The sequence below is a fragment of the Choloepus didactylus genome, chromosome 13 (assembly GCF_015220235.1).
Source record: "Choloepus didactylus isolate mChoDid1 chromosome 13, mChoDid1.pri, whole genome shotgun sequence".
Lineage (NCBI taxonomy): Eukaryota > Metazoa > Chordata > Mammalia > Pilosa > Megalonychidae > Choloepus > Choloepus didactylus.
The window spans coordinates 5,775,128-5,907,257 of record NC_051319.1 but is presented as its reverse complement, the minus strand read 5'-3'; the positions used below and the strand labels follow the sequence as shown (position 1 = coordinate 5,907,257).

The following is a 132,130-nucleotide window of genomic DNA, read 5'->3' as shown; positions in this document are numbered from 1 at the left end:
TGATGCTGAAGTTTTGGCCATTTAATTTTATTCTTTCTATAAATGTTACATAATAATATTTAATACCTTTTGGAAATATTGCTATATTAATAGCATCACAATTATGTGAAAAGAAATTCATTACATTTTCAGCAGTTATAATACAGCTGTTACCTAATTACGATCTCTAGTCAAAAGAAAAGAATATGAGGCTATACAAATACTACTTAAACAGACGCAACATTAGGGTGACAAGATAACAATATAGAGCCATTTACAGTTGAGTTAAAGATGAAGCAAGGAAGGATTTGGGATTATTTAACGATACCAAAATTGATAGTGTTAAAAAAAATTACAAAAACTAGAAGGGTTCTTTAAAGAAAATGTCTATTATATACAACTCATAAACTGATTAAAATAGTAATACTCCAATTGATAAGATGGACAAAGGGCTGAATTCACAGTTCACAAAAGAGGGATTATGTATGGTTAGCAAACATGGAAAAACATTCAACTACAGTGGAAACCAAAGAATCATAAATAGGGATGTCAAATTAGCAAAGATCACAAAAAATTATCAAAGTGTTAGAGATGGGGTGAAACACTTTCCAAGGTGCTGATGAATGTACATGTTCACACAACTTTGAGAAAACAGTTCGACAACTGTAACATTAACATTAAAAATGTTTGTCCTTTGCCCTAATTCTTCTTTTGAAATTCTGCCTTAAATATATCTAAAATATAGGGAAAGCTATGTAAAAGGATGGTCATCAAAGGATTGTTTGTTACAATATAATGAGATACTCTACTCATCTTAAGTGTCTACCAATAGGGAAATGAGGAAGATAGTGTGTTAAATCCCCATTATAAAATGTTCATAGACTTTAAAACATTGTTTGAGAATTTTTAATAGGGAGAATGTATGAAAATTAAAAAATTAAGATATGAAACAAACCATAGTACAAGAACACTAAAAATACATTTAAAATGAATAAAATATTTAAAATTACTATATATCAATATAATTAGATGGTGAAAGTACTTTTATGTCAAATTATATATATGCATATAAATTATATTGTGTATAATGCTCTATGGCATATGATCATATTAAAAATGCCAAATTATAATTAAAGTGGGCACGGGGTAAGAAAAATACAAATTCAACTATTGGTGGTAGAGGTATAAATAGGTACCAACTTTAAGAGAATTAACAATAATTAGACATGGATAGAGCATGCTTTTTGATCAGCAATTTCATTTCTGGAAATTCATCCTGGGGGGGGGGAAAAGGGTTGTGCACAGAGCTTTAGCTAAAAGAAAGTTTATTACTATGTAATAGTAGAAAATTGGAATTAAATTATGGAGCATCAATATAATGGACTACTAAGCAGCCATTAAGAATATTATAGAAAAATATTTAATGACATGGAAAATGTTCAATATTTTGTTCTGTGAATGGAAAGATTTGCAATTCCATGTGAAAGGAATGATCCCATTTAAAAAATACATAAAACACTGGATTAAATATACATTTAATGTTAAAATGTTAAAATGGTTCTCTCTGGATTGTGGGATACAAGGGAATTTTTATTTTCTCCCCTTTGTTTATTTAAATTTTGAGTTTCTACTGTGAGTTACATTTACAATGCTTCATAAAAATAAAAAAGGTTTTTAAAACTATCATACTGAAAGTGATACCATTAGAAGGTAGTTCCATGGGAGATTTATTATTCTTACTTTTTTTATGTTAATTCTCATTTCCTTTTTAAAAAATTTTTCTTTTATTGTGAATTTTAACTTATATATATAACAGGGATAACTTCCAAAGTAAGATTTCACAAGTAGTTAGAGAGCAAATCCCAAAGAATGTCATGGGTTACAGTTCAACAACTTCAGCAATTTCCATTATTGTAAAAAAATAACATACATAAAGAAAGGTGTCATCTCTCGATGTAAAGTTCAACAAGTAGTCATATAGGTAATTTCAAAAATTGTTATGGGTTACAGTTCCACAGTTTCATTTCTTTCCTTATTATGCAATATAAGGTATATACAGAAAGGGGAAAACCTTCAAGGTACAATTCAACGAGCAGCTATAGAGCAAATCCCAAAGGATGCTATAGGCAACAGTTCCACCATGTCATTTACCTCCTTCCAGCCATTTCAACACCCCAGCATCCAAAAATATATATAATTATATAAAGTTTCAGTATTCATAGACCTTTGTTTAATCTTGTTTGTTGCTACACCTTCCTCTCACTTAAATCTCTTTCTCCATCTTCAGGGGTGTCTAGGCAGTGAGCACCCTAACTTGTTCATATTGAAAAGGGGTGTTGATGGTATGGGGAAAGGGGCTGCATCTGACAGTTGATCTTAAGAGTCTGTTGCCTCTGAGTTTTAGGACTTGCCAGGTATAGGAACACTCTGGTGGATTTAAGTTTCTGAAAGATAAAAGTGAGTCTTTTTTAGAATCTCAGGTAGGGACCTAGGTATTTGAGGACTATTTTGGTATGTGGGCATGGCTTACTGCAGTCATTTGGAATGTCTAGCTGGAACTTGCATGAGAGAAATCTCGAGGATAGCTCTATTTGGGATCTTGACTCTATTTGGGATCTCTCAAGCACTGTGAACTCAGCTTGTTACTGTTCCTTTTTTCCCCCCTTTGGTTGAGAAGGCATTTTCAAACCTTTGCTGCCAGGGCCAGGCTCATTCCTGGGAATCATGTCCCACATTGCCAGGGAGTTTCATTCCCCTAGGGGTCATGTCCCGTGTGTGTGTGTGTGTGGGGGGGGTTAATGAATTTATTTGCCGAGGTGGGCTTAGAGAAAGGCCACATATGAGCAACAAAGAGGTTCCCTGGAGGTGCCTCTTAGGCATAATTATAGACGGGCTCAGCCTCCTATTTTCAACCCTAAATTTCACAAGAGCAAGCCTCAAATTGAGGGCTTAATTTATTAAGTAGTGGGTTCCTAACTTAATACATATTCTAAACCAAGACAAACGGTCAGTTTATATCTTCTCTTAGTTGTACAATCATCATCACTGTCAACTTTAAAACAATTATCATAACATAATACATCCCAGAGCTCTTATCAGCTGCTAATTATTCATCCCTAGTATTAGTATAGTTTCAGTGCCCGCTGCATAGTCAGTACTTAGTCTTACTGTGTTTTCCCTTGTATGTGGTGACTTGCTTCTCTCTTGCTGCTTTCAGAACTTGCTCCTTCTCTTCAGCATTTGACAATCTGATCAGAATATGTCTTGGAGTGGGTTTATTTGGATTCTATTTGGAGTTCATTGGGAATCTATGATTTGCATATTTATGTCATTTAGAAGGTTTGGGAAGTTTTCCCCAACAATGTCTTTGAATACTATTCCTAGCCCTTTACTCTTCTCTTTCCCTTCTGGAATACCAATGACTCTTACATTTGTGCACTTCATGTTGTCCATCATTTCCCTGAGATCTGTTTCAAATTTTTCGATTTTTTTCACCATTTGTTCTTTTGAGCTTTCACTTTCCATGATGCTATCCTGAGTTTGCTAATTCTTTCCAATACCTCTTCAAATCTGGTCTTACGTGTCTCAAGAATCTTTTTAATTTGATCAACAGAATATTTTGTTTACGTAAGATCCACTCTTTCTTATTTACTCTTGCAATTTTTTCTTTATGCTCTTCTAGGGTCTTCTTCATGTCCTTTATATCCTGAGCCATGATATTGGTGTTTGTGATTACTTCTTTGATTAATGGCTCCAAGTTCGGTGTCTCCTCTGGCTTTTTAATTTGGGTGTTTGGGTCATCCGTATCTTCTGGTTTCTTCATATGCTTTATAATTTTGTTATTTTTTGGCCTCTTGGCATTTGCTTATTTTGATAGGGTTCTTTTAGGATATGCAGGCTTATTTGAATATTTATCCATAATTTGACAGAGCTACAGCTTGGTGGGGTGCACCTTCCCTGACCTACCAGCAGATGGCACTCCTGAACTACCTCTTACCCTCAAGCCAGTTATCCCCAACTTCATCTATGCACTAGGAGGGATTCAAACCATATGGAGGTCCAATCAGTGCACCAATTTTCCGTGTGCAGTGAGGACTGCCAGCCCTGTGAGTGGGGGGGAATGCTCTCTGCAGTTTGGCAGGGAGTCGGCTCCAGGACACAGTGATCCCGGTCATTCCCAGGCTGTGGGTGGAGTATTCTAGGGCTGGAGAGCTGCACATCTCACCTTCCAGCTCAAATGCCCCACAGGCCCTCTCTGCCAAGAGCCCACGAGTCCCTGGGATTGGGGGAAGTTTCCTGGTACTTTTGTGTGGCACCCCTGCCTCTAGGCTGTGCACACTGTGGGCTTCTGTGGAGGAAAAGTGGACACTGTCACAGGGCTGCCAATCCCGAATTCTCAAAGAAGCTCCTAGCAGTGGTGCTGTGAAAGGGTGGCTCCCAGCCAGCAGCAATGGCCAGTCCCTGGCACAGGGGCTCTTGGCCATGGGTCTATGAAGGTTTATTACTTATGCCATGTACTGAGGCGGGCACCTGAGGTGTGGAAGGGTACTCCCCACTGTGCTCGTCTGTGGCTTCAGCTGCCCGTTCCTCGGTGGCTTTCCAGGTCGAACACTCACCCATCTCCAAACATAGCCTCTCAGTTTCTCCAAGTACACAGTCACTATAGGTGTAGAAGTCCCTACCCAGCCAGTGGAACCCTAGAGCTGCTGTTCTGGAGCACTTTCTGTCCTTTATCTAGTGTTTTTCATGGAGGAGAATTTTGCTCTCTCTCTCCTAATCTGCCATCTTGGATCTCCCGCTCATTCTTTACTTACTTTTTATTTACCAAGTATTTATATAGCATATATTGAAGATTAAACTTTATTTTTTGAAAAATTAGTCTAAAGAACAAGATATATGTTTCTGGTATCTCAAAACCACTATGAGTATGAGTGGACCTATAGAACCGAGTGTGTGATTGATAACCTTTCGAGAGCAAGATAGGTCACCAGCCAACTGAAGAAGACAAGCTTTTTAATTATGTGAGAGGAATTCTGATGGAACCACCACAATACAGAAATTAGGAACTGTAATGAAGTCTCTGGGGTAGAGTCCCATGGAAGCAGAATTACAGGATATGATTAATGAAGTAGAGACCAATGGCAGTGGCAAAAATTGACTTCCCAGAATATATGACAGTGATGGCAAGAAAAATGAAAGACACACAGTGAAGAACATGGAGAAGTATTTCCTGTGTTTGGTAAAAATAGCAATGTCTGTATTAGTGAAGCAGAACCTCATTATGACAAATCTTGGGGAGAAGTTAACATACGAGAAGGCTGATGAAATAATCATGGAAGCAGATTGTGGGATACAAGGGAATTTCTGGTGATGGTCAAATAAATTATGTAGTTTGTATAAATGATGACAGCTAAAAGATGACTTATTTTGTTTGTAAGTTATCTGGAAAAGGTTTCTTCTCTTATTGCTATGTTTTTCTGTCCTTTATCTTACTGTCCGTCCTGAAACCTTATTTTAGAAAATCGATCAGTTAACTGGCTGCATGTAGCTTACCCTGCTTACAATTAAGCTCTTACTTAGATGAAGTTTGGTCAAATGAGGGAATATCTAGAGTTATGCCATTTTTAAAGTAGATTTCTTTAAGCTGTCAGCCTGTTGTTGAAGTCCTGAAGTATGAGGTTGTAATTTTGTGTGAACTATGGACAGTTAACACTCTGTATTTAAAGTTGTACTATTTGCATAATGATGTATTATCCAGGCATTCATGCACTATTTTTTTTTTTTGTATCGCTGGTACAGAAATACTTTTTTTCAATTGTTACTTGCTTTACTGCTTTTGAAAATGTTTAGTCACTTATTTGCCTAAAATGCAGTCTTAGATGTTTTATTTTCAAATAAAAATTAAAATTTACCCCCAATAAATCAATATATATCCAGAAGTAAATGGACATCACCTTGTGGAATAAAATATAATAATCTAGAATAACTCAAACTTTCACTGTTTGATTTAGGTTGTGGACATCATCATTTTATTTGAAGTGACTGGTTACCATTGGGCCATAGAGAAAATGCAGAACCATGTGAAAACAACCTAAATGCCCATGTGATAGAATTCTAAAAAATGGCTTCATCCTTTTCAAATACTAATCTAGAAAATGCTGTGAAGATATTTTTAGACATAATTTAGTCTCAAGTGAGTTGACCTTAATATATGGATAACCCAATCCAGTGAGTCATTTTTTAAAAGCAGAGTTTTCTCTTTTGGTAGCAGATGAGGACAAGTTCAAAGCACAAAGGGGATTCGATGCACTGCTGCTAGTTCGAAGATGGAGAGTGCCATGTGAGAAGGCATGTGGGATGCATTAAGAAGGTGAGCAAGTACCCTGGATGATGGCCAGAGCAAGAAAATGGAGAACTCAGTCCTCAAAACTGTGGGACATGAATAATATTGGAAAACAGATTCTCCCCTAGATTCCCCCAGAAAAGAGCCCAGCTGGACTGACACCCTGATTTTGGCCTTGTAAAACTGTAAGCAAAAACACAGTAGAATCAAACTATATATATTTGATTTACAATATTATGAGCTAATAAATTGGTGTTACTTTAAGCTGTTACATTTATGGTGATTTGTTACCCAGCAATAGAAAAATAACAGTCCATGAATAGTGTGGGTAGTGTTGTGTATGTAAGAAGGAATAATATTAAATGGCAATGAAGGCTATTGCCATTTTCTTAGGCTTCAGCTCACATGCACATGGCTGGACAATAAAACTCATTTTGATTGAGATTTTTTCTCTTCTCTTCTTGATTGAAAAACCTAACATTATTGGTGCTGAAACCCAGGATCAAGAAAAGAAGAAAAACCTCCATAAGCAGTGTCAGAACCCATTTGCCTGACTTTACCTTCCAACACTGGTGAATCATCTCTAGACTGAGAGAGAGAAAGGGAGAGAAAGCCCCCTTTCACATCCAGTCCACAGTCCCCCAGTTTCACCCATCAGCCAGAGGTAACACCTGGCCTTCTGGGCTCCCACTCCCAGGACAGAGAAGTCTTCTAGTTCATTAAAAGTAGGTAGAAAGCCAGGAACTGCATGGACCGGACACCACAGAGCAATCTGACTTTGGGCATATTTCACACAACACTCATGAACATGTGGAACAACTGAGATCAGCAAAATCTGTTAAATTTTCATGGCCAGGGGACCCGCGTCCCTCCCTACCAGGTTCAGTCCCATGGGAGGAGGGGCTGTCAGCACTGGGAACCAGGAGGGAGAACTGCAGTTGTGGGCCTTATCGGAAACTCATTCTACTGATCCAAACTTCAAGCATAGATAGACTGAGACCAGACACTGGAGAATCTGGGAGCAGCCAGCCTGGTGGAGAGGAGAGATAGGGATAGCAAAAACAGCAAGGAAAACCCAAAAAGCGGAGACTTTTTGGAGTTCTGGTGAACACAGAACTGGGAAGGGCAGAGTTCAGGCAGAGTCAGGCTCATATGCAAATCCAGAAGACAAGTTTCTTTATCTGAAAAACCTGTTTCTCTGCTCTCTGGATCATTCCTTAAGGGCCCTAATCTTCTTGTCTCTTAGCATTCCAATAGCCCATTAGACCTGCAAGGAGGGCCTTTCCTTTTTTTTTTTTTTTTTTTATCTTTTTCTAAAAACAATTACTCTAAGCAGCCTAATACAGAAAGCCTCAAAGACTTGCAATTTGGGCAAGTCAAGACAAGAGCAGAACTAAGAGAGCTCTGAGGCACAAGTCAGTAAGTCCAGTGGCTGAGAAAATTCACTAAACAGTACAACTTCCCAAGAAAAGGGGGCTGTCCCCTCATAGCCATCTTCTCGGTGACAGGGAACACTCTTGCCAGTCGCCAGCTCCACGGCCCAGAGATGCCCCAGACAACCCAGTATGACGGGAAGTCTTTCCAGCAACACACGCACACACCACAAAATCGGGCGTGGACATTAGCTTTCCCCACACCCTCAGCTGGTTGCCCCAGAGTTGGGAAGGCGGAGCAGTGTGAATTAACACGTCCCATTCAGCCATCTTTCCAACAGACTGGAAACGTCCCTACACAGCCCTGCAGCCCAGAACCGCCCTGGGCGGATGGCGCTTACCTGTGACATAGCACAGTCATCCCTCAACAGAGGACCTGGGGATGCACGGCCCGGAAGAGGGAACCACTCGCAAGTCTCAGGGGCCATACACCAATACCAAGGGCTTGTGGGTCAGCGGCAGAGACAAACTGTGGAAGGACTGAACCGAAGGAGTAGACTACTGCAGCAGCTTTAAATCTCCAGGAACACCAGGGAGATTTGATTGTTAGAGCCACCCCTCCCTGACTGCCCAGATACATGCCCCATATACAGGGCGAGCAACACCAACTACACACGCAAGCTTGGTACACCAATTGGACCCCACAAGACTCACACCCCAACTCACCACAAAGACAAAGCAGGGGAGAAGTGGCTTGAGGGGAATAGGTGGCTCGCAGACGCCACCTGCTGGTTAGTTAGAGAAAGTGTACTCCAAGAAGCTGTAGATCTGACAAATTAGAGATAAGGGGTTTTAATTGGTCTACAAATCCTAAAAGAACCCTATCAAGTTAAGCAAATGCCAAGAGGCCAAAAACAACAGAAAATTTTCAAGCCTATGAAAAAACCAGACAATACGGATAACCCAAGCCCAAGCACCTAAATCAAAAGATCAGAGGAGACACAGTACTTGGAGCAATTAATCAAAGAACTAAAGATGAACAATGAGACCATGGCACAGGATATAAATGACATGAAGAAGAGCATGGCACAGGATATAAAGGACATAAAGAAGACCCCAGAAAAGCATAAAGAAGAAATTGCAAGAGTAAATAAAAAAATAGACAATCTTATAGAAATTAAAAAAACTGCTGACCAAATTAAAAAGATTCTGGATACTCATAGTACAAGACTAGAGGAAGCTGAACAACAAATCAGTGACCTGGAAGATGACAGAATGAAAAATGAAAGAACAAAAGAAAGAATGGGGAAAAAAAATTGAAAAAATTGAAATGGACCTCAGGGATATGACAGACCATATAAAACGTCCAAATATAAGACTCATTGGTGTTTCAGAGAGGAAGAGAAGGGTAAAGGTCTAGGAAGAGTATTCAAAGAAACTGCTGGGGAAAAGTTCCCCAACTCTTTCAAAACATCAAAGAAAATGGAACACTATCTAACTCATTTTATGAAGCTAACATCAGTCTAATACCAAAACCAGGCAAAGATGCTACAAAAAAGGAAAACTACTGGCCTCTCTAATGAATATAGACGCAAAAAATTCTCAACAAAATACTTGCAAATCGAATCCAAAGACACATTAAAAAAATCATACACCATGACCAAGTGGAGTTCATTCCAGGCATGCAAGGATGGTTCAACATAAGAAAATCAATCAATGTATTACAACACATTAACAAATCAAAAGAGAAAAATCAAATGATCATCTCAATAGATGCTGGAAAAGCATTCAACAAAATCCAACATACCTTTTTGATCAAAACACTTCAAAAGATAGGAATTGAAGGAAACTTCCTCAATATGATAAAGAGCACATATGAAAAACCCACGGCCAGCATACTACTCAATGGTGAGAGACGGAAAGCCTTCCCTGTAAGATCAGGAACAAGACAAGGATGCCCGCTATCACCACTGTTATTCAACATTGTGCTGGAAGTGCTAGCCAGGGCAACCCAGCAAGACAAAAAAATAAAAGGCATCCAAATTGGAAAGGAAGAAGTAAAACTGTCATTGTTAGCAGATGATATGATCTTATATCTGGAAAACCCTGAGAAATCAAGGATACAGCTACTAGAGCTAATAAATTAAGCAAAGTAGTGGGATACAAGATTAATGCACATAAGTCAGTAATGTTTCTATATGCTAGAAATGAACAAACTGAAGAGACACTCAAGAAAAAGATACCATTTTCAATAGCAACTAAAAAATCAAGTACCTAGGAATAAACTTAATCAAAGATGTAAAAGACCTATACAAAGAAAACTACATAACTCCACTAAAAGAAATAGAAGGGGACCTTAAAAGATGGAAAAATATTCCATGTTCATGGATAGGAAGGCTAAATGTCATTAAGATGTCAATTCTACCCAAACTCATCTACAGATTCAATGCAATCCCAATTAAAATTCCAACAACCTAATTTGCAGACTTGGAAAAGATAGTAATCAAATTTATTTTGAAAGGGAAGATGCCTCGAATTGCTAAAGATACTCTAAAAAAGAAAATGAAGTGAGAGGACTTACACTCCCTGACTTTGAAGCTTATTATAAAGCCACAGTTGTCAAAACAGCATGGTACTGGCACAAAGATAGACATATTGATCAATGGAATCAAATTGAGAACACGGAGATAAACCCCCAGATCTACGGCCGACTGATCTTTGATAAGGCCCCCAAAGCCACTGAAGTGGGACATAACAGTCTTTTCCACAAATGGGGCTGGGAGAGTTGGATATCCATATCTAAAAGAATGAAATAGGACCCCTATCTCACACCCTACACAAAAATTAACTCAAAGTGGATCAAAGATCTCAATATAAAAGACAGTACCATAAAACTCCTAGAAGATAATATAGGGAGACATCTTCAAGACCTTGTATTAGGCAGCCACTTCCTCGACTTTATACCTGAAGCACAAGCAACAAAAGAAAAAATAGATAAATGAGAATTCCTGAAGACGAGAAGTTTCTGTACCTGAAAGGAATTTGTCAAAAAGTAAGGAGGCAGCCAACTCAATGGGAAAAAATTTTTGGAACGCATGTATCTGACAAAGGACTGATATCTTGCATATATAAAGAAATCCTACAACTCAATGACAATAGTACAGACTGCCCAATTATAAAATGGGCAAAAGATATGAAAAGACAGTTCTCTGAAGAGGAAATACAAATGGCCAAGAAACACATGAAAAAATGTTCAGCTTCACTAGCTATTAGAGAGATCCAAATTAAGACCACAATGAGATACCATCTCATACCAATTAGAATGGCTGCCATTAAACAAACAGGAAACTACAAATGCTGGAGAGGATGTGGAGAAATTGGAACTCTTATTCATTGTTGGTGGGACTATATAATGGTTCAGCCACCCTGGAAGTCAGTCTGGCAGTTCCTTAGAAAACCAGATATAGAGTTACCGTTCAATCCAGCAATTGCACTTCTCAGTATATACCCAGAAGATCTGAAAGCAGTGACACGAACAGTTACCTGGACGCCAGTGTCCATAGCAGCATTATTCGCAATTGCCAAGAGAGGGAAACAATCCAAATGTGCTTCAGCAGATGAGTGGATAAATAAAATGTGGTATATACACACGATGGAATACTACATGGCAGTAAGAAGGAATGATGTTGTGAAACATATGACAACATGGATGAACCTTGAAGACACACTGCTGAGTGAAATAAGCCAGGCACAAAAAGAGAAATATTATATGCTACCACTAATGTGAACATTGAAAAATGTAAAACAAATGGTTTATAATGTAGAATGTAGGGGAACTAGTGATAGAGAGCAATTAAGGAAGGGGGAATCAAACCCAATGAGAACAGATAAGCTATCGCGGGTAAATTTAACATTCTTGGAATGCCCAGGAATGACTATGGTCTGCTAATTTCTGATGGGTATAGTAGGAACAAGTTCACAGAAACATTACTATATTAGGTTACTTTCTTGGGGTAGAGTAGGAGCATGTTGGAAGTAAAGTAGTTATCTTAGGTTAGTTGTCTTTTTCTTACTCCCTTGTTATGGTTTGTTTGAAATGTTTTGTTATGTTTTTAAAAAAAATTTTTTTTTATATAGTTGATTTAAAAAAAAGTTACTTAAAAAAAAACACTGAAAAAAATATGCAGACTCCCCCTGAGGAGCTGGTGGAGAATGCAGGGGTATTGGGCTTCCTCACCTTGATGGTTGCTGACGTGCTCACAGACACAGAGAACTGGTGGTTTGATGGGTTGAGCCCTCTACCACAGGACGTGCCCTTGGGAAGACTGTTGCTGCAAAGGAGAGGCTAGGCCTCCCTATAATTGTGCCTAAGAGCCTCCTCCCAAATAACTCTTTGTTGCTCACATGTGGGCCTCTCCCTCTAGCTAAGCCAACTTGGCAGGTGAAATCACTGCCCTCCCCACTCACTACGTGGGATCAGACACCCAGGGGAGTGAATCTCACTGACAACGTGGAATAGGACTCCCGGGAGGAATCTAAACCCGGCATCGTGGGATGGAGAACATCTTCTTGACCAAAAGGCGGATGTGAAAGGAAATGAAATAAGCTACAGTGGCAGAGATTCCAAAAGGAGCCGAGAGGTCACTCTGGTGGGCACTCTTACGCACAATATAGACAACTTTTCTTAGGTTCTAGTAAATTGGAGTAGCTAGCAAAACTATCAAAATACAACCCAGAACCCATGAATCTTGAAGACGATTGTATAACAATGTAACTTATGAGGGGTGACAATGTGATTGGGAAAGTCATATGGACCACATTCCCGTTTGTCTAGTTTATGTATGGATGGATGAGTAGAAAAATGGGGGAAGGAAAAACAAACAAAGGCACCTGGTGTTCTTTTTACTTTAATTGCTCTTTTTCACTTTAATTATTATTCTTGTTATTTTTGTGTGTGTGGTAATGAAGGTGTCAGGGATTGATTTTGGTGATGAATGCACAACTATGTAATGGTACTGTGAACAATCGAATGTACACTCTGTTTTGTATGACTGCATGGTATGTGTGAATATATCTAAATAAAATGAATTTTTAAAAAAATGGCAATGAAAACAAATGAACTAGACTTAGATATATTAATGTGGAATTAAAAATAGTTTTAAGAAAGTTTGCAGTATGGGATACACATGAGTATAGCAATCATATAAAATTTTGAGACTCAAAACAATGCTGCATGTTGTTATGCATACTACATGCCTTCTTATAAAACAGCAGTATAAAAACAAGGAAGGATACACACTAACTTCATGAGAGTCATTGCACAGGTCATTTGACATCAGAGTCACCTTTGGGAAGGGTGAAAAGGAAAACAAGGAATGGAATGAAGTATTACGGGGATCGCAATTGCATGCAGAATGTTTTCTTATTTTTTAGTATATTGACATTTGTTAGTCTGCATAGTATGTATATAAGTATTGTTACATTACTATTTTTCTATTACTATTAAATACAACCTCTGCTACTATAAAATTGTGATGCTGAATGGGGCAGCTCTTCAAAATAACTGATAATTTTTATTAGAGTTTTCCTGCTAATGCATTTTCAAATCTTTATTTCAGAGAACTGAACTGACTTTTGCACTCTAATCTGAAAAAAAAGCAAAATTAAATAAAAAAAATTTTAAAATACATTTAATAAAAATAATCCAGTTTTACATATTTTACATGTGTAGAATATTTACAAATTCAGTTCTACAGCATTTATTTAATGTTTACTATTTTACCATTATTTGCCTTTGACTATTTTCTTCAGCAATAAAATACTGTCCAGAATTCTGTGTAACTAAAAAATTAGTTTCTTGGGTAATACTCCTAGGAAGTAAAAAAAGAAAAGTTTGTTCACATTTAAGTTTATAGTAATTTTTATCGAATCATTGCACTCCAACTACATTTGTTTTCCTTATTACTTACTTAGCTATTCGAATACCACTTGTTAAACATCAAGTACACAGTGTACCGAAAGAAATTTATGAAGGGAAGAGGCCACACATTGATAGTTCCCATAACCTGAAGTATATTCAAAAGTGCCCATACACTTTTAAAGGGCACAATATATATTCCCAATGGAAGCAAAGAATTAAAATAGCAATCTTCTACCTACTTTATACAATTTACATTTATAAAAAGTGAATAGCTCACAATCAAATTTTCTTAGCTGCTCATCAGTCATAGCTATTTGGAGTTTTCTGAGCATTTCTTATGACCATGGGACTTTTACCTTGCTCCAAGGCCTCTGTTCTTTTCCGTTTTGTTGCCACTGCTTGGTTTGTCTGCTCTTTTAAAGTTTCCGCTGGAAAGTTTGGTCTTGGCAGCTGACACCCAGGTGTTGGTCCTGGCCGATTGCTGAAATACTTAGTTTTCAATGCCTTTTAAAAGAAAAGATACCAAAGAAGGTAAATTTTGAATGAGAATGTGACCTCCAATACTGTTGGGTTAGCATTAAAACACTATGTAAATATCCTGACCCACAGAACTAAACTAATTTCAAGTACTGGGTATGCTGATTACTACAAATAAATATCTAGCATCCTAAGACTGGCTGAGAATTCCTAAGACACTCTTCTAATTTTACACAAACAGCCTGTAGTAATTATTGACTCTCCTTAGTATGATAAAACATGTATTTCAGCTTCATACATTATGATCTATATAATTCAAAACCCAAAGAGAGAAACTTGCTTTAAAAGAACTTAAAAGTTTGTCACAATATCCGTATATATTTAAATTCCAAATCATATAAACATGAATTTTTAAAAATAAGGTTTTTAAAAAGGTTTTAAGCTGGAATCAATGGATTACAGTCCAATAATCCACTTTGCAAACTGATAGAAATTTTGATTGGAAGGGCTTGCCCAAGGTCATTTATATTAACAACCAGTCCAATATTCTATAATATGCTATTTTCTTTACCTGGATCCAAAATTCCTATAAAGATATTTTTAGCCTAAATGACAAGCATGTCAAGGTAATACTTGTCTATCTACATCAACAACACAGTAATGTCCAATAGCCAGAATAATTTTGAAAAATCCTCTTAGGGAGAAAAAGAAGTCCATATAAACTTTTCAAGGACATCCCCCACCCCCCAACTAACACATATTCTTTGCAGTAACGATTTTGAGAATCCTTGCTTCAAAAGAGTTGCACCTCTAACATCTTACTTCCAAATTGCAGCAGTTCCATAGATAAATTAAGCTATTTGTGGGCTACATAGATATCAAAGAACTGAAGAGCATATCACATTTCAGTTTTAAGAGAGACATCCACGGTCCAAAACTCATTTTTAAATGTTCAATCTATCAAAATACAACCCAAATGAGTTTCTGTTATACAACAACTAGAATGCTGCTGTTCTGAGTTACATTACTAATGAGAACTTCCTAGATAATTTGATAGACCTTTAGTTTCTTGTGATAGAAATAGTATCTATATAAGTATAGGTAAAAAGGCAACAATAAGTTACCTGTTTGAAATCCGAAGAGTAATTCTAATGGTAAAATACCAAGTATGCATGTAGTTGTGCAGCAAGTGCTACTCAAAAGAGAAAGCCTGTCTAAGTAAATATATTAAACAGTGATTTGGTAGTTTAACACATCTAACAGGAAAAATCCACTTTGTACCCTTGATATATTGTGCATTAACATGTTTTGTTAGATATGAAGATTTATGACATTTCATTTTAAATTAGTCTCTTCCTTCAGGAGATTAAATCATTGTACTATGTTTTATTTTTCTATTAATGTGTCCCAAATTCTAAGGGTTTGTAACTCTTCTCTTTCATTGGAGTGTTTGTTTTTAAGGCCAAGATACGTTGTTTTCACATCCATAGGTCTTATATTTTCGTGTTGGATAACTTTTCTTCCTTCTTTTATAAAAACAGATATTCTTGGCCTTCCAATTTGTTTTGAGTTTGATTCAGTTTCCCTTAAACAACTGTCCCTTCAGTTGTTTTCTGTTTAGAATATCTTTTAATCTCCTGCAAGCATAAATTTCTATCTGAATATATCAGTCCCTCATCAATACTACTTTCTGACCCTGAGCAGCATGCATGTCTGGATTGCCTTTTAAAGAAAAAAAAACAAAACCAAACTTTCAGCCTTAGGCTTGCCACAAGATTTAAATTAACACATAAGAGTTTGAAAGAACACAAAAACATTGTTTCTCCTCCCTAGGTAAACTATTTAAAAGCCAATATAAAGCAAGTATAAAGTCTCCTGTAGTTGTGTGTGCCTGATGCAATTTAATACCAGTCTGAAGAGTGGTATTGTAACTTGGAGAAAAGACATAAAGTTTGTGATTCCTTAAAATAAAATGAACAATAACCTATTTTTCCAGTATTAAAAGAATGTTAGAAAATTCTATGAAATACTACTTTAATTTTATCAACGTTCTAGTTAAAATTATCCTCATATTTCCTAATATAAGCCAGATATGCTACAATACCTGTGTGGCTGTAATTCGAGTACACGGATTAAATAAGAATAAGCCTTGAATGAGATCTAGCAAGTCGTCTCCTGCTGCAATGAAGATGTGTTGTAATGGGATTCCAGGGAAACTCTTAAATGTCACATAATCTGGAAGACTACACATATCCTGTAAAAATATTTTTATAATTAAAATTTAAGTCAATGAAAATGCCCTATCTATATAGCATATACATATACACAACAGACACATATACACAATAGACAGCGATAAGAAATAAGGAAACAGCTATGCACAAAAAACTTTTAAAGAGGAAACATTTGTATATAATTATTCACTGGAGGATGCAGGTATTTCTATGTTTTTAGTTTTATTTATTATATTATTCTGAATAGGTAATACTAATGCATAACATTTTGTTGATATGAAATTCAAAAGGCTCAAATGAACATACAGTGAAACATTCCTCTCCTTTCTTTCCTGCAGGTACTCAGTTTCCTTCTCTAAAAATTATTTCCAGTTTTTTATACATTCTTTGCATATACATTTTTAAACATATATTATTTTTTATACATTGATAGTTTATTGCACACACTTTCCCCAGCCTGTTTTTTTTTCACTAAACATTAATCCTAAGGATAAATTCGTAACAGTACATAATAACAATAATTACTTCATAGCGATGGCCAGAGGATTAAAGGTAAAATAATGCATGGAAAGCCCACCATGACCAGCATATAGTAAGTGACCAATAAATGATAGGTATTAGGGCATATTTTATAATTATAACACATAGCAGACTTTCAATTAGGAGCTGAGGAAGTGATAGCAGAGAAGAAGAAACTCATTAATCATTAATTTCAGCTTCAGATAATTTTATTAAATTCAGTTTTAACCAGAAAGTAAACCATGTGATTAAAACTTCTCTTTTCTAGTATTTCTTCCCTAGGAGACAGGGCTGTAATAGAAAGGAAAATCAAAAGATGTACAGTTTTTAATTTAAGAATGAACAGGTGTGTATATTTTACTGAAATATAAAATATGTAAAATTTGGCAACTTAAAATGTTGTAAATTTTACCACAGATTTAATATTTATTTTTCTGAATACAATGTATTGGATTCATAAAACTGAAATATCTTAATTCTATTGGTGAAAATGCTATAAATATATCTATAGTCACTAAGAAGAGATTGGATAAATAAAATATCCATAAAATGGATTATGCAGTTGTTAAAAATGAAAAGGTCAGTGATGAATTAAGTAAAAAGAGTAGATCGAAAAAAAAAATACATAGTGTGACCCCATTTTTATAAAAAAAAGAAAAACAAAATGAAACCCTATATGTATTATGTGCTACTGTATATACCAAATCACAAAGGTTTTAGACCAAACTGTTTGTTGGTAGTTGTTACCCCTGGGATGGGGGGGGTGGTTACTGGAGTGGGGGAAGGGCAAATGTATGGATGAGGTTGGACAGTATGTAACAATTTAAGACTTTTACTTTGTATACTTTTATATCATTTGAAATTTTGCAATGAGTATATATTATCAGTAAATTAAGGCAACTAATAAAGAAATTTCTTTAAGTAATATTCACTTGACAGCAGCATATAAAGCATATGACAATTAAATAAATTTACAGAATCCTAATCAAAGTTCAAAGAAAATGTATGAAGGCTTACAGGCCACTGTTCTTCTGTTGGTGTGCCCAGGGTTTCAAATATTCTTGTTAGTTGATCTAGGTCTGAATCTCCCGGCAAAAAAGGAACCTAAAAGAAAGCAAGAAGCAGTTCAAGATGGTTTGATAGTTTTTAAAGAAATAATACTATAAATTTAATAAGAAAAACGAAAAAACTCTAACATGATTGATGTGGCATAAAAGCCTCCCACTGTTAACCCTGTAAATAGCCCCTGCACTAGAACATTTTATTCACTCCACAAATATTTAATCAACTACCATGTAAAAGGCACTGTGCTACAAGTAAACAGGCATTTTCAGTATGGTGTGCAGCATGGTGTATTAATGAGAGACTAGGATCCTAGACCACTCAGCAACACTTATGACGGGTCAGGGAAGGTGTCCTAGAGGAAGCGACAGTGAAAGTTGAAGGATAAACAGACACTTCGAGAGAAACGTCCTGTGAGAAAGAAGAAAGGATGCAGAGGAGCTGAGACAGAGGAGCTAAGACAGATACCAAGAGACATTTTGGAAATGGCCATTTTGAAACACAATCTGGGAACAAAGGACCAGCAGACACCAGCCGTGTGCCTTCCCAACTGACAGAGGTATTCCAGACACTATCAGCCGTTCTTCAGTGAAGACACCCTCTTATTGATGCCTTAGTTTGGACACTTTTATGGCCTTAGAACTGTAAATCTGTAACCTTAATAAATCCCCTTTATAAAAAGCCAATCCATTTCTAGTATTTTGCATTCTGGCAGCATTAACAAACCAGAATAGTTACCTTTTTAAAAATTTTCTTCATTCTTTCCTTTCCCTGTTTGGAAGCAAAAACAGTTTGGAAAAATCACAGACTGATGGTTCCAGCCCTTAACAAGATTTTAAAAAATCAGCAATCCCCGAAGAGTGGGAGAATAGGATGTTCAGAGTTACAACAACTTAATACTCAGAATGTCCAGTTCTCAACAAAAAAATTTACAAAAACAGACTAAGAAATAGGAAAATACAGTCCATTTTCAGAAAAAAAGGAATTTGATAAAATCCCTGAAGAAGCTCATATATTGGAACTGTTAAATAAACTGTATTAAATATATTCAGTGAGCTAAAAGAAACCACAAAGAACAAAATGAAATTAGGAAAACAACTGAACAAACCGAAGAGAGAGACTATCAAAAGAAACCAAACAGGAAATTCTGGAGCTGAAAAGCACAATAATTGAAATGAAAACCTCACTAGAGTTTCAACAGCAGAATAGAGCAGGCAGAAGAAAGGATCAGCAAACTCAAAGACAAGATAAAGGAAATTATCCAGTGTGCAAAGCAGAAAGAAAAATGAACAGAGCTTGAGGGAGCTGTGGAGCACCATGAAGTATACCAACAGACACATCACAGGAATCCAAGAAGTGCAACCAATCAATATAATACAGCACTTAATAGAATGAAAGGGGAATAAACACATATCATCTCGACTGATGCAAAAAAAGTGTTTGACAAAATCCAATATCCTTTCACAATAAAGAATGCTCAGGAAGCTAGGAATAGAAGGGAACTATCTCAACATTACAAAGGCCAACTGTGCCGGTTTGAGTGTATTGTGTCCCCCAAATGCCATTATCTTTGTGGTCTTGTGTGGGGCAGAAGTTTTGGTGCTGGTTGGATTTGCTTGGAATGTGCCCCACCCAGCTGTGGGAGATGATTCTGATGAGATGCTCCCATGGAGGCGTGGCCCCGCCCATTTGGGGTGGGCCTTGATCGGTGGAGCTATATAAATGAGCTAACTTGCAGGGGGGGGGGGGGGAGAGTGCAGCTGGGAGTGATGTTTTGAAGAGGAGCAAGCTTGCTAGAGAGGAACGTCCTGGGAGAAAGCAGAGGAGCAAGCTTGCTAGAGAGGAACGTCCTGGGAGAAAGCCGTTTTGAGGCCAGAGCTTTGGAGCAAATGCCAGCTGCCTTCCTAGCTAACAGAGGTTTTCCGGAAGCCATTGGCCATCCTCCGGTGAGGGTACCTGATTGCTGATATGTTGCCTTGGATGCTTTGTGGCCTTAAGACTGTAACTGTGTAGCGAAATAAACCCCCGTTTTATAAAAGCCAATCCATCTCTGGTGTTTTGCATTCTGCAGCATTAGCAAACTAGGACACCAATTATGAAAAATCCACAGCAAACCCCAACCTTCTTAATGGAGAAAGACAGAAACTTTCTCCCCTAAGATCAGGAAGAACACAAGAATGTCCACTGCCACCACTGAAGTTTAACAATGTACTGGAAGTTCTAGCCAGAGCAATTAAGCAAGAAAAATAAACAAAAGACACCCAAATTGGAAAGGAAGAAGTAAAACTATCTCTATTTGCAGATGACTTGATCTTATATAGAGAAACACCCCAAAATCCACAAAAAAAGCTACTAGAACTAATAAATGAATTCAGCAAAGTTGCAGGGTACAAGATCAATAATCAAAACTCAGTTACGACCACAAGGAGATAACATCTCACACCAATTAGAATGGCTGCCATTAAACAAACAGGAAACTACCAATGCTGGAGAGGATGTGGAGAAATTGGAACTCTTATTCATTGTTGGTGGGACTGTGTAATGGTTCAGCCACTCTGGAAGCCAGTCTGGCAGTTCCTTAGAAAACTAGATATAGAGTTACCCTTCGATCCAGCAATTGCACTTCTCGGTATATACCCAGAAGATCTGAAAGCAGTGACGTCAACAGATATCTGCACGCCAATGTTCATAGCAGCATTATTCACAATTGCCAAGAGATAGAAACAACCCAAATGTCCTTCAACAGATGACTGGATAAATAAAATGTGGTATATACACACAATGGAATATTATGCAGCAGTAAGAAAGAATGATGTCATGAAACAAATGACAACCTGGATGAATCTTGAAGACATAATGCTGAGAAAAATATGCCAGGCACAAAAAGAGAAATATTATATGCTACCACTAATGTGAACACTGCTGGGGGAGAATGCAGGAGTGCTGGGCTTCCCCACCTCGATGGTTGCTGATGTGCTCACAGACATTGGGGACTGGTGGTTTGATGAGCTGAGCTCTCAATCATGGGACTTGCCATTGGGGAGACTGTTACTGCAAAAGAAAAGCTAGGCCTGCTTATAATTGTGCCTAAGTGTCTCCTCCTGAATGCCTCTTTGTTGCTCAGATGTGGCCCTCTCTCTCTAGCTAAGCCAACTTGGCAGATGAAATCACTGCCCTCCCCGCTATGTGGGATCTGACACCCAGGGGTGTAAATACCCCTGGCAACGTGAAACATGACTCCCGGGGAGGAATCTGGACCCAGCATTGTGGGATGGAGAATATCTTCTTGACCAAAAGGGGGATGTGAAAGGAAATGAACTAAGTTGGAGTGGCGGAGAGATTCCAAAAGGAGCCTAGAGGTCACTCTGGTGGGCACTCTTACGCACAATATACACAACTCTTTTTAGGTTCTAATGAACTGGAATAGCTAGCAGTAAATACCTGAAACTATCAAACTACAACCCAGAACCCTTGAATCTTGAAGACGATTGTATAAAAATGTAGCTTATGAGGGGTGACAATGTGATTGGGAAAGCCATGTGGATCACACTCCCCTTTGTCCAGTGTATGGATGGATGAGTAGAAAATGGGGGCAAAAAAAAAAAAAAAAAAGGCACCCAGTGTTCTTTTTTACTGTAATTTTTCTTTTTTTTCACTTTAATTTTTATTCTGATTACTTTTGTGTGTGTGGTAATGAAAATGTTCAAAAATTAATTTTGATGATGGATGGACAACTATATGGGGTACTGTGAACAACTGATTGTATGCTTTGTATGAATGCATGGTATATGAATATATCTAAATGAAACTGAATTATTAAAAATATTGCAGGGGGAAAATGCAAAAATAAATTTTAAAATAAAAACTAAACAAAAACAAACAACAAAAAAACTCAGTTATGTTATAAGATAAACAAGCAGAAGTCAGTTGGGTTCCTACACACCAATAATGAGCAATCTGAAAAGAAAATTAAGAAAACAATTCATCTATAATAGCATCTAAAAGAATAAAATACCTAGAACAAATTTAACCAAAGTGAAATGTTCAAAGATTGATTGTGATGATGAATGCACAACTATATGATGATACTATGAACAACTGATTGTATACTTTGGAGGACTGTATGCTATGTGAATATATCTTAATAGAATTGCATAAAAAAAAATCCTAGCAGACGGTTTTGCATAAGCGGAAAAGCCGATCCTCAAATTCACATAAAACCACAAAGGGCCCAGCACAGCCAAAACAATCTTGAAAAAGAACAAAGTTGGAGGACTCACACTTTGATTTCAAAACTTACCACAAAGCTACAATAATTAATTAAAATAATGTGGTTCTGGCATAATGATAGATACACAGACCAATGGAATAGAACTGACAGTCCAGAGATAAATCCATACACATCTATGGCCAGACAACAGTGGCAAGTCCATTCATGGGAAAATAATATTCTCTTCCACAAATGGTCCTGAGACAATCAGAAATCCACATGCAAAAGAATGAATGTGGACCCCTACCTCGTATCATATACAAAACTTAACTAAAAATGGGTCAATGATCTAAATATAAAAGTTAAAACTATAAAACTCTTAGAAGAAAACATGGGGAAATATCTTCAGGAGCTTGTATTAGGCAATACATTCTATTTTGGTGTAAAACACATTTTACACTAAAAGCATGAGTAACAGATAAAATAAATTGGATTCTATCAAAATTAAAATCTGTTAGCATCAAGGACATTAACAAGAAAGTGAAAACTCAACCTACAGAACGAGAGAAAATATTTGGAAATCATGTATTTCATAAAGGATCTAGGATATGTAAAGAACACCTACAATTCAACAACAAAAAGACAATCTAACTAAAAAAAAGGGAAGGGGGAGGCAGCTTGGATCTCTGTGGCCATGGTACATGCAGTGGGACCTGGCCAGCCAGGGGCGTGCTACCACCAGCACCTGGTGCTCCGGAGCCTGTGGCCCTCCTGGCTGCCCACCTGCGCCTCGCTGGCCCCTTCCCTAGTCTCCTGGCTGCTGCGTGCTGCTGCAGGTTAGCTAACAGCCAGCAGAAATATAGAGGAATATGCAAAACAATGAAATTATAAAACCTGCCAAATACTTCTCAGAACTGAAAAAGAGCATCTTGCTTCTTTAGTAGAAAAATACAAATATGTGCTTGAATGCAAAAAAAGTGATGCACCAACTGTTGTACTCAAGCAACGTACCTGGCAAGCCCTTGTCCATGAACACAATTTCCAGCCAAGTGTGTCCCTGTAAGATTTCAAACAGGTGAAGAAGTGCTGGAAGAACATTAAGGCTTGGACCAAAAAAATAATGGCCCATTAAAGGATTGGAAAAGTGAGACATGTCAGTCCACTTCTGAGTACCCACATCCTGGGAAAGGAGATCACCAGCATGCTGCTGGAGCAGCTCTACTTCCTACAGAACCCTTCAGAAGAAGAGCCCAAGTACCACCAGGATGCTATAGCCCAAGAATCATTTGCTGTTGCAAACAGAGAACTGTGCGATGATGAGAAACATTTCATACATCTTCCAGTATGTGAGGGGACCTCTCAACCTGAGCCCTCATGTTCAGCTGTCAGAAAACAGCCAATAAAAACTACAGGAGCAAAACTTCTCAGAAGGGGCTTCAAAACAGATGCATAAGGAAGAACACCATCAAGAAATGTCCATCCTACAACTGCTGCTGATACAAATGAATAAGCTGCACATGTCCAAAATCCAGCAGATAGAGTGAGAATGTGAAATGGCAGAGGAGGAACACAGGATAAAAACAGAAGTTCTCAATAAAAAGATTTATTGAGAAAGCAAGCTACAAATTTTTACCAAGGAATGGCCTATTGCCTCATTTAACCAGCCCTTTTCCAATTATCCCTGAGACTTTGGGGGCAATCCCTTTGTAATTAATCTGCATCGGTAAAGGAAGTCCAGGACATGGACTCATGGTCAGTAACCTGTAGAGGAGCTACAACTGGGAAAATTAGAGTGGTAGTAGTCACTGACTTAAGACTACATTCTGGTAAACAGCTGTACCCTCTGTACCACTTAAGGAGTAAAGAAGCTGTTAGAGTCCTTTAAAAATTATCCCTATGAATGCTATAATTCTGAATGTAATGTCTCTTTAATTAGAATTCCTACAAGAACCATGAGTAAGTGCTGTTGTAGTTTCTTAATAACATGCAAGTGTGACTATAAAGTAGTGTGGCTTTTTTTTTTTTTTTTTTTAAACAGACAGCACAACTTTTCTATCCAAATGAATGCCATCTCACTGAAGTGGCTGTCTTGGGAGGCCACATGTTTCTGCAGCTGTGATGCTGTTGCTGAGAACTTGCTGAAGGTCTTTAGGGAGCCTTCATGGGAGCCACAGCACTTTTTTTTTTTTTTTTAGTTCTCAGTGTCATCCTCTAAGTGTGGGTTTGTGTTTTTAAACAGCCCAACATTTGGAAGGATATTTTTTAATGTGGTTCGTAAGTTACACTTGAAAGCCTCTTCCCAAAGAGGAGTTCCAAATAATGGCTCCAACAGTGGTAGCTTTGTTGGAACTAGCTATGTAACAACTTTGAGGGGAAAATGTTTATTGCGATTTATAGATTCTGTACAATTGCTTTATTTAAAAAGAAAAAGACTACCACCACTAACAACAACAAAAAACAGGCAAAGGATTTGAATAGGCATTCCACCAAAGCAGATGTAAAAATGGTCAAGTCATATGAAAAGATATTCAACACTAGCCGTAAGAGAAATGCAAATAAAACCTTCAATGATGTCTCACTTCACACCCTCTAGGATGACTATTACACTAAAACAAAACAAGGCAGAACAAAAACATGGAAAAGAGCAAAAGTTGACAAGGATGTGGAGAAAGAGAAACCCATACATTGTTGATAGGAATGTAAAATGTTGCAGCTGCTGTGGAAAAGTTGGGAGCTCCTCAGAAAACTAAACATAAAACTACCATATGAGTTGGCAATCCCACTTTAAGGTATACAGCCAAAAGAATTGAAAACATCAATTTAAAAAACTATTTGTACACTGATGTTCATAGCAGCATTACTGACAATAGCCAAAAGATGAAGGCAATCCAAGTGGCCATTAACGAATGAATAATCAAAATGTGCTATGTACATGCAATGGAAAATTATTCAACCATAAAAAGAAACGAAGTGCTGATAAATGCTACAACTTGAACTTTGAGGACATCACATTGAGTGAAATAACCCAGATACAAAAGGACAAATTCTGTATAATTTCTCTTATATGAATACTTAGAGAGAGAAAGCAGAATAGTGATTACCAGGGGCTAGAGGAGGTGGGGAATGAGGAGTTACTTCTTAATGGGTACAAGTTTCTGTTTGGATTGATGAAAATGTTTTGGAAATAGTGGGGAAGTAAGATAATGTCAGTGTACTTAATGTCACAGAACAGTAAACCTAAAAATGGTTAAAATGTTTTTTATGTTATGTATATTTTACCACAATAAAAAATGAAAGAAAGCCAGGTGGAACTTCCAGGCAGATGGTGGCATACAGTGCTCCAGGACTCAGTCCTTTCAACAAAACAGCTATTAAAACAGGCAAGACAGTCTGAAACTGTTCTAGGGCTCCAGAGGCCAAAATAAACCTGTACAGCATCCAGGGACAGTGGGAAGAGGATAATAAACTACAGTGGAGGACAGAGAGTTGCTCATACGGGGTGGTGGGTGCTAGTGCCCATCCCCCATCGAATGGAGGGCCACCTTGGGAGCCCAGTCCCTGGTTTGTTCACTGGGGACAGGGAGGGACATAAAAGCCCTCTTCCCCCAAAACAGGGGTGGGCACAGAGGATCACTGATCATGACTTTCAATTAGCGAATTCAGATCACTGGGTCTCAGCTCTGAGCTACTGTTTCAACCCACAAAGGTAGCGGCAGCCATTGTTTCAACCCTGCTGCGATCAGAGGCGGAGGTGGTGGAGATTTAAAGACACATGGTGCCCTCAGGCCTCCAGGGTATGGTTAGCTGAAGGGCTGTATTTGCTGTGCAGGCCAGGAAAGCACAGATTTGGAGAGTCATCAAAGAGGTTATTGGCACCCTTACTGAGACCCTCTCCAGGGCACTCTGGAACACATCTGTGCCCCTTTCATGGGTCCTTGACCTGCTTTGGCTGGAAAATTCCTGTCCTGGGTAAACCTCCTCCCAGAATTTGCCCTCCAGGCAAAAGCACCTAGAGACAATGGAGTATAAAAAATTATAAAGGCAAAATGAAAACAGAATAGATCAAGATTCCAGGAGAAAGAGCAGAGGAAAGGAAGCTTTCTCCTGGAGGTGAAACAACTGCAGAGAGTGCAATCTTAAAAACTGTACAGCAGAACAAAATATTAAAAAAAAAATTGTACTGCATATCCAGGGCAAGAATCAGGGAAAGAAAAGCTGAGAAAATCTTTCAGTTACACACAGGCTATTCCAAAGGCCTAGAATAAGGCAGGCTAAGTGTCAAAGAAGAGCCTTAACACAAAGCCAATCAACAATAAAACTGTAAAGAAGAGGAAGAAATTGACCATCAGAGTAAACTCTTCATGATAATCAGATGCCTAGACATCAGCAAAAACTTCAAGCCATACTATGAAACAGACAGTTAAGGGAACAAATTAAAACTTCAGAGGAGACACAGAATTTGAAACAACTAATCAAAGATGTTCAAATAAATCTCCTGTATCAATTCAAGGAGATGAAGGAAAACGTGGCTAAAGAGAGAAATGATGTTAAGAAGACAGTGAGTGTATGAGAAGTTGAAAGTATATAAAGAAGAGAAGAATACGCCAGGCATGGAGTTAGACATGAGTTTAACAGGACTTACTGGAGAACCTAAGATGGCGGCTAGGTGAGACAGGACAAAATAATTTTCACCTCCGTGAAAAATACTAGATAAAAACCAGAAGGTGACCCAGAATACCGGTTTCAGTGATGCATCAGCTGGACAAGGTCTGCTAGAACCACAGGGGCCGTACACTTGGTGAAAATGGGAGTCTGCATTCTGAAACAAGTGAGTAAGCTGGCTGAAAGACCCACAGCTGTGCTGTGGTGTGGGGAAGCCAGAGGTTGGCATTTGGAGACAGACTGTTTTTTTTTTAAAAAAAAAAAAAAAAAAAAGGGAAAAACCCAGGAGCGGCTGCAGTTGTGACGGTGCAAACTGCGCAGTGAAGCACGGCAGGAGCAGTCTAAGCTGGCCTCTCAGTGTCTGGCATGGAGGATAGCCCGCTGCAGATTCCCTCAAGGCAAGGGGAACAGAGGGGGGAGCCGGAAGGAGAAAGAAACCCCACTGCCTGCAGCTGCTCCCGGCGGGCTGGAGATACTCCTGCCCGGGGCCGTGCCCACAGCCCAGAGCCGTACCAGTAGTCCTGGAGCTGGGAATGAGGAACTGTGCGAGGAGAGGAGGGGTGGAGACGCCCCATCCAGCCATCTTTGCATCAGGCTGAGAGCACCCCTGCACGGCCCGGTGGCCCAGGGCTTCCCTTGAGGGACAGCATGCACTTGTGACATAGCATAGCCTTTCCTCAGCAGAAGTCCTAGATAATTACAGCTGAGAAGGGGGGCCCGCTCAGAAAACCCAGGGACACTACGTCAATGCTGGTGGTTTGTGGGTCTGCGTCAGAGAGGATCAGGAGCAGAACTGAAATAAAGGCTTAGACTCTTGCAATAGCCTTGACTCTCCGGGAACACCTGAGAGGTTTGAATATTAAACCTGACCTGCCTCCCTAGCCACCCAGCCACACGCCCCACATTCAGGGCAGATGGCTCCAGCAACACACCCAAGCTGAGTGTACCAACTGAACCCCACAAGAATCATTTCCCCATACACCGTGGGGACAAGGTTGAAGAGAACTGACTTGAGTGGTATAGGTGACTCACAGACGCCATCTGCTGGTTAGTCAGAGAAAGTGTACACCACCAACTTGTGTTTCTGAAAAATTAGATTGGTATCTTTTTTTTTTACAACTTGAAAGAACCCTATCAAGCAAAGCAAATGCCAAGAGGCCAAAAACAACAGAAAATCTTAATGCATATGATAAAACCAGACAATATGGAGAATCTAACTCCAAACACACAAATCAAAACATCAGAAGAGACACACTACTTGGCACAATTAATCAAAGAACTACAATCGAGGAACGAAAACATGGCAAAGGATTTAAAGGACATCAAGAAGACCATGGCCCAGGATATAAGCGACATAAAGAAGACCCTAGAAGAGCATAAAGAAGACATTGCAAGAGTACATAAAAAAATAGAAGATCTTATGGAAATAAAAGAAACTGTTGGCCAAATTAAAAAGACTCTGGATACTCATAATACAAGATTAGAGGAAGTTGAACAACATCTCAGTGTCCTAGAAGTCCACAGAACAGAAAATGAAAGAACAAAAGAAAGAATGGAGAAAAAAATCGAAAAAATCGAAATGGATCTCAGGGATACGATAGATAAAATAAAATGTTCAAACTTAAGACTCATTGGTGTCCCAGAAGGGGAAGAGAAGGGTAAAGGTCTAGAAAGAGTATTCAAAGAAATTGTTGGGGAAAACTTCCCCAACCTTCTACACAATATAAATACACAAAGCATAAATGCCCAGCGAACTCCAAATAGAATAAATGCAAATAAACCCACCCTGAGACATATTCTGATCAGACTCTCAAATACTGAAAAGAGGGAGCAAGTTCTGAAAGCAGCAAGAGAAAAACAACCCACCACATACAAAGGAAACAACATTAGACTAAGTTGTGACTACTCAGTGGCCACCATGGAGATGAGAAGGCAGTGGCATGACATATTTAAAATTCTCAGAGAACAGTGTGATTGTGAAGACCTTGTGGATCACACCCCCTCTAGCTAGTGTATGGATGAGTGGAGGAATGGGGATAAAAACTAAAGGACAAATGAGGTGGGATGGGGGGATGATTTGGGTGTTCTTTTTTCACTTTTATTTTTTATTCTTGTTCTGGTTCTTTCTGATGTAAGGAAAATGTTTAGAGATAGATTGTGGTGATGAACGTATAACTATGTTATCATGCTGTGGACAGTGGATTGTATATCATGGATGATTGTATGGTGTGTGAATGTATTTCAATAAAACTGAATTTAATTAAAAAAAAAAATTCTCAGAGAGAAAAATTTCCAACCAAGAATACTTCATCTAGCAAAACTCTCCTTCAAATTTGAGGGAGAGCTTAAATTTTTCACGGACAAACAAATGCTAAGAGATTTTGCCAATAAAAGACCTGCCCTACTTCAGATACTAAAAGGAGCCCTACCGACAGAGAAACAAAGGAAGGAGAAAGAGATATAGAGAATTTTAACAGACATAAATAGAACCTTACATCCCAAATCACCAGGTCACTCATTTTTCTCTAGTGATCACAAATCTTTCTCCAGCAGGGACCATAAACCGGGACATAAAACAAGCCTCAAGAAATTAAAAAAAAAAATTTTGAATATATTCAAAGCACATTCTCCGACCACAATGGAATACAAATAGAAGACAATAATTTTTGAATTGTAACTCCACTATTTACTCTCTACATGATATAAAATACACAAATTCTAATGACAAATCAGTGGTTTTGAACTCAACATAAAACATGTAATTTTAGGTAACTATATAAAGGTGGGGGAATGGAGGAATAAAGGCACATAGTTTATGTGTCCTATTGAAGTGAAGGTGGTATCAAATAAAAACAAGATTGTTAAGGTTTTAAGAGGTTAATTTTAAGCCCCACAGTAAACACAAAGAAGTTATCAGAGAATATGACCATAGAGATGAAAAGTAGAGTATGGGTTAAGAGAAGTGGGGGAAGGGGCAATGGGGAGTTAAGAAATGAGTGTAGGGTTGCTGTTTGAGGTGAAGGGAAATTTCTAGTAATGGATGGTGGAAAGGTGATAGCATTACAACATTCTAAATGCGATTAATCCCACTAATGGAATGCTAGGGAGGGGGTGGAATGGCAAGATTTAGGCTGATTATATGTTTCCACAATTGAAAAAAAAAAAAAAAAGACAGTCTAAACACATGACAATTGAATGCCAAGGATGACCCTGGATGGGATCTGAGAATGGAGGACAGGAGGCTCAAAGGGACAGAGTTGAGACAAAGGAAAAGGAAATATAGAATGTAAGCTTTGTAACATTGTTGAATCTCTTGTACTTCTTAGCTGCACTTAATGGGATTGCATAAAAGAATGTTCTTGTTCATGGGAAGTGTATATATGAATTATAGTGTTTGTTCAAGGATGTGTGCAGCTAGCTGTCATATGTTCAGAAGACAGAGCAATAGATGATGGATGATAGATAGGCAGGGAGGGAGGGAGGGAAAGAAATAGTGATGTGACAGCATGTTAAAGTTGGTGGACTGGGCTATCGGGGGAGGGGGGTCAGGGTATGATGGAGTTCTGTGTATGGGGTTAGTATTGTTTTTGCAACTGTTCCTATAACTTTGAATTTATTTCAAAATAAAAAAAAGATTTAAAAAAAAGGACAAAAAAGTATATAAAGAAACATAAGAGGAATTATAGGGATGAAAAGTACAATAGAAGACATTAAAAATACATGAGAGGAGAGGCGGGGCAAGATGGCGGACTGGTGAGCTGTATGTTTTAGTTACTCCTCCAGGAAAGTAGGTAGAAAGCCAGGAACTGCGTGGACTGGACACCACAGAGCAATCTGACTTTGGGCATACTTCATACAACACTCATGAAAACGTGGAACTGCTGAGATCACCGAAATCTGTAAGTTTTTGCGGCCAGGGGACCCGCACCCCTCCCTGCCAGGCTCAGTCCCGGGGGAGGAGGGGCTGTCAGCTCCGGGAAGGAGAAGGGAGAACTGCAGTGGCAGCCCTTATCGGAAACTCATTCTACTGATCCAAACTCCAACCATAGATAGACTGAGACCAGACACCAGAGAATCTGAGAGCAGCCAGCCCAGCAGAGAGGAGACAGGCATAGAAAAAAAAAATACATGAGAGGAAATCAGGTGGAAGATGGCGGTATAGAGAGTAATGGAAGCTACTTAGTCCCCCTGGAACAACTAATAAACAACCAGGAACAAATAGCAATTTGGAAAAACTGCTGGGGTACAAACGTGACTGTCTACACATCATACACCAACCTGGATTGGGAGGAATGCCCAAGATCACAGCATAAAATCTGTAAGTAAAAACTGAGGACCTGAGCCACAGCAACCCAAACTGCAAAGCCTCGCTGTGCTAGAGAGCAGCACTCTCTGAACAAGTGACTATACTTCAGCCCAGCCCCAACTGAGGTTTTAATTAACAAATGTCGACTGCTCAATACAAGTACAAATCCCCAACAACCAGACAGAGGCTTCTGGTGACGACTGACCTTGGAGAGCCAGAAGACCTTTCTGGGAGGCAGCAGGAAGCCAGGGGACCAGGTGCTATCTCTGGCCAATGGGTGAAACTGAGGGTGGCTGCGGACTGGCCCTGAAGGGGGCTTTCTGTCCCTTTTTCGGATCAGTGGGAAAAGCCTCAGCCATTTTCAGTTCCCAGTGCTCTGACCCAGACAAGGGTGGAAACAGCAGAGTGAGAGAGACTATTTGAATGCAAATGATATCACCCCAGGAAGTATACCTTCCCTAAGAGAAAGAGGTGGTGCCAAGCTCTACTACACATGTGCCTTCCATTCAGAACCAGACCCTAGAGCCTGTGGGAAAACAGCCATGGGCCACACTTCCTTACACCAGTCGGGAGTGACAGGCTGACAGGCGCCACCTCCTGGGCAGAGAAGCACAGTGCCTTGAGGCCTCAAAGGGTATATCAATCTTCTAAGACACATCTTCAGGGAGACCTGATACTACTGCCTCCTTCTGAAACCTGAGTCCATTCTTGTCTGGGAAAACCTGATTGGGGTAACCAAGGAAACCAGATGCCTAGAGAAGAGAAAACTACAACCTACACTAAGAAAAACAAAGATATGGCCCACTCAAAGGAACAAACTTGCACTTCAACTGAGATACAGAAATTTAAACAACTAATGCTAAATCAATTGAAAAAGTTTAGGGAAGATACGGCAAAGTGTATAATGAAAACACTGGGCGTACATAAGGTAGAAAATGAAAATTCAAAAAAAACAATTGGCAGAATCTATGGAAATGAAAGGCACAACATAAGAGATGAACGACACAATGGAGACATACAACAGCAGATCTCAAGAGGCAGAAGAAAATACCCAGGAACTGGAGAACAAGACACCCAAAAGCCTACACACAAAAGAACAGATAAGAGATAAGAATGGAAAAATATGAGCAACATCTCAGGGAATTAAATAACAAAACAAAACGTAAGAATGTATGTGTCATGAGTATCCTAGGAGGAGAAGAGAAGGGAAAGGGGGCAGAAGCAATAATAGAGGAAATAATCAATGAAAATTTCCCATCTCTTATCAAAGACATAAAGTTACAGATCTAAGAAGCACAGCGTATCCCAAACAGAATAGATTTGAATGGGGCTACACCAAGACACTTAATAATCAGATTATCAAAGGTTGAAGATAGAGAATCCTGAAAGCAGCAAGAGAAAAGCGATCCATCACATACAAAGGAAGCTTGATAAAACTATGCACAGATTTCTCAATAGAAACCATGGAAACAAGAAGGAAGTCGTGTGATATATTTAAGATACTGAAAGAGAAAAACCACCAACCAAGAATCGTGTATCTGGCAAAACTGTCCTTCAAATACAAGGGAGAGCTTAAAGTATTCTCTGACAAACAGACAATGACAGAGTTTGTGATCAAGATACCTGCTCTACAGGAAACACTAAAGGGAGCACTACAGACCAAAAGGAAAATACAGGATTGAGAGGTTTGGAACACAATTTTAGGAGACAGTAGCACAGCAATGTAAGTACACTGAACAAAGATGACTGTGAGGATGGTTGAAAGAAGAAGGTTAGGAGAATGTGGGACACCAGAAGGAAAGAGGAAAGATAAAGACTGGGATTGTATGACTCAGTGAAACCTAGGGTGCTCAACGATTGTGAAAAAAGGTACAAATATGTTCTTACATGAGGGAGAACAAATGAATGTCAGTACTGCAAAGTGTTAAAAATAGGGTGAGATTGGGGGAAAATATAATCAATGCAAACTAGAGACTATAATTGACAGAAACATAGTATTATGCTTCCTTTAATGTAACCAAGGCAATATACCAAAGCTAAATGCATATGGGGGAAGGTGGACATAGGGGAGGGGTATGGGACTCTTGGCATTGATGTTGTCTCTTTATTCTACTTTGGTTTAATGCTATCTTTCCTTTTGTCACTTCCTAGCTGTCATGTTTCGTTTTGTTTTTCTCTCTTTTCTTTTGTCTCTACCTTCTTTGACTCTGCCTCCTTCTCTGTGGAAGAAATGGAGATGTCCTTATACAGATACTGGTGATGGTGGTGAATACATAAATACAGGGAACCACTGATTGTTTACATAGGACAGAATGTATGGTGTATGAACAAAACTGTCTTAAAAAAAATGGGCTGATGAAGAAACCTTGAGGGCACTATACTGAGTGAAATAAAACAGACACATATGGGCAAACATTGCAGGTTCTCACTGATACGAAATAGTTATAACATGTAAACTCATAGACATGAAATATAAGTTACCAGAATACAGAATGGGGCTAAAGAATGGGGATCGGTTGCTTATTATGAGCAGAATGTTAAACTAGGGTGAACTCAAATGTTTGAAAGTGGACAGAGGTGATGGTAGTTGTGAGAATGACTTAACAGTACTGAATGGTGTGTGAATATGGTGGAAAGGGTAAGCTCAGAGTCGCGTGTATCACCAGAAGGAAAACTGGAGGTTAAAAGATTGGAATGTATAAAACAGTGAATCTTGAAGTGGACAATGTCCATGATTAACTGTACAAATATGAGAAATCTCTCTCATGAACTAGAGCAAATGTATGACACTATAACTAGAAGTTAATAATAGAGGGGCATACAGAAAAAAATATATACCTACTGCAAACTATATACTATAGTTAGTAGTATTTTAACATTCTTTTATCAACAGTAACAAAATATACTATACCAATACTATAATCAATAATGGAGGGGGGAGGTTAGGAGTATGGGAGTATTTGAGTTTCCTTTATTTTGTCTTTATTTCTTTTCTGGAGTAATGAAAATGTTCTAAAAATTGGAAAAAAAAATTAATTGTAGTGATGGATGCACAGCTGTATGATGGTACCATAGGCAACTGATTGTACACTTTGGATCTTTGGATAACTGTATGGTTTGTGAACATCTCAATAAAATTAAAAAAAAAACACACCAAAGGAATACAATGGCAGACGTGAATACGCAGGAGAAAGAATCAGCTAAGTCAAAGACAGGACAATCAAATCTTATACACAGAAGAAGAGATAGATAAAAGAATGGAAAAAAATTGAGCTGTGACTTAGGGATTTGAATGACACCACAAAGCACAGAAACATATCCCATTATTAGTGTACAAAGAGAAGAAAAGGGAAAAAGGGCAGAATGAATATTTGAGAAAATAATGCCTGAAAATTTCCCAACTCTCATGAAAGACATAAATGTAGAGGTACAAGAAATTAAAACTGTAGGTATTTATTTTCCCTTTGTCATATCTTTCCAGGGAGGCAGGGAACAAAAACCAGATATTCGAGTTTTGGTAAAAGATGGTGTTGATTATAGTACAACATTGTGAATGTAATTAACAACACTGAATTGTATACTTGAAAGTGATAACAATGGGACATTTAATGTTTTATATGTTACCACAAACTCAAAAAAAAAAAAAAAAATAAACTAAATAAAAAATAAACACCCAAATATTAGAAAACTGGTAGACACTATTCCGTATGCAAGGGCATATTCAACAATATAGTGCTTGGATAACTGGAACACTTAGCCTCTAGCATGCGTCTGTATCCAAGAGCCTGCACAGAAACAATTGATGAAAGCTCTGTGTTCTGAGCTGATATGGGCAAATTGAAGTAGTAGAGTGAAAGAGCTCTGTAGACCAACCATATGCCAACACATTAGCTCTGGATCCTCATTATTTGAATAAAGTATAGAAGTTTGAATAAAGTGTCAGTTGCTCAGATCTTTGTATCACCACACCATCTCTAGAGAAGGTTCTAATGGAGGTCTGAAGGATGCCAACCAGCTTCATTGTAATGCATGAAATGTCTTCCTCAAACTATAGACTTACTGTTTACAAACTAAAATGAATTGTTATCTTTCAAACTGTCTAAACCAGATAAAGACATTTGCTCATTAGGTAATATTTAAGTTTAAATTTTCTCCGTAATCACTATCTGTCTCAAATCATGATAAAAAAGGAACATAAATTCATCAGAAATTAGTGTGTTAGTGCTACTTAATGACATAACACTGGATCTAAGTTCTCCATTGGTATAAATATTTATACATTCCTTTTTATTTTAATAACAATGTTCAGGATACAGACACAATTGCTTCTAAAAATGACTAAAGTTATAATGATTATTTTGATTGGACATGCATTAATTTATTTTTACTCCTGTTTTCTAGATTTTTTAAAAGTAGTTTTTTAAACCTACTTTCATACATTTTTACAAAAGAAAAACAAAACTTTCACAGGCTGATTGCTTGTAACAAATGTCCTTTGAACTATCCTGCTTTCAATTATAATCATTTGGATTGCAAGATCTCCATACATTTAGAACTCTGTGGGCATAAACGGGCAAAGGGACAGTTTCAAATAGGAAATCTCCTTCTTCAATTTGCCAGACCACAAAATATGTCAGAACAATACAATCCTTCAGCAACTTAGGGCTGCCTCACATTTTCCAAGTAACATAATGATGATTCCAGCAACAATACCAATGGCAAACAAGACTCTAACCATGATTCCAATGAGGTTCACAAGTCTAACTCAACTATTCTCAACTCTCCCTCCACTCACTTTCTCACTATAGTGACTAGTCACAACCTTATGGACTATGGCGTTTCAGTTTTTTCTTGCCATCAGTGGATTGTGTTTTGGGGGTTGATTGATTTTCAGTGTTAACTTTTGATACACTCTCTGTTCTGGTAGGCAGGGCAGAATTGTCTTCGCAGCTGATTCACAGGGCCCATAACTAGCATTGGGATTAACAAGTCATCTTTCAAGTCTGACTGTGGGTTTTTCCTGCAAGCTCCAGGAGGGCTGTGCTTGCCAAAACGATGCATATAACTTACTTTTTAAAAATAGCTTATTAGGTTAGTGTTAATGTCATTTTTCTTTTTGGTATATACTATTTTTTTTGCATGTGTTCAGGGAATAAAACTTGAGGAGAGGGAAAGCAGGGGCTAGAATCTGGAATGTGGGGAGAAAAAAAATGTCAAGCTTCATAAGGATTCTCCAATAGTCCTTTACCTTTATCATTCAGAAAGACTAGTCTTTCTGAAGATCTAAACTTTATAGCTAATGAAAAGTTCCCAAGTCAGCATCTTTCTCTTCAGTGAGGGTAGAAGGAGGAGGTTTCATTGTAAATGAAATGCTACAGGACCACCAAATTTACTGTTTGAACAGAACTAAAATGATGCTCCCACACAAGGCTTAAAAGTCATACAGAGTTGCAGCTGTAATGGCTGGCATTATATATCTCTTAAGGTAATTAATTAATTTATTTTTATTTGGAAAATATAGACAAAATATAAATTTTGCCACTTCAACAATTTTTAAGTACATAATTCAGTGGCGTTAATCATATTTACAATGTCGTGCTACCATCAGCACTGTCCATTACCAAAATTTCATCACCTCAAACAAAAACTCTGTATTCATTAAGCAATAACTCCCCATTCTCCCCCTCTCCTACCCCTGGTAATCTCTAATCTACTTTCTATCTCTATGAATTTGCTTATTCTAGGTACTTCATATAAGTGGAATTATACAATATTTTTCCTTTTGTGCCTGGTTTATTTAAAGCATACTTTTAAACAGCCCAAAATAAAACAAAAAAACTCCCAGGAGTACAAAAGCTCATCCTTACACATTTAATTACGGGTCATACTGTCAAATTAAAAGTTAATTTCTATTGTCTGAAATACAACAATTATCTATAATAAAACCTTTATTGTCCTAAATAAGAGCTCTTCTCATCTCACATTAGCATAAATAAAAAGATTACATTGGGGGCAGATTTTTTTTAAATCGGTCTGCTTATATGCTTTATGATGCAAGCTAGTGGTATGGGGGAGAGAATTCTTACCCAAATGATATAAACAACAATACTGAAGTGTATACATGTTCTGACTTACCCTTAGAAGCAATTCTGCTAGTATACAGCCAACAGCCCACATGTCCACACCCACACCATACATTCTAGCTCCAAATAGTAACTCAGGGGCCCGATACCACCTGAAGAACCAAAAGAAATATTGTCACTTTAGAATGGAATTATTAGAGAATTTTAGAGAAAACTCAATGAAACATCATCCCATTGATGAAACCCACTTTTAAGAATATATTAACTCAAGAAAGATTGGCTAAATCACTGCCCTCCCCCCTACGTGGGTTCTGACACACAGGGGAGTGAATCTCCCTGACAACGTGGAACAGGACTCCCAGGGAGGAATCTAGACCCAGCATCGTGGGATGGAGAACATCTTCTTGACCAAAAGAGGGATGTGAAAGGAAACAAAATAAGCTTCAGTGGCAGAGAGATTCCAAAAGGAGCCGAGAGGTCACTCTGGTGGGCACTCTTACGCACAATTTAGACAACCCTTTTCAGGTTCTAATGAATTGGAATAGCTACAGTAAATACCTGAAACTATCAAACTACAACCCAGAACCCATAAATCTTGAACACAATGGTACAAAAATGTAGCTTATGAGGGGTGACAATGTGATTGGGAAAGCCATATGGACCACACTCCCCTTTGTCTAGTTTATGGATGGATGAGTAGAAAAATGGGTAAAAGAAAAAAAAAGGCACCCAGTATTCTTTTTTACTTTAATTTTTATTCTTATTGTTTTTGTGTGTGTAGTAATGAAAATGTCAAAACTTAATTTTGGTGATGAATGCACAACTATATAATGGTACTGTAAACAACTGAATGTACACTTTGTTTTGTATGACTGCATGGTATGTGAATATATCTCAATAAAAATGAATAAAAAAAAAAAAGAAAGAAAAATTGGCTATGAAACCATGTAGCCCTTCACTGATGCCAGGAAATCATATACACCCTTAATCTATTCACTCTCCCACCCTCCCTAGATGATTATTTAACACCTTTTCTCCTGTGAAATCCCCAGGTCTTTACCAATCCTTCATCTCAGCTAATGATCTTGCTTCCTAATTCATTTAGAAAATGAAGTAATCCGAAAATAATTTCTATAGATTCTTACCATGACATGTACTCATCTACAGATATCTGCATTCAAATATACCTTCCTAATCTGTAACTATAGATGAACTAGCCATACTTCTATTTAAAGCCAATCTCTCAACTTGTCCACTAGATACCATGCCCTTTTGCCTATTTTCAAAGATATTGCTCCTATCATTCTTTTTCTCCAATATCATTAATTTTCTGTTGTCTACTAGACTTCTCCCATCAACATGTAAAGTTACCATTTTTCTTCAGCTTCAAACAAACAAACAAACAAAAAATTTCTCTGGACCCTAATTCCCCTAACAACTACCTCATTTCCTGTTTAGTCCCTGTGTACACTCTTTCGTCTGTTCTTAACTGTCTCCAATTCCTCTTCTCCCATCTCCTCCTAAATCCTTTTCAATCAGGCTTTCATCCCCACCACTTCACCAAAACTGCTCTTATCAAGATTATCAATTATGTCCACATTGCTAAATCCAATTGTAAATTCTCAGTCCTCATCTTAACTTGACCTACTAGCAGCATCTGATTTGAGAGAAAATATGAGAATGCAGAAGAATACAATATTCTTGTATGTGGGTCCCTGTTTCAATAGCGCAGGAATGATGGGTGTAATCTTTCTAGTAATTACCCAAACTCTCACATCTCCTATTTCTTACACAGGACTCAAGGGATTGATATTCAATGAAATCTACTTGGAAGAAGGTGACAAAGTAACTTAAAAGAATAGATATAAAATCTGAAGAGGATTGGAAATTTACAAATGCCATCCTAACAAGACTTATAAAATTTATTGTCCATATCTATTTAATACGATTTTCAGTTTTTATATATTAAATGTATAAACAAAAAATATAATTACTAATAGTGCGAAAAATTCAACTATTAAGGCACTGCTTTCTTAAACTTATTGTCAGAATTTATAGACATAAAAAGTGCCAGCAAAATAAAAACAATATTTAATAGAGCTGGAGGACAAGTTGCTGTGATATCAATTCATCTTATCATACCATATCTTACCATAAAAGTTCAGAAAATTTTTATTCACTTTGAAGGACATAAAATGAATAATACAATAAAAACAAGCTCAACAAGTCAGAGTGACTAGATACAAAAACAGCCACTCAAGTTCTATCCTAACTAAAATATAAAAAAAGTATAAATTATTTCCAGAAGTCACTGGGTAAATGTCTAAGGATTGAATTAATTCAACTGTTAGAAAGACTGCGTTAACAAGACACTGATTCTTGAACTCTGCCAACATATTTCATAGAAGCCAATTAATGCTCATTGATTAATATCCTGTACAATGTAAGGTCTCAGTTATTTAAGAGAGTCTCACCTGGTTACAACCTGATGTGTATATGCTCTATTGGGGCTCCCAAATGATTTGGCCAGGCCAAAATCTGCCAGTTTTAGAACTCCATTTTCATCTAGCAACAAGTTGTTTGGTTTCAGATCCTATATCATGGAGATTTTAAACAAACAAATAAGCAAGCAGAGTAGGGGAGAATCCCATAGTGTTACATTCACTTGCTTTAACTTTAAATATCCTAAAAACAAGGTAACACCCAAAATTTAAACAACAGTCAATATTTTTTCATTGATCTAAAATCCCATCAAAGCAAAGTAAGTTGGTCAAATTACATAGTGAGACCATGGGTTAAGGTAACTCATTTTATTTCTTCACAGAATTGTAGAGCTACTAGAAATATTATTTCTCTGAAGACATTTTAGCACTGTATACCTTAATCCAGACTCTGTTTTTTTTTTCCTACAACAAATATTTAACACAAAGAACACTGACTTAAAGCCAAAAGACTTATCTTCTAATACCGTATTGGTTATCAGCTATCTAACCTTGGAAAATATACAATCTTGGTCAGGTCATTTAGCAACTTAGCTCTCCATCTATGCAAAAAATGAAAGACTGGATCTCTTCAAATTCTAAATTTAATGTAGTAATTTTTGAGTTCTCACAGCATCACCTGCTGGAACAATTGAAAAGAACACAGAGGAGAAGAAGGTGTAATAACATAGTTTAGCTATCTCTCTACTTACAATTTACCTACTCAGACCATTTATGTTCTAAACTGGCCACATAAAATATGACTATGACATAAAGAAGCAATCATAACTGGTACATTTAAAATCTTACCCTATGTAGAATCCAATGTTGATGTAAATATTCTAACCCTTGAAGCGTCATCAACATGTAGGCTTTGATGTGTGACGGTGTCAGCACAAGACTATTATCCTTTATTATAACCTATAAAGCAGTTGTACAATATACAGATATACTTTATTAATCCACACAAACTCTACCATATGGAACAATTTATAGACACAAAGTGAGTGTACCCATCAGGAGAATCTCAGGAGAGGTTGCCTAACTCTCCTCAGGAAGCACTGTCAGAATTTCCAGAGTTTTGTTATTAGGGAGAGCATCTCCGGTTTGGAAAAAAAAGCAGTGCTTTGTTTCCTACTACTTTGTTTTTAGGCATGAATGTATTGAACATGTATTGTTTTTGTTTGCCGTGGGGATAAAAATAATAGTTCCTACAAAATAGGACTGTTGTGATGACTAAGAGAGATGAGATATCTGTGAAGTACTTAGCATATGTTATATATATCACATCATGTTATACATATATATTAACATATATTAACATTATGATAATAATTCTAATAACATTTAGTATTACTTTCGGAAACCACCTCTTCTCAGTTCAGTCCACATGGTAAAGACAGACTGATCCCCATCTGTGGCCTCCCGAGGCAGGCACACACCCAGGCATGAGCAATCATCACACCGCAGCCTTCTGGTCATGGAGACTGTTTCAGGGATGGACGTATGAACCAAACCAAGCCAATCAACCAAAGCAAGTACCTATGCTAGAATCAAAGGGAACAAAGAACTTTTTTTCCCTAGGGATTATTAAACTCTAGAGATACAAACGTGGAAGTGCTTGGGACACGGTGTTGAGAAAGTATGACCATGAATGAAGGCAACAGAGAAGAAAATAGAGCTGAGTAAAACACAAGATTGAGTTCTGATGACACTATTTGTGAGCTGTGCCTAAAGACAGTTTATCCCTAGATTTCTCAGTTATGAGTTAAAATTTTCCATTCCTTTTTTAAAAAAAAAAAAATCAGATTTAAAGTAAAATGTGCCCTTTTATGTGTACAGTTCCATGGGTTTTAACAAATGGATCCAGTTATTTCACCACCACCAAAAGATACAGATCTATAAACAGAGGCCCCTCTATATGCAATCCTTCTGTTTGCCACTAATCCCTGGCAACCACTGTTATTTCTGTTCTTTTAGTTTTCCCCTTTTGCAGAATGTCATATAAATGGGTATATGTATGTATATATAATATGTAGCCTTGAGTGTGGCTTTTTTCATTCAGCATAATGCATTTGAGATTCATCCATTTTGTTGCATGTACCATTAGTTCTTTTTTATTCCTGAGTAGTATTCCATTGTATGCATGTACTATAGTTCATTTATCCATTCACTATATGGAGGGCACTTGGGATGTTTCCAGTTTTGATGATTATAAATAAAGCTAAACATTTGTGTTCCGATTTATTTCTGTGTGGACATATGTTTTTGTTTCTCTTGGTAAATATGTAGGAATGGGACTGCTGGATCATAAGGGTTAGTATATATTTAATTTTTAAAGAAACTGACAAACTATTTTCCAAAGGGGTAGTTCTATATTGCCTTCCCATCAGCAAGGTATTAGAATTTCAGCTGTTCCACATCATCAGTATTCAGTCTTTTTTTATTTTATTAAAATACTGAGTTTATTTCACATGTATTTGTCTCCCCACCATTTCCATCTGTCTGACCACCACTACCACTATGTCCTATCATAACATTGCATACATACCTAAAACCAAGCAAAGGGTGGAGTTCCATCTTTAAAAACTAAACAGGCATTTTGGACAACACATTCTTGGCAAAGGAACCTGGACAACATTTATCAGACATGGTAGGGAAAATTCTCACTCTGCATTATAAAAAGGACAGCCAGATATCAGCTGTTACAAAAATGAAGTAAGACAGAAAATTTTAACAAACTATTTAAACTATTTTCTTAAAGAGACTTCCTCTACTGCCAGAGATCTTGAATAACCTCCTGGTCAGTCGTCCGGAAGCAATTCTACACATAATTGATCAATTTGGCTTCCACTTTGGAAAGAGAACCACCTTTTTCTATACTTGCTTGCATTTTTACTTTAATGTCTTCTACACAACTAGGTCCTTTCGGTGTTTTAGGAGTTTTTCTTGTTTTTTGAAGGATTCTTGACCTTTCGATCTTGGTGTTGATGGTTTTGAGTCTTTTCCATTCTGGTTTGATTTCTGTGCATTTTTGGCTGGAGTATTTCATACAGATTTCTTCACTGGAGCTTTTTCTTCTGTTTCCTCATCATCATCTTCATCATCATCTTCATCTTCATTGTCATCATCTTCATCAGCAGCTAGTTTTACTTTTTTCTGTGGAACCTTGTTACTATTTACAGGGGCAGATCACTTTCCAGATATACTTAAGAGTTTATATCATCCTCCTCTTCATCTTCTGACTCTGCATCTTCCTCCACAGCTACTAAGTGCTGTCCACTAATAAGCACAGGCCCTGAACCACACTTCAACCGTAAGACCACAGGTGGTGTTATTTCAAAGCCTCCAAGGGAAACCGTTGGTTGTATTGACATTTTCAAAGTCGACAGTGTTACTTCAATTGGACTGCCTTCATAATTCATTGCCTCTGCTTCAACAATGTGCAATTTATCCTTTGGACAAGCCCCTAAACTGACCGTTCTTAAAGATAACTGGTGCTCATTTTCATCATTATCCACCTTGAAGTGATAATCTTTGTCAGCCTTTAGTTCACAATGGAAAAGATAGTTCTGAGGCCTCAGGGGGCTCATGTCCATGTCCATCAAATCTTCCATGGGGTGGTGGCACGCACTTAGGTAACAAGAGAAGGCGGATGGATATACACAACCACTGTTCCAGAGAACAGTCGCGCAGGATAGAATCATACCAGTGCTACTGTCAGTGTTTGAAATTCAATTATTAAGTAATTGAAAGCATGTGATTTTGTTTCTCAAAGAGAAACCTGACTTTCAAAAGGATGACATTCTCTGTGATAACATGGGAAAAAAGCTCTTACCTCTCACAGTCCTAATGCTGGTTTGTCTAAAAAGAATTTAAGCTATAGTGAACTTGGTAGACAGAAATGCTAATGAAATCCAAATCTTTATGTTTAACACTGGGAATATGCTAAATCATCAAAAGTAAAGAACTTAGAAGAACCTTTTGACCTTCAGAGTACATGCAGATTTCAACAAAATTAAGCATCAGTGTCTTCATAAGTAGAAAATAAACATTCAGGTTTTCGTTTCATAAATGGGAAGAAAAAAATCCTGTAAGAAGCTCAATCTTACCTCGAGATCAGTTTCCATAAAATCAAAGACAAGGCTAATATTAGATTTATGTCCAAAAGCATCAAGGAGCTAAAAGTAAAAATTAAAAATTAAAATGTGCTTTTCTATTACTTACTTGCCAATATTACACAATTCAGGTAAATTTTAAAAATTTAAACAAACATTTGGAATGTTGTTAGTTCCCCATAAAGCTTACATAATTTTATTAATTTGATAGTTAACTTTTTTGGCTAGAAATTAGTTCTTTGAGAGACAAAAATATTAAACTTTATTACTTAAAAAAAAAAAAGATCCAATAAATACTTAACTTCTCCCCAACAGTTTTGGGAGTTATAATTAAGAAATGAATTAATGAAGTCTCCACTTCAGAAAAATTCCCAAGCACTGTGCTTAAGAAAATCCTCTAAATAGTACCAGTAGCTTCAGTAGCTACAAGGACATTCTCTATGCCAGGCACTATTCCAGACACTTAACATGTATTAAATTAGCTATTCTCACAACAACTCTATGAGGTACTTAGGCACAGAGTTATGAGAAGGAATTTGTTAAAAGTCTCATATGGCAGAAGGGTTCTGAATGCAGGCTCATACTCTTAACTACTAAGCTAGAGCTCTCTGGACTTCAAAATGATTTCTGACAAAATCAGCTTTGTATGCCAATATTTAACGATTTCTTTCATCAGTTATATAGTTTCAAAAACACTGCCTACAGGAATAATTAGGTTAGAAAATAATTTCAGGCTGATACACTTTTAAGCTTTGTCTGCAAAGCTACCTAGAACTCATCTTGCTAGGCTTCTAATCAACATCCACCACATTCAGAAAAGGGTCGAGTCCCAAATTCCAAAAACAACTTAGATTATACTTACACCAATTATATTTGGATGACTTAGCTCTTGTAATAATTTTATCTCTCTTAAGGCTGTTCTATTTATACCTATATAAAAAGGCAAAGCAAAAAGTGAAAAACAATTCTGAAACCTCAATTCTTTCTAGAAATTTTTGGAGAAAATTTAGTAATCTCAGGAGATAGCAATGCACATTTCTACAGAAAAATAAGAGCTACATTGACAACTTTCATGACAAATCTTTTCCTTTGATATTGCTTTATTTTTAAAACAGCTTAACACAATGATTATGATAAAAGGTTGAAAAAAATAATTCACTTTTATCTGTGGCACATCAGATCTGAATACTGCTGGAACAAAAACATGTATAAGTGTGTAGCATATAGTTGATAAATCATACACATCCTTTCACTTGCCCCAGTGGGCATTCATGGTGCTAAAAGCAAAGCAGTGACAAGTGGCAGATTCTCTGGGCTGAAAGTAAAGTAGTGATAAGAAAGTATCTTTTTCCATACAAGGATAGAACTCAAAATTTAAATAAGATCTGGTACTAGCAGTTGCATGGATAATGGTTCCTCTTTATAGGAACTACTACTTGATGGCTAAATAGGATTTAGCACTATAGCAAAGAAAGATTTGGAAAAAGTGTATCAAGAAGTCTTTTTTCTGTTATTCTTATCTTTCCATAGTGGACTTTGTGTATTTCCATGGTACGTCCTGAATTTTCAAAGTAATTAAAACTCAGATATAGAATAAACAATGGCTTATAACACCTGAAACAGAAACAAAACTACCAAGACAAGTGACTAATAACTTTGCTTCCATTTACTTTGTTGATTTGAATGTTCCTCTAAACATCTGAATGATGGAAATCACAAATATCCTTTCTCTATTTTTAGTCTATCCTTATTCTTCTGGGATCCTGCAATAACTCTTCTAGAACCCTTGCTAATTGTAAGCAATACTTTGCTCATTTCTTTAGTAAGAAAGAAACATATTCTGTTCTCCCAATTTACATGAAATACTTACCATCTTTAGCTTCTGATCTGTGTCCAAGTTTGATCTGATAAGAGTAAAAAAAGAGTAAACACATAAAAAATGTGTTATTTAGATGTGATTCATAAAATATAACATCTCAAAATTTAGCCACATCAAATCATGTAGCAACTCACATATAGCTAGTATTAGGCAAGAAGGGAGTAGGAATCATGAATCAGAAAGACAAAAATAACAATGTAAGAAAGGATCATGTACTTATCATTCTATGTCCCTCAAGTTTTTTAATTACATGTTAAAATAACACAATTTTTTTAAAAAAAGTCTCCTTTATCTTTGCAAGGTTAACTGTGGACAAAATACATGCAGGCATTTCAAGTTAGCTTACTTGGGAGGAAAAATAGGACATATAAACAAATAAATAACACGCTGTATAGCTGGTAATAAGATATTAGAGTCTACATTTCCCAAAAGGCAAAAGTATAAATTTTGATGGATAGAAGACACAGTTAAACAGTTGTTACTGTGAATAACCATGACAAATGGTGTTAACAGGTTTAGTCTCACACAAAAAAAGATTACCAAGTTAAAGGTTTAGCCTCACACAAAAAATATTTACCAGGTTAAAATATTTTACTACTTTATATAATGAATGACAGCAATCAAGAATACAATTTTTTTTAAAAAAGATTACTTCTGCAAGAACACATCTATTATACCTTTAAAAAAGTTCCCTACCTATATACTACAAACAGAACTTTTTATTAAAAAGTAGGCCATTTACTACAGCACCAAAAAACAAAAGGCACTTAGGATTAAATTTTAACAAGAGATGTATAAATCTCTCCAAAAGAAAACTACAAAACTCTGAAACATGCTTAAAAAACAAGGGACCAAAATAAACAGAGATGTTCATGGATAAGAAGACTCCAATATCATAAACATGTTAAATATGTCAATTCTCTTTAAATTCAATGTAACTAAATCTAAAGTTTGACAGCATTTTTCAAGGATATTGACAAATTGGTTCTAAACTCTACATGGAAAGGGGGCTAAAAACAGATGATTTTGGGGGCTGATGGAAAAGTTTTGGTAATGGATAGTGATGATGATAGTACATTGTGAATGTAATTAAAACCACTGAACTTGAAAGTGTTTCAAACCGGAAATGGGAGTAATTAAAAAGAGAAAAAAGATGTAAACATTGAGAGAAACTGAGTAAAGCGTACACAAGAACTCTTCCGTAATATCGTTGCCATGCTTATGAAAATCCATAATGATTTCAAAATAAAAACTTAAAAAAAAAAACACACCAAAAACCAATTTTTTGAATTACATTTTCCAAACATAATAAAAAAGATTAGTCTCATGAAGCCCTTTACCTAGATTCAACAATTACCAATATTTTGCCTCACATACTTTATTTATACAACCTCTCCCCCTTTTCTTGGCTAAAATATTTTAAAGCAAATTTCAGACTTCATGTCATTTCATTTCTATTTCCTTAAGTAAGCATCTCTAAAACATATGGGCACTTTTTTACATAAGTAAAATGCCATTTTCACACCTAAAAAGTTAATGTCATGGTAGCATCTCTAATATCTACTTCACATTCAAATTTTCCTGATTGTTAACAAATTTTCCAACTGGCTAATACAGTAGCCAAGAAAATTTTGAAGAAGAGAAACAAGATATGCGGGACTTGTCACATTTCCATGGTAAAGACACTACAGTATTTGAGAAAGGATGGGAAAGCAATCAACAACTGCAACAGAATAGTGTGCCCAGAAATGGATCCACGTATATAGAACTTGGGATATGACGACATGGTGTTAAACTCACTAGGAAAAGGACAGACTATCAATAGTTTGGGGACAACCAGGAGAAAAAATATTGGATATCCACATCACACAACACAGGAAAATTAATTCCAGATAGAGTAAGACCTAAATGTGAAAAGCAATACTTTTAAATTTTTAGAAGAAAATAGAGAATTCTTCATAATCTGGAGGTAAGGAAGAACACAAAAATGAAACGCTTAAGGAGGAAAAATCAATGAATTTCAACCTATTAACATTTAAAATTTGTGCCTCAAAAAAAAAATACATATATATATATAGAGAGAGAGAGAGAGAGAGAGAGAGAAAGAGAGAGATACCATAAATACATAAAAAGCCTAGTCAAAGACTGGGAAGATATCTGCAATGCATATTTCTGACAAATGACCAATATCCAGAATATAAAAAGAATTCCAACAAAAAAACAGGGAAAAAATAACATAAGCAACCCAACCATAAAAACAGGCAGGAGGAAATCTAACAAGTCAAGAAAATCTAAGAAAAGATCATCAACCTCATCGGTAATCAGGGAAATGTCAATTGAAACAACAACCACATATAATTTTTGATTCATCTAATTGACAAATATTTTAAAGTCTGACAGTGCAAACAATGATGTGAATGTGGTGGTAGGGTAAACTGGTCCAACCACTTTGGAGAGCAATATGACACTATCTGGTGAAAGTTCTTGTGTATACCCTACAAGGGAACAATTCATATGTATCTATAAAGTTTAAAAGTATATAAGACAGCTTTTTCAATTGTGTTCGCAGCCGCCGCCGCGCCGCCGTCGCTCTCTAACGCCAGCGGCGCCTCTAGCTCGCTGAGCTCCAGCCGAAGGAGAAGGGGGTAAGTAAGGAGGTCTATATACCATGGCTCGTACAAAGCAGACTGCCCGCAAATCGACCGGCGGTAAAGCACCCAGGAAGCAACTGGCTACAAAAGTCGCTCGCAAGAGTGCGCCCTCTACTGGAGGGGTGAAGAAACCCCATCGTTACAGGCCTGGTACTGTGGCACTCCGTGAAATTAGACGTTATCAGAAGTCCACTGAACTTCTGATTCGCAAACTTCCCTTCCAGCGTCTGGTGCGAGAAATTGCTCAAGACTTCAAAACAGATCTGCGCTTCCAGAATGCAGCAATTGGTGCTTTGCAGGAGGCAAGTGAGGCCTATCTGGTTGGCCTTTTTGAAGACACCAACCTGTGTGCTATCCATGCCAAACGTGTAACAATTATGCCAAAAGACATCCAGCTAGCACGCCGCATACGTGGAGAACGTGCTTAAGAATCCTCTTTGATGGGAAACATTTCATTCTTGAAAAAAAAAAAAAAAAATTTTTTTTTTTTTTCTCTTCTTCCTGTTATTGGTAGTTCTGAACGTTAGATATTTTTTTCCCATGGGGTCAAAAGGTACCTAAGTATATGATTGTGAATGGAAAAATAGGGGACAGAAATCAGGTATTGGCAGTTTTTCCATTTTCATTTGTGTGTGAATTTTTAATATAAATGTGGGGACATAAGCATTCATGTAAGTCAAAATGTTTCAATGAACAAGTTTCAACAGTTCAACTTTATAACAATTATAAATAAACTGTTAAATTTTTCTGGATATGCCAGCATTTGGATTTTTTTAAAACAAGTAAATTTCTTATTGATGGCATCTAAATGGTGTTTGTAGCATTTTTATCATACAGTAGATTCCATCCATTCACTATACTTTTCTAACTGAGTTGTCCTACATGCAAGTACATGTTTTTAATGTTGTCTGTCTTCTGTGCTGTTCCTGTAAGTTTGCTATTAAAATACATTAAACTACAAAAAAAAAAAAAAAGTATATAAGACAATATATTGTCTTGAGATACATATATTTAAAACAAGTACTGGAAAAAAAATGATTCTAAAGGCCATCAATAGGGGATTTGTTAAATAAATTTGGAAACAGAAATTCAATATGATTTTTTTAAAAGGTAAAGGAGCTCAATATGATATTTTTAAAGTCAAAAATACAATAAGAAAAGTACAGACTGGCTTATTTAATGATTCCCTTTTTGTAAAATTAATTAAACATACATGTTAGCAAATAAATAGCAAAAAGAATCTGGAATATTATACCCCAAACTGATGAAAGGTTACCCTAAATTCTGGAGTTGGAAAAGAGAGACTTCACTGCTAAATTATGCATTTCTGTATCGTAAGCCCAATATTGTGATAAACTACCTTTGGAGATAGGTAGAGCAGAAATATATGGCTGTTGGGAGGGCAAGGTCCACAAACACTAAATCTTCAATGTTCACAGAAAGAAGGATAATGTTCAAAACTGCAAATAATAAAACCATTCAGGAAATAATAATGTATGCATATTATTTAAGGAATTGGGAGTAAATACCAGAGGAAACAGTTAAAAATTAAAAATGTTTGCCCTGAGGAGTGAAAACCAGGGGTAGGGAAGAGTCACCAAGTTAAAAGCCTTGGCCTATTACTTGTCTTTTAATACTATAAACATGTGGTACTTGAACTAAAATTAAAAGTCAAAGAAGATTCTGCTGAGTCACATTCCAGAGGGACAAGTCTATTACAGAGAAAGAGGATGAATTCCAAGTGCTAATTTATGTTTAAAAGCAAATAACAAAAAACCCCAGGGCTTTCAGACAACTACAGAACTCAATATTCCAACAGTTTGAAGAGGTCATACCAGTCAGTTGGGTAATAAGTGCATATAAATGTGCCAGCCACAATCCTAGGCATAATGAGAGTGGAAGAAAACAAATTCATAAATAAGAGGGGATCAAATTGTGATAAATGCTAATGAAGATGAGAGGGAAAGACAGCGGAGTAAGAGGGAAGGAGGGGGCATACCTGTTTTAGTTGCAGTGTATGGTGAAGGACACCATATGGAGGAGACATTCAAGTCAGACATGAATAGGAATCAGCCATGCCAAGTTCTAAAGGAAGAATATACCAACCAGAAGGCAAAAATCCCGAGACTGGAATGAACTTAATGTGTGCAAAGGATAGGAAAGTCATTGTAGCTAGACTATAGTGAACCAGGGGTAGAATTGAAAAAAAGAAATTAGAAAGGATTAGCAGAATGAAGGTGTTTTGCAATGCAGTGGCTATAATGCTGGATCACAGACTATAAAGTGGATAATAAGGATGTGAGAGAAGTCAGGAAAAGTAAAAGTGATTATAATGGCACAAATAATTGTTGAAAAGAGTGCATCACTTGGCAAGCGAATGAGAGGAGCTGGTAAATGACATAAACAAGGGGGAGTGAGTCTAAGTCCAAAGATGTATGCATCCAAGGAGCTAGGGTTTTTGCAAGAGGAGAAACAGATTCAAAGTAGTAATAGGAACAATAGAAACAAGGAGGTCATGTACCCCAACAAGAGGCCCCGAGATGTGTGAGAAAAACAGCCTCCCCTTGAAAGGGTTATAGATTTCAGTTGTATGGGAAAAGAGCAATGGACCTGGCATCAAGACATCTGGATTTAAGTCCTAACTTCAGCAATCTGGCTTAAGCAATTATTAGCTGTGTAATCTTAACAAGTCACTAACCTCTCTCATTTCAAGTACCTCAAGTGTAAAAATAGGATTACTTACTTAAACTACTTCACAGGCTGTTTTAAGGGTTAAATGAAAAACGTAGGTGAAAAGTGCCTGGCACATAAAAGGTTAGCAGATTACAACAGATGCTTCTTGAATGAATGTGAGCTGCATACACACAAAAAAATCTACTTAATTTAATTATAATGCATCATATCAGTGTTGTTAATGCTGGTAAAAGCCTTTCATGGTAAATCTGTACATAGAAAATACACACAGAGATGATGCTGGTGAGGCTGATGACAGTGACCTGGACCATGGTATTAAACAGTTCTGAGGACCGAATAGATAACTGCTCCCCTTAGCCAAAGTCCGAATTTACGCAGCAAACAACGTACAGTGTCCTCTTCAATTCAGTTTCATTTAATGGAACAAAAAGCTGGTTTAACCAGAGTTCATCTTGGAACACAATACATTAATTCTGTCTCTGAAAATGACAAATAACTCCTCACTAGCAGCGCATAGTCAAGAGTACTAAAACGTCATCCATCAGTTCATATACAGACATCTTCAAAGAGACTTGAGGGAAAACAACAAACTGTAACTCACTTTTTTAATGGCGACAATTTGGTTGGTGTTTTTGTCTCTGGCCTTGTAAACCGTGGCAAACTAGACAGGGAAACAGGAATAACATGAGTTTCTGGGAGCTTTTTGTTTGTGTTTCTCTTTTTACTTTTTCTTACATTTTGGGACGCAAAGAACCCAAGTATTGGGAGTGGGCTCGCGGCAGCTTGAAATGTGGACGGACACTCCACGTCCCGCTCCGGTCTATTCTTCAGTACCGAGAGGGCCGCTCAGGGGCTTATCTCCAGGGCGTAAAGAGGGGGCAAGCAGGTGCGTGGGGGCGGCCTCCCCGACCGAGGACAACGAGCTGCCAGGGCCAGTCCTTTGGCCTCCACGCGAACACCTGAGAGAGCGTGAGGGCGGCGCGATGCTTTCCCGCTCTGGGCCCTCCCAATCTTGGCCCAAGAGCCTACCTGTCCCTCCCGAGGAAGTCCAGTTCTCATAACGCTTTGCTCGCGACTTCACGTCCAAAGCCATCTGGCGCGCGAAGTTCCGACTCCAGCCGAAAGCGTCCAGCCCCAAACAGAATTTAAAAGCTAACCCTAAGTCTCCAACAGCCACTTCCGTTCACTGGGCTGCGTCGCTTTAGTAGCTCCGCCCTCACTACCGAGATGGGCGGGGTCCCGTTGGAGCCCGTCTTCCGGAAACTGAGCTAGACAGGCGGAAACTGAGCTAGACAGGGTTTCCGGACGGGTCCACTACTCTTTCCGGCCTGTCGCGTGATATCTTTCTGGTGCCGAAACAAGGTGACTTCCGTGGCCGCTGTCTGCGTCATCTTGTTTACCCTCTTAACTTGGATTTTTCCTTCACTATAGTGACTGTCAGCTTTCTGATTTGGTATTCTGAGTTTGGGATTTGGCAGGTGTGTGAGTGTGGAAGGCTTGGCTGAGCTCCCTTTCTGGTACTTGGTCAAGCGCGTCCTAAAGCCACGGTTGCTGTGGACGCCACGCCTTGCGATCTCAAATTACTTAGTTCCGAATTCTTAAGGGCTGTTGAAGAGGCATTCTTAGTCCAGAGTCCCTTTATGAAGAAGGCGGGGTCCAGAGAAACAAAATCCAACACTTAAACAAATGCTAGGGAACACGCTTTGTTTCTCGTCCTCAGTGTTCTGTGCAGTAAAATGGAAATAATAGACTACACATAAGGTTGTAAGAGTTGAGACATGCAGAAAGTGTGTGTGTGTGTATGTATGTATGTATATATATAGTAAGTGGTCAATAAGAGTTGGTTGTGATCAGTACCCAACCTCTTGATTCTCATAAATTTTCATTCTAATCAACAAAATAAACTCAGGACGTTAAACCATTCATTTAATGACTATTTATTGTTTTTTATGTATCAGGCACTGCTATAGAGTAAAAAACCAGGAGGTAATAAAACAGACAAAAATCCCTGCCTTCCAACAAGAGAAGCAGATGATAAAATGTTATGAGATATAGTGGTAAGTGCTACGGATATAATAAAACAGGGAGGGGGGAAGAGGAAGAAGGGTGAGGTTTTGAATAGGGTAGTCCAGGGAAAACATCACTGAAAAGGCCATTGGAGGGTTTTGAGCAGAAAGTGAGATGATTTGATTTATGTTTTAAAAGGTTAACTCACTTTTGAGAGAGACAGTATTACAGACTTAGGCAAGGAGAGAAGCATGAAGACCTGTTAAGAGTATTATTACAATAATCCCATAAAGTTTGTACTAGGTGGGTAAAAGTTTGACTTCTAGCCAATAGGATTTGCTCACAATCTGGATATGGATTATGAGAAAAAGGATGATTTCAAGCTTTGGGGCATGAGCAGCTGGGAGATGGAAATGATGTCTCCTCCCTTTCTTTGCATTGGATGTTTCTAAGAAGTGAGAATACTAATTTTCAGAGATAAGCTGATGAACACAGCAAGCCCAATCATAGTCAAGGTAGTGTAGTGTCGAGGTTGAATTCTTGCTCTGGAACCTGCATTTGAATACTGGCATTACTAGTATTAAATCACTAGAAGCATGACTTGGGCACAAGTATGACTTCTGTGCCTAATTTCCTCTTCTGTAACAGGGTTAATGCAAAGCCAAAGCTTAGAGTCCACACTTGTAAAGCCCTGAGAATGTGGTTTAACAGCTAAAAGTGCTTAGTTTACATTAGTCATTATTATTATTGGTCACCTTTCAGCCCTTTGTCACTGTTTGGGTCTTTTCTTGAGCTATGATGAACCCACAGGCAAAATTTCTTACAGTACCATCTTTTAATTGTAGCAAGTCATCCCAGTGATGCATGGTGTCACATGACTTAGCTCATAGTTCCTCCTGGCAGACATCACTGTAATGCTAATCTAACCTCAGTTGTAGCAAAAATAGCTATGTGGTGAACTAAATTTGATGGTACACCTGTGAGGCTTGAAGTTCCCAAGTGTGCAGTGCACATGAATTGATAACCACTGTATTATAACATGCTGCTGACCAGTAAGTTCCCATTTTGGGATATTTTAGCTAAGATGACCAGTAGTAAGATGATATTCTGGAGCAATGGGGTCATTATATATAAATACTACTACTCAGCATTCATATAGCATTTAGTTACATAAACACTTTCACACTCTGTAGTATCCAGCTTCCAAGATGGCACCCAACAATCTTTGCCTTCCTGGTAATAATACACATTAGTATAGTCTTCCTCCCACAACGAAACAGGCTGTTCTGTGTGACCAAGAGACTGTGATTGGTGGAAGTGAATGATTTCTGAGGCTAGTTCATGAAAGGTATTACTGCTGCCTTGTGCATTTGGGATCATTTACTCTGGGGAAGCCAGCCACCATGTCCATGAATTCACTCAGATAGCCCTTTGGAGAGGCATATGTAGAGACGAACTGAGGCCTCCTGCCAACAGCTGGCACCAAGTAGCCAGCCATGTAAATGAACCCTCTTGGAAGTGGATCATCCAGCCCGGGTGGCATCTGATTACAACCCTCAGAAGAACTACAACTGCCCAGCCAAGCTACTCCTGAATTCCTGACCCAGAGAAGCCATGAAAGATAGGAAATGATTGTTGCTGTTTTTAGCCGCTAAGTTTTGGGGTGATTTTGCATAAAATAATAGATAATGCACTAACTTGATTCCTCCTGTCACAGTGTAGGGTACTGGAGAGGAGAACTGAAATTTGGACAAATAAAGTAACTCACTGATGGTTACATTTATATTTAAGTGCTTAATCCCTAAATGAAAATACAGGCTATCTGATTTGTAAGCCCAGCCAGAATTCTTTCTATAACACTGTCCTTGAGAGTTCATCTTCTGACAATTCTTATTGATATGCCTTTTTGCCATACTGACAAATTTGTAAAATGACATAGTTTTCATTGTAACTTTCAAGACAGCAGCTGAAGTAAAGGAAGCCCTCAGATATACATCCATAGCTTCGATTGGGTTTTCTAACTGCTGGCCCACAGTTATTACTCAAACCCACTCTTAGTACCTGAGCCAAATCCGTTTCTGTCTATGGACCAATACTAGATGCTTAAAAAGCAAAAAAATTGATAGAATTATGCTATTTAAAAATTTTTTTCCCAAATAAATTTTTAAATAATAAAAGGAATCATGAATCATGTTTTTTCCATGTGTTAGATACCATTGCCAACAGCATCCTCTTTCACATTCAGTTGAGCAACATTTATACCAGGTCATAGCCCAGAATTTACAAATAGGAGATCAACTCTGGATGGAAAGAAAAGTAATATGATTAACCTAAAGACACCTGAAGCGAGCCGAAACGTACTCAGAATTCTACTAACCTCAACACACAATCTAAACCCTCAGGAACCATAGCTATTAGGATATGACTATTAGGGATGAATTCATTCTTGAGAGCATATTCTAGAAGACATGAAATATGAGGAAGAGATTTATTTAGCTTTGTGAGCCTTTACTTTACACAGTAATAATATACTCTTGGCACAGGAAGACCTTATTAAATTTCATAAATTGCTCTAATAAGGCAAATCTTTAGGTTGATTTTATGAGGTTTCAGATGTTAAGTTTGAGAAAGTTACTGGTTATTAGGATTTACATACATGATCACAATCAAAACGGTAATATAACCAAAAGAACATAGCATTTTAAAACACCCACCAAAAATAATTGCAATTTCTAGTCACATATTCCTATGCTATATTCATTTTGAACTCCTATTTCCATTTTATACTCTTCACAGTTTTTCTGAATATAGGTTACAAATAATAATCTTTTGAGTTATCTCCTCCATGTCAATACCACAATGTCACCTGTTTCACCTTGGCCATATTTTTATCCTTTAGAGTATTACATGCTTAAGCCAATTATACTCCAGTAACCTTGTCGATGTAAAAACATTAAAGAATTAAGAACAAATAATGGAGTCACTGTTTCACTGATCCTAATCAGCAGCAATTCTGCCTGATAAATTGTATCCATTCTAAACAGCACCTGAAGGAAAAGTGAAATTAGGGGAAACCTATGATATTTTTCCAGACATTGTGTGCTTTTAATAGTTCAACAGTGGTAAAACTTGTTAAGAGTAAATTTTAGGCTAGCATTTAAAAATGTATATTTTAATAATTGTAAAGCTTATAAATTTAGATAAGCTTGGGAGAAGCTGAACAAGATACATAAATTAGGAAATACAAGTGTCCATCTAAATTTTCCTTCATTTTTTACAGAATATTTTATTAAAGTTGTTTAATGTACAATAGCTCATTTGTCATTTGGAAGTCCCTTACTGTAAAGAGAATTCTTTTGTCTGATGATAAACAGCAGCCTTGTCAGTGATTATTCTGGACTCCACGCTGAAAAATAAAAAATAAAGCAGGATTAGGTGTAAATTTATATACAGGAAATATTTCATGGCCACTATACAAATCTATACAGTTTGAAGCAAATGATCTTTAATGTTTTCAAAACAATTCAGGTTTTTATGAAAGCTCTTTTCAATTTTTATAAACTTTTCAGATCTGCAAGGGACTCAGGATTGACTCAGATCAGTGATTCTCAAACTTCTTGGTCTCAAAACTCCTTTATATTCTGAAAAATTATTGAGGACCCAAGGAGCTTTTTTTCATGTGGTTATACTGATATTTACCATATTAGAAATTAAAACTAAGAAATTAAAATCATTTACAAATATCAATAATAAACTCATTATATATATTAACATAAATGTATTTTTGTGAAAAACAATTTTCAATGACAAAGAAATATGACAGAGTAACTCTTTAAATTTTTTCTAATCTCTTTAAGATTTGGCTTTAATAGAAGCTGGATTCTCATATATGCTTCTGTAAGCCATCTGTTGCCATATGTTGTTTTGGTTAAAGTACGTGAAGAAAATCCGGCCTCAGCTGGACATGTAGTTGGAAAAAGGAGGAATATTTTAATAGCCTTTTTAGGTAATTGTGGACATTATTCTTTAACAACTATGTCAAAATTGGGCAAATGGTAGTTTCTTAAATGTTAGTTGCTCTGTGGAATCAGAAGGCATTTCCATGAACTTTATACTAATACCTTAAAATCCTTCAGTCTATCATGTGCCTATGGATTTTAATGTACCAAAATTTTAATTTTTGCTAGAAAGCTCAAATTTTATCATTGGTACTTATTGTCATTTCTTTTCTTAAGGTAACAGACTGAATTTGTTTATGACAAAACATCTGCTAGTATCCAAGTATGAACAGCCATAGCTTGTCAACCTTTATTTCAAGTAAAAATGGCATTCCATTAAAAAAAAGCAGCTAATTTAGCTTACAGCTCAATCACACAAGTGCTTCTCCTTGAGACTAACATGGTACTTTGGTATGTAGCAGAAATGCTTTATGCATACTTGTCATTTCATCACAGAGAAAATTAAAATGATGTGCTCAATGGTTGAGATTTAATAAAATAATTTGTACTGCTTCATCAAGGTTACTCTTAAGTGAAGCTGTTTTTTGTTTGTTTTAGTTTGTTTATGTTTTTGTTTTTGGCAATTGTGTAGTGGTGAAAAACACACTGACTCCTAGTACATCTGGTGGTTGCTGCCTTGGTTCTTGCTAACTTCACCAGCAGTTTTACCACACTGGTTGTGCACAATTAGTGCAAATGTCAACACAGTGAAAAGGCAAATAACATGTTAGTATTTAATGAAATAGTTTTGGCCTTGTGGATTGCCTGAATCTTGGGGACCACCAGAGGTGTGCAGACTACCCTTTGAGAACTGATGGTCTAGATCATCTCTTGCTGCCTTTACAACTGGAACAAGTAGAAGCTTTACTCAGCGCAGTATTCTTAAAATGTTATATCCTTGCCTTTTATGTACTATAGCATTCTGGATGCTTTTGAGTAACTGATGGGTAGATCAGCCTAAGTGGGTAAAACATAAATTTTAGAATGCTTTGAAAACAGTGACATGCAAAACTAAAGTGCTACCAAATAGGTTATCTGCAGTTTAATGTATTGATATGGTGGCTCTATAATTACTAGGCTGGTTATTGGCAAGAAATGGCTGTGCTAAAAACAAATTTAATTCTTTATCTTGGTACCAAAACTGAAGAATCCTTAGGTCCTACTCTTATTTATTTTATGCATTTAGCATGAAGGCATTTTTTCCTTCTATAAATGGAGTACCTCCTTCTTCCAAATAATGGAATTTTTATAGTTTGAAATGTACATTTAGGAGTTTTCAGGTTCTTAACTTTTCTCCCCCATTATAAAAGTCTTAGGTACTCATTGTTAAAAAAAAAAAAAAAAAATCAACTCTATGGAAATGGATAATACTAATTCTATCCAAGTAGAATTCAAGTCAAATCTCTCTTCCATTTACACTTATAGTCAGTCCCTTAAAACTCAGAGCACTTACTGTCAATATCACTCTTTTGACAATTCACATCTCTTCTATTACCTAATATTATTTAAATATTCTTGTCTATCTTTTTTCTCCATCTCGATTCTAAACACCTTGAAGTCAGGGACCACATCTTGCTTCTCCTTTGTATTCTATACAGCGCTTAGTACACTACTGATAGTAGAAATAATATAAAATTCAGTTAGAGGTTCATGCCATAGAGGTATATTCCTGACTTGTTGCCATCCATCATCTGCAACTGCCCTCCTGAGCCATCATGTCTCTATTGTACACACCTCCATCTAGTCTGTCATTATAGTCTCAATCTCTCCTCTTATATGCACACCTTTCTCTTATACGGGTTCCCTTTCTGAATTCCCTATGCATACATATGCTTTAAAGTATAACACAGTTAATCCCACACAATACATAACAAAAGTTTTGTGTAAACACAGCTTTTGCTCCTGTCTCTCCCAAAGAGTACTGCAACATATTTACAGTCATGGTTCCCTTACTCTTCAACACTTTTCTCACTTTTGCTCCTCCAGTTTCACAATCATAGACACACCTAATCACCAGTTCTGTCCTTAGTGCAAGTATAAGAGGTCCACTTGATTTTATACTATTTGAGGGTAAGCATCTTGGATTGTTTTTTCTTTTTGTCTTCAGTGCCTAGTACATACTATATATTCAACCAATATCTGCTAATTGAATGAATGAGGATTTATAAAGCTGAATACGCCTAATTTAAGATACATCTTTAATGCTGTTACCTATCCTTCTACTTAGATTTTTAAATTTTTAGCTACTAATTCTGGGGTCCTTATTTTGACTTTCTTTTTAAAACAGTGAATTTAATCCAGACTACTATTATTCTCTTGTACATTTGGCAATGAATATGGCCCTGTAGAAGAGGTCAAAAATTCAAATGTTTAAAGGTGCTAGGAAGGTGTGGGGATTTGGAGTAATGTACCCCAGAAAAACATGTTCTTAACCTTAATCCATTTCTGTGGGTGTGAAACCATTGTAAATAGCACCTTTGGATGAGATTACATCACTTAAGGTATGGCCTAAATGAATCAGGGTGGGTCTTAATCTATTACTGGATGCCTTATAGAGAAGGCCACAGAGAGAAAAGCCACAGGAAGAGCAAGAAAGCAGAAGTCAATGGAACCAAGAGGAAAAAGGAGAAAACATCACCTTGTGTGTTGCCATATGACAGAAAAGTCAAGGACCAAAGACAGCGGGAAGCCAGCCCCAGAATGCCACAGTCTTTGGGGAGAAAGCATTGCCTTGCTGATGCCTCTATTTTGGACTTCCAGCTTTAAAACCATAAGCCAATAAATTCCCACAGTTTAAGCCAACCCATGGCATGGTATCTGTTTTAGCAGCCAAGAAACTAACATAGAAGCTAACAAATGAGCACAGGTGACTGGGTGGGAAGGGGTAAACTAATGAGTACATGCCCTATTTACTCAGCTTCAGCTAACTGCTGCCAAGAGGAATAATTGACCCAACATAGCCAGATCTTTTGATGTTTTTCAGAGAAGTCAGAAATTCTTATTTTATATCAATTCTCCCCATTTTTAAATGTGGTCAATTATTCAGTTTTTTTAAAGCACCTTGCAGGCCAAACACAAATATGTGTGTAGGCTGAATCTGGCCTGTGCTGCCAGTTTACAGCCTCTGTTCTATAGCTTCTGAATGTCTATCTGGCTGTCATCATTAGTATTTCTTGGCCTCCAGTTTTGAAATTTATATTTACCTGTTTTTACTTCTACACATATATGTCATCATGCACATTTACTGAGGGCTCCAACTATGGTCTGTTTCTCACAGTCCCGGCCTATCTGATCATCTCTGTCTTATGGCCACACCTTGACAAGACAATGGAAGAGCATGTTAATTGGCATATAAAATTCCAAAAGCGAAAAATGTTATGGGTTTGCACAATCAGGTGATAAAGACCAACAACATACTTGGATAAATTCGATTTCTTCTTGAGACATAGGTTTCCTTCTGTATTTCTGAGGTAATGATTTTATTATTTCTACAGTATCTGGAGGACCCTGATGCATCAGCAAATCTGGTGATTTACTTCCCATAGCATGCTGTGAAATTGCAGAAGAGTGAGATGGTATTCCTGCTGATCTCAAAGCTTCTGATACTGAAATTAAAAAAAAAAAAAAGTAATTAGAGAAAGTTTTCAGGTGTCTTAAAATACTGTTTTAAGTTATCTACTACTGAATAATTAAGTCATTCTTTAAATTATAATTCAGTATTAGAGGTAAGTATTTGTAGAGTAAATACCTGAGTTGGGTGGCTATACATAATTTCATAAAGTTCTTTTAAAACAAATGAGGTAATTTTAAATTAAGTGAATTACTAAATTGCAAAACAATTTTGTAAAATAATAAAACTTATAGTTAGTGGGCTTCAACCCATTATGGGAAACCTACATTACTTAAATTTTTGTCATATAAGCCCTCACAGGACAATGCATATTGTAGTTTCCAGGTAATATCTTACAATAAGAATGTTGGTAAATGTAAATGAGGATAGTTTTCTCAATATGTTAATATTTGTCACCTATATCTTAATGCTTCAATAGTAGTTACAATAAACTAAAAGTATCACTATATAATTTGTTAAATTCTCCCCAAATTAAAGATCAAGTGTCTTATAATAAAGAGGGACAGACAATTTGATAAAAATAAGGGGCCAGATAAAAAGAAAACCCTTCCAGATCTTGTCCCATTAATTTATAGTTCCATTGCTTTAAAGTAAATAATTGCTAAGGACTAAGGCAATCCAAGAAATATTTATTTATTGAATGAATAGATGAGTGAGTGAATGAAGAAAAGAACGTAGGCTAGGAAAGAAATATAGAAACAGTCATTATTCCTCATGATCTATGCAGATGTAAGCAGAGAAGAACTTCTTAAAGGTTATGAGAGAAGAAAGGAAGAACAGAAATTCCCCTATAGGCCCCCCTGAGGAGCTGGGGGAAAGTGCGGAAGTGTTCCTCACCTGGACTGATGTTGATGTTGTCACAAACATTAGGACTGGTGGTTTGATGTGCTGAGCCCTCTGTCATGGGACTTGCCCTTATGAAGCTCATTACTGCAAAGGAGAGGCTGAACTTGCATATAATTGTGCCTAAGAGTCTCTCCCTGAGTACCTCTTTGTTGCTCAGATGTGGCTCCCTCTCTTTCTAACTGAGCCACCTCGGCAGGTGATCTCACTGCCCTCCCCCCTAAGTGGGACCTGACTTCCAGGAGTGTAAATCTCCCTGGCAACGCAGGATATGACTCCCAGGGATGAATCTGGACCCAGCATCGTGGGATTGAGAATATCTTCTTGATCAAAAGAGGGATGGATGCTAAATGAGATGAAATAGTTTCAATGGCTGAGAGATTTCAAATGCAGTTGAGAGGTCATGCTGGTGGACTATATAGATAACACCTCTTAGGATTTAATGTCTTAGAATAGCTAGAAGTAAATACCTGGAACTATCAAACTCCAACCCAGCAGTCTGGACTCCTGAAGACCACTGTATAACAATGTAGATTACAAGGGGTGACAGTGTGATTGTGAAAACCTTGTGGATCATACTCCCTTTATCTAGTGTATGGATGGATGAGTAGAAAAATGGGGACAAAAACTAAATGAAAAATATGGTGGGATGGGGGGGCGATTTGGGTGTTCTTTTTTACTTGTATTTTTTATTCTTATTCTAGTTCTTTCTGATGTAAGGAAAATTTTCAGAAATAGATTGTGGTGATGAATGCATAACTATATGATCGTCCTGTGAACAGTTGATTATACACCATGGATGACTGTATGGTATGTGAATATATTTCAATAAAACTGAATTTAATTAAAAATAAATAAATAAATAAACTAATTAATGTCCTAAAGGGCAATAAAATCTTAACCTTTGAGTTATCTTTACTACCAAAACAAACAAACAAACAAAAACTCCCCTCTATAATAAACAGTATTGCTAAAAACTTCAAAGACATCGACTGTTGAGTCACTACCTTATTAAAATGGGGATTAAGAAAAGTTAATGTCTACTTGCATGCTACCTAAAGTACCATTTTGATCTAAGCTACAAAAGTATACCTGATTTTTAAAATGAAAAGTATTGTCTATTAGCATATTTGTTTATAAATATGCATGCACACATTTAAAAAAAAATCTAAATGAAGTACAACTTACCATTGAGCTTAGGGTTGTCTCTTCTGTCAGGGAACCTTATTAATGGAGTATGTGGCTTGACTACCTAAAGGAAAAATAAAATGCATGAAAAAAAAAAAAGATGAGGCACTAAAACCATCTCATGTTAACTATAAAAGAAACAAATTTCCTGAACCTCCTAAACAGGGACCTTAATGAAAACAAAATACTTGGTATTTGACAGCAACTTTAAATTCCCCACTCTGTAAAGCTGGTCTGTGAATTAGTTACATGTTTTTCTGCCGCTCACAATAACTTTACATTACACGTCACATTTTTCTGTGCTATCAATTGACCTCAAAATAACTCTGTGAAGAAAATAACACAGATTTCATATTTCATGACTTACATATCACCCCACTGACTGATAAAGCTTATTTAGATTTTATCAGTTTTACATGCACTGATGTGTGTGTATAGTTCTATGCAATTTTGGTTTCATTTTTTACATTAAAATATCAGATCCAATTGAATTTTATCCTTGTATATGGTGTGAGCAATAGACCTGGTTTTCTTTTTCCATATAGCTATGCAGTTGAACCTACAACTCATTAAAGTGTCCTTTTACTCCACTGATTCGAGATGCTACCTTTTAGTGTATGCTAAATTTCCACATATACCTTCAACTATTTCCGGATTTTATACTCTGTCTATTCATGCATTAATACATGTTTTAATAACACAGATTACGTTTTAATATCTGATAGGGCAAGTCCCCCTCTTTCTCACAGCCCTTCATGTGAGTATGTGGCTTCATGCACAGATGCTTTTGGGAAATTTTTGATTGCTTATTCTTCCAAATAAACTTTATAATCAATTTGTCTAGCTCCAGAAAAAAGCCTAATTATATTTTTATTATGGTTCAGGTAATTAAATTAATGTAGAGAGAACTGACATCTTCATAATGTTAAATCTTAGTATTAAAAATATGGTACGTCTACCAATTTGTTCAAGCCTTCTTTAGTGATTTTCAGGAGATAGTTTTTCCTCATATAGGTTGTGTACACTTATTTCTTCTTAAGTTTATGATGATTTATTTATTTATATATATTATTTGTAAGTGGGGTTTTCGCTTCCATTCTCTCATCTGACTTTTTTATACATGAATGATACAATTATTTTATATCCTACTATTTTACTAAGGTCTCTTGTTTACATGCATACAGAAATCATTTTCCCTCTTCCTTTCCAAGTGTTAAACTTTTAATTGTTTTCTTTTTAAATGTGTTTGCTGATACTTCCGATACAATATTAAACAATAGCGGAAAATTGGGCATCCTTATATTGTTCTTAATTTTACTGGGGAAGTCATTTAAAGAATTTTATATCAATTCTTATTTGATTAGGTTTTTAACATGAATAGGTACAGAGTATTTCACATGCCTTTTCTGTTCTCTTTTGGTTTATGTTGTTCTTTTTCTAGATTTTTGAGTTGGACATTAATTCATTTATTTTCATTTTCATTATGCTAAGTATTTGTTGCAATGAATTTTCTTCTGATCATTGCTTTAGATGTGGTGTTTTCTTACTGTTGTGTTCAACACATTTTACAATTTCATTTTTTTTTCCCAAGCATGTGGTGATTTTTATTAAGAATAACTTTGGTTCTAAGAATTCCACCCTCAATTCTATAATACTTCCTGTTAAAAACAATTATACAAGAGCAAATACAAAAAGTATTAAATTATGAAAACAAATCCATTAAGACTCCCTTTATATATATATATATATATATATATATATATATATATATATATATAATATACACTCAAACAAGTCAAGATTTTTCAGAGTAAAAGAATAAAGTCAACTGTTTTAGCTTAGAAAGCAATGCTACTTTACTGCTTGTAAACTATAAAACGCTGAACTATTTTAAGAAAGGCATAGAGTGGAAAATGGAGCCAGTTTTGTCAAAAAGTGGCTCAAAGCACAAAACTACTCAGCTGTTCAAGAATCCTGGGGATAGGAATGTCCTTTCAGGCATGAGGGGGACTGACTGCCTTTTTGAACTTCAGCTTGCTCAACCAGACCACTGCACAGCTTCTCTGTGCTCCCACTGCTCACTCATAAAACATCACTTCACGCTATTTACAAGTCTTCTTTTGGCTAGACCTTGTATTTCTAACTACAAATAATTCTGCAGTTATGTGTGGGAAAAATGTGGAACACTTAACGAATTTGCATGTCATCCTTGCACAGAGACCATGCTAATTTTCTCTGTATTGTTCCAATTTTAGTATAGGCGCTGCCAAAGCGAGCACTTTACAATTTCATTTTGTTTTCCCATTGACTGAAGCACTGTTTAATAGCATTTTTCAAAATATCCAGGTGGAAGGGCCAGTTTCTTTTTTTTAACTTTTGTTATTAATTTCTGATTTTATTGCCTCTTAGAGAATGCAGTTTGTTTTATTTGTATTTCTTTTTTTGGATTATGTTAGTGTTTTCTTTGGAGTCTAATATGTGATAAATTTTTATGAATGTTCCATATGCACTTGAAAAGTAGAGATATTCTTTTTTATCATGTTGCAATGTTCATATTATCTATAAGATCAATCTTATCTTCTTTAGATCTTCTATATCCTTAATTTTTTGTTTAATTGATCTATCTTCTACAGGTGTGAAGTCTCCTTTAAAAATGTTTTTATTAATTTCTCCTTGTATTTCCTATAGTTTCTGTTTTATGAAAGAATTCACTGAGTACTTCAATACAAAGATCCCAACAATTTCTTAACTGTAAATTATAGCTGCCTCTGTCTTTTTTAGAGCTTTTTGGTCTGAATTCTACCTTATTTGACTTCTGCTTTTTTATTTTCATTTGTCTGACAGAGCTTCATCTATCCTTTTATTTGTTTTGGTGTCTTTTTTTAAAATTGTGAACCATAACCTATATACGTAACAGTGATAACTTTCAAAGTATGATTTCACAAGTACAGAGCAAATCTCAAAGAATGTCATGGGTTACAGTTCTACAACTTTAGCCATTTCCATTATTGTAAAATTTAACATCTATAAAGAAAGATGTCATCTCTCGATGTACAGCTCAACAAGCACTCATATAGGTAATTTCAAATATTGTTGTGGGTTACAGCTCCACAATTTCAGTTCTTTCCTTATTACATAATACAAGGTATACACAGAAAGGTGAAGACCTTCAAGGCACAATTCAATAAGCAGCTATAGATCAAATCCCAAAGGATGCTATAGGCAACAGTTCCACCATGTCATTTACCTCCTTCCAGCCATTCCAACACCTCAGCATCCAAATATTTATATATATAATTATATAAAGTTTCAGTATACATAGACCTTTGTTCAATCTTATCTTATTTGTTGCCACCCCTTCCTCTAACTTAATCTCTTTCTCTATCTTCAGGGGTGTCTAGGCAGTGAGCACCCTAACTTGTTCATATGGAAAAGGGTGTTGATGGTATGGGGAAGGGGACCTCATGTGACAGTTGATCTTAAAACGGCTGTTGCCTCTGGGTTTTAGGACTTGAAAGATATAGAAACACTCTGGTGGATTTAACTTTCTGAAAGATAAAACTTAGTGAGTGTATCTTTTATAGAATCTCAGGTAGGGACCTAGGATTTGAGGACTACTTTTGGTATGGGCATGGCTTACTGTGGCCATTTGGGATGTTGTTCCAGTTTGCTAATGCTGCCATTATGCAAAATACCAGAAATGGATTGGCTTTTATAAAGGAGTTTATTTGGCTACAAAGTTACAGTCTTAAGACCATTAAGTGTCCAAGGTAAGGCATCAACAGGTGTTCTAGTTTGCTAATGCTGCCAGAATGCAAAACACCAGAGATAGATTGGCTTTTATAAAAGGGGGTTTATTTGGTTACACAGTTACAGTCTTAAGGCCATAAAGTGTCCAAGGTAACACATCAACAATAGGGTACCTTCACTGGAGGATGGCCAATGGTGTCCAGAAAACCTCTGTTAGCTGGGAAGGCACGTGGCTGGCTTCTACACCAAAGTTCTGGTTTCAAAATGGCTTTCTCCCAGGACATTCCTCTCTAGGCTGCAGTTCTTCAAAAATGTTACTCTTAGTTGCTCTTCAGGTGTTTGTCCTCTCTTAGCTTCTCCAGAGCAAGAGTCTGCCTTCAACAGCCATCTTCAAACTGTCTCTCATCTGCAGCTACTTTCTAAGCTTCTGTGCATTCTTCAAAGTATCCCTCTTGGTTGTAGCTCCTCTTCAAAATGTCACTCTCAGCTGCACCAAGTTCTTCTGTTTGTCAGCTCATTTATGTGGCTCCACTGATTTAATGTAGACCCACCCTGAATGGGTGGAGTGACACCTCCATGGAAATTATCCAATCAGAGTCATCACCCACAGTTGGATGGGGTGCATCTCCACGGAAACACTCAAAGAATTACAACATAATCAACACTGATAGGTCTGCCCACACAAGATTAATCAAAGAAAATGGTGTTTTGTGGGACATAACACATTCAAACCAGCACAGCAGGGTACCTTCACTGAAGAACACTGATGGTGTCTGGAAAACCTGTTAGCTGGGAAGAAACATTGCTGGCATTTGCTTGCTCCTAGGTTGCATTTCAAAATGGTGTTCTCCAAAATGTCTCTCTAAGCTGCAGAAGCGAGCTCCTTTTGTCTGTGTGCTCTTATAGGACTCCAGTGATTTAATTAAGACCCACACTGAGTGGGCGGGGCCATACTCAATGGCAATAATCTAATCAAAGGTATTACCCACAGCTGAGTGGGTCACCTCTCCATGGAAACAACCTAATCCAAAGATTCCAACCTAATCAACACTAATACATTTGCCCCCACAAGACTTCACTAAAGAACATGGTGTCTGGGGGGACATAATACATCCAAACTGGCACAGATGTCTAGCTGGCACTTGCATAAGAAAAATCTCCAGTATAGCCTCTCAAAACTATTTGGGATCTCTCAGCCACTGTGACCTCAGCTTGTTACCTTTTATTTTCCCCCTTTGGTCAAGTAGGCATTTTCAATCCCTCGCTGCCAGGGCCAGGCTCATTCCTGAGAATCATGTCCCATGTAGCCAGGGAGATTCATTCCCCTGGGAGTCATGTCCCTCATGGTGGGGGGAGGTTAGTGAATTTATTTGCCAAGTTGGGCTTAGAGAGAAAAAGGCCACATCTCAGCAACAAAGAGGTTCCCTGGAGGTGCTTCTTTGGCATAATTATAGGAGGGCTCAGTCTCCTATTTACAATCCTAAATTTCATACAAACAAGCCTCAAGTAAAGGGCTTGATTTATTAAGTAGTGGGTTCCTATTTCACTTAATATATATTCTATCCCAACTAAACAGTCAGTTTCTTACATTATCTTCTCTTAGTTGTACAATCATCATCACTTTCAACTTTAAACAATTATCATAACATAATACATCCCAGAGCTCTTAATAGCTGCCAATTATTCATCCCTAATATTAGTGTAGAGTTGGTAAGGTATTCCTATTATACATAGTCATTAACATGTAATGGGTGGTTTTTCCATACCACTCCATTTTTAGCCCTCTGCTATCCTTTTATTTTTAATCTTTCTAAATATATTTGTTTTAGGTGTGCCTCATACATATAGCATATTATTGAATTTTTATTGGTTAGCCAATCTGAAAATATTTTTTGTAGGGGTTAAGTGCATTTATATTTATGGATACAACCCACAGGATTGGTCTTAATTCTCTCATATCATTTTATGATCATTTAAATAAAAACCCATCACCATTTGATAATTTTCTTTCATTTGTGAGGGGATATTTTTGGTATTTAGGAAGATTTGTATCTTGTATAATGTTTATGTTTATATTAATACCTTTAGATAATAGGATTAGTCACTTCTTTTTGAGATACTATCTGTTGGTTTGTTATTATGAGAAATAACAAAATCCTTTATTATTGCTGTATACTGTTCTATTTTATGAATCTAAAATTTGTTCATCCTGCTAATAGACATCTGGATTGTTTCTACTTTGACAGCTATTATGAATAAAGCTGCTGTGAACATTTTTAAACAAGTCATATCATGGGTATATACACTCATCTCTCTTGGGTGTGAATCTAGGAGTATAAATTCCTGGGTGATAGGTAGGCATATGTTTAACTTTATTAGAAACAGACCAACAGTTTTTCAAAGGGGATGTACCATTTTATATTCCTACTAGCAATGTATCAGTATTTCAGGTGGTTCACATTCTCATCAACACTTGGTATTGTCAGTCTTTTAAATTGTAGTCATTTTGTTGGTTGTGCAGTGGTAGTACCTCCTGGTTTTAACTTGCATTTTTCTGGTGAGTACCAGTGATCATATTTTCTCAGGCTTATTGCTTACTTAGATATCTTCTTTTGTGGAGTACCCATTCAAGTCATTTACCCATTTTAAATTGGGTTATATATTATGGTCACCTTTGTCAGATGAACATGTTACAAGTATGTTCTGCCTGTCCTCACAGAATCTTTAGTAAGTGTCAGTAACTATCCACTGAACTGAATAAGTGAGGATCATTCATTGCATTGGAACCAAAGACTGGGATCTAGGATTATCATTCAGACAGAAACAACTGCAGGAAAAAGTCATTTAAGACATGTACTGTGCAAAGGGATATGTATGTCTCATATCAAAGTTATAAGGTTAATTAAAAAAATATGCTTTCAAGGTTTAAAAAAGATCATGGAAACCAAACACAAAAGTGGAGGTTGTGGCCATGTAGATACCAATTTTATCTCTCCTATTTCAGCTACAGACCAGTCGGAGAAGCATATACAGAAACTAACAAGTTAGTAGCTGATGTCAAAAAAGTTCCTCTAGCTGCTTAATAAACTCAGAAAATACAGTCGTGGGAAATTAACATTAAAATATATACTAAAGATAAACTTAGGTAATATCCTTTTTCTCTTTTCTTCCCACCCAGCTTGTAGCTAAACGCCTGGAGGGATTGGGGAGAACAAGCCCCGGGGGAGAACGCATTCCGTGGGTCCGGTTCTCTGGTCATTCCCAAGACCTTGAAGGGACACTGGGTCAGATTCAGGGTTCCTTCCTTCCTCTTCCCGCTACCTTGTTCCTCCCGATTGGCTGAAAAAGGGACATCGCAGACAACACTAAGCGGCAATTGGCCGTGGCAGCTCAGCCCGTCTTCAGACTCGAAAGCGGGATAAGGAGATCCTACTAGAGGGTCCAGGGACGCCGAAGCGGCTATGTGCCTACCTGCCGAGCACCTTCGCGACCGGGCCAAAACCCTCAGCTCCGGACACCGGCTCACTGCCGGGGCCAACAATTCAATTCAGGAGCCAACAATTCAAGGTCCAACTGTCACAGAACCCCAAGCGCTGCCGCTGGCCCTACTGAGGGCCGCGGTCACCGCGCTGCCATCGCCATCGCCTTTACTCCCCAGCACCTTTGCTGTAGTCGGCACCATCCCTATTGCCCAAAGTGCGGAAAGGTGACCGAATCTCTTTACCTGAACGACTCTGCTAGCAGACGCCATCTTGCTGCCCATCATGACCCCCGACTAAGCTGCAGCTTCCGGGGCGCGGGTGAGCCTGGATAACAGGATAGTGGACGGCTGGTGGTGGGGCGGGACTTGCCTCTGACATCACTGAGGAGGCGCGAGCCGCCGCTAGGCCTTTGCTGTGTCGCTAGCCCCACCCCGCTCCGCCCTCTTCCCCCCAAGGAACTGACCCATGTGTTTCACGGTTGTTTCGTTTTAGAGAATGTTGGGATTATTTTGTCCTACTTATTAGCCTGTGAATGATATAGGACAATTTCTCCTCTAGAAGGCCAGTTTCTAATTTTCGTATAGTCCGAAATTTAATCTGAAACCAAATAAGTAATAAAAGCCCTTGTGGCATCCTAAAACGGAAATTCTCCTTAAAACTTGAGAGTTGGCAGCAAGCTTAGAAGAAGCAGTCGGTTCTTGATAAATGCAAGGCCAACTTGGTTATTGGCATTACTTGATTTCGAGTTGTTTCTGTTTCGAGTACCATTACTCCTGTTAGTGAACTACTGCCTCTGCTTCAAGTTTAAGAGAACGCGTAAGTTCAAGTTTTTCTAGAAAGTTGTATCTTGAAACCTAAGCCACTCATCTCTCTTCCTCCAAAAGTTACATTGTTTTATAGTAAATATTAATGTTTACATCGATTTTTAATATGCAATATGTTGTGGTCATTTAACATGACCTTGTAGGTAATTCTTTTTAAGCTTTTGCAAATACAGTGACCAATCTTCCAATCTTTTTGATGATACAGGCTAATGGTTTCTATATCTGGGTTGCTTTGTAGATATACAAATTACCGAGTCCATATATAGGCCATTCTGATTCCATATGTCTGTGGAGGAGCCCAGAAATCTATTTTTAAAAAAGCAAGCAGTTCACAGAAAAAGAAATACAATTGACTCTTCAAAAAATTAAAAGACATTCAACCTCATTATAAGGAAATTTTGAACTACACTGGAACACTATTTTCATCCATAAATTGGCAAAAAAAACCACTATGTTGTGGGGGGGCTATGTGGAAAGAGACACTTAGATGGTTGATGGGAGTAAAAGATAAGAATACGACCTCTATGGAGGGCAATTTGGTAATTTTTAAATGCAAAATTACTATTAACTTAATCTTTTACCTGGCATTCATACTTATGTGAATTTATGCTGCAGACACACTACACACATTTGAAATGACATAGGAATGAGATTTATTGCAGCATTGTTTGCTTCAGCAAAAAAATAGAAATTACAAGTTTTCATAAAGAAGAGATTGGCTACACATATTATATCCACACAAAGTAATACTATATAACTTAAAAATTTTTTAAAGAATGAGGAATAGCAGACTTAGAGAGATACAGAAGCTAATGAAGGGGGAATGATAAACTAATATGTAGAGAGATGATAATGAGGGTGAACCTAAAGGTATGGGAATGGACACGGGTGATGATTTTTCATTAATGGGATTATAAGTATCAGTGCCACAATGAAGGTGAACTTGATTGAAAGTGGTTGTTTAAAGGCATGTATCCCAAAGATTACCATTACAGATATAAATGTTTACATGACATACTTCTAAGGTATGACACTGGTACAATGAGTTAACAGGGTGGTATATGAAAAAACTACCCATTACATATTATAGACTGTATTTATTTAATAGGAATACCTTACCAGTATTATAATACTAGGGATGAATAATTAGGAGCTGATAAGAGCTTTGGGATTTTTTGTGTTATGATTGTTTAAAATTGAGAGTCATGATGATTGTAAAAAAAAAAAAAAAAAAAAAGAATAAGGAAGCTCTCTATGTATAATATGGACAGCTCTCCTGGATATAGGTTAAATGAAAAAAGCGAGGTGCAGAAGAACGTATGTAGTGTGTTACTTTTTGTGTACGAGTGTATTAGTTTCCTACAGCTGCCATAACAAATTACCACAAACTGGGTGGCTTAAAACAACAGAAATTCATCCTTTCATAGTTCTGGAGGCTAGAAATCTGAAATCAAGTTCTTGGCAAGGTTTCTTTCTTCTTAGGGGCTCAGAGGGCACGTTTCATGCTTCTCTCCTAGCTTCTGCTGATTGCTAACAATCCTTGGTGTTTCTTGGTTTGTGGCAGCACGACTCCAAGGTTTGCCTCCATCTTCACATGCCATTCTCCTCTCTGCATCTGTGCCCTGACTTCCCTTTTCTCACAAGGACACCAGTCATTGGATTAGAAACCACCCTAATCTTAACTTGATTACAATTGCAAAGACTCTATTTCCAAATAGTCACGTTCACAGGTTCCAGGGATCATGTCTTCCACATATCTATGGGGGATGGGGTGGGGTGGGGGTGGGAGACAGTTCAACCCATAAGTTTGACCTCTCCCTTCCTCCCATCAATTCATATCATTCTTATGTGCAAAATATATTCGCCCCATCCCAACATCCCCAAAAGCTTTAACCCATTCCAGCATCAACTCTTAAATCCAAAATCTCATCTGAACATAATCAATTCAAAAAGTCCCAAATCTCATTTTCTAAATCATCTAAATCAGGTATGGGTGAACCTCCAGGTATGGTCCCTCCTGGGGCAAAATTCCTTTCCATCTGTGGACCCGTGAGCCCTTGGAAACAAGTTGGTGGATCTGGCATCAGGATAAACATGCCTATTCCAAAACAGAGAAATTAGAAGGAAAAAAAGGGGTCACAGTTCCTAAGCAAGTCCGCTAGGGCAAATTCCATTAGGTTTCAAGGGCTGAGAATAATTCCGTGGCTAGTTCTTCACTCTTTTACTGTCAGTCTTTGCCAGGAGAGTAGAGCTCCCACTGAACTTTTTAGTGGTACTGGTGCCATTTTACCAGGGCATTCCTGATGGCTTTGGTGAATGGTGTGTACTCCTGGGCTTCTTATGGAACATAATCCTCTGATGGGTCTTCTGGTCTCAGAAAATATATCCAGTCCAGCATGCCCACTTCCTTGAACATTTTAATTTCTTCCTTCACCATCTGCCATGGCAATTTAGGCATCTCAACATAGCTCAGTGTGGGATGCTTTCTCAGGGCTTGAAAAAGCCACCCAAATGGTGGGGTCCTTGCCAGAGTATGAAATCCTGTATCCCAAGGGAGGCCTCCACGTAAATCATCCCTCCTTATCCATTCTTACATTATGGCTCTTTTGATAAAGCATCCTCCAAATTGCTTCCTCTCCCTTTTATCTTTCACAGGCATTACCTCTCCATAAACCTTTTGCACTCTTAACTCTGTCTCAGCATCTGCTTCCTGATGTTGGTCAGGAGTGGTCAGAGGAAACAGCTCACCCCCTGGCTGGCCTCACTCACCCCTGGCTGGCAATGAGGACCTGGTAATATATGGAGCATGGATAATCACTGGCACAAGGTGGCATCCCAATTGCTGAAACTTTCACCAGTGATAAATTACTCTCCAATTTGCAGTTGGAGAGTAATGCCCTAGTCAGTGTGATACAGGCATTTGAAAAAGAAGGGGCTGGGTGGCCAATACATACAAGGACAATGGAACTGGCTGGTTGTTACTAAATTGCATTGATGTTCTGCTGACGGAAAATGAAAAGCTGAGATTACTGAATGAATAATTGAAAACTGTAAGACCCTGGCACATGGGATGAGGACATCTGGGTGGATGCCTACAAAGATTTTGCCTCTCCAGATTCCTCTGAATTCTCAGAGTCTGTAGAGATGGCTCATCTTCCTGTATTAAACGCTAGCACCTTCCCTCCTGCCCTCCCCTTAACTCCCCCCGACACCACACACATACTCGTAGGAATCCTCTACTAAAGACCTCTACCCAGTAAGAGAATAAAGGAGATCTTCAGGTTCTAACCCCACCTCCTTTCCTGAGTTCTAGGCTGATTAACTACAGTCCCCCCATTCCAGGGAAGGAAGGAAAGGGATGAAGGTCCTTAAGGAGCTGCAAGAATTAGCTAGCATATACTGCCAGGACGGGGAATATCTGTAGAACTTGATTTTGAGGATGATAATGGAAAAGGGAGAATTTCCCAATGGGCAAAGTGAAGAACCATGGATGAAGAGCTACTTCCAGGGAGCAGGACCAGGGTCTAATCAAAGAGCATTCCCTGTCCCCTAAGAAGGGGAACCACCTATCGTTTGCCAAGCATTATCTGAGAATTTGCTACAGTCCTGTTTCACTGTTTGCTGGATGTGTGAGGGGATATAACTTGTCTTTTTAATTCAGTGGTCTCCACATCAAGAAGAGTCACATTGGATCTCATGTGGCTATCATGATATCCTGAACTCTGAAACTAAGATCATGATTGGATGACAGCCCACCTTCCTTGGGGAGGGGTATATTTTACATGCAGAAGGAAAGTGAATTATTTATGACCAAAACAGCAGCCTGTGCTGGACTGTATTCTTTTCAGCAAATATCCATTCTTTTTCCCCATCCCTAAACCTAGCACTCCCCAACACTCTGCTGTGGGAGAGGTATACTTCTCTGCCCCAGTGATGTTGGACTTGGTCAATGGAATAGGATGGACATAATATACACCTTTACCAAGAATTGGCTTTAAACGTGCTTGGGTGATTTCACTTGGCCTCATAAGCTCCTGTCCTCTGCCATAAGAACATCTTTTATATAGTGGCTGCTCCCTTAGTCTGGGTCTGGGATGAGCAGCTGACCACACAGACCCAAGAGTGAGGAATAAAATGTTTGTTATAAGCCACTGAAATTTGGGGTTGTAATTCAGCATGACTGCAACAAAGCTGATTAATACAATTTCTTTCTCAGATTTGGGCTTTAAGAGGGAATCATAGGACAATAAAACCTCAGGAAAATGGAATAGAAAAAGCTTTTCAGATGATGTTAATTATTGGTTGGGTTGAGATTCACTGATGTAATGTGTATCTATGATACGCACTGTGTAATACTGTCACTGGATCAGGAAGGCATTCTTCAATATGTTTTTCTATAAGAAAAATATGGAGTAGAAAAATAGGGGAAGGAAACAAACAGACAAAGGTACCCAGTGTTCTTTTTTACTTCAATTGCTCTTTTTCACTCTAATTATTATTCTTGTTATTTTTGTGTGTGTGCTAATGAAGGTGTCAGGGATTGATTTAGGTGATGAATGTACAACTATGTAATGGTACTGTGAACAATCGAAAGTGCGATTTGTTTTGTATGTCTGCGTGGTATGTGAATATATCTCAATAAAATGAAGATAAAAAAAAATACTTAGAATGCCTGAAAAAAAAAAAAGAAAAGAAAAGAAAAAGAAAAATATGACTTGCTTTCCAAAAATGTATGTAGAAATGTTTTATACTGTAGAATGTAGGGGACCTAGAGATACCAATTAGTGGAGGGGGAATGATAATCTATTAAGAACAGATAAACTATGGAGGGTAATCTCAATGTTATGGGAATGCTCAGGAATGATTATGGTTTGTAAACTTTCTTGGATATAGTAAGATCATGTTGGAAGCAATAGAGTTATTTTAGGTTTTTTTTTTCTCTTATTCCTTTGTTTTCTTAGGGGTTGTTAATTTTCTTGGGGTATGGTAGGAACATGTTGGAAGCAATGTAGTTATTTTAGATTATTTGTTTTTCTTACTCCTCTGTTTGGACATGGTTTATTAATTTTCTTGGGGTATGGTAGGAACATATTGGAAGCAAAGTAGTTATTTTAGGTTATTTGTTTTCCTTAATCCATTGCTTTGTTTGAAATGTTGTGGGGTTTTTTTGGTTGTTGTTTGCCTGTTTGTTTTTAATTTTTTGATAAACAAAGTTAAAAAATTGAAAAAAAAATCAGTAGAAAATGGGAGTAAAAACTAAATGACAAATAGGGTGGGATGGGGGGATGGTTTGGGTATTCTCTTTTCACTTTTATTTTTTATTCTTATTCTGATTCTTTCTGATGTAAGGAAAATGTTCAGAAATAGATTGTGGTGATGAACGCATAACTATATGATCATACTGTGAACAGTTGACTGTATACCATGGATGACTGTATGGTTTGTGAATATATTTCAATAAAACTGAATTTAAAAAAAAAAAATGTATGTAGACAATTTCTAAGAATACACTGTGGCAAAAATAATAGAACTATACATAAATTATGATTTACCAAAATAAATGAAGTAAAACTAAAAATGTTCCAAAGAAAAGAAGAATTCAAGTTTAATAACTGAATAAACCGAATTCAAGTTTGGCCAAATCTATTTTTCTGTTCTTAATCTAAATAGATTTCAAATGCTATGATCTACTGCATGCATCTCTTCAAGACTGAAGTCCTTCTGAAACAGAATGTTGAAAACACTACATTGTCTATAAAAATGATAAACAGCTTCAAATTAAGAAAGAGTTCAAATTAGTTTTCCAAAAATGAAATGGGATGCTGTAAAAAGTTGCAAGTTCCTTTTTTTAATCAGTAAGACAGAGTTAAGGTTTATTCCCTTTTTAAAAAACTTATAATTGTAATGCTTGCTAAATACAGAAATACAATAAGAAAAAAGTCACTCACAATCTCACCACATGCAATCACAACTGTTAACACTTTGGATTGATTTTCTAATATTTTTACTAGACAAACAAATGCACAGAAGTATTCCAAACAAGAGTTGAGACTGCAAGGAATGTTGTTAAAAATTTTCTACAAAACACTGTAAAGCGGGACCAGACATCTTTCAGAACACTTCCAAGGCTAAGATTTTTGGATTCTTTTAGAACATGTCAGTCACTTTAATTATTATATTTAAAACAATAGATTCTATGTTATAGTATTAAGTCAGGCTAAAAAAAAAGAAAAAGAAAAAAGTCAGTATTAGAATAGTTCCAAAAACCCTGAAAATACATTTCACTTTGCTGTTTAAATGATATATCAAAGATAAAAACAAACAAACAAAAATGCCAAAATAGGTTCTTATTAGATCATGGATAGATTCTTCTCAAGTTGCAGAACAGTTTCCTTCAAGGCAGAATCTTCTGCCCAATTGACTTTACTCCCCAAAATGAGGTTCTGTAATTTAATAACAATAACAAAAGATTAAAATTATAAGTACTTGTAATAAATTCTCATTACCACTTCCAGTAAGCCTTTAGCCTTGATCTGCATAATGTCAGGAAATATTTAAGGTGTTACGATAATTTTCAATGCCTCATCGGTTTCTAAATATATTTTTTACTTGTTAAGAAAACTTGTAGTGCCATTCTAGATTACAGGAAAAAGACTGCAGCTGTAGTTCAGAGTTCATTTTACATTTCTCTTATGAAAAACAATAATTTAAACTTAAGTAAAAGAAGAGCTTAGTCTTTAGCTCTTGTAAATATTCATGACCGTGAAAAAGGTTAAGAATGTTTTTGTGGTAGGCTATAGAAAAATGATCATGGTTACAATTACTGAAAATTCTAGTCGTTATTTTTTGAAAAATTAAGGCTCAATGATACTGAGTTGCTAATTGACATACTGTTAAATCAGATTTTAGTATATATATGTTATGTTGTTATATAGCAAAATATTTAAAATTTTGGTCTATTATTAGGCACATTGCTATAAATGAATGAAAATGCTAATGTATATAAATTTAGACATTTACAAAGGCATGCGTTAGCAAGCATTCAAGTATGACAGACCCTTAAGGGCTGATCTTAAGAAAAAAGAAAGCCCCTAACATTGGGCAAAACTGTGTTCTATTTAACAAAGCAATGAGTTTGTTAAATTAAAATTAACACTAATTTATAGGACATTAATAAAAATTAAGAAATATAGAATAATAGAAATTTCAAAATAGCATAAAGAACATGTGCCAAAGAAAAAGTAAAATGATTCTATATTCATGATGCAATCCTCCTCCTGAGGTTATCCTAGGGGTTTGGTCATTCCTAATCCAATCACCCACTGCTGCTTAAAGTAGCTATAAAATCTGGGGAAGAATGTCTTATGGTAAGATAAAAGACCTCATATTTTACAAGTCATCATTTGCTTTAAACATAATAGGCAGTCTTTAACGGTAAACCTTACATAATCGAAAATTGGTAATTTAAGTATTTCATCTCAAGAGTTTCAGAGACATGTTACAATTTAAAAAGTAATAAAAGAAAATCTCAGAATAAAAAAGTACATAAAATATTTAAATTGACATCATAATAACATTTACCGAGAACTTACCTGGACCACACACTATGATAAACAATCTAATATGGATTATCTTTAGTTCTCACAACCACTCTTTCAAAACAAAGAAACTCATGCTTAGAAGAGTTAAATAATTTGCTCAAAGTTGGAGTCAGGATCTTAACCCTAGATTCCCACTCCCATTTCTTCTTTCCCCCCATTGCTCACAATTTGGAGTTGAATACTCTCCTCCATTATACCACACTGCCTCCACAGAGCTGCTAAAATCATTCCACTTATAAATACCCATGCCTAACCATAATGAAAGATCAAGACGTTAAAGTGTTAGATATACATGAATTCCAATGATATGTAAACACACTAATATTTAGTACTGAATTATTTTATCAAGATGAAAGACTTAAGAACATCCATAACTGAAAGTAAGTCTATGCTGGAATAGCACCAATCATTTTTAAAAATGTCCTTATTTATATAAATTTTACCTGAAACACATGTTGAATAACTGTAGTAATCTGGATCTCCAACTGAAGGTTTTGTTGTATGGTCTTTATCTTGTCTGAATTTTCCATACTGTCCAAATCATCTTTTTGTTTGTTCTTTTCAGTCTGTATTTCTAAAAGTTTACTTTCTGAAGCTTGTTTTAATTCTATTAGGTTAAAAATAAAACAATATATTACATATGACAACTCTACAAAGAATCTTGAAAAATTATGAAGTAGAACATTTTCTGGTTATTTTAGTTAAGAGAAAATTTTTAATAAACTGCAATTTAGGTTGCAGTTCTATTATGATACCTGGAAATAAATTCTCTGATGCAAAAATACCATATTTTAATATTATAGTTTTCAACACCCACAAATGAAATGTTCAAAATATTTATGTATGACAATGACAGCTGTCTCCAAATGTCTGAAATGGAATTAGGTCAAAGAGGCTTATTCTGGGTTGTCAAAGAATAGACAAGATATATAAATATAAGGAAATGATTATCCCATTTAATTAAGAAAAATGGTTCATATACTAGGAAAAATTTTAATGAAAAGTAACATGACCTTCTCTAGAGGTAAACACCATCAACCAATTTTCTATTTCTTGGAATATTCTAAAAAGCAAATTATTCAAAAATATAAATGGGTGTGTCTCATGAGCAGTTCCTTAAAACTAATGTATTACAAGTAGGTGGGTGTAACTAACAGCAATGATATGAAGGTGTGATTGTGGCTGAAAGGGAAAGTTTAAGATCATGTACGTCACTGGAAGGAAAGCCAGAAGATCGTATGGGACTGTATAAGATAGTGAAACCTTTTCAGGATGAAAATGGTCTATAACTGATTGTGGTGATGAACGCACAACTTTGTGAATATACTAGAAGACACTGTACACTTTAGATGAATTGTATGGTATGTGAATTTATCTCGATAAAATTGCTTTTTAAAAAAAAGTAGGTGGGACATTGATCTAATGTGAAAACATCAAGGAACATTATAATGCTTTTGTCCAGATGGGAAAAAAAGAAAAAGAATCAACTAGGGATTCCTTAAAATAAGTCTTAACAGGCCTCTCCCATAAAGATTCTGATTGAGTGGAACTGGCCCCCAGGTGGCTGCTATGATTGGGTAATTTAGAGACCCACAACTTTAATAAAGTGTTGTATTCTTAAAAAAAAAGAAGTAGGTGGAAATGCAATGGAAAAAATTAAAACATTGAAAGGGCAATTAGATCAGATGAGCACGACTTCTTAATGCCTCTGAGATTTCTTGCTAACAGGCAAATCTGTGAAATGTTTAAAAGTAATACATCATGTTATACTGTTAAATGAAAAAATCATGTTATACTGTTAAATGAAACAAGCTATTTACAACACAGTATAAAATGATGCATCGAAGACTGGTTGTCTCTTGATGGAAAAACAAATTAAACTTTTTCCATGTATACTTTTCTGTTTCCAAATTTTCTATAGAAAACGTATTACTTTTGAAACAAACACTTCAATAATTTCAATGCAAAAAGTCATCTCATGCTTATGATAAATTAAGTGAAAAGCTATAGAATCATACATATCAATTGATCCTTTAAATATTATGTATAAAAATATGTTTATATGGGCATGGAAAACGGATATCTACCTGGAAGGATATATACCAAACCGTGGTTATGCAGGAAAGGGGCATAATTTAAAACAAAAATAATGTAAAATGCATTTTATCTCCAGTTTTTAAAATTGCCATGTCCAAAATGTTAAGAAATTTTGAAAATTAAGAAATTCCTCATTGGTCAAGAGATCTAGCCTTATCAATCTTCACTGTAAGTGAAAATATATTCTAAAAAAATAAAAATAAAGTGTTCTACATACGCAGTCTCTTCTTTCTAACATCCAGCAGTTTTTCCTCTAAGTCCCAAGATTTCTGTTTTTAAAAATAAAAAGAATAAAGCACATCACCTAATAATAAAGCCATAATATTTAAATCACTGAATTCTATTAGTTCATGTTTCCTAATGTTCCAGTTTTCAATTCCTCAATTTCCACATAATGAAAGGAGAGGACATAGCTTAGGTTACAAGTAGATAATTAGAAACATTAGTCAGAAATAAAGGAGTTATGAAAAAGAAAGAAACTTAAGCAGTCAATTGCAACCATACCAGTTCCTTTAGGCAATCCTATTTAATCAAATACAATACAAGAAGTTATTATTGAAATCATGACAGTGCATAGGCAGACTCATGTGCAAGTTTACCTGCTGTGATTTCATTATTAATTTATTTAGCTTTAATACGTGTTTCATGTTATCCATGAGTAAACTGAAAAGGAAACAGAAATATGATTCATTAACCTTAGTTAAGAACAACAAATTAAGTTTCTCATTAATGAAGGAATCAAATGGTATATAATCACTTTCATACCCACTGTTTACTTGCACAGGAAATCATCATTTAACAAAATAAATCTGGAAAAGTTTGATGTAAGCTAAATTTCTGTTACAAAATTAGAGATGCATTTCCCCAGAAAAAAGTTTTGGTCACAGGCTACAAAAAATATCAAATTTAAGAATGTAGGAAAAGTTCTAAAATTTCATTATTTAGGGGGGAAATACCCTAATAACCTGCTAATAAGCTGCTTTTATCCCCCTTTCTTTCAACAAATATTTCTAAGTACCTACTACATACCAAGAACTGTGCCAGGCACCAGGAATGTAAAATAGAATAAAACATGGTACCTGCCTTCAAAGAGGAAAGAATCTGGTGGGGAGGAAAAATAAATCCACAACCACAGTATGGTGCAATAAGGGAAACCCTTGACCCAAGTCTTAAAGGATGTGGAGTCATTACTTAGATCAAGTAGTTTGATATGATTGCAGCAAGAGGGCACTGATTAAGATTGGCAAAGAACAGTGGTTCTTACATTTCAATGTGCCAAAATCACGGGGGTGGCTTGATAAAATGCAGATTCCCAGCCCCCCCACCTTCAGAGATTCTGATTCAGAAGGCCTGTGATGGGACCGGCAATGTGATCATTGCAATAATGCTAATTAATCTGATAATCAGCAAGGTTTGAGAAAAAATCTAGAAGGAGCTTACTGGGGAGGTTTAGAAGGGGAATCTCTGCACAGACCTGGGAGAATTGAACTCAAGTTTTCTACCAGTTACAGCTATACTTGGTTGTAAACTTTAAAACATGCTGAGGGCACTGCCTTGTCCTGCATGACCTTTCTATTGTCTTTGGGTGTCAATGTGATGATTCTGTCCTGTACCCCTTTAATTCAAGCATGTTTTAAGCTTTCCTTTTATGGGGGAGCAATAGCTGAAGAGTTCAAACTCAGATTTTAGGATTTATGTAATCCTAGTGTTAGCTGGAATATGGGGAGGATGCGTATCATTCTGTATAATGCCTAAGATGCCCAGATGCAAGAAGTGCCCAGATAACCATCCTGGCACATTTTTGGTGCTAACTGGAGGGGACATTATATAACAAGATTTTTGGAGCTTTGGGAGGCAAGATCACAGGTAAACCCCCAGAGGTCAGACACTTCAGACCAGATTATGAAGGACCTTGAGTGCCTGAGTCATTTTTTATATTCTTTGGCAAACTGTTTAATCAGTACAAGCACATTTTTGCCAATGAAAAATGAGGAGTATACTTCCTACCTCAGTGGGTTGTCATTAGATTAAATGAGATGGCATTTTTCCTGGTTTATAATAAATACTGATAAAAGTTAACTTTCAAAATCTTTCTTCACACTTTTAAGACTGGATAAAATCTCCATGGCTTCTTAGGTTGTAATCCATACAGAACAAGATGTCAAAAGGACTATAAAAGTTGTTTTAATGTGGGTGGGGGGAGCCCTCAAAATTTCCTTCACTTTTCTTATTCCTCTGATAAAGATTGTTGGAAATGACAGTTAATTACAAATAACTCATGAAAACCAATGCCATTATGCAGATCTCCCTTTTATCTTCATCCTTACTAAATACAAAAAAAAAAAAAAAAAACTCACCTAGTTTTGGTGTCAGTTTTCTCCAGGTTTCTTTTAAGTGCAGATGAAAGCTGCATCCTATGAGGAAGAAAAGGCTGCATTATAAAACAAGGATAACATTTATGGTACATTTAAATAACTAAAAATGAGACAAGTTAAAGGCTGCTTTCCCTTTAAATATAATACAACACATAAGTAGGTTTCTAAACAGTATTATGTGGGAAATACTTTGATAAATGACCATTATGATCAATATGCTAGAAATATGAAATAATACTAAAATGGATGGACTGTTGGCACATGGTTGTGCATCACTGAAGTGGGGTCCCTTTCCCTTAATCCCAAAACATCTGCAAAGCAACAGTGTTGTGTAAACAGCATTAGGCCATGAGGGGGGGGGAGTGAGACTGGGCCTGTACCAGTTAAAGAGATCAAAACTTTACCGTTTAGGGGAGGCAAAGCTGCGGTTGCACGCATCAGCCAAGCGTAACCCTTTTAACAATAACTGCTCCAGGTCCAAGTGAAACTTTTTGTAACCCTTTAATAATCAATAGCTGCTCCAGTCCCAAGTGAAACTCTTTGTGAAATTGTTTTTGTCAAATTGTTTTGTATGATCAATAACTGCTCCAGTTCCAAGTGAAACTCTTTGTGTAATTGTTTTTGTGATCAAGAGCTAAACTGCCAACTCTGCTTCTGTTAGAATAGCTTGCTTGCTTGTGTTTCTAGGATACGGTTTCTGTCTATATAAGGCACCAGCACACACAGGTGGGGGCTGCTTGCTGAACTCCCAGCGCGGAGTGAAAGACGGCAGCCGCCTGCTAGCTGGCTAATAAAAGGCTCTTTAAATTCTGTTCGGCTGTCTCGTACTTTAACTCATGGGCACCGTAACAATCACAAGGCTGAGGGGCCGAGTAGAGCCTGAAATCCACCCTTGTGGAAGGCTGCAAGGAAGCATTAAGGCATGTGCTAGTTTGAATGTATTATGTCCCCCAGGAAAAGCCATATTCTTTGAAGCAATCTTGTGGGGCAGACATTTTAGTGCTGATTAGATTGGAATTCTTTGAGTGTTTCCACGGAGATGTGCCCCACCCAAGTGTAGGTGATAACTGATGAGATATTTCCATGGAGGCATGGCCCACCCATTCAGGGTGGGCCTTGATCAGTGGAGCCATATAAATGAGCTGACAAGCAGAAGGAACTCAGTGCAGCTGAGAGTGAACTTCTGAAGAGGAGCTACAGCCAAGGGGAACACTTTGAAGAAAGCACAGGAGCTACAGATGACCGATGTTTTGGAGACGGCCTTTGAAAGCAGACTCTTGCTCCGGAGAAGCTAGGAGAGGAGAAATACCCCAAGTGCGACTAGAGTGACATTCTTGAGGAACTGCAGCCTAGAGAGGAACGTCCTGGGAGAAAGCCATTTTGAAACCAGAACTTCAGAGCAGACGCCAGCCATGTGCCTTCCCAGCTAACAGAGGTTTTCCGGACACCATTGGCCATCCTCTAGTGAAGGTACCCGATTGCTGATGTGTTACCTTGGACACTTTATGGCCTTAAGACTGTAACTGTGTAACCAAATAAACCCCCTTTATAAAAGCCAATCCATTTCTGGTGTTTTGCATTCCAGCAGCATTAGCAAACTAGAACAAGGCACTATAAAAATCAACACAGGCCTGAAAACAGAAAGAGTTAGGGAATACAAAGTCACACTGACTGAAAACTGTAAAGCATGCCTATATATAAACAAGCTCCATAAACAACTTTTAAATTCAAATAGCTAATGAACAATAATAAAAAGGTAATCAATTCAGTAATAGTAATTATTTCTTCCCTTCTCCCTCACAAAAAAAGTTTCATTTCATTAAAAGGGAATGTTTTTTTTTTTTATTAAATTCAGTTTTATTGAAATACATTCACACACCATACAATCATCCATGATATACAATCCACCGTCCACAGCATGACAACATAGTTATGCGTTCGTCACCACAATCTATCTCTGAACATTTTCCTTACATCAGAAAGAACCAGAACAAGAATAAAAAATAAAAGTGAAAAAAGAACACCCAAATCATCCTCCCATCCCACCCCGTTTGTCCTTTAGTTTTTATCCCCATTCCTCCACTCATCCATACACTAGCTAAAGGGGGTGTGATCCACAAGGTCTTCACAATCACACTGTCACCCCTTGTAATCTACGTTATTATATAATTGTCTTCAGGAGTCCAGACTGCTGGGTTGGAGTTTGGTAGTTTCAGGTATTTACTTCTAGCTATTCCAACACATTAAAGCCTAAGAGGTGTTATCTATATAGTGCATAAGAATGTCCACCAGAGTGACCACTCGACTCCATTTGGAATCTCTCAGCCACTGAAACTATTTCGTCTCATTTTGCATCCCCCTTTTGGTCAAGAAGATACTCTCAGTCCCACGATGCCGGGTCCACATTCATCCCCGGGAGTCATACTCTGTGTTGCCAGGGAGATTTACACCCCTGGGAGTCGGGTCCCACGTAGGGGGGAGGGCAGCGAGTTCACCCGTCGAGATGGCTCAGTTAGAGAGAGAGAGGGCCACATCTGAGCAACAAAGAGGTACTCAGGGGGAGACTCCTAGGCACCATTACATACAACTTTAGACTCTCCCTTGTGGCAATGAGCTTCATAAGGGCAAGTCCCATGCTCAAGGGCTCAGCACATCAAACTGCCAGTCCCAATGTTTGTGACATCAACACCAGTCCAGGTGAGGATGTCCAAGATATCCGCACCTTCCCCCAGATCCTCGGGGCTGGGGAGGGGGAGGCTGTAAATATATTTTTTATTATCTGCCCAAATTACTCTAGGATGTGTCACTATTTCACTCCAGCCTATACTAACCTACTGTATCTCATTTCCTATTCAAAGTTCCATGCAATTGTGGTGTTCGAACAAATCGACTGTAGAGTTGTACCGTTTAGAAAATTTAGATCCTGTACCAAATAGATATCTATTCCCTTGGTCTCATATGAAACTTGAAGTTTTAAAACACAATCAGTTTCAACCTTTATCCTTTGGCCTGGCTTGCCCTGGTCTTAAACAGACCTGCTTCATTCATATCACTAATTGAAGTCTGGGCTCTTTTTCAGCTTTTTTTTTTTTTTTTTTTTGACAGTGGCTGTATGCACTAATACTGACATTCATATCTGCCGAGCTCTAGCTCTGAGTTTCAGGTGTCTCAGAGATATGCATTGTTCCAGAGACCAATCAGGTTATATGCTAGGGGATCAGCATCTCAGAGTTTAGAGATAGGCCTTACAATTCAGGGATAGAGTTAACTGCTGTAAGAGCTTACAATCTAGGGACTATTACAATTATTGTGTCCACGTTAGGCTATGTTCTAAGATTCAATTCTGAGTTTACACATTGTAGTTAGTCCATATTGGTGAGGCATCATCCCTCTCACCATGTTTTCTCCAACACTTTTACTCCTATATATAGATTTTCCTACAATTTTATAGAGTTATATTCACATACCATACATTTATCCACAGTGTACAATCAGTTGTTCATGGTATCATCATAAAGTGTACATTTATCACCACAATCAGCACTTGAACATACTGATTACTACAAGAAAAATTGTTTTTTTTTTTTTTTTTAGCAATAAGAAAAAATGATAAAAGGAAAAATAACATGTCATACAATACAATATACTAAGGACAGCAAATAACACCACTACCAAGAATCCCATATTACTCCCCTATATCCCCCTCTCATATACATTTAGCATTGGCATATTGCCTTTGTTACATTTAATGGAGGTATATTACAATGTTACTGTTGACCATAGACTCCAGTTTGCTTTGATTATGTTTTTTCCTGAATACCATCCCTTTTTCAAATTTCTACATGGTTGACATTCATTTGCTTTCCCACATGCAAAAACATAGCTCTCATCACTTTAATTAAAAAATATGAATAGGGAAGAAGGCAGAATAGGACAGGCAGAACTCATTCTTCCACTGTAAAACAACTAGAGAGCAGGCAGAAAATGACCAAAGCAGCAGTTCCAGGGTCCGGGTGACCAGAGAAGGACCTCTGAATTATATAAGGAAGACCTAGATGGAAAAGCAGAAAAACTATGACTGAGAAATTGGGTGACTGTACTCTGTTGCAACTATCCCTAAGGTCTGCCGCTGGACAACGGCCAGAACAGGCAGCCGAAAAGTGGCCCACCTCTGCTTCGGAGAGGTGGGGAGGTAATCCTCGCAGTCCTGCAGCCTGGCATTCCCATGCAAAAACCCAGAAGCCAGTAGAGTCATTTTATCCACAAACAGAGACCCTGCTGCAGTGCACAGTGCCTACCTCCCATCCCTGAGGGCAGGTCACTGCAGATACTCAGACTTGGGGAATTCTGGGAAGCCCCACCTTTGGGAGGAAAGGGGGACACAGAGGAGAGCTGATCTAACAACTGGCCAGTAAAAGAGACACTCTGGGTTCCACTGCTTCGATCTTATCTACACAGGGACTCAGGGTGCTGCACTGCAATACCAGGTGCCTTTCTCTATCCCCAAGGTGGTCTTGCTGGCCGGCAAAAAGCAGAGTACTCCTGGGCCAGCTGCTGGCTTGTGAAGTTGAACCTCTCAGTCCGGCAGCCACAAGTCTTTCCACACAGGAGTCTGGGAATAACCAGACCCATCGCAGCTACAAGGCAGAGTCCTCACCATGGTGCACAGTGCCCATCCCCCACATCTGGAGCCGGCAGCTTTCAGCAGCCTTGACTAGATTTTCACCTGTTCTAGACCCTACCCAGTGGGCTGTTGCAGTCGGGGAGCAGTGGGGCTGTCGGAAGAGGTGTCCCAAGAGTGCCATCCGCTGGGAAGACTGGGAAAGTGCAGTCTGGCAAGCTGCTTCTCTGTCCAGCCTCCAACAGACTTCTGAAAAGGGCCGCAGCCCTGAGGTAGGCCCAGGCCTTGGTTTGGCTGGGAATTACTGACAAACCAAGTGCCAAAGGAAACCTTCAAAGGAAACCCAAGCAAAAACAAAATACTAAATGAGCGAGGGAAATCAGTCTTCAAAATAACTTTATGAAAATAATCAAATGCCAAGAAATCAGCAAAAAATCACAAACCATATGAAGAAGCAAGAAGATATCGCCAAGGCAAATGATCAAATTAAAAAGCTGGAGAGACATATAGAATTTGGAACGATTCTATAATCAAATTTTATAATCAAAGACATTCAAACAAATCACCTAAATAACTTCAATGAGTGGGCTAAAGAGATAAAAGATATCAAGAAGACACTAGTAAAGAGATAAAGGATATCAAGAATACACTAGAAGAGCATTAAAAAGAATTTGAAAGCATAAATAGAAAAATATCAGATTTTATGGAAATGAAAGATACTGCAGATCAAATTAAAAAAAAATACTAAAGAAACATAACAGCAGATTTAAGGAGGCAGGAAGAAAGCTTAAGCAAACTAGAGGACAGAGCAACTGAATCTGAGCACATGAAAAAACAAATGGTGAAAAAGATACAAACATTTGAATTGGATCTCGGGGAAATGACAGACAACATGAAGCACACAAATATAAGAATCATTCGTGTCCCAGAAGCAGAAGGGAAGAGTAAAGGGCTAGGAAGATTATTTGAGGAGATAAGTGGGGAAAATTTCCCAATGCTTATAAAAGACTTAAATATTCAAATCAAAGAAGCCCAATGAACTCCAAATAGAATAAATCCAAATAGACTAACTCCAAGACACATACTAATCAGTCTGTCAAATGCTGAAGAGAAGAAGAGAGTCCTGAGAGCAGCAAGAGAAAAGCAGTTCACCACATACTAGGCAGTTCACATAAGACCAAGTGCTGACTACTCATTGGGTACCATGGAGGCGAGAAGGCAGTGGTATGATATATTTAAGATTCTGAAAGAGAAAAATTGCCAGCCAAGAATTCTTTATCCAGTAAAGCAGTCAGTGAGTGAGAGTTTAAAATTTTCACAGATAAAGAAATGCTGAGAGAAGCTGTTAATGAAAGATCTGCCAACAGAGGCGTGGCGAGATTGTGGAGTGGTGAGGAGCAGAATTTCGTCTCTCCCCAGAGCAGCTGGCAATTACCCAAGAACTATATGAAACAGTGTTTTCGGGGTCTCCAGTAACCAGTCACACATCGGACGCAAGTTTGGAATTGGAAGAAAAGCTGAGATCGCAGCGAACATTGTAAGTTCCCCGGACCAGGGGTCTGGCGCCCCTCCCCACCCAGACCTCACAGACTATCTTGCTGCCGGCTCCCTGAAAGGGGGGGAAAAGAAAACCAAAAAACAGCAACCTGCTGAGGGCAAGAAGGGAGGCTCAACGCAGCCTCAACTGCAGAATTAATTAACAAATTAATTAACTAACTTTGGGAGCTGGGGTGCTAAAGAAGGGCTGGACTCTGAGAAGTGGGGGCACGTAAAAGCGGGCACCCATTCCCAGACTCCAAAAAAGCCATTTTTTTTCCCCCTACATTTTGTCCCTTCTGGCTGCTCACTGATCCCTTATCTTTTTGCATTTCAATAGCCCCCAGCAGGGGTGGAACTGAAGCTGTTGGAGAGTAATTATCAGACAATAGCCCAAAGCATATCTTTAAATGCTCTATTCTGACACTGACAAAACTTCCAGGCTGGGGAAAGACTTTTAAAAGAGACTCTTTTTTTTTTTTTCCTTTTTTCTTTTTCTTGATTTCTTTTCTTTTTTTTTTTTTTTTTTTAAATCTAAAAGTAATATATGTGGTTATTTTCTATCGGAAAGCCCAGGTTGAGGGACTAGGCTGGGCTTGGGGGAGACAGAGTACCCACAGTGTCTTTGAATTCCGTATTCACTACTGAAGGCCCCCACCCCCATCTTTAATTGGCAACTCAGGCTGACCAAGGAATCTACCTGGAGAGGCCCCAAAGAGGAGAGAGGAGAAGGGAATAGTGCCCCTGAGAGACAACTGGAGTTCTGAGGACTGGGAGAGTGGAGGGAGGTCCAGCTCAACTGGCAGTCCTCCTTCTGGGAATTCAGACCCCAGGGGCTGGAATTCAGATTCTGGCTTCAGTCAGCCACGTCCCTGACAGGATCAGTCACCAGGAGAACTTAAGTCTATATACCTCCTTATGCTGGTGGGGGAGCTGCGGGCTGGCCAGCGCCACCTGCTGGACAGGAGAGGAAAAGCACCAATTCTAAAGGCCTCATAGGAGGGTCTCATTCTCAGGAAAACTCCATACCCTCCCAATGAGACCTGGGCCTCATTAGACTGGGAAAATCTGACTAGGGTCGACCATATCTGAGGAGACCCACTCACAAAAAGGTTACATAGAGGCAGAGCAAGAAACAGAAAAAACAAGAGGGGAAAAATTCTGATCAACTAAATAGAACCTAAGTTAGAGGTCTAGAATAAGTTGAACTGAATAACAGAGGCCAGAGAACAAAGCCAACCAACAAGAAAACCACTACGTAAAAGACAGAAAACAAGCTCCAAAATAAACTAATCAAGAAAATCAGATGCCTAGACAACTTAAGATAACAAGCCATACCAGGAAACACGAAAACATGGACCAGCCAAAGGAACAAACTAATAGCTCAGCTGAGACACAGGAGTGGAGGCAACTAATGCTAAATAAATTTGATGAAATGAAGGAAGATATAGCAAAAGAGCTGAAGGATATAAAGAAGACACTGGCTGACCATAAAGAAGAATTCATAAACTTAAAAAAACAAATGGCAGAACTCATGGGAATGAAGGCCACAATGGAGGAGATGAAAAACACAATGGAGGGACACAACAGTAGATTTGAACAGGCAGAAGAAAGGATCAGTGAACTGGAAGACAGGTCATTCGAATTCATACACACAAAAGAACAGATGGTGAAAAAAATGGAAAAATATGAGCAGGGTCTTAGGGAGCTGAGTGACAACATGAAACACACAAATATACGTGTTATGGGTATCCCAGAAGGAGAAGAGAGGGGAAAAGGGGCAGAAAGAGTAATAGAAGACATATTCACTGAAAATTTCCCAACTCTTATAAAAGACGGAAAATTAGAGATTCAAGAAGTACAACGTACCCCAAATAGAAAAGATCCCAATAGACCTACTCCAAGACACTTACTGGTTAGATTGTCCAATGTCAAAGACAAAGAGAGGATTCTGAAAGCAGCAAGAGAAAAGCAATCCATCACATACAAGGGAAGGTCAATAAGACTATGTACAGATTTCTCTGCAGAAACCATGGAGGCAAGAAGACAGTGGCATGATATATTTAAGATACTGAAAGAGAAAAACTGCCAACCAAGAATTCTATATCCAGGAAAACTTTCCGTCAAAAATGAGGGAGAGATTAACACATTTTCAGACAAACAGACACTGAGAGAGTTTGTGAATAAGAGACCGGCACTACAAGAAATACTAAAGGGAGTGCTACAGGCGGATAGGAAAAGACAGGAGAGAGAGAGTTGGAGAAGAGTGCAGAAATGAAGACTATCAGGAAAGGTAAAAGGAGAGGAAAAAATAAGATATGACATATAAATTCCAAAAAACAAAATGGTAGTAGAAAGTACTGCCCTTACAGTAATAACACTAAATGTAAATGCATTAAACTCCCCAATAAAAAGACACAGACTGGCAGAATGGATTAAAAAACAGGACCCATCTATATGCTGTCTACAAGAAACTCACTTTAGACACAAGGACAAACATAGACTGAAAGTGAAAGGTTGGAAAAAGATATTTCATGCAAACAACAACCAGAAAAAAGCAGGAGTAGCTATATTAATATCAGACAAGTTAGACTTCAAAAGCGAAACAATTAAAAGAGACAAAGAAGGACACTATATATTAATAAAAGGGTCAATTCATCAAGAAAGCATAACAGTCATAAATATTTATGCACCAAACCAGAATGCCCCAAAATTCATGAGGCAAACACTGCGATCACTGAAAGGAGAAATAGATACCTCTACAATAATAGTTGGAGACTTCAATACACCACTCTCATCAATGGATAGAACATCTAGACAGAGGATCACTAAAGAAACAGAGATGTTGAATTGTATGATAAATGAACTAGACTTGACATTTATAGAACACTACATCCAACAACAGCAGGATACACTTTTTTCTCAAGTGCTCATGGAACATTCTCTAGGATAGACCACATGTTGGGTCACAAAGCAAGTCTAAACAAATTTAAAAATATTGATATTATACAAAACACTTTCTCAGACCACAATGGAATGAAGTTGGAAATTAATAAAAGGCAGAAGGTCATAAAATTCACAAACATATGGAGGCTAAACAACACCCTCTTAGAAAACCAGTGGGTAAAGGAAGAAATTACAAGAGAAATTAGTAAATACCTCGAGGCAAATGACAATGAAAACACAACTTACCAAAACTTATGGGATGCAGCAAAGGCGGTGCTGAGAGGGAAATTTATTGCCCTAAATGCCTATATTAAAAGAGAAGAGAGAGCAAAAATTGAAGAGTTAACTGCTCACCTGGAGGAATTAGAGAAAGAACAGCAAACTAACCCCAAAGCAAGAAGAAGGGAAGAAATAACAAAGATTAGAGCAGAAATAAATGCAACTGAGAACAGGAAAACAATAGAGAGAATCAACAAAACCAGAAGTTGGTTCTTTGAGAAAAATCAATAAAATTGATGGACCACTGGGTAGGCTAACAAAAAAAAAGAGAGAGCAGATGCAAATAAATGCAATCAGAAATGGGAAAGGAAATATAACTACTGACCCTGCAGAAATTAAGGAGATAATGAGAAGATACTATGAGCAACTATATGCTAATAAACTAGACAACTTAGATGAAATGGACAACTTCCTAGAAAAGCATAAACAACCAACATTAACTGAAGAAGAAATAGATGACCTCAACAAACCAATCACAAGTAAAGAGATTGAGTCAGTCATCAAAAAGCTCCCAAAAAGGAAAAGCCCAGGACCAGATGGTTTCACATGTGAATTCTACCAAGCATTCAAGAATGAATTAGTACCAATCCTGCTCAATCTCTTCAAAAAAATTGAAGAAGAGGGAAAGCTACCTAACTCTTTCTATGAAGCCATCATCACCCTAATACCAAAACCAGGCAAAGATACTATAAAAAAGGAAAATTATAGACCAATTTCTTTAATGAATATAGACGCAAAAATCCTCAACAAAATACTCGCAAATCGAATCCAGCAGCACATTAAAAGAATTATACACCACGACCAGGTGGGATTTATTCCAGGTATGCAAGGCTGGTTCAACACAAGAAAATCAATTAATGTAATACACCACATCAATAAATCAAAGCAGAAGAACCATATGATCATCTCGATTGATGCAGAAAAGGCATTTGACAAAATTCAACATCCTTTCCTGATGAAAACACTTCAAAGGATAGGAATAGAAGGGAACTTTTTCAATATGATAAAGGCAATATATGAAAAACCCACAGCTAACATCACACTCAATGGGGAGAGACTGAAAGCTTTTCCTCTAAGATCAGGAACAAGACAGGGATGCCCACTATCACCATTGTTATTCAACATTGTGCTGGAAGTTCTAGCTAGAGCAATTAGGCAAGAAGAAGAAATAAAAGGCATCCAAATTGGAGAGGAAGAAGTAAAACTTTCACTATTTGCAGATTGTTGTGGGCGATTAAGGTAGCATGCATGAAGTGCACTTGTCAGCAATGCTGGAAACATGGCCGCCAGGACTGAAACAACAACTTGGGTTGCCCTCAGCCTTCTTTACGGAAGTGGTTCGCGCCAAAAGTAGTGGTTCGCGCCTAGTGCTAACCTTACATCTGCCTAGCAACAGCGGCCGCCAATCCTAGTGCTAGCCTTACATCTGCCTTCCACCCTAGCAACAGCAGCCACCAATCCTAGACCGCCACCAGCCCTTGCTAGCCACTTCCCCCTCTCCTAGAGTATATATGCTCTGCCTCCTCAATAAAGATTTGCAGCTTGATCAGGATACTTGTCTTGCTGTCATTCCTCGTGTCTCTTGTCCCATACCATTCTTCCCTCACAGGATTTGGAGCCTCAGTTGAACGTCCCGCGGGCCGGGACAGCAGATGACATGATTCTATATGTAGGTAATCCAGAAAAATCTACAGCAAAGCTACTAGAACTAGTCAATGAATACAGCAAAGTAGCAGGCTACAAGATCAACATGCAAAAATCTGTAGTGTTAAGCACATTACAAAGCTACAGTGCTCAAAACAGCATGGTACTGGCATAAGGACAGATATAGTGATCAATGGAATCGAATTGAGTGTTCAGAAGTAGACCCTTATATCTATGGACAACTGATCTTTGATAAGGCAGTGAAGCCGAAGCAACTGGGAAAGAGCAGCTTGTTCAATAAATGGTGTTTGGAGAACTGGATATCCATTTCCAAAAGAATGAAAGAGGATGCCCATCTCACACCTTATACCGAAATTAACTCAAAGTGGATCAAAGACCTAAACATTAGCACCAAGACCATAAAATTCTTAGAAGAAAATGTAGGGCAATATCTTAAAGATCTTGTGAAAGGAGGTGGTTTCTTAGACCTCACACCCAAGGCACGAGCAACCAAAGAACAAATAGACAAATGGGATCTCCTCAAAATTAAACACTTTTGTACATCAAAGGACTTTGTCAGAAAGTAAAAAAGGCAACCTACACAATGGGAGATGATATTTGGAAACCACATATCAGATAAGGGTTTAATATCCCGAACATATAAAGGAATCCTGCATCTCAATAACAGAAAGACAAACAATCCAATTACAAAATGGGCAAAAGACATGAACAGACATTTTTCTGAAGAGGAAATACAAATGGCTCAAAAGCATATGAAAAAATGCTCAACTTCACTGGCTATTAAGGAAATGCAAATCAAAACCACAATGAGATATCATCTCACACCTGCCAGAATGGCCATTATCCAAAAAACAGAAAATGACAAGTGCTGGAGAGGATGTGGAGAAAGAGGCACACTTATTCATTGTTGGTGGGAATGTAGAATGGTGCAACCACTCTGGAAGACAGTATGGAGGTTCCTCAGGAAGCTAAATATAGATTTGCCATATGATCCAGCTATTCCATTGCTGGGTATATACTCAGAGGAAATGAAACTTAAGACACAAACAGACATTTGTAAACCAATGTTTACTGCAGCATTATTCACAATTGCCAAGAGATGGAAATAGCCCAAATGTCCATCAAAGGACGAGTGGATAAACAAACTGTGGTATATACACATGATGGAATATTATGCAGCTGTAAGACAGAACAAAGACATGGACCATGTAATAATGTGGATGAACCTTGAGGACATTATGTTGAGTGAAGTTAGCCAGAAACAAAAGGACAGATTCTGTATGGTCTCACTAATATGAACAGACATTAATGAACAAACTTTGGGAGTTAAAAGCTGACAACACAGGCAACCAGGAGATGGAAAGAGGGCAGAGATCAGCCATTTGATGCTGAAGGACTACAGAATGTTTAGGAGTGATTGCATAGATCCAGAAATAGATAGCATAATACTGTGTGATGGTAGCACGGTATTGTAAGTACACTGAACAAAGATGTCTGTGAGTAAAGCTGAAAGAGGTGGGATAGGAGAATGTATGACACCAGAGGTAAAGACAGATGATAAAGACTGGGACTGTATAACGTGGCAAAAACTGGAGTGGCCAATGACTGTTACTAAATATACAAATATAAAAATGTTTTTGCATGTGAGAAAGCAAATGAATGTCAACCATGTAGAAATTTGAAAAAGGGATGGTATTCAGGAAAAAACATAATTAAAGCAAACTGGAGTCTATGGTCAACAGTAACATTGTAATATACCTCCATTAAATGTAACAAAGGCAATATGCCAATGCTAAATGTATATGAGAGGGGGATATAGGGGAGTAATATGGGATTCTTTGTAGTGGTGTTATTTGCTGTCCTTAGTAGTATATTGTATTGTACGACATGTTATTTTTCTTTTTATCATTTTTTCTTATTGCTTAAAAAAAAAACACAATTTTTCTTGTAGTAATCAGTATGTTCAAGTGCTGATTGTGGTGATAAATGTACAACTTTATGATGATACCATGAACAACTGATTGTACACTGTGGATAAATGTATGGTATGTGAATATAATTCTATAAAATTGTAGGAAAATCTACATATAGGAGTAAAAGTGTTGGAGAAAACATGGTGAGAGGGATGATGCCTCACCAATATGGACTAACTACAATGTGTAAACTCAGAATTGTATCTTAGAACATAGCCTAACGTGGACACAATAATTGTAATAGTCCCTAGACTGTAAGCTCTTACAGCAGTTAACTCTATCCCTGAATTGTAAGGCCTATCTCTAAACTCTGAGATGCTGATCCCCTAGCATATAACCTGATTGGTCTCTGGAACAATGCATATCTCTGAGACACCTGAAACTCAGAGCTAGAGCTCGGCAGATATGAATGTCAGTATTAGTGCATACAGCCACTGTCAAAAAAAAAAAAAAAAAAAAGCTGAAAAAGAGCCCAGACTTCAATTAGTGATATGAATGAAGCAGGTCTGTTTAAGACCAGGGCAAGCCAGGCCAAAGGATAAAGGTTGAAACTGATTGTGTTTTAAAACTTCAACTTTCATATGAGACCAAGGGAATAGATATCTATTTGGTACAGGATCTAAATTTTCTAAACGGTACAACTCTACAGTCGATTTGTTCAAACACCACAATTGCATGGAACTTTGAATAGGAAATGAGATACGGTAGGTTAGTATAGGCTGGAGTGAAATAGTGACACATCCTAGAGTAATTTGGGCAGATAATAAAAAACATATTTACAGCCTCCCCCTCCCCAGCCCTGAGGATCTGGGGGAAGGTGCGGATGTGTTGGACATCCTCACCTGGACTGGTGTTGATGTTGTCACAAACATTGGGACTGGTGGTTTAATGTGTTGAGCCCTCGAGCAAGGGACTTTCCCTTATGAAGCTCATTACCACAAAGGAGAGTCTAAAGTTACATGTAATGGTGCCTAAGAGTCTCCCCCTGAGTACCTCTTTGTTGCTCAGATGTGGCCCTCTCTCTTTCTGAGCCATCTCGACAGGTAAACTCGCTGCCCTCCCCCCTACGTGGGACCCGACTCCCAGGGTTGTAAATCTCCCTGGCAACGCAGAGTATGACTCCCGGGGATGAATGTGGACCCGGCATCGTGGGACTGAGAGTATCTTCTTGACCAAAAGGGGGATGCAAAATGAGACGAAATAGTTTCAGTGGCTGAGAGATTCCAAATGGAGTCGAGCGGTCACTCTGGTGGACATTCTTATGCACTATATAGATAACACCTCTTAGGTTTTAATGTATTGGAATAGCTAGAAGTAAATACCTGAAACTACCAAACTCCAAAGCAGAAGTCTGGACTCCTGAAGACAATTATATAATAATGTAGATTACAAGGGGTGACAGTGTGATTGTGAAGACCTTGTGGATCACACCCCCCTTAGCTAGTGTATGGATGAGTGGAGGAATGGGGATAAAAACTAAAGGACAAATGGGGTGGGATGGGGGGATGATTTGGGTGTTCTTTTTTAACTTTTATTTTTTATTCTTGTTCTGGTTTTTTCTGATGTAAGGAAAGTGTTCGGAGATGGATTGTGGTGATGAACGCATAACTATGTTATCATACTGTGGACAGAGGAGTGTATATCATGGATGATGGTATTGTGTGTGAATGTATTTCAATAAAACTGAATTTAATAAAAAAAAAAAAAAGTAAAAAAATAAATAAAAGATCTGCCCTGTAAGAAATACTAAAGGGAGTTCTGTTGGCTGAAAAAAAAAAAAAAAAGGAGAGAGAAACTTGGAGAATATGAAATGATGATTATTAGTAAGAGCACTAAAATGACAAAAACAGAGAAAAAGACTAGATGTGACAAATAAAAGCCAAAGGATAAAATGGCTGAATTAAGGAGCGCTTTTAAGTATTAACATTGAATGTAAATGGATTAAACTCCCCAATAAAAAGACAGAGTGGCATAATGGATTAAAAAATACAATTCACCTATATGCTGTTTACAAGATGCTCACTTTAGACCCAAAGACACAAATAGGTTGAAAGTAAAAGGATGGAAAAAGATATTCCACGCAAGCAATAAAAAAAAAAAAAAAAATCGGGAGTAGCTACACTAATATCAGATAAAATAGACTTTAACTGCAAAGATGTCACAAGAGACAAAGAAGGGCACTATAAATCAATAAAAAGGGTAATTCTCCAAGAAGAAATAACAATCATAAATGTTTATACACCCAATCAAGATGCTCCAAAGTACATGAGGCAAACACTGGCAAAACTGAAAGGCGCGACAGACATCTCTACATTGATAGTGGGAGACTTTAACACACCATTCTCTTCAATAGATAGAACTAGGCAGAGGATCAATAAGGAAATAATGAATCTAAATAACATGGGAAATGAATTAGACCTAACAGACATATATGGAATGCTGCTACCCCAAAGAGGAGGATACACATTCTTTTCAAGTGCACAGAACATTTTCCAGGAATAGATCACATGCTGGGGCACAAAACAGGTTTTAATTTTAAAAAGGCCGAAATTATTCAAAGCACTTTCTCCAATCACAATGGAATGAAGCTAAAAATCAATAACCACTGAAGAAACACAACATTCACAAACATATGGAGGTTAAACAACAGTCTTAATCAGTGGGTCAAAAAAGAAATTGCAGGAGAAATCAGTATCTGGAAACAAATGAAAACGAGTATACAACATACCAAAACTAATGGTATGCAGCAAAGGTGGTGGTTAGAGGGAAATTTATAGCTCTAAATGCACACATTAAAAAGGAAGTAAGAACTAAAACCAAAGGCCTAACTGACCAACTGAAGAAACTGGAGAAAGAGCAGCAAACTAACCCTAAAGCAAATAGAAGCAAAGAAATAAAAAGATTAAGGGGGAAAAAATGAATTGGAGAACAAAAAACAATAGAGAGAATCAATAAAACCAAAAGTTGGTTCTTTGAGAAGATCAACAAGATTGACAAACCTTTAGCTAGACAGACAGAGTCAAAAAGAGAGAAGGTCCAAATAAATAAAATCAGAAATGAGAGGGAGATCTTTACCACAGATCCCAAAGAAATAAAAAAGATCATAAGAGGATACTATGTACAACTGTATACCAACAAACTAGACAACTTAGATGAAATGGACAATTTCTTAGAAACACATGAGCATCCTAGACTGACTTGAGAATAAATAGAAGACCTCAACAAACTAAAGGGTTTGTTTGATATCCAGTATATAGAAAAAAATTCTACAACTCAACAAAAAAAGGGCAACCCAATTATAAAACAGGGAAAAAAAAAAAAAAAGAAATGAACATTTCTCCAAAGAGGAAACACAAAATGGCTAAAAAGCATATGAAAAGATGCTCATCTTTGTTAGCTATTTGGGAAATGCAAATCAAAATCACAATGAGATATCATCTCACTCCTATAAGAATGGCTGCTATTAAACAAATAGAAAATTACAAGTGTTGGAGAGGATGTGGAGAAATAGGAACACTTATTCACTGCTGGTGGGAGTGTAAAACAGCACAGCCACTGTGGAAGACAGTTTGGCAGTTCCTCCAAAAACTGAATATTGAATTGCCCCATGACCCAGCAATTCCACTACTCGGTGTATACCCAGAAGATCCGAAAGCAGTGACACAGACATTTGCACACTGATATTCACAGGGGCATTGTTCACAATTGCCAAAAGACAGGAACAATCCAAATGCCCATCAACCGATGAATGGATATTCATGCAGCAGTAAGAAGGAATGAGGTCCTGAAGTGTGTGAAACATGGATGAATCTTGAAGACATAATGCTGCGTGAAATAAGTCAGACACAAAAGGACAGATGTTGCATGATTTCAATAATATGCACTAACCAGAATATGTAAAATCAGTCTTAAAATGTAGAATATAGGATACTCAGAAATAGAAAGAAGCTAGAGAGGGGGAGCAGCAACCTAATATGTTCTGAATGTATAACGAGGTTGAACTTGAAATGCTTGGAAATAGATATGGGGTGAGGTAGCTCATTTTTGGAAATACAAGGAATAGTGCTATATTGTAGATGAATTTGATTGAAAGGGATTGTTTAAAGTCATGAATGTCACCGATTAACACTACAAATTAAGTAAGTTCTTATTTGAATGCATATAAATGTATGACAATGATACAAAGAGTTAACAGAGTGGTATGCGGGGAAAAAATCCTATTGCAAACTACAGATTATAGTTAACTGTAGAACTTAAAATTCTTTCATCAACAAATCCAGTGTACCACACCAATACTAGGGGTCAATAATAGGGGGAGATAAGGGATATTGGGTGTTTGGGGTTTTCTTTTCTTGTGTGTCTATCTGATAATTTTCTTTTTGGAGCAATGAAAATGGTCTAAAATTGAGTGTGATGATGACTGCACAACTAAGTGATGATACTATGAGATACCAATTGCATACTTTGGATGGGATATATGGTAAGTGAATATATCTCAATAAAATCTACAAAAAACCCTACAAAATAGATCCATTATCAACACACACACATATACAAAAAATATGACAGATTTGGTGAGCCAGCAATATGAGATGAGGGGGAAAAGTTCACTGCTAGAAGCAACAGCTTAAAAAAATTAACTACTTTTCAATTATATGTATGAAGAAATTCATCTGGGAAGGCCATAATACAAGGAAGTAATTGCAATTCATTTGTTTGAGATTATTAACCCAAATCCCAAGTCTTATAAGAGACCATGTTTATCTTGTTGACAACAGTTAGAACAAAGTTTAGACATAGTAAACACTGAAATATTTGTTGACTTAATTGTAGATACAAAACCTACAATTAAAAAAATGTTCAAGTTATTAACAATTCTCCTATTGTAATAATAGTTACTGGAATAAATGAATCCATGTAATCCTTTGAAACACAGAATGGGCTTAACCTCACATTTCTATCATATTATTGAAATTTACTTACTAATCTTATGTAACTTCTTCAAATGAAGATGTCAATGAATGAGATGTAACTTTCCTCTCAGGGTTCAAAATTTGTGTGAACATTACCTAATCATCATTTTGTTTGACTAATTCATTTGGATTTGTTAATATATTCCCTCCATTTCACCCCCAAACCCTTCTTGCAATCAGTTCACAATGTTTACATGTAACAAGTAATAATTACCTTTGTAACGCAAGACTTGTCATTTCAAAAGCAATTTTGGACTCTTCAATTTCATTTTCCAGGTCCTCAATTTTACTAAAGAAAAATGTGAACGAATGAATTTCAGTAATATCATAAAAGGTCATTAAAATATTTAAATAAATGTATAAAGTAAACCTTTGAAAACAATAAAATGTCTCTATCTAAATAAAAATATTCTACAGGCTCATATTCTACAGGCTCACCATACTGATGCACATTTATAAGTTTGGTAAATTGATACCTCCTGAGATACCCTGATAAGTGATAATAAGATTGCTCACGTATATGTAAGTTTCTACCCTAAATCAACAAGTTCCCAATATATGCAGGAGGAATTATTTGGATAAAGGAAAGGAAAAGGAAAGATAATTTTCTAAGATGGATAATAAGATTAAATCTTAGTAAAAATCAGAAATAAAATTGAAAAGTAAGACATACGCCTCAATTTGCTTTTCTTGCATGATGTGTTCTGGAGTTTTTTCTTCGTCTACAAATAAAGAATTTTCTAAAGTTAATAACATTTTAGAACAGCACTGTCCAACAGAAATATAATATGTCATAAATGCAAACATGCAAACCACATATGTAATTTTAAAGTTCTAGTTTTCTAGTTTTCACATTAGAAAAATAAAGAGAAACCAGTGTAACTGATGTCAATATATTTTATTTAGTCTAATATATCTACAATAGTATCATTTTAACTTATCAATATAAAATTTATTAATGAGATATTTCACATTCTTCTCTGTGAATTTTACATTTACAACACATCTCAATTAGGACTAACCATATTTCAAGTATTCAATAGCCACATGGAGCTAGTGATTACCATATTGAGCAGAACAGATTTTAGAATGATAAGAAATAAAAGAAAGTAAAATAATGAACAAGATTAATGTCAAAAAAGCCAACTGTTATGTCTATATGTTAGCAGGGAACAAATGAAATTTAAAAATAAAAAATAAACATGTACAATGGCATCCAAAAAAACATGAAATACTTTAGGATAAATTTAACAAAATATGTGTATGACCTTTATACTGAACAATACCAAACCAGGTTGAGAGAAATCATAGACCTAAATAAATGGAAGGACATACCATGTACATTATTGGAAGACTCAATATAATTAATATTAATATAACAATTTTCCCAAATTGATCTACAGATTCATGTAACCCAATCAAAATTCCATCAGGCTCTTTCCCCAGGAAATTGATGAAATCATTTAAAAATTTATATAGAAATGCAAAGGAATTAGAATAGCAAAAGAATTTTGACAAAGGAGAACAAAGTTGAAGGGCTCACAGTAGCTGACATCCAGACTTAACATAAAGCTACAGCAATCAAGACAGTATAGACTGGCCTAAGGATAGAACAACACCTCAACGGAATAGAGTAGACAGCCGAGATACAGAACTGTACATATACATTCATTTGACTTTCAACAAGTTGTCAAGGTAATTCAACAGAGAAAAAATAATCTCTTCAACAAACAGTGCTGTATTTTTGGGTTTCCATACGGAAAAAAACACGAACCTTGACCCTTACTTTTTACCATATACAGAAATTAACTCAAAAAGGATCATAGAACTAAATATTAAACCTAAAATCATAAAACTTCTAAAATCATAGAAGAAAATCTTTGTGACCTAAGGGTAGTCACAGATTTCTTAGGACTCAAAAATCATAAACCATAAAGGAAAATAATAAATTTTACTTCTTCAAAATGAAAACCTTCTGCTCTTCAAAAGATACTGTTAAGAAAATGAAAAGGCAAGGGGAAAATTATGAGAAAATATTCACTAAACAGACAGATCTGAAAAAAAGGACATATTCATTTATGAATAACTTAATGAGACAAAAGATACAATTTAAAAATAGGCAAAGATTTGAACACTTCATAAAAGATATACAAATAGCCAATAAACACATGAAAAGATGCTCAACATCATTAGTTACCAGAGAAATGTAAATTAAAACTACATGAGATATAACTACATACCCATTAGAATGGCCAAAATTAAAAAGACTGACAATATCAAGTGTTGGTGAGGATGTTCAGTAATTAGAAATCTCATACTGCTAAGGAGAATGTACCATAATGGTACAGTTATTGTAGTTGTCTGGCAGTTTTTTAAAATGTTAAACATATACATAGCATATGACTTTGTAACTCTCACTTCTAGATACTTACTCAAAGAGAAATGACATCATATGTTCACAAATACTTTCCATAGCAGCTATATTCATAATGGGCATAAACTGGAAACCACCCAAATAACCAACAACAGGTGAATGGATAAATAAATTGTAGCACAGTCATAATGAAATGTTACTCTACATCAAAAAGGAACGAGTTACTGATGCATACAAGATGGATGAAACTCAAAACACACTGAGCATAAGTAACCAGACACACTGAGTGACTACTAACAGGTAATGACTTTCTTTTTGGCGTAATGGAAATGTTCTGGAATTAGATAATGGTGGTGGTTACACCAACATTGTGAATATGCTAAAAATCACTCAATTGTACACCTTAACCATGAGTTTTATGTTATGTGAATTTTATCTCAATTAAAAGTAACCAGACACAGAAGGACAGAAGAAGATGGCGGCAAGGAGAGGAGTGGAAGTTAGTTAGCCCCTCCGGAGCAACTAATAAACAACTAGGAACAACGAGTAAATGATCTGGAATAACTGCTGGGGGACAACCGTGACTGTCCACACATTGTACACCAACCTGGATTGGGAAGACTGGCTGAAATCAGTGTGGAATCTGTGAATGGAAATTGTGCATGTGAGCCAGGAGCCCCCTACCCCCACAGCAGCCCAAACTGCAAAGCCTTACTGTGATAGAGAGTAGCACTCTCTGAACAAGCAAATATATCTCAGTCAAGTTCCAACTGGAGTTTTAATTGGCAAACGTGGACTGCTCAATGCAAGTTGCAAATCCCCAACAAGGAGACACAGGCTTTTAGTGACAACTGACCTTGAAGAGCCAGGGGACTTCTCTGTGCTGGGAAGGGGGGGCGCAGAGGACTGGGTGCTGTCTCAGGCCAGCAGGTAAAACTGGGGGCCATGGACTAGCCCTGAAAGTGGGCTTTCTGTCCCTTTTTCTCTCTCTCAACCACAGAGGCTCAGTGGAGAAAACCTCAGCCATTTTCAGCTCGCAGCACTCTGCAGTGGAGAAAGCCTCAGCCATTTTCAGTTCACAGGGCTCTGACCCAGACAAGGGTGGAGACAGTAGAGTCAGAGAGACAAAGAACCCATTTAAATGCAAATGAAAACTCCCTAGAGGTGTATCTTCTCTAAGAGGAAAGAGGTGGTACCCAGCTATACTACCCACCTTCAGTTTAGAACCAGACCCCAGAGCCTGGGGGAAAACTACCATGGGCCATACCTCCTTACACCAGTCAGGAGCTACAGGCTGACAGGCGCCACCTGCTGGGCAGGTTAGGAAAAGCACAGCAGCTAGAGGCCTCACAGGGTGTGTCAATCTTCTAAGATACACCCTCAGGGAAACCTGATACTGAATATTTCCTCCTTCTGGGACCTGAGCCCATCCTGGTCTGGGAAAACCTGATTGGGGTAACCAAGGAAAACAGAAGCCTAGACAACAGAAAACTACAACCTACACTAACAAAAACAAAGTTATGTCCCAGTCAAAGGAACAAACTTACACTTCAACTAAGATACAGGAATTGAATGCTAAATCAATTCAAAAACTTTAGGGAAGATATGGCAAAAGAGATGAAATGTATAATGAAAACACTGGGCGTACATAAGGTAGAAACTGAAAGTTCGAAAAAACAACTGGCAGAATCTATGGTAATGAAAGGCACAACACAAGAGATGAAAGACACATTGGAGATATGCAACAGCAGATCTCAAGAGGCAGAAGAAAACACTCAGGAACTGGAGAACAAGGCATCTGAAAGCCTACACACAAAAGAACAGATAGAGAAAATGGAAAAATATGAGCAACATCTCAGGGAACTGAATGACAACATTAAATGCATGAATGTACATCATGGATGTCCCAGAAGGAGAAGAGAAGGGAAAAGGGCAGAAGCAATAACAGAGTAAATAATCAATGAAAATTTCCCATCTCTTATGAAAGACATAAAATTACAGATCCAAGAAGCACAGCATACCCCTAACGAAACAGATCTGAATAGGCCTATGCCAAGACAATCAGATTATCAAATGTCAAAGATAAAGAGAGAATCCTGAAAGCATCAAGAGAAAAGCGATCCATCACATACAAAGGAAGCTTGATAAGACTATGTGCGGATTTCTCAGCAGAAACCACGGAAGCAAGAAGAAAGTGGTGTGATATATTTAAGATACTGAAAGAGAAAAACCACCAACCAAGAATCATATATCTGGCAAAACTGTCCTTCAAATACGAGGGAGAGTTTAAAATATTCTCTGACAAACAGACAATGAGAGAGTTTGTGAACAAGATACCTGCTCTACAGGAAATACTAATGGGAGCACTACAGACAGATAGGAAAAGACAGGAGTGAGAGGTTTGGAGCACAATTTTGGGTGATGGTAAGTACACTGAACAAAGATGACTGTGAGTACGGCTGAAAGAAGAAGGTTGGGAGCATGTGGGACAACAGAAGGAAAGAGGAAAGATAAAGACTGGGACTGTATAACTCAGTGAAACCTAGAGTGCTCAACAACTGTGATAAAATGTACAAATATGTTTTTTCATGAGGGAGAACAAATGAATGTCAACCTTGCATGGTGTTAAAAATAGGACAGTATTGGGGGAAAAATACAATCAATGCAAACTAGAGACTATAATTAACTGAAACATTGTATTATGCTTCCTTTAATGTAACAAAGGCAATATACCAAAGCTAAATGCATATAAGAGAGGGACATAAGGGAAGGGTATGGGACTCTTGGCATTGGTAATGTTTTCTTTTTATTCTACTATAGTTTAATGCTATCTTTCCTTTTGTTGCTTCCCAGCTGTCATGTTTTTTTTCCTCTTTCATTTTTCTTTTGTCTCTCTACTTCTTTGACTCTTCCTCTGCTTTGTGCAAGAAGTAGAGATGTCCTTATATAGATAGTAGTGCCAGAGACGAATACATAAATACGTGACTATACAGGGAACCATCGACTGTTTACTTAGGATGGAATGTAATGGTGAGTGAACAAAACCATCTTAAAAAAAATGGGTTGATGAAGAAACCTTGAGGGCACTATATTGAGTGAAATAAGTCAGACACATAAGGACACATAAGGGTCTCACTGATATGAACTAATTATAATATGTAAACTCATAGACATGAAATATAAGTTACTAGGATATAGAATGAAGCTAAAGAATGGGGAGCAGCTGCTTATTATGAGCAAAATGTTCAACCAGATTGAACTTAAATGTTTGGAAATGAACAGAGGTGATGACAGCATGTTGTGAGAATAACTAACAGTGCTGAATGGTGCGTGAATGTGGTGGAAAGGGGAAACTCAGAGTCATGTATGTCACCAGAAGGAAAGTTGGAGCTTAAAAGATGGCAATGTATAAAACAGTGAACTTTGTGGGGGGCCATGTCTGTGATTAACTGTACAAATATTAGAAATCTCATGACCAGAACAAATGTATGACTCTAAAACTAGAAGTTAGTACTAGAGGGGCATATAGGAAAAAATATATATTCCTATTGCAAACTACGTACTACAGTTAGTAGTATTTTAACATCCTTTTCATCAACAGTAACAAAACTAAGAATCAATAATGGGGGGGGGTGGTATGGGAGGATTTGAGTTTCCTTTTTTTGTCTTTCTTTTCTGGAGTAATGAAAATGTTCTAAAAATTGAAAAAAAAAATTGTGATGATGGATGCACAGCTGTATGATGGTACCAGGGGCAACCGACTGTACACTTTGGGTCTTTGGATAGTTGTATGGTATGTGAACAGTCTCAATTAAAAAAAAAAAAAAAGTAACCAGACACAAAAAAGTATGTACCATATAATTCTATTTACATCAAATTCTAGAGTAGCATTGTCTAAGAACTTTCTGAATGATGGAAATGTTTCATAGTTGTACTAACCAATACATAGCTTTAAGAACTGAATTTTTAAATTTTATTTAACTTGAACACATTTAACTTAGAAAAAGCCACATGTGGCTAGTGGCTGCTGTGGACAGCACAACTCTAAAAGACAAATCTAATCTATAATAACAGAAAACCAATTGGTGGTTGCTGGGGTAACAGTAGGGACTGACTTGAAGGGGTTCAAGGGAACATTTTGGCATAACAGAAATGTTCTATATGTTGACTGTGGTGGCAGTTATGCCAATGTATACATTTGTCAAAACTCAAACTACATCCTTAAAATTGATGCACTCATTAAAAATGAATCCTTTAGTCAATGAAGTCTAAGATACATACATATATACAATGATAAAAGAATAATTTTAGATAAATATCTTCTTTAAAAGACTACAATTTACCTATTGCAAACTACAGACTATAGTTAACAGTAATAGTGTAATATTCTTTCATCAACAGTAACACATGTACCACACCAATACTAGGGGTCAATAATAGGGGCAGGGGGCTAAAGGGTATGGGATGTTTTGGGTTTTCTATATTTTTATTTTGTTTTCTGGAGTAATGAAGATGATCTAAAATTGATAAATCCAACAATTATGTGATGATACTGTGAGCCAATGATTGCATACTTTGGATGGACTCTAATGTATGTGTGAATATATCGCAATAAAATTGCATTTTACAAAAAGGGAAATTATACAAAAGAAATTATACAAATTAAACAAACCAAAAACAAGACTACAATTTAACTTCTTATGGTCTACTTTAAATCTGTCCTGTCCTTTAGGATTAAAAATTCTACAGTGTGTACTACTAAATCTACCCAAGTTTTCAGATGTCACATCCCTTAAAAATGGAAATATCTCTACAGAAAAAACAAGGACTGTATGAGAAAGCAGACTCTTTTTTTTTTAAATCACTTGGGTCTCCGCTCTAAAGTCATCTCAGAGAAGCCATCACTAATCACCCTAAAGTGGCCCATCCCTCTCATGTCATTATTTTTCTTCATCACACTTACCACAATCCATAATTATCTTTTTTTAGACACGTTTCACAAAAGTTTTTAATTAATGTTGAAAAAAATTACTTGATAATTTTATTACAATTAATGACTGATTAGCTGATCAATAATTTATTCAGTAATATAGATGGCATACAGACCTATGCACAGAATGATCTGATAATTAATTGCTGTGTAATTCTGGCCATTAGTAAATCTTAAGCCAAGAATTTGATATAAGTTCTATTCAGTTGCAGTACGTGTTTCCATGTGATTTGATCAACAAAAAAATATGTACACAACATCAAGCTTTTTTTCCCGTTTTCTTTCTTTCTTTTTTTTTTTAAGAGCAGCTCAATGATTTGGGAGTCGGTTAGCATAAAATAGAGAACCTAAGAGGAAAAGTACAAAATAGCACTTAACACCAATGCCAGTACTCATTGCATATGGTTACAAAGAAGGATAAATTAATTTTCAGGTTACACTTTTTTTTAGAACATAAATCAAAGCCATTAACTCAAACTTGAGGTATATACACAGTACATACACAATGTTACGCAAAATACTTCATAAGTAACAATACACATTAAAATATTAGGAACTTAATATTTGTGCCAATTTGTATTGTCTTAATAGAACAAGAAAAGAACAACATTCAACTAGGGAAGTTTATACTGATAATAAAGCTCTTAAAGTTAACAATGTCTTCCTCCTTTTATAATTACTACTGGCTATACAATGTCCTGAGATGGTTTATTATGAAAAAAATTTCAGTCACAGCTTTAAGGCTTAACTTTGGAAGCAACTAAAGAGAAAGCCAATTGGACAGTGAGACTTCATCTTTGTTTTCAAATAAGTGGTCTTAATTTTTCTTCTTATAGAAAAAGTTTAAATCAGTTTATTATAAATATATCTAAACCATTAATTTTTGCAGCTTTCAGGAAAACTCCAGCACTTTGTTTACACAAAGTCTATAATAAGAGGTCAGTAGCGATCATCTAATCTTAAATTGTGACATCATCCATTCAAGTCCTTGGCACAATCCCTCGCTTGTAAGAGCACAGCATGCCTGGATATGCCACTGGCAATCTTTAACAGAAGTTAGTTTCAAAAACTGGAAGATTTCTGCTATAATCATACATTCTTTAATATCTTGTTTATTAGCAAAAATGAGCAATCCAGCTTTTCTTAGGTCCTCAAGCACTAACATTTTATACAGTTCTCCTCTTGTTACAGAAATCCTTTCTCTGTCTGTACTGTCCACAACAACTATTACAAACTCAGTAAGTATTCCAGGAAGTATATAGTATAGTAAGTGTCCCAGGAAGAACAAAGAGATTCTTGGCCACTAATATCCCATATTAGGAAACATGTATTATTAGCAACTATCTCTTCTACATTACTTCCTATTGTAGGGGATGTATGTACAACTTCATTCATAGAAAACAGGTAAAAGATGGTAGTTTTCCCTGCATTATTCAGCCCAACAATGATAACTTTGTGCTCTGGGTAATTGAACAGTTTCCAAATCCTAGAGAAGAGAATTCCCATTCTCGGGTAGGAGACCCCCCTCCAGCCACCCGGGCCGCCTGACCTCCCCAGGCTCAGGCTGAGGGGCAGAAGAGAGAAGAGCCAGAGCCTCTGCCTCTGCTGCTGCTGCTCCCCCACTTGTCTCCAGCCCACTTCGCAATAACTGGAGGAAGGCTGAAGCCGAGGTGACCTGGCTGCGCGCAAGGCCCCACCACTGCCACTGCAGCACTTGTCTGGCTTGTGGACATCGCCGCTGTATTGTCCCATATTACCTCGCAAATTTCTTTGTTTACCCATTTTGCTCCATTAGAAAAAAAGCTCCATGAGGGCAAAGTCTATCATTCAACATCATATCTCCATGCCTGGCATGATGGCAGAAACATATTAAACACTTAAAAATGAGTTGAGGCGGGGCAAGATGGCAGACTGGTGAGCTGTATGTTTTAGTTACTCCTCCAGGAAAGTAGGTAGAAAGCCAGGAACTGCGTGGACTGGACACCATAGAGCAATCTGACTTTGGGCATACTTCATACAACACTCATGAAAACGTGGAACTGCTGAGATCAGCGAAATCTGTAAGTTTTTGCAGCCAGGGGACCTGCGCCCCTCCCTGCCAGGCTCAGTCCCGGGGGAGGAGGGGCTGTCAGCTCCGGGAAGGAGAAGGGAGAACTGCAGTGGCAGCCCTTATCGGAAACTCATTCTACTGATCCAAACTCCAAACATAGATAGACTGAGAACAGACACCAGAGAATCTGAGAACAGCCAGCCCAGCAGAGAGGAGACAGGCATAGAAAAAAAAACAACACGAAAAACTCCAAAATAAAAGCGGAGGATTTCTGGAGTTCTGGTGAACATAGAAAGGGGAAGGGCCCTGAGGCGCATATGCAAATCCCGAAGAAAAGCTGATCTCTCTGCCCTGTGGACCTTTCCTTAATGGCCCTGGTTGCTTTGTCTCTTAGCATTTCAATAACCCATTAGACCTCTGAGGAGGGCCCGTTTTTTTTTTTGTTTTTTTTTGTTTTTTTTGTTTTTTTAATCCTTTTTTCTTTTTCTAAAACAATTACTCTAAGAAGCCCAATACAGAAAGCTTCAAAGACTTACTATTTGGGCAGGTCAAGTCAAGAGCAGAACTAGGAGAGCTCTGAGACAAAACGCAATAATCCAGTGGCTGAGAAAATTCACTAAACACCACAACTTCCCAAGAAAAGGGGGGTGTCCGCACACAGCCATCATCCTGGTGGACAGGAAACACTCCTGCCCATCGCCAGCCCCATAGCCCAGAACTGCCCCAGACAACCCAGTGTGACGGAAGTGCTTCAAATAACAGGCACACACCACAAAACTGGGCGTGGACATTAGCCTTCCCTGCAACCTCAGCTGATTGTTCCAGAGTTGGGAAGGTAGAGCAGTGTGAATTAACAAAGCCCCATTCAGCCATCATTTCAGCAGACTGGGAGCCTCCCTAAACAGCCCAGCAGCCCAGAACTGCCCTGGGGGGACGGCACTCACCTGTGACATAGCACAGTCATCCCTCAACAGAGGACCCGGGGTGCACGGCCTGGAAGAGGGGCCCACTTGCAAGTCTCAGGAGCCATACGCCAATACCAAGGACTTGTGGGTCAGCGGCAGAGACAAACTGTGGCAGGACTGAAGGATTAGACTATTGCAGCAGCTTTAAAACTCTAGGATCACCAGGGAGATTTGATTGTTAGAGCCACCCCCCCTCCCTGACTGCCCAGAAACACGCCCCATATACAGGGCAGGCAACACCAACTACACACCCAAACTTGGTACACCAATTGGACCCCACAAGACTCACTCCCCCACTCACCAAAAAGGCTAAGCAGGGGAGAACTGGCTTGCGGAGAACAGGTGGCTCGTGGACGCCACCTGCTGGTTAGTTAGAGAAAGTGTACTCCACGAAGCTGTAGATCTGATAAATTAGAGATAAGGACTTCAATTGGTCTACAAATCCTAAAAGAACCCTATCAAGTTCAGCAAATGCCACGAGGCCAAAAACAACAGAAAATTATAAAGCATATGAAAAAACCAGACGATATGGATAACCCAAGCCCAAGCACCCAAATCAAAAGACCAGAAGAGACACAGCACCTAGAGCAGCTACTCAAAGAACTAAAGATGAACAATGAGACCCTAGTACGGGAGATAAAGGAAATCAAGAAGACCCTAGAAGAGCATAAAGAAGACATTGCAAGACTAAATAAAAAAATGGATGATCTTATGGAAATTAAAGAAACTGTTCACCAAATTAAAAAGATTCTGGACACTCATAGTACAAGACTAGAGGAAGTTGAACAACGAATCAGTGACCTCGAAGATGACAGAATGGAAAATGAAAGCATAAAAGAAAGAATGGGGAAAAAATTTGAAGAAATCGAAATGGACCTCAGTGATATGATAGATAATATGAAACGTCCAAATATAAGACTCATTGGTGTTCCAGAAGGGGAAGAAAAGAGTAAAGGTCTAGGAAGAGTATTCAAAGAAATTGTTGGGGAAAACTTCCCAAATCTTCTAAACAACATAAATACACAAATCATAAATGCTCAGCGAACTCCAAATAGAATAAATCCAAATAAACCCACTCCGAGACATATACTGATCACACTATCAAACACAGAAGAGAAGGAGCAAGTTCTGAAAGCAGCAAGAGAAAAGCAATTCACCACATACAAAGGAAACAGCATAAGACTAAGTAGTGACTACTCAGCAGCCACCATGGAGGCAAGAAGGCAGTGGCACGATATATTTAAAATTCTGAGTGAGAAAAATTTCCAGCCAAGAATACTTTATCCAGCAAAGCTCTCCTTCAAATTTGAGGGAGAGCTTAAATTTTTCACAGACAAACAAATGCTGAGAGAATTTGCTAACAAGAGACCTGCCCTACTGGAGATACTCAAGGGAGCCCTACAGACAGAGAAACAAAGAAAGGACAGAGAGACTTGGAGAAAGGTTCAGTACTAAAGAGATTCGGTATGGGTACAATAAAGGATATTAATAGACAGAGGGGAAAAATATGACAAACATAAACCAAAGGATAAGATGGCTCATTCAAGAAATGCCTTCACGGTTATAACGTTGAATGTAAATGGATTAAACTCCCCAATTAAAAGATATAGATTCGCAGAATGGATCCAAAAAAATGAACCATCAATATGTTGCATACAAGAGACTCATCTTAGACACAGGGACACAAAGAAACTGAAAGTGAAAGGATGGAAAAAAATATTTCAAGCAAGCTACAGTCAAAAGAAAGCAGGTGTAGCAATATTAATCTCAGATAAAATAGACTTCAAATGCAGGGATGTTTTGAGAGACAAAGAAGGCCACTACGTACTAATAAAAGGGGCAATTCAGCAAGAAGAAATAACAATCGTAAATGTCTATGCACCCAACCAAGGTGCCACAAAATACATGAGAGAAACACTGGCAAAACTAAAGGAAGCAATTGATGTTTCCACAATAATTGTGGGAGACTTCAACACATCACTCTCTCCTATAGATAGATCAACCAGACAGAAGACCCATAAGGAAATTGAAAACCTAAACAATCTGATAAATGAATTAGATTTAACAGACATATACAGGACATTACATCCCAAATCACCAGGATAGACATACTTTTCTAGTGCTCATGGAACTTTCTCCAGAATAGATCATATGCTGGGACATAAAACAAGCCTCAATAAATTTAAAAAGATTGAAATTATTCAAAGCACATTCTCTGACCACAATGGAATACAATCAGAAGTCCATAACCATCAGAGACTTAGAAAATTCACAAATACCTGGAGGTTAAACAACACACTCCTAAACAATCAGTGGGTTAAAGAAGAAATAGCAAGAGAAATTGCTAAATATATAGAGACGAATGAAAATGAGAACACAACATACCAAAACCTATGGGATGCAGCAAAATCAGTGCTGAGGGGGAAATTTATAGCACTAAACGCATATATTAAAAAGGAAGAAAGAGCCAAAATCAAAGAACTAATGGATCAACTGAAGAAGCTAGAAAATGAACAGCAAACCAATCCTAAACCAAATACAAGAAAAGAAATAACAAGGATTAAAGCAGAAATAAATGACATAGAGAACAAAAAAACAATAGAGAGGATAAATATCACCAAAAGTTGGTTCTTTGAGAAGATCAACAAGATTGACAAGCCCCTAGCTAGACTCACAAAATCAAAAAGAGAGAAGACCCATATAAACAAAATAATGAATGAAAAAGGTGACATAACTGCAGATCCTGAAGAAATTTAAAAAATTATAAGAGGATACTATGAACAACTGTATGGCAACAAACTGGATAATGCAGAGGAAATGGACAATTTCCTGGAAACATATGAACAACCTAGACTGACCAGAGAAGAAATAGAAGACCTCAACCAACCCATCACAAGCAAAGAGATCCAATCAGTCATCAAAAATCTTCCCACAAATAAATGCCCAGGGCCAGATGGCTTCACAGGGGAATTCTACCAAACTTTCCAGAAACAACTGACACCAATCTTACTCAAACTCTTTCAAAACATTGAAGAAAATGGAACCCTACCTAACTCATTTTATGAAGCTAACATCAATCTAATACCAAAACCAGGCAAAGATGTTACAAAAAAAGGAAAACTACCGGCCAATCTCCCTAATGAATATAGATGCAAAAATCCTCAACAAAATACTTGCAAATCGAATCCAAAGACACATTAAAAAAATCATACACCACGACCAAGTGGGGTTCATTCCAGGCATGCAAGGATGGTTCAACATAAGAAAATCAATCAATGTATTACAACACATTAACAAGTCAAAAGGGAAAAATCAATTGATCATCTCAATAGATGCTGAAAAAGCATTTGAGAAAATCCAACATCCCTTTTTGATAAAAACACTTCAAAAGGTAGGAATTGAAGGAAACTTCCTCAACATGATAAAGAGCATATATGAAAAACCCACAGCCAGCATAGTACTCAATGGTGAGAGACTGAAAGCCTTCCCTCTAAGATCAGGAACAAGACAAGGATGCCCGCTGTCACCACTGTTATTCAACATTGTGCTGGAAGTGCTAGCCAGGGCAATCCAGCAAGACAAAGAAATAAAAGGCATCCAAATTGGAAAAGAAGAAGTAAAACTGTCATTGTTTGCAGATGATATGATCTTATATCTAGAAAACCCTGAGAAATCGACGATACAGCTACTAGAGCTAATAAACAAATTTAGCAAAGTAGCGGGATACAAAGTTAATGCACATAAGTCAGTAATGTTTCTATATGCTAGAAATGAACAAACTGAAGAGACACTCAAGAAAAAGATACCATTTTCAATAGCAACTAAAAAAATCAAGTACCTAGGAATGAACTTAACCAAAGATGTAAAAGACCTATACAAAGAAAACTACATAACTCTACTAAAAGAAATAGAAGGGGACCTTAAAAGATGGAAAAATATTCCATGTTCATGGATACGAAGACTAAATGTCATTAAAATGTCAATTCTACCCAAACTCATCTACAGATTCAATGCAATCCCAATCAAAATTCCAACAACCTACTTTGCAGACTTGGAAAAGCTAGTTATCAAATTTATTTGGAAAGGGAAGATGCCTCGAATTGCTAAAGACACTCTAAAAAAGAAAAACGAAGTGGGAGGACTTACACTCCCTGACTTTGAAGCTTATTATAAAGCCACAGTTGCCAAAACAGCATGGTACTGGCACAAAGATAGACATATAGATCAATGGAATCGAATTGAGAATTCGGAGACAGACCCTCAGATCTATGGCCGACTGATCTTTGATAAGGCCCCCAAAGTCACTGAACTGAGTCATAATGGTCTTTTCAACAAATGGGGCTGGGAGAGTTGGATATCCATATCCAAAAGAATGAAAGAGGACCCCTACCTCACCCCCTACACAAAAATTAACTCAAAATGGACCAAAGATCTCAATATAAAAGAAAGTACCATAAAACTCCTAGAAGATAATGTAGGAAAACATCTTCAAGACCTTGTATTGGGCGGCCACTTCCTAGACTTTACACCCAAAGCACAAGCAACAAAAGAGAAAATAGATAAATGGGAACTCCTCAAGCTTAGAAGTTTCTGCACCTCAAAGGAATTTCTCAAAAAGGTAAAGAGGCAGCCAACTCAATGGGAAAAAATTTTTGGAAACCACGTATCTGACAAAAGACTGATATCTTGCATATATAAAGAAATCCTACAACTCAATGACAATAGTACAGTCAGCCCAATTATAAAATGGGCAAAAGATATGAAAAGACAGTTCTCTGAAGAGGAAATACAAATGGCCAAGAAACACATGAAAAAATGTTCAGCTTCACTAGCTATTAGAGAGATGCAAATTAAGACCACAATGAGATACCATCTCACACCGATTAGAATGGCTGCCATTAAACAAACAGGAAACTACAAATGCTGGAGGGGATGTGGAGAAATTGGAACTCTTATTCACTGTTGGTGGGACTGTATAATGGTTCAGCCACTCTGGAAGTCAGTCTGGCAGTTCCTTAGAAAACTAGATATAGAGTTACCATTCGATCCAGCGATTGCACTTCTCGGTATATACCCGGAAGATCGGAAAGCAGTGACACGAACAGATATCTGCAAGCCAATGTTCATAGCAGCAGTATTCACAATTGCCAAGAGATGGAAACAACCCAAATGTCCTTCAACAGATGATTGGATAAATAAAATGTGGTATATACACACGATGGAATACTACACGGCAGTAAGAAGGAACGATCTCGTGAAACATATGACAACATGGATGAACCTTGAAGACATAATGCTGAGCGAAATAAGCCAGGCACAAAAAGAGAAATATTATATGCTACCACTAATGTGAACTTTGAAAAATGTAAAACAAATGGTTTATAATGTAGAATGTAGGGGAACTAGCAATAGAGAGCAATTAAGGAAGGGGGAACAATAATCCAAGAAGAACAGATAAGGTATTTAACGTTCTGGGGATGCCCAGGAATGACTATGGTCTGTTAATTTCTTATGGATATAGTAGGAGCAAGTTCACAGAAATGTTGCTATATTAGGTAACTTTCTTGGGGTAAAGTAGGAACATGTTGGAAGTTAAGCAGTTATCTTAGGTTAGTTGTCTTTTTCTTACTCCCTTGTTATGGTCTCTTTGAAATGTTCTTTTATTGTATGTTTGTTTTCTTTTTAACTTTTTTTTCATACAGTTGATTTAAAAAAGAAGGGAAAGTTAAAAAAAAAAAAAGAAAAGAAAAGAAAAACAAGGAAAAAAAAAAAGATGTAGTGCTCCCTTGAGGAGCCTGTGGAGAATGCAGGGGTATTCGCCTACCCCACCTCCATGGTTGCTAACATGACCACAGACATAGGGGACTGGTGGTTTGATGGGTTGAGCCCTCTACCACAGGTTTTACCCTTGGGAAGACGGTTGCTGCAAAGGAGAGGCTAGGCCTCCCTATGGTTGTGCCTAAGAGCCTCCTCCCGAGTGCCTCTTTGTTGCTCAGATGTGGCCCTGTCTCTCTAGCTAAGCCAACTTGAAAGGTGAAATCACTGCCCTCCCCTCTATGTGGGATCAGACACCCAGGGGAGTGAATCTCCCTGGCAACGTGGAATATGACTCCCGGGGAGGAATGTAGACCTGGCATCGTGGGACGGAGAACATCTTCTTGACCAAAAGGGGGATGTGAAAGGAAATGAAATAAGCTTCAGTGGCAGAGAGAATCCAAAAGGAGCCGAGAGGTCACTCTGGTGGGCACTCTTACGCACACTTTAGACAACCCTTTTTAGGTTCTAAAGAATTGGGGTAGCTGGTGGTGGATACCTGAAACTATCAAACTACAACCCAGAACCCATGAATCTCGAAGACAGTTGTATAAAAATGTAGCTTATGAGGGGTGACAAGGGGATTGGGAAAGCCATAAGGACCACACTCCACTCTGTCTAATTTATGGATGGATGAGTAGAAAAATAGGGGAAGGAAACAAACAGACAAAGGTACCCAGTGTTCTTTTTTACTTCAATTGCTCTTTTTCACTCTAATTATTATTCTTGTTATTCTTGTGTGTGTGCTAATGAAGGTGTCAGGGATTGATTTGGGTGATGAATGTACAACTATGTAATGGTACTGTGAACAATCGAAAGTACGATTTGTTTTGTATGACTGCGTGGTATATGAATATATCTCAATAAAATGAAGATTTAAAAAAAAAAAAAAAGAGTTGAATGCATGCAGGAACGCCGATAGAGATAATTCCTCAATGGTACAAATTTTGACTAGGCTTTCCCCTATATCCTGTCCTCTTAGAAAACATTATCTTTCTTTAAAATATGGGCTATCATGCCAGCAAAATGTATTAGCCACGTCCTACCTCTTATCTTTGAGGTAAACATTATTGGTTTTATAGAAGGAACATGGGGTTTGGAAACAAGGAGACCATTAGCTATCCAGGGGAGAGACAGTAGCCTACTGATCATCCTTGAGGTAAGCAATATTAATAGAATGGGCTTTGGAGACAAGAAGGCCTAGTTCATATCACAGTTTCATAATTTACTAGTTATAATAAGCAGAAAAGAGGTTATATGGTGCTATAATCCAGCCACTAGCACCGTATTTTTTGCATAAAATAGGACTTTAGAAGCCCTGGAGTATCAAGTGAAAAATATGCCAGAACTGCCTTTTAGATCTACAGCCTTAGAAAAGAGCTTGAGCTGAGGTAACAAAGTACCTAAGTTCCATCATGGATTTAGGTGAAATGACTAAGGCATTGAGAAGGTCACTGGGGTTTCTACAATTCTTGATTCACCCTAATGTATTATTTGGTTTTATTCTTTTAGTCTTTTTTGTAGAGGAAAAAAAAATTTGCCAAAACCTATCTCTGTGACCCAAGGGCTTATAAAGCAGGTGACATAGATGGCTATTACTGTAGGAGGGCTAAATCCATGATTTTGCTACTCTCTTGGCAAACTTGGTCCATGACACTTTTAGATTAATAATTTAAAAGATAACTTTAAATCTTTTCTGTGTTTAGAATTGCAAATTGCCACCTACATTTTTAAGCTGATCTCCTTCCAGCCTCTTGTTCCTATAATCCACTGTTTCTCAAAGTATAGATCGGAGATCACTTGCTTTAAAATCATCTGATCTGCTAATTTATCTTCAAGTTGTTGATGGTAGCTAGTTCTATGATTCTTCAGGCCACAATGATTTCCTAGTTCCCTGATATAGAGAACTTAACTGTCTTGCATTGTTATTTGTTTTATATATATTTCTTGAATCCCTATTTAGTTCCTGAGGGCCAGGACAACCCTTAAATATTACAGTTTTGCCTTTTTACATGGCATTATGCTGACCCTTCCATTCCCTAAATAAATAATTTTCTGTAAAGCTTATTTTTTCCAAGAGTACTGTTCATCATCAAACTCACAAAACCTTATTTGAAAATGAAGATACTTAAAATGAAAGTACTTACTTGCATCAACCATTGATTTATATTCCAAAAGTTGCTGTTTTGTTTGTGCTCTCAGCCTGAAAATAAATAGAGCAGAATATCATATTTATCAATTGAGGTTTTATTCATTACCATATAATAAAACAAGTCATCTTTTGTGGAAGCTGATGCAACAAAATGAGTACAAATAATTAAACTCAGTATTTAAGTCTATCAGTTTGGCCTCCTTTTCTTTAAAATGGGCATAAAACACTTTATGTAGTCTCAGAGGAAGAAACAAAATGGAATATGGTGGGAAAACAGGATCTGTGAAGAAAAGTTTAAAATGTGATGTTTAAATTTTTCCTTAACAGGCCAAGACTGAAATGAAGCTTAATGAGAACAGCTACACAAAAAAGGCACAGATGAAATGATGAAACCCACAATGTAATGAGTTACAAACACAGATTGTAACCCTCCTAGGAGATATAGAAAAAGAATATGCTAATTCTTGGACAGATAACTATGTAATTTCTTTGTTGTCCTATTATTCTACGTAATTTAAAATCATACATAAAATAAGTAGAAAAGCTATGGGTAAAGTGGTAATTAGATATTAAGTTGTATTTACAAAATGTTTCACATTTGCATGGTAGTTTCATAATTTAAAAATTATTGGCTTGATGACATTGAGATCTATCGAAGCAGCTAACAAACAGAAAAATTTCTAAAGCTCTGTAGAGATTGTTTCAAATTTCCAAATGAAACCTCTTAAGAGGTTAAGCAGGATAGTATCTTACAAAACAGACCAAAAGAATAGTTCCTTTTTAGCAGAGATGGAAAAGTAAATCTTATATCTTTAATATTTTAGTATTTTATATTGCAGGTAAGGGGGGATTTTTAAAGTGAGGTTGTGAGAGGTTAATTAGCCAAGCCTTTCAGCTCAGTGGTAAAGTTAAAATGTCATAATGCTCATTCAGGAAAACAACAACAACCCTTGTTATGATTTTAGAACAGAGAATGGCAAACTTTTCTGTAAAGAGCCAGAGAGTAAAGATCTTAGGCATTCTGAGTCATGTGGTCTCAGGTGCAATTACTCAACTCTGCTGTTGTAGCACCAAAGTTGTGTTCCAAAAAATTTTTTACTTATGGGCCCTGAAATGTCATATAATTCCCACGTGTTATTAAATACTCTTCTCGTGATTTTCCCTCCTTAACCTTGTAAACACGTAAAATCACTCCTACTCTAGTGGGCATAGAAAAACTGGTTTATCCACACCAGGTTTAGAAGATAGATGTCTTTTTCTCACTAAGTCTTCCGTAGCCACTGCTTAGTGGAAAAGCATAAACACCGTCCTCATCTTTAGAGACCACCACCTAAAGCTTCCTGTTTAAAAAGGGTCAAAGCTATACAATAAAGGGGCGGGGCATCCTCCCTCCAATTGTTACAGGCTTGAAAGCGCTGCATAACCTTCCACCTGAAAATAGGGAAGTCTGGCGTGCTTGGGGCGCTGAAAAGGCCGGATTACAGTACCGGAGGGCTTCCTAAACGCTCCAAGCACGGTGCCACTTAATCTTTATAGAAACTCTACAAGAGGGTGTCATTTTTCTCTCCTTTGCACAGATGAAGAGGTTTAAAGAGTTTAGGTGAGTGACGCAGAGCTATACAATTAAGTAACGAGTCTGAATTCAAACCCTAGACATTCTGACTAAAGGGAGGAGCTCTTCGCCACGACGCCCACTTGGCTACGGCCGAGCCAGCCGCAGGAAAAAACCTGAGCAGCAGGGTCTTGCGGTCCTCTCCGCCCGCTGCCTCGGCGCCGGCGACCTGAGGCTGCCCGCCTGCACTGCCTTCCCCTCCGGAGTCCGCGGGCTCGGCAACGGCTTTCTTCTCCGGCTGTTTCTCCATTGCTGGCCAGGAGAAAGAGCTGCCACGCAGGAGAAGCAGAGGGACACGCAAACACGTCGCGATACCGTGGGTGCCTCAAAAGAGCTCCCTTTCCCGCCGCTAAATCGACGACCGGAAGCGACCGGGTAGCAAACGCGCCCCTAGCTCCGCCCCTTCCGCTTCATCTCCGGCATCTTACTCTGGTTGCCATGGTTACTGCTTTCCCTTCTTTCACCCTAGCTCTAATTGGTCATACAATTAAGTGATCTAGTAAAAAGTTCGGAGAGATGTAATTCAGCACCAGCTATATATATATATGCTGAGCTAGGGGCTGGGCGACAGCTATGTGGGACACTCCACGGCTCTTGGAACGGCAGCCTGGAATTGGAAAACCCCAGCAGTCTGTCAGCTCTGCGCTGAGATAGGGGATCTCCGTTTGTTATCCACTTTGGCACTCCTGCGCCTTTTGGAAATGGGTGTGCACGGCGACTGGGAAAGAGAAACACTGCAGTGTTTTTAACTTTTTGATCTCTTTTCAAAAGTTTTTTTTTACTCCAAAAAAATTAAAATAAGAATAATAAGAAAGATAAAAGAAAAAATAAAATAAAATACAATACAAAGGGCAAACAACACCAACAACAACCATACCCCTCCTTTATACTTTTGATTTCTTTTAACTGAGGAATGAGTGTTCCCGCTTCACAGCTACTCACGATTCCCCAGTACGAGGCAGAGCAGACACTTCCAGTTTTGCCAAACTTCCGGATTAGTCACATCCAAGCATTTTCAGTTCTCATCATTGATACTACATTACGAATTAAGTTTAGCTTTCACACAGGGTGGGGGCAGCTCAGGGAAATGGCAGAGGGTCAAGAAGCCAAGCTATAGCCAGTGGCCGGTCCTCCTGTTTATCCACCCACTGTCCTTGTAAGGTGGAGGGTGGGGGGTAGAGGTTCCTAAAATAGCTTCATAAGTTGTTACCAAACTAGCTCAGACTGGCTCTGCAGTTAAAGAACAAAGGAAAGAGGGGTGGAGACTTGTTTCAAATGTTCCAAGTTTGCACAGGAGACTTTTTTTCAAATGTTTCTAATTTGGGCAGGCTGTATGTTTCAAATTTGCACAGGCTAGTTAGGCTTGTCCAATAGAATGTAACCTCTGAAGTATCCAGTCGCTGGAGAAACGGGGGAGGGACTTGCTAGTTAGGCGTAGGGAATAAATACTGTTGGGTCTATTGTTCTGTGCACTAACCCCCCACATTTTGGTTGGGCTCCCGTTCTTGCAAGATTGTGAATAAATTCTTCTCCACAATCGGGTGAATGTTTTTTCCTTTTTAGGAATAGTGCTTGTTTCTCACAGTCACATCCAAGCATTTTCAATTCCCATCATTGATACTACATTACAAATTGAGAGTTGGGTGTTCCCAAGTGTCTGCTTGTCAACTAAGCAGGTTACAGTTGAGTGTTCTCCTCTGGGAAGCTGGGAATGGAGAAAATGCAGGACATATATATGCCTGATTGATGTGTAGTTTTTTTCATTACTATATGTCAGGTAAGGGGCACTCTCTCCTTGCAGCACAGGCACAGCAGCTTGGAACTGTTTGAGCAAGAGAACTGAGCGTTCCCTTTTACAGCTACTGTTCCCTTGGAGTTATACTTGATCACAGGAGTGTTTTCTTCCTCTCTTTTATCAGATAGAACTCCTGGTAAAAGATTCAAAAAGCACAGTAGTTTGTAAAATAAGATGTAAGATTCTCCACTCCCACCCCCAAACTCATGGAAGAACACTTTTTTATTATTTCCTTTTATTAATTTTTGGAGGGTTTGTTTTACACACAAGTGATACCATTTTTCATTAACTTTTAAAACTTTACCATTTATTTTGGATGTCTTCCAATATCTCACATCAATTTCATCCTTTTAAACAGTTCTATTGTCAGACACCACTGGCCAAATTTGGGAGAAAACAGTGCAGTGGTTCTCCAACCTTAGGGTGTATCAGAATTGCTGGAAGGGCAATTGGTTGGTCCCTCTGGCAGAATTGCAATGATTTGCATTTCTAACAAGTGCCCTGGTGATGTTGACATTGCTGTTTGGGGACCACACTTTGAGAGTTACTGCAGTAATTAATGGATTATAAGACACTAAGTTTAAAAAAAAGTATGAATCTGGAGTAAAACAAAACAGGATGAGGGACTGCTCAATAATAAAGACAGAAGGCATGATAGAATTAGAAAACCACCATCATGCCACTCCAGGTGAAATAAATGATTCAGGTAAGGATCATTCATAGATGCTAAAACTAATTATAATGAGAAAAGCATCTTTACAGAGATATCTGGTATCATCTGATATTCAGATGATCAAACTAGGCAATACCAGTAGTTCTGATGTGTGCCTCCTAAATGATGGATAAGTTGTATATGTCATCATATATATCGTATTGCCAAAATGCATGCCCTGAACCGAATCATGAAGAAACAATTTAACAAGAAATCCAGAATGAGGGATATTCTACAAGACAACTAATCTGAACTCAAAATAGCCAGTATCTTAAAAAACAAAAACAAACAAACAAACAAAAAAATACATGCTGACCCTTTTGTAACTGACACCCTGCTGGCAATAGTGCCAGACAGAACCCTGTTCCAGGTTTGGGACTCTTGCCACAGAAATAATTCAGAGATGAGAGGGGCCAGTAGGAATAAGGAGTAAAGTTTATTAAAGAAAAAAAAGAAAGAAGACATGCTAAAGAAATAGCATGGGTGTGTTTGAAGAGAAGCATGCATTGAGTGGGAACAGGTTGGCTTGTTATATAGGAAAGTTTTGGTGTCAGGTTTCCATAGTAACCTTTGAACACTGAGGGCTTACAAGGTTAGTATTAAATAGATTTGCATTAGCTAGGTATCTCCTTTGTTCTAGAAGGAGATAGCTACCAGGACTTGTGGCTTGCCATCAGGTACCCAAAATTTGTCTATGGCAGATGTTTAACAATCTTTATGACCCCATGCTTTTTGTCATTAACTAAGAATTTGCTTTGGGCCCATGATTTTATAAATTTTTATGGTTTAGGGAGGCTTCAGAGCTTTAGGGGAGATTTTCGCTCCTTGAAGTCTACAGTTTAAGCTTGCAGGTTTGTGTTAATTCTTTTGAAGCTGAATAGAAGACCAGGGACCACAGCCTTGATGCCCTATTCCATCCTGCCTTGCTTTCATGTGGAAAAGCAAATGAAACTTGATTGGATCCTGCATTGGAAAAAAACAACCATAAGAGAGTTTTGGAATGATTGAGGAAGTTTAAATATGTACTTCAAAATGGATATTGAATTATTCATTTTCTTAGTTAGATAAAAAGATTGTGGTTTAGAGACCAACACTATTCTGAGGAGATGGATGTTGAAGTATTTTTTAAAAATATTTTATTGTGACATATATATGCAGGGAAGTGATAAATTTTTAAGTACAGTTTTACAGGTAGTTATAGAGCAAATTTCAAACTGTAGTGTGGGTTACAGATCCACAATTTCAGGTATTTCCTTCTAGCTGTTCAAATACATTAGAGACTAAATATATATATATATATATAATGATTCAAAAGTCATAATCATTTGTTAAATCCTACCTTCTCTGTTACAACTCCTACCTCTCATTTGATCATTTTCTCAATCTTCAGGGATATTTTGGCAATGGCCATTCTAATGTCTACATGTTGAAGAGGGGTGTCAACATTATGGGGTAGGGGGATGCAACTGGTTGATGTTCTGGGGGAGACATACCTCTGGGTTTCCAAGCTTATCTGGCATAGGAACAATCTGGAGGCCTTAAGTTTCTGAAAGTAACTTTCTAGGTAAAACATTTATATAGTCTTAGACAGAACCCAGGGTATTCTTTAAGGTTATCAGGAATACTGTTGGCTGGGGCTTGGCATACCATGGCAATTGGTAATATCTAGCTGAAGCTTGCATAAGAGTAACCTCCAGAATAGCCTCTGACTCTATTTGAATCACTTAGCCACTGAAACCTTATTTTGTTACATTTCTTCCCCCCCTTTTGGTTAAGAAGACATTGTAAATCCCATGATGCCAGGGCCAGGCTTAGCCCTGGGAGTCATGTCCCACGTTTCTAGGGCGACTTACACCCCTGGAAATAATGTCCGATGTTGGGGGGAGGGTGATGAGGTTATTTGCAGAGTTCAGCTTAGAGAGACAGAGATCACATCTGAGCAAAAAAAGAGGTCCTCTGGAAGTGACTCTTAAACATAATTATAGGGAGGTTTATCTTCCCCATTACAGAAATAAGTTTTATAAGAGCAAGCCTCAAGATCGAGGGCTTGGCTTATTAAACTGGGTGTCCCTAATGCTTGAGAGAGCATCAGGAATTTCCCAGGTGGGGAAGTTAAATAGCTCCCTATTTTTTCTCCAGTCCCTGAAGGGACTTTACAAATTTTTTTATTGTCTGTCCAACATACTCTGGAATGTATCAGGGTGTAACATTATAAGATCTCATTCCCTATTCTAAGCAACATGTGTTTAGGTTGTTTAAATGAACTGGCCAGATAGGTTAATTTAGATTATGTGCTACAAAAAGTTTAAAGTTTGTAAAAAATAAATGTCTCTTCCTTTGGTCTCATACAGAAGATAAAGTTTTGAAATATAGACAATATCATCCTTTGCCCTGTATTCTGATTTACCTTAGTCCAAGCCAATCAGCTTTGTTCATATCTCTAATTGAAGTCTGATCTCTTTTTTAGCTTCTTTGAACAATTGTTGTATGGAGTAATGCTGAGTTTCAGAGCTGCAGAACTCTAACTCTGAGTCTTAAATATCACACAGGTACCCAAAGTTCCAGGGAAATACCAGGTTATACAGATAGAGCATAGCATCACAGAATTTAGAAATAATACTTAAAACTTAGGAATAAATGTAACTGCTGTAAGAGCTTACAATCTAGGCCCTAATTTTCTTGTAAGTATTTTCTAAATGAAACTACACAATATTTGTCCTTTTCTTTCTGGCTTATCTTGCTAAACATAACGTCTCCATGTTCATTCACCTTGTTGCATGACTCATGCCTTCATTCCTTTCTGTAGCTGCAGTATATTCCATTGTATGTATACATCACAGCTCACTCTTCCATGAATAATGCTGCCTTAAACGTCAGTGTGCAAATGTCTATTTGAGTCCCTGCTTTCAGTTCTTCTGAGTATTTTCCTGGTAAGGGAATTGCCTAATCATATGATGACTATTTAGCCTCCTGTGGATCTGCTACATTACCCTCCAGAGGGGCTGCACCATTCTGCTACCTTACCAACATTGAATAGGTATACCTCTCTCTCCACCTTTTCTCTAGCACTTGAATCTTTCTGTTTATTTGTTTGTTTATTTAGACTCTACAGATTTTGTTGAGATATATTCACATAGCATCTACTCTATCCAAAATAGTCTCACAGTATCCTCACTTAATTGTACAATCATCACTCTCAATTTTAGAAAATTTTCATTGCTCCAAAGAGAAAAATAACAGACACACCCATACCAAAGAGAAAACCCCAAACACCCCATAACTCTTATCACCCCCAAAGTATTTACCCCTAGTATTGGTGTGGTCCTATTGAGGTATTCCTGTTAAATATAGTCCATAGCATGCAATGGATAGATTTTCCCATATACCACTCTATTATTAACTCTTTCTAAAAGTGCCATACCTTTGAAGTAGTTCATGGAAGAACTTGTGTTTGTAGTGCTAAATGGTGGGATACATGACTTTAAACAAACCCCCTCAATCAAATTCACCTTCCATATGGCACTATTACTTACAATCCCACTAATGAACCACCATCACCTCTATCAATTCTCATACATTTAGGCCCAACTTCATTAACTAGTCTGTACATATTAGGTAACCACCCCTCCTTCTCTAGCTTCTGTCTATCTCCAAGTCCCCTATATTCTACATTTTAAGACTTGGAATTTACATTTATTAGGGGGTTCATATTAGTGAAATCATACAATATTTATCCTTTTGTGTTTGGCTTATTTCACTTGGCATTATGTCCTCAAAATTCATCCATGTTGTCACATGCTTCAGGACCTCCTTCCTTCTTACTGCTGCATAATATTCTATTGTAGATATATACAACACTTTGATTATTCTCCTGTTTGTTGATGGACACTTGGATTTTTTTCATCTTTTGGCAATTGTAAATAATGCTGCCATGGACATTGGTGTACAAATGTCTGTTCACGTCACTGCTTTCAGATCTTCTGGGTATATACCAAATAGTGGATTGCTGGATCATAAGGCAACTCAATATTTAGTTTTCTGAGGAACCACAAAACTGTCTTCCACAGTGGTTGTCTATACTATTTTACACTCCCACCAGCAGTGAATAAGTGTTCCTATTTCTCCACATCCTCTCCAACACTTGTAGTTTCCTATTTGTTTAATAGCAGCCATTCTTAAAGCTATGAGATATCACATTGTGGTTTTGATTTGCATTTCTCCAATAGCTAATGAAGATGAACATCTTTTCATGTGCTTTTTAGCCATTTGTATTTCCTCTTTGGAGAAATGTCTATTCATATCTTTTAACCATTTTATAATTATGTTGTCCTTTTATTGTTGAGTTTAGGATTCTTTATATATACTGGATATCAAATTGTTATCAGATATATGGTTACCCAATATTCTCTCCCTTTGGTTGCCTTTTCACCCTTCTGACAAAGTTCTTTGAAGCACAGAAGTGTTCAATCTTCAGGATTTCCCATTTATCTATTTTTTTTCTTTCATTGCTTGTGCTTTGGGTGTAAAGTCTAAGAAGCTACATCCTATCACTGAGTCTTGCAGATGTTTCCTTATATTTTCTTCTAGGAGTTTTATGGTACTGGGTCTTATATTTAGGTCTACGGTCCACTTTGAGTTAATTTTTGTATAGGGTGTGTGGTAGGGGTCCTTTTTCCTTCCTTTGGATATGGATATTCAGTTCTCCCTGCACCATTTATTGAAGACTATTCTGTCCCAGTTCACTGGATTTGGGGGCCTTGTCAAAAATCAAATGACCATAGATCTGAGGGTAAATTTCTGAACCCTCAATTTGGTTCCATTGATCCATCCTTGTGCCAGTACCATGCTGTTTTGACAACTGTGACTTTATAATAAGCTTTAAAGTCAAGAAGTGTAAGTCCTCTCACTTCAATCTTCGTTTTCAAGATGTTTTTGGTTATTCAAGACCATTTTCCCTTCCAAATAAATTTGATAACTAACTTTTCCAATTCTGCAATGTATGTTGTTGGAATTTTGATTAGTAGTGTGTACAATCTGTAGATCAATTTGGGTAGAATTGACCTCTTAATGACATTTAGCTTTCCTATCCATGAACATGGAATGTCTTTCCACCTATTTAGGTCATCTTTGATTTCTTTAAGCAATGTTTTGTAGTTTTCAGAGTACAGGTCCTTTACACCCTTAGTAAAGTTTATTCCTATGCACTTGTTTTAGTTGCTATTGTGAATGGATTTTTTTTTTGTATTATAAAGGAAAAAAATATTTATTTTAGAGTAATTTTAAAAATTACCTACTTCTATTGAAACTAAGTAATATTTTTGTGAAAATTGCTGGTCCTAGTGTTTTGTTTTTTTTTCTCCCTTGGGGTATTGTTTATTGCTGCACAGGCCTATGTTAGTTTCTTTTTTTAATTCAGTTTTATTGAAATATATTCACATACCATACAATCATCCATGGTATACAATCAACTGTTCACAGTACAATCATATAGTTATGCATTCATCACCACAATCTACTTCTGAAAAATTTCCTTACATCAGAAAGAATCAGAATAAGAATAAAAAATAAAAGTGAAAAGAGAATACCCAAACCATCCCCCCATCCCACCCTATTTGTCATTTAGTTCTTATCCCCATTTTTCTACTCATCCATCCATACACTAGATAAAGGGAGTGTGATCCACAAGGTTTTCACAATCACACTGTCACCCCTTGTAATCTACATTATTATATAATTGTCTTCAGGAGTCCAGACTGCTGGGTTGGAGTTTGGTAGTTTCAGGTATTTACTTCTAGCTATTCCAATACATTAAAACCTAAGAGGTGTTATCTCTATAGTGCATAAGAATGTCCACCAGAGTGACCTCTCGACTCTATTTGAAATCTCTCAGCCACTGAAACTATTTTGTCTCATTTTATTTTGCATCCCCCTTTTGGTCAAGAAGATTGTGAATGGAATTTTTTAAATTGACTCCTCAGGTAGCTCAATCCTAATGTAGAGAAATGCTACTGATTTTTGCATATTGATCTTGTATTCTGCACCTTTGCTGAATTTGTTTTTAAGCTCAAGTGGCTTTATCATAGATTTCTTAGAATTTCCCAAATACAGGATCATGTCACCTGCAAACAATGAAAGTTTTACTTCTTCCTTTCTGATTTGGATGCTTTTTATTTCTTTTTCTTTCTTAGTTGCTCTCTTTGGAGCAATGAAAATTTTCTAAAATTGAAAGTGATGATGATTGTGCAACTAAGTGAGGATACTGTGAGACATTGTTTATTTTGGATAGAATAAATGCTATGTGAATATATCAACAAAATCTGTAGAGTCTAAATAAACAAACAAATCAACAGAAAGATTCAAGTGCTAGAGAAAAGGTGGTATGATGGTTGGGTTCATGTGTCAACTTGGCTAGGTGGCCTAGCTGTCTGGTCAAGCGGGCACTGGCCTGACGATTCCTGTGAGGCTATTTGAGGCTGGTTGGTTTGTCGGATCATCAGTCAATTGACTGCAGCTGACTGATGACTCATCAAGGGGCGTGCTTCCACAGTGAGAGAATGCAATTGGCCAGATTTGGTCCGGGTGATCAGTTGGAGGCTTATAAGCCGGACGGTTAGAGAACCTTCACTTCTTCTTCAACTGCTCAGTGAAGCTTTTCCTGGGGAGCTCGTCGAAGTTGCCAGTTCGTTTCCTGAGGAGTTCGTCAAAGTTGTCGGTTCGTTTCCTGAGGCGTTCTTCAAAGTTGCCGGTTCGTTTCCTGAGGAGTTCGTTAAAGTTGTCGGTTCCTTTCCCGAGGAGTTCGTCGGACGCCTTCCTTGGAGTTGACAGCTTGTTGACGGCTCTGCAGAATTTGGACTCGTGCGCTCCCGCAGTTGCATGAGTCACTTTTACAATTTGATAATAAGAGACATCTCTCATTGATTCTGTTTCCAAGGAGAACCCTAACTAATACAGGTGGAGAGAGAGGTATACCTATTCAGTGTTGGTAGGGTAGCAGAATGGTGCAGCCCCTCTGGAGGGTAATGTAGCAGATCCACAGGAGGCTAAATAAAGAGTCATCATATGATTAGGCAATTCCCTTACCAGGAAAATACTCAGAAGAACTGAAAGCAGGGACTCAAATAGACATTTGCACACTGACGTTTAAGGCAGCATTATTCACGGAAGGGCGAGCTGTGATGTATACATGCAATGGAATATATTGCAGCTACAGAAAGGAATGAAGGCATGAGTCATGCAACAAGGTGAATGAACATGGGGACATTGTTTAGCAAGATAAGCCAGAAAGAAAAGGAGAAATATTGTATAGTCTCATTTAGAAAATACTTACAAGAAAATTAGGGCCTGGAATGTAAGCTCTTATAGCAGTCACATTTATTCCTAAGTTTTAAGTGTTATTTCTAAATTCTGTGCACTTCTTGTTGTCCATCAATTCCCTGAGAGCCTATTCAAATTTTCCAGCTTTTTTCACCGCTTGTTCTTTTGTTTGTTCACATTCGTCTGTCCTCAATTTCACTTATTCTTTCTTCTGCCTCTTCAAATCTGCCATCTGTCTTTAGTATACATTCAATTTTTTCTATGATGTTTCATTTCTGTAAGATCTGTTTTTTTTTTTAATTTAATCTTTTAAATTCTTCTTTATGCTTTTCAAGGGCCTTCTTGATATCCTTTTTCTCTTTAGCCAACCCATTGAAATTATTTTGGAGATTTGTGTGTACTTCTTTGATTAGTTGTTCCAATTTGTGTCTCTTCTGGGTTTTTAATTTGGTCATTTGGCTTGGCTATATCTTCTCGCATTTTAATGTGATTTGTGATTTTCTGCTGCTTTCTCGGCATTTGATTATCTTGATAAGGTTTACTGAAAATTGATTTCCCTCACTCACCTAAGATTTTATGGTTGTTTGTGTTTGCATTGAAGGTCTCCTTTGGAACTTTTTTCTATCAGTAATTCCCTGCCAGACCAAAGCCAAGACCTCCCGTGGGAGATGCAAGTCCATTTGGAATCTGTAGAAGATTTGGCAGAACAGCAATTTGCCAGAGTGCACTTTCCCTGTCATTCCAGTAGATGGCACCCTCTGCCGCTTCTTCCCCTGAAGCCTGCTTTTCCTTGGCTGTAGCAGTCCACTGGGTAGGGTCCAAACTAGGTGAAAATCTAGTCAATGCAGCAGGTCTCTTGCATGCTGGAGACTGCCAGCCCTGGGGGTGCGGGGTCTCCAGCACGTTGGCAGAGAGTCCCCTTGAGGGTACAATGGGTCTGGTGATTTTCAGATTCTGAGTGCAATAACCTGAGAAGTGCCCTGCTACTCATTGGTCTGCAAGATTCCTGCCCACCATTTACTGCAGACCTCTGGGGTGGGGGAGGAGATTTTTCATATAGCTCTCTTCCCTGTCCCCACCTTTCTGGCCATGTACTCTGTAAATGCCATAGGTCTCAGTGGAGAAGGGATACAGACAGTAGAACACACAATGTCTCTCACCTGCTAATAGTCAGGTCAGCTCTGCTCTGCATCTTCTTTCCTCCCAAGAAGAGGGCCCTCAATCTTCCCCCAAACCAAGCACATTTTGGCCTGCCTCAGGGTTGTGGGGTAGGGACTGCACACTGCAGCAAGGTCTCTGTGTTTGGCTAAAACAAGTCTGTTGTTTCCCTCATGGTAGTTCCTGGCTATGAGACTGAGAAGGGTGATCTCCTGAGCTGGCTGCTGACAAACAAGTGTGGGAACACGAAGCTCCTCCGTTATTTGTTCCAGCCAGTGCAAACAGCCAGCCCCAGTGGTGGTCACAATCAAACAAATTCACCCCATCTTTTTGGTCATAACCGCTCTGCTTTTTCATCCAGGTCCTCCATATATAATGTAGAAGTCCCCCTCTGGCTGTATGTACCAGGATCTGT

At 37.5% G+C, this 132,130-nt stretch overlaps 4 protein-coding genes, 1 non-coding gene and 3 pseudogenes across 9 annotated transcripts; 2 read left to right on the top strand and 6 right to left on the bottom strand.

Annotated features, from left to right (window-relative positions):
* Positions 1-13,368: 13,368 nt before the first annotated feature.
* CDK7 (cyclin dependent kinase 7) lies at positions 13,369-52,179 on the bottom strand. 3 transcript variants are annotated; one of them, XM_037801260.1, is made up of 12 exons: positions 52,020-52,179; positions 51,592-51,651; positions 45,637-45,670; positions 44,629-44,696; positions 43,761-43,829; positions 40,459-40,569; positions 39,643-39,761; positions 37,221-37,320; positions 17,863-17,949; positions 16,197-16,346; positions 13,972-14,119; positions 13,369-13,565 (listed from the first exon to the last, which is right to left on the bottom strand). In XM_037801260.1, the coding sequence occupies exons 1-12, from the start codon at positions 52,047-52,049 to the stop codon at positions 13,537-13,539; spliced, it is 1,005 nt and encodes a 334-aa protein (XP_037657188.1). In that variant the 5' UTR covers positions 52,050-52,179; the 3' UTR covers positions 13,369-13,536. The 3 variants fall into 3 exon arrangements, with proteins under 3 accessions (XP_037657188.1, XP_037657187.1, XP_037657189.1); XM_037801259.1 differs by lacking the exon at positions 13,369-13,565 and having other exon boundaries at positions 13,572-14,119; XM_037801261.1 differs by lacking the exons at positions 13,369-13,565; positions 51,592-51,651; positions 52,020-52,179 and adding an exon at positions 51,260-51,577 and having other exon boundaries at positions 13,572-14,119.
* Positions 22,987-23,802, top strand: LOC119507932 (annotated as a pseudogene).
* On the bottom strand, positions 42,328-43,754 carry LOC119507931 (annotated as a pseudogene).
* Positions 48,299-48,756, top strand: LOC119507933 (histone H3.3A-like). Its single transcript, XM_037801262.1, has one exon. The coding sequence runs from the start codon at positions 48,314-48,316 to the stop codon at positions 48,722-48,724; it is 411 nt and encodes a 136-aa protein (XP_037657190.1). The 5' UTR covers positions 48,299-48,313; the 3' UTR covers positions 48,725-48,756.
* A 3,269-nt stretch (positions 52,180-55,448) lies between the features above and the next one.
* On the bottom strand, positions 55,449-70,265 carry MRPS36 (mitochondrial ribosomal protein S36). Of its 2 annotated transcripts, XR_005211485.1 has the most exons (5): positions 70,132-70,265; positions 62,658-62,721; positions 60,413-60,600; positions 60,199-60,310; positions 55,449-56,403 (listed from the first exon to the last, which is right to left on the bottom strand). XR_005211485.1 is itself a non-coding variant. In XM_037802197.1 (4 exons), the coding sequence occupies exons 1-4, from the start codon at positions 70,171-70,173 to the stop codon at positions 56,380-56,382; spliced, it is 318 nt and encodes a 105-aa protein (XP_037658125.1). In that variant the 5' UTR covers positions 70,174-70,265; the 3' UTR covers positions 55,451-56,379. The 2 variants fall into 2 exon arrangements, 1 of the variants encoding a protein (XP_037658125.1); XM_037802197.1 differs by lacking the exon at positions 60,199-60,310 and having other exon boundaries at positions 55,451-56,403.
* LOC119508625 lies at positions 64,830-64,936 on the bottom strand. The gene has a single exon (XR_005211527.1). It is a non-coding gene; the product is annotated as a U6 spliceosomal RNA (small nuclear RNA).
* A 6,276-nt stretch (positions 70,266-76,541) lies between the features above and the next one.
* CENPH (centromere protein H) lies at positions 76,542-121,127 on the bottom strand. 2 transcript variants are annotated; one of them, XM_037801441.1, is made up of 9 exons: positions 120,820-121,127; positions 119,120-119,175; positions 101,453-101,501; positions 100,994-101,068; positions 82,769-82,825; positions 81,011-81,074; positions 80,629-80,680; positions 78,758-78,921; positions 76,542-77,156 (listed from the first exon to the last, which is right to left on the bottom strand). In XM_037801441.1, the coding sequence occupies exons 1-9, from the start codon at positions 120,984-120,986 to the stop codon at positions 77,064-77,066; spliced, it is 777 nt and encodes a 258-aa protein (XP_037657369.1). In that variant the 5' UTR covers positions 120,987-121,127; the 3' UTR covers positions 76,542-77,063. The 2 variants fall into 2 exon arrangements, with proteins under 2 accessions (XP_037657369.1, XP_037657370.1); XM_037801442.1 differs by having other exon boundaries at positions 120,853-120,986.
* On the bottom strand, positions 109,093-109,649 carry LOC119508020 (annotated as a pseudogene).
* Positions 121,128-132,130: the final 11,003 nt, after the last annotated feature.

Coding starts and splice junctions, on each gene's coding strand:
- LOC119507933 (XM_037801262.1), top strand. CDS start 48,314: ATGGCTCGTACAAAGCAGACTGCCCGCAAATCGACCGGCGGTAAAGCA.
- CDK7 (XM_037801259.1), bottom strand. CDS start 52,049: ATGAGAACTGGACTTCCTCGGGAGGGACAG. Junction 51,652..52,019: donor GACTTCCTCGGGAGGGACAG/GTAGGCTCTTGG, acceptor TTCCCTGTCTAG/TTTGCCACGGTTTACAAGGC. Junction 16,347..17,862: donor CAACAGAAGAACAGTGGCCT/GTAAGCCTTCAT, acceptor ATATTTTTACAG/GATATGTGTAGTCTTCCAGA.
- CENPH (XM_037801441.1), bottom strand. CDS start 120,986: ATGGAGAAACAGCCGGAGAAGAAAGCCGTTGCCGAGCCCGCGGACTCC. Junction 101,502..119,119: donor TAAATCAATGGTTGATGCAA/GTAAGTACTTTC, acceptor CTTTATTTGTAG/ACGAAGAAAAAACTCCAGAA. Junction 81,075..82,768: donor AAAACTGACACCAAAACTAG/GTGAGTTTTTTT, acceptor TTTCCTTTTCAG/TTTACTCATGGATAACATGA.
- MRPS36 (XM_037802197.1), bottom strand. CDS start 70,173: ATGATGGGCAGCAAGATGGCGTCTGCTAGCAGAGTCGTTCAG. Junction 62,722..70,131: donor CTGCTAGCAGAGTCGTTCAG/GTAAAGAGATTC, acceptor TTTTTCCTTTAG/GTAGTCAAGCCACATACTCC. Junction 60,601..62,657: donor AGACAACCCTAAGCTCAATG/GTAAGTTGTACT, acceptor TTTTAATTTCAG/TATCAGAAGCTTTGAGATCA.